The sequence below is a fragment of the Vitis riparia genome, chromosome 10 (assembly GCF_004353265.1).
Source record: "Vitis riparia cultivar Riparia Gloire de Montpellier isolate 1030 chromosome 10, EGFV_Vit.rip_1.0, whole genome shotgun sequence".
Classification (NCBI taxonomy): domain Eukaryota; kingdom Viridiplantae; phylum Streptophyta; class Magnoliopsida; order Vitales; family Vitaceae; genus Vitis; species Vitis riparia.
The window spans coordinates 21,970,944-22,104,019 of record NC_048440.1 but is presented as its reverse complement, the minus strand read 5'-3'; the positions used below and the strand labels follow the sequence as shown (position 1 = coordinate 22,104,019).

The 133,076-nt window shown below is 35.2% G+C and overlaps 13 protein-coding genes and 1 non-coding gene across 20 annotated transcripts; 6 read left to right on the top strand and 8 right to left on the bottom strand.

Moving 5' to 3' along the window:
- Positions 1-1,263: 1,263 nt before the first annotated feature.
- Positions 1,264-1,335, top strand: TRNAW-CCA. Its single transcript has one exon. It is a non-coding gene; the product is annotated as a tRNA-Trp (tRNA).
- A 44-nt stretch (positions 1,336-1,379) lies between these two features.
- Positions 1,380-2,973, top strand: LOC117922913 (pentatricopeptide repeat-containing protein At1g61870, mitochondrial). The gene has a single exon (XM_034841135.1). It carries the CDS (start codon positions 1,389-1,391, stop codon positions 2,655-2,657), a length of 1,269 nt encoding a protein of 422 aa, XP_034697026.1. The 5' UTR covers positions 1,380-1,388; the 3' UTR covers positions 2,658-2,973.
- An 8,481-nt stretch (positions 2,974-11,454) lies between these two features.
- On the top strand, positions 11,455-20,258 carry LOC117923767 (protein STRUBBELIG-RECEPTOR FAMILY 8). Its single transcript, XM_034842210.1, has 16 exons — positions 11,455-11,861; positions 12,729-12,861; positions 12,966-13,037; positions 13,144-13,209; positions 13,304-13,375; positions 13,490-13,561; positions 14,106-14,177; positions 14,272-14,337; positions 14,417-14,482; positions 14,570-14,886; positions 16,196-16,455; positions 18,323-18,594; positions 18,676-18,811; positions 18,905-19,044; positions 19,166-19,322; positions 19,788-20,258. The coding sequence occupies exons 1-16, from the start codon at positions 11,726-11,728 to the stop codon at positions 19,938-19,940; spliced, it is 2,190 nt and encodes a 729-aa protein (XP_034698101.1). The 5' UTR covers positions 11,455-11,725; the 3' UTR covers positions 19,941-20,258.
- A 3,543-nt stretch (positions 20,259-23,801) lies between these two features.
- Positions 23,802-30,765, top strand: LOC117922933 (O-fucosyltransferase 15-like). Of its 3 annotated transcripts, none has more exons than XM_034841162.1 (11): positions 23,802-24,274; positions 24,646-24,729; positions 25,008-25,107; positions 25,201-25,262; positions 25,430-25,518; positions 26,211-26,331; positions 26,433-26,576; positions 26,712-27,046; positions 27,401-27,641; positions 28,789-29,099; positions 29,231-30,765. In XM_034841162.1, the coding sequence occupies exons 1-10, from the start codon at positions 23,906-23,908 to the stop codon at positions 29,095-29,097; spliced, it is 1,854 nt and encodes a 617-aa protein (XP_034697053.1). In that variant the 5' UTR covers positions 23,802-23,905; the 3' UTR covers positions 29,098-29,099; positions 29,231-30,765. The 3 variants fall into 3 exon arrangements, 1 of the variants encoding a protein (XP_034697053.1); XR_004652583.1 differs by having other exon boundaries at positions 23,803-24,274; positions 28,789-29,416; positions 29,525-30,416; XR_004652582.1 differs by having other exon boundaries at positions 23,803-24,274; positions 28,789-29,717; positions 29,781-30,416.
- On the bottom strand, positions 29,292-34,306 carry LOC117922932 (subtilisin-like protease SBT2.4). Its single transcript, XM_034841161.1, has 11 exons — positions 33,959-34,306; positions 33,419-33,870; positions 33,177-33,321; positions 32,690-33,087; positions 32,474-32,569; positions 32,283-32,352; positions 31,369-31,651; positions 30,785-31,125; positions 30,422-30,689; positions 30,017-30,289; positions 29,292-29,920 (listed from the first exon to the last, which is right to left on the bottom strand). Exons 2-11 carry the CDS (start codon positions 33,601-33,603, stop codon positions 29,511-29,513), a joined length of 2,469 nt encoding a protein of 822 aa, XP_034697052.1. The 5' UTR covers positions 33,604-33,870; positions 33,959-34,306; the 3' UTR covers positions 29,292-29,510.
- Positions 34,307-34,576: 270 nt separating this feature from the next.
- Positions 34,577-40,948, bottom strand: LOC117922935 (chromatin remodeling protein EBS). 2 transcript variants are annotated; one of them, XR_004652584.1, is made up of 6 exons: positions 40,597-40,948; positions 40,170-40,512; positions 40,009-40,077; positions 38,772-38,907; positions 36,651-36,740; positions 34,577-34,903 (listed from the first exon to the last, which is right to left on the bottom strand). XR_004652584.1 is itself a non-coding variant. In XM_034841166.1 (5 exons), exons 1-5 carry the CDS (start codon positions 40,667-40,669, stop codon positions 34,877-34,879), a joined length of 648 nt encoding a protein of 215 aa, XP_034697057.1. In that variant the 5' UTR covers positions 40,670-40,933; the 3' UTR covers positions 34,584-34,876. The 2 variants fall into 2 exon arrangements, 1 of the variants encoding a protein (XP_034697057.1); XM_034841166.1 differs by lacking the exon at positions 36,651-36,740 and having other exon boundaries at positions 34,584-34,903; positions 40,597-40,933.
- Positions 40,949-41,309: 361 nt separating this feature from the next.
- Positions 41,310-46,901, bottom strand: LOC117922934 (50S ribosomal protein L4). Of its 3 annotated transcripts, none has more exons than XM_034841164.1 (10): positions 46,748-46,901; positions 45,561-45,628; positions 45,263-45,470; positions 45,103-45,158; positions 44,359-44,488; positions 43,908-44,056; positions 43,270-43,377; positions 43,041-43,160; positions 42,046-42,219; positions 41,310-41,637 (listed from the first exon to the last, which is right to left on the bottom strand). In XM_034841164.1, the coding sequence occupies exons 3-10, from the start codon at positions 45,369-45,371 to the stop codon at positions 41,536-41,538; spliced, it is 948 nt and encodes a 315-aa protein (XP_034697055.1). In that variant the 5' UTR covers positions 45,372-45,470; positions 45,561-45,628; positions 46,748-46,901; the 3' UTR covers positions 41,310-41,535. The 3 variants fall into 3 exon arrangements, with proteins under 3 accessions (XP_034697055.1, XP_034697056.1, XP_034697054.1); XM_034841165.1 differs by having other exon boundaries at positions 45,586-45,628; XM_034841163.1 differs by lacking the exon at positions 45,561-45,628.
- Positions 46,902-50,029: 3,128 nt separating this feature from the next.
- Positions 50,030-57,430, bottom strand: LOC117922930 (homeobox protein SBH1-like). Its single transcript, XM_034841158.1, has 4 exons — positions 56,212-57,430; positions 55,603-55,846; positions 50,903-51,147; positions 50,030-50,545 (listed from the first exon to the last, which is right to left on the bottom strand). Exons 1-4 carry the CDS (start codon positions 56,599-56,601, stop codon positions 50,339-50,341), a joined length of 1,086 nt encoding a protein of 361 aa, XP_034697049.1. The 5' UTR covers positions 56,602-57,430; the 3' UTR covers positions 50,030-50,338.
- A 10,865-nt stretch (positions 57,431-68,295) lies between these two features.
- LOC117924204 (plant UBX domain-containing protein 4) lies at positions 68,296-74,456 on the bottom strand. Its single transcript, XM_034842784.1, has 4 exons — positions 74,239-74,456; positions 69,595-69,874; positions 69,144-69,239; positions 68,296-68,868 (listed from the first exon to the last, which is right to left on the bottom strand). The coding sequence occupies exons 1-4, from the start codon at positions 74,379-74,381 to the stop codon at positions 68,488-68,490; spliced, it is 900 nt and encodes a 299-aa protein (XP_034698675.1). The 5' UTR covers positions 74,382-74,456; the 3' UTR covers positions 68,296-68,487.
- A 2,599-nt stretch (positions 74,457-77,055) lies between these two features.
- On the top strand, positions 77,056-77,857 carry LOC117923810 (uncharacterized protein At4g22160). Its single transcript, XM_034842274.1, has 2 exons — positions 77,056-77,601; positions 77,695-77,857. The coding sequence occupies exons 1-2, from the start codon at positions 77,159-77,161 to the stop codon at positions 77,741-77,743; spliced, it is 492 nt and encodes a 163-aa protein (XP_034698165.1). The 5' UTR covers positions 77,056-77,158; the 3' UTR covers positions 77,744-77,857.
- Positions 77,763-89,895, bottom strand: LOC117923809 (katanin p60 ATPase-containing subunit A1). The gene is made up of 14 exons (XM_034842273.1): positions 89,723-89,895; positions 87,885-88,021; positions 87,390-87,572; positions 86,159-86,289; positions 85,844-85,988; positions 85,434-85,705; positions 84,166-84,290; positions 80,705-80,748; positions 79,640-79,771; positions 79,371-79,448; positions 78,719-78,801; positions 78,519-78,641; positions 78,258-78,318; positions 77,763-78,173 (listed from the first exon to the last, which is right to left on the bottom strand). The coding sequence occupies exons 1-14, from the start codon at positions 89,829-89,831 to the stop codon at positions 78,006-78,008; spliced, it is 1,791 nt and encodes a 596-aa protein (XP_034698164.1). The 5' UTR covers positions 89,832-89,895; the 3' UTR covers positions 77,763-78,005.
- A 6,192-nt stretch (positions 89,896-96,087) lies between these two features.
- Positions 96,088-97,437, bottom strand: LOC117922941 (translation initiation factor IF-2). The gene has a single exon (XM_034841176.1). It carries the CDS (start codon positions 97,310-97,312, stop codon positions 96,293-96,295), a length of 1,020 nt encoding a protein of 339 aa, XP_034697067.1. The 5' UTR covers positions 97,313-97,437; the 3' UTR covers positions 96,088-96,292.
- A 7,030-nt stretch (positions 97,438-104,467) lies between these two features.
- LOC117923545 (pyrophosphate--fructose 6-phosphate 1-phosphotransferase subunit beta) lies at positions 104,468-117,279 on the bottom strand. 2 transcript variants are annotated; one of them, XM_034841888.1, is made up of 17 exons: positions 117,013-117,279; positions 116,762-116,920; positions 116,542-116,663; positions 115,825-115,878; positions 115,633-115,739; positions 115,270-115,375; positions 114,502-114,565; positions 107,275-107,363; positions 106,998-107,129; positions 106,624-106,794; positions 106,403-106,524; positions 106,128-106,239; positions 105,868-105,952; positions 105,486-105,530; positions 105,232-105,300; positions 104,941-105,040; positions 104,468-104,901 (listed from the first exon to the last, which is right to left on the bottom strand). In XM_034841888.1, exons 1-16 carry the CDS (start codon positions 117,194-117,196, stop codon positions 104,964-104,966), a joined length of 1,698 nt encoding a protein of 565 aa, XP_034697779.1. In that variant the 5' UTR covers positions 117,197-117,279; the 3' UTR covers positions 104,468-104,901; positions 104,941-104,963. The 2 variants fall into 2 exon arrangements, with proteins under 2 accessions (XP_034697779.1, XP_034697777.1); XM_034841886.1 differs by having other exon boundaries at positions 104,468-105,040; positions 117,013-117,278.
- Positions 117,280-124,155: 6,876 nt separating this feature from the next.
- On the top strand, positions 124,156-125,500 carry LOC117923236. The gene is made up of 3 exons (XM_034841457.1): positions 124,156-124,721; positions 125,136-125,274; positions 125,339-125,500. Exons 1-3 carry the CDS (start codon positions 124,294-124,296, stop codon positions 125,498-125,500), a joined length of 729 nt encoding a protein of 242 aa, XP_034697348.1. The 5' UTR covers positions 124,156-124,293.
- Positions 125,501-133,076: the final 7,576 nt, after the last annotated feature.

The following is a 133,076-nucleotide window of genomic DNA, read 5'->3' as shown; positions in this document are numbered from 1 at the left end:
TGTAATTTATTTTTTCAAATTTCTCTTTATTTTTCTGTTTCATAAAAAAAATTCACCAAACAAAATAATTACATTAAACAGAAATTTTTAATTGGTTATTGTAATGAATGTAAAAATGTGTGTTGCATGGGATTAATTCCCATGGCAACCGGTTGGGTGACCTGAAGAATTGGTTGTGTATAATTTTTTATTATTTTTTGAATGCCACGTGTCTTGATCTTATTGGCCCCAAAAAGTGGGTATGGTACCGAAAAGCACTTTTCGGTACCGTAGCAAGACCCATGTTTTAAACATTGCTTTCAAGTAATTTGTCTGCCAATCATGAGAAAGGATTCGACAAAAGGGACTTTTCGCTATATCCCAACTGCCAGTCTGCCCCCACATGGGTGGCCACACCGAATTTTGGAAGGAGAGCCAAGGAACATTGGGCCAGAGGTATTTTCATTTTTTTTATTTTTTTTTATTTTCTTATATAAGCTCTATGTTAAAAAAAATATTTTTAAAAAATAATTCCAAAAAGAATAATTATTCAACGGGCATGAACCAAAATAATTCTAAAAAACATTTTGGAGTTGGGGCCGGGCGACGTCACCTGAAATTGTCATTTTTAAAAAACAATTTCATATGAAGTCAAATTTAGATTAATAATGAAACCCTAGGTCTGCAAAATATATCATACTAATTCATGAGCTGGCCATTACTGTTGAAATCCATTTTTTGGTGGCATAATGAATACTCCCATTTAGTTTCACTTAAAGCACGTGCCTAAAATAAAAATGTGATAAGAATGTAAAATAAAATTATTAATAATATGAGAAATGTGATTAGAAATTAAAAAAAAAAAAAGGTCAGATTATCCAACATAAAATAAAAAAAAGCGAAATTAAAAATATATCATAATTTTTTAAGTAAAAAAAGTATATTTCTAATAACATAGAAGGATAATGATTACCGTGAAAATATTATAGGTAAAAACTATTTTTAAAAATTATTTGAAAACATAAAAAACATATTATAAATATTTTTAATATCTGAACCAGATAAAAAATTTGTTTTCGGGAACATTCTTAAATGGATACAAAGTTATCCTCGTTGAAGAAAAAGTTTCCCTTCATGACTTTTAAAAATATTTAACTTTTCACGAAGCAGTAAGGGAAAAACTTAGAAATATTTCCAAATATTTTCAATTTTCATATGCTATGTAAAACCTTTGAAAATATTTAATTGTATGATATATAAAATGGTTTGAGGTAAAAACATCGAGGATCCGTGGCGCAATGGTAGCGCGTCTGACTCCAGATCAGAAGGTTGCGTGTTCGATTCACGTCGGGTTCAAATCCCTCTACAGATCCAATTTTTTTGTTTTCCGTTTTTAGAAAAACCCTAACATGGAATCAATTATTTCTCTTTCTAAAGCTAAAGCCCTAATCTTTCAATATCATTTCTGTGTTTTTTCTCTCGAATCCATGGCTTTTCTCTCTCGTCTCCGGCCAATCTCTTCCCACCGTTGCCGCTTTTTCTCCTCAATCCTCTCTCCCGACTCCGCCACTCCACTCTCTTCCAAGGAGAAATCCAGAGCCGCTCTCTCCCTCCTCAAATCCGAGCAAGACCCACAGCGCATCCTGGAAATCTGCCGCGCCGCCGCGCTCACTCCGGAGTCCCACCTCGATCGCGTCGCCTTCTCCGTCGCCATCTCCAAGCTGGCCGACTCCAAGCACTTCGATTCCATCCGCCACTTCCTCGATGAGCTCAAGGCCCGCCCCGACCTCCGAACCGAGCGCTTCGTGTCGCACGCCATCGTCCTCTTCGGCCAGGCCGGGATGCTAAACGACGCCGTTCGGACGTTCGAGCAAATGCACCAGCTGGGTGTCGATCGTACGGTGAGATCACTCAATGCCCTGCTGTTTTCTTGCATTTTGGCGAAGAATTACAAGGAGGCGAATAGGATTTTTCTTGAATTCCCGAAAACGTATGGAATTGAGCTGAATTTGGACTCCTATAATACTGTCTTGAAGGCGTTTTCGGAGTCTGGTTCGTCCAGTTCAGGGTATTCGATTTTGGCTGAAATGGGTAGGAAGGGTGTTAAGCCGAATGCGACTAGTTTTGGGATTTTGCTTGCTGGGTTCTATAACGAAGAGAAGTATGAAGATGTGGGGAAGGTGTTGAAAATGATGGAGGAGTATAAAATGCAGCCAGGGATTAGTACTTACAACATTAGGATTCAGAGCTTGTGTAAACTGAAGAAGTCTTCCGAGGCGAAGGCATTGTTGGATGGCATACTGGCAAGGCGAATGAAGCCCAATTCCGAAACTTACTGTCATTTGATTCATGGGTTCTGTAAGGAAGGGAATTTGGATGAAGCCAAAAAGCTGTTTAAGGACATGGTGAATAGGGGTTGTAAACCAGATAGTGACTGCTACTTTACTTTGGTTTACTTCCTCTGCCAAGGTGGAGATTTCGAATCGGCATTACGGTTTTGTAAGGAGTGTATGGAGAAGGGTTGGTTTCCAAACATTTCCACCATGACTTCGCTGGTGAATGGGCTTGTGAGCATTTCAAAGGTCGAAGAAGCTCGGGAGCTTATCGGACAAATCAAGGAGAAATTCTCAAGGAATGTGGACAAGTGGAATGAAATTGAAGCTGGGTTGCCTCAGTAGGGAAGGAAAACATGGTATGGATGATTTTGTTAGATAAATCTGAAAATAAAATTGAAAGCCAGGGGAAAATTTGTGCTGAAAAATGGCATGTCTAGAGGAAATTCTTCCCCCTCATTTCACTTGTTAAATCATTGGGATCTCTTATCATTATATGAGGATGGTGTTTTGGTTTTGAGGGGTTGGTTTCGAAACTTTTGTCTCATCAGTATTTTTTTCTTCTGGTGAAACATATTGTAGCTTCTAAATTTTGATGCTGGCTGTTGTAGATGATCAGATCTTTTGTTAATTATCAAATTTATCTGATTCTTCCATCGAATCTCCTAACTGAACTTCTAATGGTGATAATTAAACTACTTACGACATACGCTGTGCCTAAAGTCTCAAGTTTTGTTCCTAGGATCAGATTTAAGACGCTTTCTTTTCTCTTATGAGAGATCTTCCTTGTGTTGTTTATCGTTTCCATCTTGTATTCTTCTGTATATAAGATAAACTTCCATGTTTTCTCACTTTTAGGATGATATTCTAGATTCTAGAGATTGATTGTTAAACCCCTGTAAAGTATAGTTTGAAACTTTGGCCAAGAAGTAACCATTTCACTCAGGATAGCCATCGTTTGTATTTCCTACATGTATGTACATTTAGAGAGTGCACAAATTGTTTAGATAGAATCTGTTAAGAGAACTGAGTCATAGATTAGAAAACTAAATCATACTTTCTAAGAGATGAAGAACACAAACCCCTGATCCCTGCTCTACATATTAACAATGCATTGAAAGTATCAACTGAAAGAATGTTTGTAACTGTTAAGTGAGTCACTTTAACATAATGAAGATCAGGTTGCTCCATTGCGAAATTAAAGTCATATATATATGTCTCAGATCTAGTGCTGGAAGTGGAAGTTGCTAAGTAGCTCTGAATTTTGGTAGAACTCGATGAATAAGCAAGAATTTAGCCTGTAGGACATAGAAGATGGAGGGAAGTTGACCTGTAAAACAGGGGAGAGGAAGAGAATTAGCAAAAAGACTTTGCTTAAACTAGAATAGGCAAAGTAGTGTGATTATAGAACTTGGTAGCAATTCTTCTATGCTCATTAAATTTTGTTGTCTTGACCCTAAGAACTTCCAAAAAGACATAGAAGTTTGTTCTGAGATATAGTTGAAGTAGAATATTAGTAGTCCACAAAATTGGTAGTTATATAATTAATGAGCTACAAAACCTTGCCTTCAAAACCTACAAGACTGTCATCTTGATCCTACAAATTTGAATGTGATAAAAAAGGAAAGGAAATCTTTCAAGTTAGGTTAAAAATACATTATGGAGACTTAGAGCTTGTCTGACGGTCATTTTAAGAAGCATTTTTAGCCTTTCTAGCATTAGAAAATAAGTCTTTTGATAAGAATTTTCAAGTGTTAGAAAGTTTAGAAGCACTTCATAAAATCACCACCAATGGATTCATAAAAACCTTAAATGGGTTCACATTAACTATGAGTTTTTGTTTGTGAAAAATGGATTTAAATATACAGTCTTCAATGGGTTCAAGGTTGAGTCCAACAGAAATGATGTAATGTTCATCAGGCAGAAGAATTTATTGACGAAGGAATTTTCTATTTGTGCTCCTTGCCTTGGTATCATAACAAAATGGAAAAACTTGCTAGCGTTCAAATGAATTTTATTTAAATTTTACCACATTTAGATGAAATTTAGTGTATATATTTTACCACATTTAGATGAAATTTAGTGTATATATATATATATATATGTATGTATGTATGTATTCTATGGACGTGTTTGCGAGTATTTTCAAAATTTTGAAAACTCTGTTATTTTTAGGAATAAAATCCTATTCATGAACTAAAATATGAAAAATATATTTTTTTTTATTCTCTATAAAGGTAATGTGCTTTTATGTACAATGCAAATATGTTTAAAGTATTATTATTATTTTCTTCTGTTTGCCTATCAATATTTTTTTTTCATACTTTTAATTATTTTTTAGAACATGTCGTGAGAAACACTTGAAAGAACGGATAACTGCTGCAAGTATCTAAGTATTAAGCTCACCCCAAGATGAGTGCTCTCAAATTCCAACTCCCTAAAGCCTTTGGTAGCACAACTGAGAAAGCGATGGGTTCTTTGTCCCCATGGGGATGGAGCAATAGAAGTTTTGAGAATTTGAGAAGGTCACCGTGGGACTAATAGTTTTACACTTTTGTTTTGTTCTCAAAATTAATATGTTTTGAGAATAAATTCTCAAAAAAAAAACTGTATTTAATTAACATAACAAATATGTTAACATTATTATACTCTTAACACGAAAGAAAAAAAGAAGGGAAAATTTCTTGAGTTTGGGATTTTGCTTGCTCATACTCATAGAATTATGATGTTTATTGGGTCGATTACTGTTCTTTCAAAAGCCCAAAGTCTTTTCTTATGCGGTCTGTTGTTGATTCATGTTAGACGATGGACTGAGGCCTAACCCAAATGTTTAAAGCTTTGTTAAATAGTGCACTAACAAGGTACATATCAAACTGTCCCACGGGACTGTTTTCTTTTTGGACTTATGTCATAGCATATATCAAGTTTATTTGATGCCCTACCTCACAGACAAACTTCTCTTCGGGCTTGTGAGAGATCATGACCGACCTAAATGAGGCTATGAAACATTTGATATTAGGCCAACAATGTCTAAATCAAGACTAATTTACCTGAGCTTCAGCCCCAAGACAGGATGTTTCTTTGTTTTCTAATTAGAAAATCAACAAAGCCATCTATAACAGGCTCTGACCCAAGAAGCTTAGTGATACAATTTCACCAAATTCACAAAGACACTTATGACTAATGGAATATGAAGTGAATGAGCCAACGGCTGTCATTCATCTTCTAGAATGAAATGTAAGCAGGACGCTACTTGTTTAGGTTTGATGTTCATATCGGCTGCTTTCTCTTTCTTTTTCTGTTTGTCTTTTGTGGGGGATGACTGCAGCGCAATACTGTTTGACTCCCCATTCTAATGTCATTGCTGCCCATCTCATCGTTTACTTCTCACTAAGCTGATTGAATCTGCTCTATCTAGGCTTAATGAATAAACTCTCACTTATCAAATCAAGGACATAGCCATCGTCCTTGATGATCAGAGAAGCTATCTGAACAGTTTAGAACCCTGGAAATCCCATCCAAGCATGGAACCGGAGCTGAGTTTTCTACTCATTTTTCTGTGATTCTCATGTCCTGGAACTGCCACGGTTGTCAAACTAACCAAGGGATGTTCTTTCTCGCTTGTGATTTTCTGAGCTGTGCATGCATGGGGAACCTTGATTTTGAACAGGGAGCTTGTTTTCTTCTGGTGTAGAAGATGAGGACATGTAGGGGTCTGGCTGGGAACTCTTTTCGAAACAGTTTCTCCAAAAGCAGTTTTTAAAACTGGTTTCTGTAAACAGGTTTCAGTTTGTTTGAAAACTCAAATATAAAAAATAATTTTCTTAATTTATTTTATAAAAGTATTACGTATTTATATATAATACAATAATTTTTAAAATATTTTTCTTATTTTTAATTATTATATAGAACATTATATAAAAAAATTGAAAATATTTAAAATTTATTCTTATAAGTAGTCTGTTTTGGAGAAAAAACCTGTTTTCAAAAATTAAAAAAGTGAGAATAAATTTTAAGATCTTTAAGAAAAAAAAATTATTCTTAAAATTTATTTTTTTTTTTCTTACAAAAATAATTTTTTCTTATAAAATAATTTTTTCTTTTAATGTCTATATATAAATATTTAAAATAACTAAGGACATTTATGTTGAAAATATGTTATTTTAAGGAAAAACATGATAAAAATCCAACACTTTTCTAGAATATAAAAATGCTTAAATTATTCTCTATTTTTAAAATGATTTTTTAAAATATTTTAAAGTTAATCCAAAGAGCAAGTAAATTTTAAAAAGCCAGTTTCAATTAAAAAAAAAGTTTAGTAAATGTGTTTTAAGTTAAATAATGTTTCTTTATTTTAAACAACAAAAAAATATTTTAAAAATAATTCTCGAACGTATATTTTGGTAATGATTTTGGAAAATATTTTTATCATAAAAAGTGTTTTTGAAAAAAAATTAGATATTTGATAATATTTAGGAAACATTTTTTAAAATTTAAAAAATCACTTATAATGTTTTTTGAAAAAACACTTTTTAAGCGATTTATCTCAGAACGCTTTCAGAAAAAATGTTTTTACTAAAAATAATATTAATGTAACGAGCGTTAGAAACTCCTCTATCCGATGTGGGATGTCATAAATACCCTTTTATGCAGATACAACGTTCTCGTTATATTGTATAGGATTATAGGGTCAAACAGACAAACACCCTTTACTAAGCCAAATAAATCCCACACTGAGATCGAGGATCGACTCTAATACCATTTGTGATGATCTGTTCTTAATCATGTAGATATTGTCAGTTTTAGACCCTAAAAAGGCCCTCACGACTTTAAAACGTGTCTATAGAGTTAAAAGGAGATCATACTTATATAGCGTTAAGAACTTTCTCCCCTATCCGATGTGAGATGTTACAATTAAATACACTCTAAAATCCTTAATTAACAACACGTAATGAAATTCTTTTGATAGATAAAACGTGTGACTGAGCACATGAATCACGCAAAGAGATATTCTTAAGAGAATTAGAAGTGCTTCCTTATGCATGTAAGCATTTGGTTACAAAAATAAGAAACGTGACAAAATTTTTAAAAAATCAAATCAAATCAAATGATTTCATTTCATAGTAAATAATTCCTCCTAAATTCACTTTTGAAAAGTAAGTCTAGTAGTAGCAAAATCACTGCAGCAAAGCAGACCTGCAACTTGATTTATATCACAATTATTCAAAAGGCACAGGGGCCAGGCCCAGCCAGATTGTGCTTCAAGTCCACCATGAGCTACCGTCCAACCCATGCCTGTCTCATTGTAAGCAGAAAAATAATGGGGCTCATGTGCTCCCCCTTTCAACCCTTCCACTTATTTTACTTATCATTCTCCAACAAAATGACAAACACATGCGACATTTTACAACTGGTATTATTCTTTGCCTCCAACACCTTTTCCCCATACAATCCAAATCATTCCATCAATCTTCCATGTGGGTTATTATACTATATTTTCCACCCTAATTTGTTGCCATCAATTAAAGCATATGGTTGGTTGAGTGTGTATGAAGATAGTTCATTTCCAAAATTCTAGTTCTTGGGTTGTGGTCTCTATCAATTCAATTTTTTTGGTTAAACAGGTTATGACTATAGATATAGGTATTATCGATTTTGGGTTTATTAGTTTTTAGACTTTTTAGACTTTAAAATGCATCTGATTTAATGAGTCATGCAAGAGGGAGAATTTGAACACCACTTTCATACCTCTCGTGTTTAATATTAACATGTTATTCTAAAAATTATTCGATTTAGGTTTACTGGTTTTCACGGTTTTAAAACACTTCCATATGTATCTGCTAATAAATATATATTTTTTTTATAAATGTTAATTACTTCTCTTTCTCAAATATGTAATCTCTCATTTTAAACTCATGGATGATCAAATTCCATATTGAAAGGTGGGTGCCACTTAAATCCAACAAAGATAAAATTTGTAATAGGCAATAATACCACAACTTTAATCACATCAAAACAAGTTAAAAATGAAATCCCGATATCATATTCACCCATCTAAATCATGTCCATCTTTATAAAATCATAATCACATAAAGATCTATCTTTTGCAAAGCATTTGATGCCTCAAACCATCAAGAAATTATGCTAAAAAGATGTAGAACGAGAATTTTATCCGAACACCATTAAAAATAGTATTTAATTTCTCGAAAAGTGTTTTTATCATTAAAAAACCCTCCCAAAAGGGTTTAAGAATCAACCAAAAAAAAAAAAAAAAAAAAATCCTCATTTAAAGCCAATATTAATTTTGGTGGTGTGCATGCAAGTTGGCTTGTCATCCTCATCAATCCTGTCCATCCCACAACAGTTGCACCATCAACCTAACCAGTCTCCCTCTCATCAAACAACTAACAACCCAAGAATCTAAAACATCCCTCAATAGAATATTCATAAATTTTCGAACAGATTCAAGCAAATTCCAGTTTGGTCTCCACCCACCCAGAACAACAGCCAACAAATCTAATAACACCACTGTTTCTTCGGGGAAACCAGTTGAAACGACGTCGTACCGACCCCCTCCATCAAGTGATGAGACCCAGTACCAACAGCCATGAAGATTGGGGCCCCCACCCGTGCCTCATGGGGTTGAACCTGGTGCAGTACAACTAATTTCTCATACCCACCCATCACCTACCTCTTTCGCCATTCCCCCATTTTTCAACCTGTGTCTGCTCTTTTACCTCTCTCTTCATTCAACAGTTTCATAATGACAGTTTTTAATTTTTAAAAATATATTGACAATTTTTTTAATCAAAAATATTTTTTTCTTAATTTGTTACAACAACTACGATGAATAAAAATATAAATAAATAAAATTGCAATATAAATTATAAAGACCTAAATACATACATATATTTAGTTTAAAAAATAAATTTCAAATTTAAATTTTTAAAAGCATCCTTAAATAAACCCTTGTTTTATAATGTTCACCTAATTTTTCTTTTTCTTTTTTTTAAATATGAAACAAATTTATTATAATAATATAATACTCTCTAAAAGTTTAATTCCAACATAATTGATGCTCTGTTATCATTAAAAACAATAAAATAATATTATAGTTATGGTTATGGACCCGAGCCCTTAAATCTCACTATTAACATGTGAAATAGATTCGATAAAATTAATTATTTTAATTTTTTTTAAAAAAAATCAAAAGTAAATTCCACGTTGGACTAACGTTGCTTTCACAAAGAGAAAACACCACAAACCATGTCTTTTCTTGCAAGGCCATTGCCTATAAGCATCCTAAACGTTTAAAAATTCTTAGAAAAAGACTAGGCAAAAAAAGATTAAAGACGAAAAAGAGGGGTGTCGGCATGGTCGACAATGTGTGAAGTGGAGAAAGGCATTGTGAAAGAAAAGACTCTTGAAAATGAGTGGGGGGAACGCTTTATGAATGTGTTATGTTTAGGAAGGAATCTAGGTCCATATGAGGGGGCATTTCATTCCCATTCATTGTGAAGAATAATGGGAAGGAATCAGATGAGCCGGTGGCTCTGATTTCAAGTCACCTTGGTTCTCTAATGTGGTTATTTACTCCCCAAATTTGATTCTTTAGCTCAAAGCTCAAACTCAAGTTTGTTCCATGAATCATCCAAACTACTATAAATTGGTCATTTTAATCATATCATGTTCTTTCGATACGATAATATCGTCCTAAGAGTCATTCAATTGTCGGTGATATTGAATTTCATAAATATTTGATCTATCCTTATTGGACATTTATGAGATGATCATGACTCAATGTAAAAATTGATGTTAAACCCAAGATTATGAGTTCAAGTTATAAAACTCATGTTTAGATACTCGGGATGGATTACCAATAAGGAGATGTTTAGTAAAACTTAATATTTATTATTTAATGATTTAAATTGACTTTAAGTTAAATTATAATTAAACTATTAACTTAAAATTTATTATTAAATTATTATTTTAAATATTAAAGTTGTTTGATAAAATGAATTTAAAATATATTTTAAATTATTAAATTATCATATTTATCCTTATAAATTATAATTAAGGTAAATGAGGTTGAGTAACAGTAAATGTTGTAGAGTTGTAAAGGAGATCGTAAATTATTAAGGATAAAAATGTAAAATTAAAACTGTTTTAAATTATTAAGTTGATTTATCAAATATTTATAAATTTATTTCTAAATATTTTTTTTTTTTGTGAATTCAAATAAAAAATGAAAATTTGAATATATTTTAAATGAAGATATTATATACATATAGTAAAAAATTTTAAAATATTTTTTTATTGTTATTCAAAACACAAAATAATTGAAACAATTTTTATGATTTAAAAAATGACAAATTTTCAAATATGGTTAACTTTTGAACTTCCAAAAAAAAAAAAAAAGTCGTAAAAACAAAATTCAAAGTCAAAAGCCTCAAAACAAGAGAGGGCCCCCACAAGGGAAGAAAAGGACATTTTAGTCATTTTCAGAAAATCCCCAAAAGCTACTTCCCAATCTGCCTGCCAATTTCTTCTCCCAGCGGGCTGTCTCCGACTCTCCCTCAGTGGTCCTCTCGCAGCAGCATCCCTACTCCAAGGCTAATCACGACATTTCACGCCACCTTCATTATTTTAATTCATAAATATTATTCAAGAATTATATTTCGACTTTCGTGGAACCCATGATTATTTTTTTTTGTTTTTTATTTTTAATAAAAATAAATATAGGAAATTACTTAATTATCCTCATCTGTTTCCTCCCATGCTACCAAAAATCGAAATAGATTTTTGGCTGTCGAAAATCGAAATAGATCTTGAAACTAAAAATTAACGTAACAAAAGGAAGAAAATAAATATTATCATTTTTATTAAATTTTATTAAATTATTTTAGTGATTAAATAATTAATGATGGGCAATAAATAACTCCAAATATCCAAAAAATTTAGCATAAATTAAGGAAAATATCATTAATGATTAATTTCTAACGTAAAATTCAAGAACATGTAGGGACAATCAAGACATTTCACATCCCTCCACGTTAAAATCAGCCTGGAAGCCTCTACGTAGCTATTATTTAATTTCGTCCATTTAATTTTAATTTTAATTTTATTTTTAGCAATATTTTGTTTTTTCGCCGACACAGACTTTCTCTCTCTAGAAAGGGTTTCAGGTTTCTCTCTCTTCATTGCTCTTTAAGCTTCGAATCTCATCACACTCCCATGCCCATTTGCTTTAATGCCGATGACAGAGCCCGGCGATCTCCACCCTGTCATCGTCTTCTTCTCCCTCTTCTCCTTCTTCTCCTCTTCGTCTTCGTCTGTGAGTCCATGGAGCTTCTGCATGCGCGGTAGCACACTGTCAGTCCTCCCACTGTGAATGTGATCGCCTCTAACGGACAATGGCGGTGAACGGAGCTCTGTCTTTCTCTTGCTCTCACTCACACTCTCGCTTCTTCTTCGCTCTTCTAGTGTTGTTCTCCTTCTCTGCGATCCTTCCCCCGTTTTCTGTTTACGGCGCTACTGATCCTTCTGATGGTAATTTGTTTATTTATTTTTTTGCGATCAGTTTTTTTTTTTTTTTGGTATTGTGGTGATATTGGTGAGTTTGGTCGAGGTTTGGATCATTGGATGAGATTTGGAGTTGATTGAAATCAGGAAATGAGCGTTTTGACTTTATTGATCTTTTGACATTGTGGCGTGTTGTTTTGTTTTGTTATGTTATGTTTTTTTTATTCTCTTTGGCTCCGTTTGGTTGCTGAGAAAATGTAGGAAAAGGAAAGCGGAGGTTTTTCTCCCTAAAAAATTGTTTTCTAGGCTTCCAAATAATGACAGATTTTAATGTTTGGAGTTTGGTTATTAATAATAAAATCTTATTATATTAGGACTATTTGGTTGATGGTTTGGTTTTCGGAGGAGAAAAAGAAGGAAAATTTTACTTATATGGAGCTAAATAGCTTGTAGTCGCCATACTTAAGTGGATTTTTTTCTCCCTAAAAATTGTTCTATAGGCCTTCAAATAGTGAAAAATTTTAATTAATGTTTGGAGTTTGGAATTTGGTTATTATAATAAAATTTTATTATATTTTATTTTCCGTACATTTTCTCAGCTTCCAAATGCGGAATTCGTTAAATCATTTTCCCATCATCCATTCGGTTGCAGTGAAAACAGAGGATACGGGAAAAAAATTGAAGTTTTGAATGTTATATTTTATTTTTTTAGGTGGTATTTTTTGTAGAGGTGGTTCTTTTTGGTTTCTCAGGTTTCATGAAATGAAAAATATACTGTTATAATTTAGTTTCAACTCTTTCATTTTCTTAACAAATGGATGGAGCATTTATGGGAATGTGTTCACCCTTCTTGGTTTTGGGCCTGCCTGAATATAGTTATTCTTTGACTTGCAGTTCAAGGTCTTCAGGTTATTTACAATTCACTGAATGGTCCTTCCCAGCTAACTGGTTGGACAAATAGTAGTGGTGATCCGTGTGGAGAGTCATGGAAAGGGGTTACTTGTGAGGGTTCAGCTGTTGTTTCCATGTGAGTATGTTTATCTCATTTAGGTTGTACTCTGTATTGTATATTTGGGTATAATCTGTACTTTGATTTAGTTGATGAGATGTATTGCTGTCTTGTTTTAACAGTCAGATTTCCGGGTTAGGGCTGAATGGAACCATGGGATACTTGCTCTCAAACTTTTTGTCATTGAGGACATTGTAAGAAAAAAATCGTTGCATCCCCTTTGTCGGGGGTTTTGCGAATTTAACTTTTCTTTTTCTTATTCTTATTGAATTATTTATGTGATTTTATTTTGTTTTTCAGAGATATGAGTGACAACAACATTCACGACACAATTCCATATCAGTTACCGCCAAATCTCACAAACTTGTAATGTTCGATCGTTTACTGATTGTTTCTTGCTTTAGAAGCTGTTTCACGTTACTTTTTTTATATGACAATGCTTATCTATTGTGTAATGCAGAAACCTGGCGAGCAACAATTTAACTGGGAGTTTTCCGTATTCCATTTCTACCATGGTTTCTCTTAATTATTTGTGAGTGATTTGTCTTGAATGCTATTGATTTTGAATTTCCTATTATGTTTTATTTACATGATTCAGTTATAATTCGGAAGTGCTATTGCCTGATGCTAAAACTCTTGGTTTTAGGAATGTTAGCCACAATTCAATCTCCCAGTCAATTGGAGACATATTTGCTAAACTTGCTGGCCTCACAATCTTGTAAGATATCTGACTTAAACTCATTTTCATACTTCTTTTTCTTTTTTTTATTCGTAATTTTAAGTGTCAAAATTATGTTGCTGAATCACTTCAATGTGGTTGTTTGCATTTCTCAATTGACCTTAGCTCAGTTTCAGTTTTTTTTTTTTTTTTTTTTTTTAAGTTCTTTTTTTGGGTTGATGTGGATTCAATTTATTGAAATTTTGTATTAAAATCCTCAACTGAGTATCTGTGTGTGCAAGAGAAAAAGAAAAAGACTGAAGGAGAGTGTAAAAATTGTTCACTGGCCGTTCATCCAGCATAAACCTCCTTCAGTTTCATGGGATTGGAACTGGCCGTGTGAAAGAAAAAGGAAAAAGATTTGACATTCCCATATGGAGCAATAAATAGAACCTTTAGGCTACAAAGCCAGTAAAAAAGTTCATGGAATGGCTGATGTTGTGATGCTCGATAATAATGTGTGTCATTACTATCCTATATATTACCAATAAAATTCTTTCCTTATGTTTAAGATTGTTCCTTAATGGCCTGCTTCTGACTGCAGGGATCTCTCTGTGAACAACTTTACTGGAGATCTTCCTAATTCCTTTACTTCATTGTCCAATCTTTCTACCCTGTGAGTGTAACAAAATTTTACTTGTTAAAAATCTGGTAGCTTTTATTTGTTTTTCTTAACTGCAGTCTTCTCATGATTTCTGAATTTGTGGCAGCTATTTGCAGAACAATCAATTAACTGGTCCTCTGAGTGTTCTTACTGGTTTGCCTTTGACTGATCTGTAAGTTCTTTTCCTTATGATGTGCTTGGATCTGTGATTTCTACCTATCCTTAATTTTTATGTCCCTAGTTTTCAACAGAAATGTTGCAAACAACAATTTCAGTGGATGGATACCATCAGAGCTTAGATCAATCCGAAAATTTATGTAAGCCATTACATGTCATACTTGCCTACATGTTTTGTGGTATTCAGTTTTTGCAATGTTTTAACATGGGACTTAAAATAAAAACAGATATGATGGAAATTCATTCGACAATGGTCCTGCTCCTCCTCCTCCACCGTATACCCCACCTCCTCCCAGTAGATCTCGTAGTAATCGCACTCATTCTCCACCAGAAGCACGCACGCCCTCAAGTTCTGATGGCCAGTCATCGAACTCAGATAATGGAAATAAGGGCTTGGCCATTGGTCCTATTATAGGCATTGTTCTAGGTTCATTGCTGGTTCTTGTTGCATTGATTGCTCTTGTTTTTTGTGTTCGAAAAGCTAAAAAGAAGGGAACTGGTGCAAGACCATCTGTGGGAAGTGTTCCTGTTGTCACAGAAAAAGGTAGATATTTCTTATTCTTTTCCTTTGTTTCTCATGCTTTTAATGTTTTCCTCTTCATTTTATCACAGGAAAGCACTCATTTCTGGAATCATATCTGACATTCATATGGGCAACATTGTCTACAGTCATTGTTGTGATTCAATGGGATGCAACTGGTTAATATTATGAAATGAAAACACCTAAGCCTAATAATTTCTGTGACATGCTCAGTTTGGCCATGGATACCAGACTTGGCGACAAAGGGTCAAGAGTTTTTCATTAGATAATTGGTGGTGGCATTAGTTTGAGATTCTTGTGTGGAGTTTTAGTCTAGGTAATTGGCATTTTTTGTGTCAGACTCATTCACATGCTTGGTTCACTGAATATTTTGGTCCATTGATTGCCAACTTGATGTTAAAGACTTTTGGAAGCAGCTCTGCCAACTGATTGTTGAATCATGCTAGCTACAATCAGTTCTGTTTTACATGACCCCAGACAATGGTTAGGGAGGTTATATAAACTGGACTTCATTTCTACCAAGAATCTTATGGGCATCTGCTGACACAAAAAAGGCGCCAGATCCTTGCTTTTGTTTAGAGAATATTTTAAGATTACGTTTATAGTCTTCTACATATTATGATAAAACTACTCTCATGATCTTATCGTTTCAGTCAAAAACCCCTTGTGGACCCTGGTAGTGATCCCAACGGTTACCTAGTCAACCATTACAAGTGCCATAAACTGTTTTCCATATAATGTATCAACCTGATATTATAAAGAAAGAATTTTAGAATAAAAAAATTACATCTACACAAAGCTCTCCTAGGGACACATACAACTAGAGCAAGGCATTGCGGAATTCATTGGAGACAGAGAGGGAATTGAGTTGAACTGTCATTACTGTAATTGAAGTTGTGCTCTAGAGGGATATGGCTAATGGTTAGGGAGGGGCGTTATACGTGTGGTTGTTGAAGGGGTAACAGGTATTTTTTTGTCTGATGGAGAAGTAGTTTTGAACATAATGGGTTCTAGAGGTTTATGTTGCTCTAGAGGCTCATTGAGAATGGTGGATCTCATCTGTGGCATATGATTCGAAAAGCGACCATTGACCAGATATTCCATTGGCCTTAAACTGTCAAGTGTCAAAGTGTTTGTGCATGGTCATTTTTTGTGGCTGCCAAAGGATTGTGCATCACCTTGTGTGATACGTCCTGTATATTATGTTCTGTGAATATTGAATTTCTCTTTTCCTTTGTCATGGTTATTAGCTGAAAAGCTTCTATGCTGGGTTTTGACCGTTTTATATGGTATGTTCTACTTTGTTTTGTAGTAAATACAGAAACAATGCAAGAGCAGAGGACAAAGTTCACAGCCACTGTAACAGATCTGAAGCCTCCACCTGCAGAAAACTTGATGGTTGAGAGGGTACAAGGGAAAAATGGATCTGGAAAGAGAGTTAAATCCCCTATAACTGCTACCTCATACACTGTTGCTTCTCTTCAAACAGCAACAAACAGCTTTAGTCAAGAATTTCTTATTGGTGAAGGTTCCCTTGGCCGTGTTTATAGAGCTGATTTTCCAAATGGAAAGGTATCCTCATGTGTTATTTTGTGCATGAGATTATTTCTCATACATCTACTGTTCTTAAATGGTTATGATCTGAACAGAGTCTCCACTAGTGGTCCCTACCTTCAGTTTACTTAACCCCCAATTTTCTCTAATTTGGACTAACATCCTGCCATGTCAGTATGATACCAGAATATGGGCCCAACATCTGTGGGCCTCACCTACCACATCAAATATACAAAGTGCTAGCTTGACCCAAATGAATTTAACCATGTAATTCACATGCTGTTCTATTTTTCGGTTCTTAAAAATTTCCCAACTGAGCTGATTTTTAGTGCACATGGTATAATAAGTAGTGACTTTTATTGCCAACTAGTGTAAATAGCCTGATAAGAGACTGGAAGGGAGCCAAGCCAAAGCTTTGAGGTGCTGCCCTTATCTAGTTACCCTTTGGTGGAGTTCTTCTTTAGCAACCTATAGTAATTTGTGGTGATGTCTTTTGTGACTTAAAAATTATGAATTAGAGAGTTATTATTACATTCTCAGATTGAACTGTAATCAGACATCTTAATATCGTTGTTATTGGGATCAAGATTGTGATGCCATGTCCTGTTTTCCTTGTTACCTCCCTCTGCCCCAAGTGTTCAATCTTAACATGTGGTTTTCACGTATCACGTCGCATTCTTAGTCTTGGGTTTGTCCCGATTAGGTCGCCATTTTTCATGTTTGTTGCTAGCTTCTGAATCCATATTTTCCTGTAATTAACTGAAAGTGAACCTCCAAAAGAAATTGGCACACTGTCTTAGCTATCCCACATCCCTGTCCTGTGCCAGCAGCCATTTTTGTTCTTGTTACATATGTTGTTCATAAGCATGACTGCTTTTCTAACAATGGAGTTATTTTCCTGTTATTCTGAGTTGACAATGTGGAATTATATTTGGCTTGAAACTAAGTAAAAAGTGGTTCATTTTGCTTCATTAATTGCAAATTACTTATTTCAGCAGAGCCACAGTTCCCAACATCTCACATCAATACATTTCTCTCGGTATTGCAACCCATGTCCATTCTAATTTTCTGCTCATCCTTGCAACCCAATGAACCTCAACTTACCCATATGGTTATTGGTGTTTGTTGCTTATGAACAAATCGCCTTAAACAACTTTCTCCTTTTGTCCCTAATTAGTGCTAAGGTCAGGGTTAACTTCTCACAAATTATTCACTAACCATATATTTCAAGCAATTAATTGCTTGGGGTAAGTAGGATGCTGAATTCTACACATTAAAATTGGATTTTCTTTCCTACTGTTATTGCAATGTTTCTCATTCACCCTTCTTGAAGGTGGTGAATTCACATATTGTTCAATCCTTGGAGTTGATGGCTGCTACATCTGTTGAGTGGAAAAAAGTCTAAATTTTCCAAGGTTTGGGTGTGAAACTGTAGTCACTTAAAATCCTGGCCTAATCCACACCAAACCCCCGTCTACACCGAAGCTAAAAAGGAAAAAACTAGTTGTGGTTTCCCAGTTTCATGCTGATTGATCCCGTTTCTTTTTCTTTTTTCTTTTCCTTCTCTTTCTCATCCTCGTTTTCTTCTAGATATACCATGTTTAAAGGAGTTGCTTTTACTGTTTTTGACTAACCAATCTGTTCTATCCTGAACTTATTCTATTTTCATATCCTGGATATCTTTGTTCCTGTGCTATACCATTTTATTCAATGCCATATCCTGGATATGGTATTGTGATTTCATGCTTGTTATTGCTCTCTATTCAACAATTGCAGTAATATGGAGATACCATTTTGCTTGGATGGTTGGATCTCTGCAGTTGTTTCTTTAGCTTATATGATATCCCAGATAAGTAACAATGTTTAGTCATCTGATTTGATCTAGACAATGGCAATTAAGAAGATAGACAATGCAGCACTGTCTTTACAAGAAGAAGATAATTTTCTTGAGGCTGTTTCAAATATGTCCCGTCTGAGGCACCAAAACATTGTTACACTAGTGGGATATTGTGCAGAGCATGGGCAACGTCTTCTGGTTTATGAGTATATTGGAAATGGGAGTCTACATGATATGCTGCACTTCACTGATGATAGTGGCAAGACACTGACATGGAATGCACGTGTTAGAGTAGCCCTTGGCACTGCTCGAGCTCTAGAGTATGTTACATGTTCTTTAAGTCTCTTTCTCTCTCTCTCTCTCTCACACACACACTAAACTGTAGCTCCTGCTTCTCTCAGGTATTTGCATGAAGTTTGCCTGCCTTCTACTGTACATAGAAACTTCAAATCGGCAAATATTTTGCTTGATGAAGAGCTCAACCCCCATTTATCAGACTCTGGCCTAGCTGCCCTCACACCAAACACAGAGCGACAGGTAAATAAATGGGGTTGAATTCCTGTCTAAGTATTTTACAGTTTCTCTTTTGTATGTCTGCTTGATACAAATTGTTTCTATGATGTTTGACAGGTTTCAACTCAGATGGTTGGTTCATTTGGTTACAGTGCTCCTGAATTTGCTTTATCTGGTATATACACTGTAAAAAGCGATGTGTACAGCTTTGGGGTGGTGATGTTGGAGCTGCTGACAGGTCGGAAGCCCCTGGACAGGTAGAACATCTGCTACATTGCTGAACACCCATTTTTGTGTTCTTGAAATATTTTATAGCATTCTTTAATCTCTTGACATTGGTTTGTTTCTATGGTTCTCATCTTCTTTTTTGTGTTTTAGTTCAAGAGTGAGATCAGAACAGTCACTTGTGAGATGGGCTACTCCCCAACTTCATGATATAGATGCCCTGGCAAAAATGGTTGATCCTTCCCTAAATGGCATGTATCCTGCAAAGTCTTTGTCACGTTTTGCTGACATCATTGCCTTGTGTGTTCAGGTAAAACTTCTAAGCCGTTTCTAGCACTAAAATAATTTAGCTTTTGAGGCTACTTTTATGAAAAAATGTTTGAAATTTGGGAAATGGACTGAATCCCATCAACTTTTCTTGCAAGTCTGTATTGCGTGCTATGAATAAGTCAACTTGGTAACTTTTATGCTAATTCGGGAGAAACCCTAAATGGGTGATAAATCGTTTTATCTTGAAACATAAATATTCTACCTTAGTTTATCTGATGAAGATTTTCATCATAAAAATGTGTACTCACCCTGCTCAAGCTCTTTAGAAAAATAAGTCAAAATGGCGGCAAACGGTTTTATAACATCTCAAGTTCACTTGATATGTAAAGTTAGAGGGCACAAAAAGAAATTGCAGTCCATATAAAATGCTCATTATTCAATTTATATGACCTGATTCTAAGTAATGCATTTCTCATCATTCCAATGTGGTTTTCATTTCATACAGCCAGAGCCAGAGTTTCGACCTCCAATGTCTGAAGTTGTGCAAGCACTGGTTCGGTTAGTACAAAGAGCAAGTGTGGTCAAGAGGCGCTCAAGTGATGAATCCGGTTTTGTGTACAAGACTCCAGAGCATGAGGCAATTGACATGTCATTTTAAGCGTCCAGCCATACTGAAGTCACAAGCGATGCTTGCAATTTTGTCTCAGTTATGCCAAGGTCAAAGGCTGATCAAAGTGCGCACATTCAGAAAAAGAAGAAAAAGATGTGAAACAGAGACCTGAAGGTTATGTAATTATATCCCATACAATTTCATTTGCGACCAACTACTTTACATTGCAAATTAAGGTATATATTTTTCATGAAATGCTGCTATATTGTATTTAAACAAAAATAACCGTCATAAAACTATCGTGTTGCTTTTTTGGGCACCTTGAGATATAATAAAACCTTCCTTCGATTCCAGGAGATTATATTAGAAACTCAAGCTTATAACTATTACTATTAGGGTGGTTATGGATTGAACTTCATTTACCTATATTGAGAAGATGAATGTGCCAAGCTGCCAATTAGCAACTGGGTTACCTTTTTTCTCTTTAAATTTTTTTGCCCCTCCAAGCAATCTATATTTGGAACTTTTAGATAAAGGGTGTAGAAGGATAGAGAAGTGATTCAATCAATCCCCATTACTAGGCCCCTTTCAGATTCTTATTTTAGGTAAACCACCTCTGTTTTACTCCATTGGTGGCTGAGGAGACGAAGTTCAATCTTATCTCGAAGAAAGCTGGGGCTAGTGACGTGCAGGATTTCAGGCCTATTAGTCTTGTGGGGAGTCTTTATAAGATTATTGCAAAAGCCTTAGCTAATAGGCTGAAAAGGGTGATGGGAAAAGTGGTTTTGAACAGCCACAACACTTTTGTGGGGGGTAGGCAGATTTTGGACGTAGTTTTGGTGGCTAATGAGGCAATTGACTTGAGGAAACGAAGCTCCAAGCTCCAGTGCAGGTTTAGTGTTGGATATTGAAAAGGTTTACGATAATGTAAATTGGAGTTTTCTTTTTTAGTTTTGGAGAAAATGGGATTTGGTCTCAAGTGGCGAAAATGAAATTTTTTTTTTTTTTTCTGCATTTCAACTGTGAGAATGACGGTTTTAGTCAATGGCACTCCTACAGTGTTCTTCTCAACGTTTAGAGGCTTGAGGTAGGGGGGACCCACTCTTACCTTATTTGTTTGCGATAAGAGGCATGGAGGGTTGAGGTTGAGGCATTTGAAAGTTTTCAATCAAGTTTTGCTAGGAAAATGGTTTTAGAGATTTCCTTTAAAAAGGGAGAGTTTTTGGAGGAAAGTCATTGTTGGAAAATTTGGAGAGGAGCAAGGGAGTTGGACCACTAGAGAGGTGAGGGATTCTTATGGGATGGACCTTTGGAAATACATTAGAAAGGGTTGGGAGGATTTCCTTCTTAGAACTAGTATCCGTATTGGAAATGGTAGACGCACGAGATTTTGGTGGGACATTTGGATAGGGGATTCTAAGCTGAAGTATCTTTTCCTTATGTTGTTTGGAATTGCAACCCATAATTTTGCTGCAGTGGTTGACCTTTGGGGGAGGCAAGGAGGTGGAAGTGGGTGTTGGGAGGTGCACTTTAGAAGATGCTTCCAGGATTTGGAATTGGAGGAGGTGACTCGTCTTTTGGAACATATTTTTGTAGTAAAGGTTCAAGAAGAGGAGGATTCCTTACTTTGGAAGATCGAGAGGAAGGAAAAGTTTAATGTCAAATCATATTATAGGTCTTTAAGTCTTTAAGGGCTGAGAATAGCCTTTTATTTCCGACCAAAGAGATTTGGGGTTTGTATGTCCCTCTTAGAACTCATTTTTTTTTTGCATGGGAATCAGTTTGGGGAAAATTTTTAGCAGTAGACATGTTAATGAAAAGGGGTTGATTTATGGTCAACAAGTGCGGCCTTCGTAAAAACAATAAGGAATCAACAAACCACATTCTAATTCATTGTGGTAAGACAAGTGAACTATGGACTTTGCTACCATCTTCATTTGAACTGGTTTGGATCTTCCTAGCCTCAATGAGAAATCTGCTTTTGGAATGGAAAGTTAAGGGGTTAGGGAAGAAGAGGAGAGTAGTTTGGAGATTGACACCTATTTGTCTTTTTTGGTGTATTTGGGGAGAGTGAAACCGAAGAATGTTCCAAGAGGAAGAGATGTCAGACCCCTTTTTTTTCGGTGTCTTCTAGAGTGGTCTCAACAGTTTTTGGATTAGGCTCTCTCTTTTCTGAATTTTTTGGGTGATTGACATGATGACTAGCTTTTTACCTCTCTAAATTTTTTCTTTCATTTTACAGCATTATTTTGGCTCTCTTTGTATATTGCCTATATACAAAGGCAATTGGCATTTTATCAAATCACTTTGTCTTTGGCAAGTGGTTCACGTGAGAATGCGTTGGGAATACGTGAAGTAGTAATGTGAACATTATTCAGCAACACTAGTGTTAGCCTTACGCAACCCACGCTATAAAGAAAATGCGAAGATAGGGACAAGGCTCATGGTTAAAACCAGGCTGTATACCATATGCCATGTGCACCTTCCATTCTAATATTCATCCAAGAAACATCCAGTGTCTTATACGTACGTTCAAGATTCTTTCTCTTTTATTTATTTATTTCAATTTACCTCTTTTTCACAATCTCTAATATCAGAAATTTCTAATATATACTTTTCCTTTTTTTTTTTTTTTGTTTGTTGTCGCCGTCTTCGTCAATGACAATGATGCTGCAGAACCATCCCGTTTCTTATATGTACTTTTAGATCATCTTACAATGCCCAAAAATGGAAACAATTATGAACCATCATGTTGTCAAAAAATAGGAAAAATCCAGGGTATGGATTCGGTGACCATCAAATTTGTAAGTTTATGGTAAAGTTTAGAACCCATTGATGATACAAAATATATGATATTAATGTACAAATAAATGAGGGGTATTTTTGTAATTTTGATGGTAAAGCTTAGAGGCGGGGCATAAACTAAAAAAATGATATTAAGGAGGTATGTGCTAAAACTTAATATTTATTATTTAATGATTTAAGTTGGTTTTAAGTTAAATTATTTTTAAGTTATTAACTTAAAACTTATTATTAAATTTTTACTTTAAATATTAACATTGTTTGATAAAATTAACTTAAAAATATATTTTAAATCATTAAATTGACATATTTATCATCATAAATTATAATTAAGATAAATGAAGTTAGGTTACATTAGAGGTGGTGAAATAGCAAATGAGATTGTAAAGATAATTAGGGTAAAAAAGTAAAATAAATATGTAGACTTAAAAATAAGTTAATTGGTTTTGTTTATTATTAAAATTGTTTTTTACTTTAAGTTATACCATTAAGTTATTTTACAAAACATATTTAATTTACTTATTGATTTAACTAAGTTATTAAATCACTTTAATTATTAAATTAAATTATTAAATGTCCACTGAAATATAAAAAGATACAATAAAAGTTGAATACAAAGTAATAAGATCAAATTGTACACATGATATGTTGTGATTGATCTCGCTTTCTAGTATTACCATCCTCTTTTGTACTCAGCTATCTAATTTTGCTTGAATTTCTCTTTTAAAAAAATAATAAATTTTTTATTACACTTGATTTCAGGAGAGTATTCAAATTAAGTTTTCATACTTTATTTTATAATAAAAAATGAAAGAAAATCAAATAAAATAGAAATAAGTTAAAAATATATGAATTTTTAAAATATTTATCCTCTATATAGAGAAGATAAAATAAGAAAATAAATTTAAATAATATATAAAAATAATTTATTAATTCTAAAATTATTTTAATTTTCCCCTTTTTTTTCGCAATATTTTTCCTAAAATTTTGCGGGAGGAAAGGTAGCATTTCCGACCTAGAAAATCAACTAAGTTAACTGAAACTTTTTATTCCCAAAATACCCTTACCTTGTAGCCATATTCTCGGAAAAGCCCTCCACACTTTCTCAGTTTTGCGTGACACATGAAAATGAAAAACGAAGAAACTCTCATTTCCATCTGCAAATACAAGTCTAATGCTCTCTCAGATCTTCTCCTGCTCCTCTTGGAACCATGTCTTCCTCCTCAGACTCCGAATCCAACCCAGGGACAACCCCACGCCACGCCCACTCTCTCTCTTCCACTCCGAAAAGTTCCCCGCTTTTCCGAGATTCCGGTTCCGGATCGGCCCAGGAATCTTCGTCCCTCTCCCGGTTACATAGCGCCCACAGGTCGAGTCAGGACGAGAAGATTCACCTACGAGCGAGGAGGAAGGTGGGTCGGGTTTGGCACAGGAGGCGAGTGAAGGTGATTGTGGGTGTAATTGGATCGGTGGGTTTATTTTTCTTAACGAATTGGTGGATGCTTTCGCGCCTTTACGATGCGGGCCGCGGTGTCAAGAGCAGCTCAAGAATTGCGAATTCGTCTTTGATTTCGGTTCAGGTAAGTTAATGTAACTCAATTTGGAGATGGGGTTGTAATACAGTTCGTGATTGAAGGAAATGGGGATAGCGTTAATTATTAATTTCAGCATTGAATTTGCATCCATATATGCGAATTACGAGAGGAAAATACTTGTTTCCATGAAGCTTTTGAAAAATGATAACAATGGTGGCAATTTTATTTTATTTTTTAAATTGAAATGAAATGAGGGGTCATTGCTATTTCTCTTGATATATTACATTTTGTTGTAAGATTTTGAGTGGTAATATTTGGTACAAGAGTTAGCCAGAAGTTATACATTTCTTTGTAAATTTGGGTTATTAATGAGGTTGCTAAATTTTCTTTTGGTTATTCGTTTGGGTGACATGCAGGGAGGATTGAAAAAGCTTAATAAAGGGAAAAGGCCGCAGATTCATTCCCGGATGCTGGCATTAGCAGCCCATGCCTTGGCTGATGTAGGTTTTGGATATGAGTTGAAGAATGCTTTTTCCATGCTGATAATTTTTGCCAAAAATCTATACTAGCTAAGATGGAAAGGGGGCTTTATATTAAAGATTTTTCTTCAGATGGAATTGCCACATATTCTTAGTATGGGATTTTTAGTATAAGCGGTTAATTTGTGTAAAATTGCTGTCAAGCTGTATATTTTATAGTTATAGTCCTTACAGTGAATAATTTAGTTTCAGCTGTACCATCTTGCCTCTTCTCATATCTTGGGTGTTATGGTATTCAGGGACAGAATAAACCTGAGCCAAAAGGTTTATGGGAGGAGCCCATGGTCCCAGCTTCTGTTTGGAGACCTTGTGCCCACCAACGTAACTGGGAACCTAGTGGTGATTCTTCTCTTTCACTCTTGGCTAGTTATGCATACAGTCACTCTGCTTAAAGCTGATTCTGACATGGTGTTTCCTGTGATACTTTGTTAGAGGGAAATAATGGATACATTTTGGTTACTGCAAATGGTGGTATCAACCAGCAGCGAGTAGCTGTAAGTATTATCTGCCATACAAATAACTGCTTTAAGGATTATCCTCTACTACTCTATTTTCATGATTTTGTGTTTATCCTTGACAAGAACTTTACTTCTGAATAATGAATACTGAATTATATGCATGATTTTTCATCACCTAAAAGATCTATTCTGATTGGCAACAGGTCTGTAATGCTGTTGTCATTGCTCGATTTCTTAATGCAACTCTTGTTGTTCCCAAATTTTTGTTCAGTAGTGTATGGAGAGATGTGAGGTAATTTTTTTTATTCCCATTCTTTAGTTTTTCCACTTGGTATTTCTTTTTCTGTTTCTTTGTTGTGCTGTATGACTATGTCCTCTTAAAATCCAAGGTTCATGCATATTTTTTCTCTTTTTTTTGCATTACTTTCAATGAATTTAAAACCTGGTTTATCTTGTTTATTTATGAGGTTATCACCCATACTTCTTCTACATTCATTTTTATTTTTGCTGGGGTTTTGAGTGTTGGACTTTATAACATTTACTTCTAATCGTGCAAGTTCAGATTTTATTTTAGTTTTATGATATTTGGAATCTCTTCATTATTTGGATGGCACTGTGCATATGTGTATGGAGTTTTAAGTATCTGCTTTATGAATTGCTAATTGTTGACCTAGAATGCTGAAGGAATTGGTTTTACCTTCACAATAACTAGTGTTATTTAATCACATTTGTTTGTTTGTGTGCCTTAGTTTTAAGCATGACATCCTGTAGTGTTCACTGTTCACATGTATTCTAATTTAGTGTTTTTTTTTCCAGGATTAATAGAATCTGTTTATATATGTTGCATGTGCATCTATCTGCATGCATGCTTTTTGTGCTCAGTATGTTTTGATAAATCTCAGTAAAGTTTGATGATATGCTTATTTTACGTATCTTATTGGTGTTAACATGGAGAAAGTGACGTATCACTCTGTAATTCCTTAGTCAATTCAGCGATATATATCAGGAGGAGCATTTTGTCAATTACTTGACACCTGATATTCGGATAGTGAAAGAACTTCCTAAGGAGCTGCAGTCATTAGATTTGGAGGCAATTGGTAGTGTTGTGAGTATCCTATTTGACTCAACTTCAAACAGGTATTAAGTGTTGTGTTACCAGCTTTGGTGATGTTTTTGGCTGAATTGATCATTGATGTGTTCTTTCAGGTGACAGACGTAGATATCATGAAAGAGTCCAAGCTTAGCTTTTATCGGAAGAATATTCTTCCTATACTACTTCAAAAGAGAGTCGTCCATTTTGTTGGATTTGGAAATCGTTTGGCATTTGACCCAATACCATTTGAGTTGCAGGTAAATCTATAGTCTTTGATATGTTATTCCGGCAAAGTCTTTGGAGGAGCTAAAAGCATAGGTTTATGAGATTATCAACCTCGCTTGGTTTTCTTAGTTTTTATATTGCTTTCCTAATTGCGGGACTTCATCTAGAGACTTCGATGTAGATGTAATTTTCATGCATTGCGATTTGTTCCAAAAATACAAGAAACTGGTGCCTTGCTTCTCAAAAAGATGCGTCAGAATGTACGTCGCTCTGGGCCTCTGGATCACTATCTTGTTGGTCCATTTGCTGAATCAACTATGAAGGGGAAGAAGAATCGTGCCACAAAATCTTCCAGATACTTAGCTCTACACTTGAGGTTTGAAATTGACATGGTAGCCCATTCTTTGTGTGATTTTGGTGGGGGAGAAGAAGAGAGGCAAGAGTTGGAAGCATTTCGTGAAATACATTTCCCTGCGCTGGCCCTTCTTAAGAAGACTACAAAGTAGGCATCGTATTTTTTTTTTTAATTTTTGGGTTCTTCATTTCATCTGCTTCACTTTTTTGGGCATTAACTGCATGCTTAGGGCTCGATTTTATGCTGAAGCCATCATGGGGGATTCTGTAATTAGTGACCACTTTCCAACATATATTCTTGAACATTTTGTTCATGTTCTAGAGGATTCTACATAGTTTTGCTAATCAAAGAAAACTAAATTTTTTATTACAGATCATTTAAGAGCCCATTTCTCCCTTTTAGGCACATTTATCTTGTTCCTTACATTTATTGAAATGAGAAACACTGGTCTCCTATTTACTTTGGTCCATTTTTTTGAGGATATTATTCAATATGTTGCAGGCTACCTTCTCCTGAAGAACTGAGGGCAGATGGTCAATGTCCATTAACGCCTGAAGAAACAGTTCTTATGCTTGTTGCTCTTGGTTTCAACCGCAAGACTCATATATTCTTGGCAGGTTCACAAATATATGGAGGGAGGTCAAGATTGGCTGCTTTGACCACCTTGTATCCTAATTTGGTTACTAAAGAGAACTTGCTTTCATCATCTGAGATTGAACCCTTTAAGAATTTCTCATCTCAGGTAATAACTCATCTTTATTTAATGGATATTTTTAAACAAGAGCTGGTTTCTGCATTTGCTGCACACTTCTGGGTTCTCATTCTCACTCAAGCTTAATTAAATAATTGAAGTGTTTGCCTGTTTGATCTTTCCATTGAGTGTTAACAAGACAGCAAGGCTCCTTTTAGATGATGAAAAAGAAAAAAAAACATGTGCAAGCTCAATAAAATCTTTCTTTATTCATTCTCCAATTTTGTTGATTTTTTCACAATAAAGAGTTTGAAAATGCTTAAATTTTAAATAATTTTCATTTATTTGAATTTCCCTTTGTATTTTCTAACATAATCAAACATGAGAAATTGACATTTCTTCCTTTCTTTTTTCCTTCTTCCCTTTGAAGTGTAAATGCATCCAGCTTCTCAGAGTACAATCGTCAAGAGCTCATCTTAATTAACTCACTTGGATGTGGCATGTACAACTAATTAGATTAAGTTTGTTCTTTTATGTGTTTTTGGAATTTGCTTTACAGGATCTTGATGATTCTTTTGTCTATGGCATAAACCTAATTTAGTTTAACATTTTCTGAAACACATACTGTTGGCTTTCAACTTGGACTAGTGGATATAGGTTCTTGTAACTTGTAACCCTAGATAGACAAAGAAATTTGGAAGTTCATCTAGCCTGATCAGAGAAAGCAAGGTATTAGGTTTTTCTTTTCTAAGAGGATTGTTATCATTGGTTCTTCCTTTCCTTGACAGGAAACAATGATGTTTTTTTAGAATGGAATTTAGTACAAGGAATGATGATGAACCATCCATCTGACAAAACTCAAAAAGAAAAGCTCTACTAGACTGCTGCTAGGATACAGCAACCACCCCCAACAATCCTACCTTTTTTTTTGCATTTATACAACCTATGTCAACTGTCGAGTAATACATTATGCTTTGCAATGACTGTCTGTGTACTCTTGTTGGTATAGGTGATGAGTCATCATCCATTGGATCAGTAGTTAAATTTATTGACTTACAAGTAGTTGCAATTTTCATTTACCTGCACTAAAATTCTAATTCGTTTTCAAGGAAAATACGTTGCATTTTCCTCGTGTTTGTTCTCATTGCTGGTGAGTTGATGTATGATGAACTGATTTTTTATTTTTTCTTTCCTATAGCTAGCAGCCTTAGACTTTATTGGCTGCACTGCTGCTGATGCATTTGCCATTACAGACTCTGGGAGTCAGTTATCATCTTTGGTATCTGGTTATCGGATATACTACGGTGGTGGTAGATTGCCAACAGTCCGGCCAAACAAACGCAGACTTGCAAGCATCTTTTTGAAGAACTCCACTATAGAATGGAGCATGTTTGAGAAGAGAGTGAGGAAGGCAGTTAGACAAACTAAAACGATCCATAGAAGATCTATTTCAAGGAGTGTCTACAGGAACCCACGCTGTAGAGAATGCATGTGCACGACTGAATAGTGGTCTGTATTACTACACAAGTTCATTGCCATTGTAACAAGTTACATTCATCAATGTTGATTCGATTTGATTCACATTCATTACTAATTATGATTTGTAACATTCATTATTTTGTTTGTCAACTTTAATACAGGCTTATGTAATTAATGAGACGATATTTGACTAGATATCAACTTCTGGAAGAAGAAAATGGATGCAGGGGAATTGAACTCAAAAACCCTTTACTTATTCTGTCTTCCTAGCTACATTGAAGTGCTTGGGATACATCTGTTGATTGACCATAACATTCTTAGCTACACGATACATTCAAGAAAATGAGGTGTACTACTCTTTGTTCTGCATGGAATGAAAGAATTCAGTTTCAAATTTTAGCCTTCAACATCCCTTAAAGAAGCCCATCATTCCTTTTCTCTTCACACTGAAACAGGCAATACTGAGATTGGTATCCTCACAATGTGATTCAAACTTCCTGTAAGAATAATCCCACCAAAGCTATAGTCCTCCATTGCTTGGGTCACATTCAACTGTATTTCCAAATCCTGGGTTCCCTGTGGAACTATGGTAAATGAAGGTGGATTCAAACTAACCATTACTCCCTTTGGTGGTATGACTGAGCACAGGTATGTCTCTTGCTTGCTTCCTATGTTCTTCACATTTCGTCTCACTAACAGGGTTCCTCTTAGTTCTGATATTGTCACTGAAGGAAGGTTCAGGTCAGAGAGGTGGTTTAGCAACTGAGTACATACTCCTCCGGTGATTGCTCTGATTGTAGCCGGATTGACATTGGGCAGAGAGCACAAGAAACTGATGTAGTCTTCAAACCCTGCTTTGGGTATGCATAAAAACTTATAGAAAAGAATAGTAGCAGAAGCTCAAATTGGTAAATCTACATCCATACTAAAAAAGAACAGAAAGTAACCTGATGTCAAGACAAGGCCTGGATCAATGGCATGGTTTGGACTGATGAAGCCAGCACCAAAATCAAAATGAGTTGAGAGATACAAGCTGCCAATATCATATCCTTCAGCCATTATGGGTTCTCCAAGGTTATCAACAATGGTGGCAGTGGTGGACATTGCAGAAGCAATCATAGATGGAGTCCATGAAGGGTTGTATTGCTTGATCAGAGCAGCTATTCCCGCAACATGAGGGGTCGCCATGCTGGTACCAGACAATAGAGCAAAACCGTATCCTAAAAACCAGTGGAGTTTAGTTTGTGAATCTACCAATCTACCTTCATAAACCATTCTAAAAAAACTATTAACTAAGCTGTGATCATAACATAGAATCCTGGGTAAATTTCAGTTTTTTTTGGCAAATATACCAGATAGGATTGGATCTAAGATGCTAATGGGGCTCCAAGCTGCCCATACTTGGTGCCCTGGTGCCAAAATATCAGGCTTCAGCACATCAACAGGCTTCCTACTTTTGTCAATGAAATCTGGTCCCCTGGAAGAGAATCTGCTCACAATGGGGGCTCGTCCAGTGAAAAAACTAATTCTTCCCTCCCCTATAGCTGCTCTCCCACTAAACCTGACTGCAAGTCCTGTCTGATCTCTGTATGTTTGCTGTTCATAGTATTGTGCTATAATCTGAAAAAACCAAGAAGATAAGACAACTCATTCTCATTTACCTTTGGTTAAGAGCATAGGCTATAGTTTTCCATTATATATGTTATCATCCACACCTGTGTTTCAGCAACTCTTGGAATCAAAATCCCTGGAACAGAAAATGGCAAGGGTTCTGCTATGAAATCGCCGTAGTTGGGGTTTGCAACTAGAACAAACCCCATGAATCCTAGGGCTCTTGCTGTGTCAATGATGGCAGTGAGGGTAGAGTTTCCATTAAAGAAGCCTGTCGAGAAGATGCAGATAACAACACTGCCTTGCACTAGAAGAGGGTCCAGTGCTTCAGCAAATTGGCACTCCTCAACATACTGTGCAGTCCTTGGGAATGTCCCATTCACCTTAACAGCATCCTTGGCCAACACCAGCTTATATTGAAGTAAACCATTTCCCAAGGTTGGTCCTAAGTGACAGAAACATTATCAGTAGAATGAATGAGAATCTCTAGATGGAAACTACCTGATAATCCCACATCTTAGTGCTAATACTGCTATTAGATTGATTCTAGGAAACACTTATAACTTTTCTAGTATTTGAAAACTTTTATTAGAAAGGTTGTTTCTAAGTGCTAAAAAGACTAGAAACCCTTCCTAGAACCACTGCTAAACAAGCTCTTAGCAACGATGAGCCCAAAAACAAAAGTTACCTGATAATCCCACACCGCCAATTCTTTGTCCATTTCCAAGCACAAGAGTGCTAGGATAACTTCGGTCTGTGCTGGAAGCAGCTGCTCCCACAGCCCAAGGGCTGAAGGACACTACAGTGGAAGGACCAGGCCCCTGATTTCCGGCAGCTTGCACCACGAAAACACCAGCTCTCCTTGCAAATAACATGAAAATATCGAACACACTTAAGAAGGTCATTGTGTCTTCTGGGGGTGTGTCTGGTCCAATGGACAGTGTCAAGACATCTACTCCATCCATTGTTGCCTGTCATCAAGAAACAGATTCATCTTTTTTCCTTTATGCTGTGTTCCACCAATTGGGTTTCTGAATACTAAAGAGTTGAACAAGAAGTATCCATCGATGGCGCTTTTAATCTAAAACCCTTCCTTTTTTTTAAGGTGGGAATTCATCACACAATGGTGTAATACAGTTGCATGCATGCATGCATTTTACTGTTTCTTGATAAGAACCCAGTTAGATCATTTTGATTTATTAAGTTCAGCTAGTGATTTTTATCCGTTTACATCAATTTTTTTGCGGATGAACATTGCTGATACTATGTAAAAAAAACAAAGAATATGATCATCAGCTTATTGAGTATAAACATAAGGCCAATAGTTTGGTTGTTTCCAATTCTAATCTCTGTTATGACATGACAAAAATGAAGGCAAAACTGGTCCAAAATAGAGGATAAAGAAAAAATGAAGGTAACCAAATCGATTCATATATAGTATTATGGCATGCATCCTATGATAATGATGGTGCAACATCTGGATTCCACCAGTGAAATCTTTATAAATTCATAACATGAAGATTCTTGCATTTAGTGTGGTAAGGTGGCTAGGTTTATCTAATCAGAGGGCCACCCAGGTGGAAAATCAGTCTGAATTATTACCTGATCCATCGCGGAAACCACGTCTGTTAGAGTTCCTACAGTTGGATATATAGCCTTATACACAGCAATTCTGTTGTTCAAAGGGAGAGAAAGAGTGATGAAGACATAACACAATACCATCATCTCATCATCATCAACCTTCACCAAAAGCAATGGTTTGATTCATTTAACACAACCAAACAGAAACGTACCGTGCTCGTGGGGCCATCCCACTGGCCCGTCCATAGAAGAAGCCATTGAGGACCACTGGAACTCCAGAGTTTCCGGCAGCAGTCGAAGCCACGTGGCTAAATAATTCACATTAGTCTAATGTCATAAACTTGCTAAAAAGTCCAAAAAAAAAAGATAAAAACACAGTTTCTAATCTCTTTCTCTCACTCTCTCTCTATATATGTATATATATTTACCTTCCATGTCCAACTGCATCAAGAGGTGAGAGGAAGTCATATGATGTGTTGAGATTAGTAGCAGCTTGAGCCCCAGCTGAGAAGAACCTCGCAGAAACTATCTTACCATTGCAGGAACTTGCAGGAAATCCAGGACCCGCCTCACAGGTCCCCTTAAAATGTGAAGTATTGGAGGTGTAAGGATTTGTGGGATCGTAAGCGAAGCTCGGGTGCAGTGGGTTGATGCCTGTGTCCACAAAACCAATGACAAGCCCTTCACCTGCATTTGCATCTCCACCTTCCTGGCTCCATATCCCTTCAGGTAACCCTAGGAACTGAGGAGTGTACGTAGTCATCAACTTGGCCCCTCTATCTCTCTCCACCAGCGTTACTCCTGGCGCATGTTTGAGTTTATTAGCCTGAATTATTGTACCCGAGAAATGGTTAATCCTTTTGCTGTGTAGGAGAGAAAGATGAAGGTTTGAAGCAAGGGAGAAAGAAAGGAGACCTGTGATGGGGTGGTATGGACGGAAAATCCATTGACAATGTGTTTGAAGCTGTAAAGCTTGTTGTAGCTTCCAGAATCTAGAGTGGTCTGGAGGAGTTGATCGTGAGAATCCACCAAGTGCTTTGCATGAGCCTTGTAAACCTCACTGAGCATCCAGACAAAGTGGTGTACGGTAAGATTACTGTTCAACCCATGCTTTATTTTAGAATATATTTGAATCATAGCATCTACTACTTCCTCACCTGTTGGGTTCAACCCTTTTTCCTTCTTCGAGAGGCCCTGAACCTCGATGAAATGCAACCGGGTCTCCTTCCATTAGAACCAAGTATATGCCACGTTCCTCTGCATGGCAAGCCATGAATGCCATGAGTAGGAGAAGCAGCACTGCACATGGCAATGAACCCGGTACATCTCCATTAGCCGCCATGGTTAAAGCAGAAGGAAAAAATGGAGGGTTGGGGTTAAGGAATAGCTCAGTTGGAAGGGATGATCAGGAGAAGGAACCCTTATAAGCCATGCAAAAACACACTTCCTTAACAGCACTGTTGACGTGAATAAAGCTGGGTATTTAGTGCTTTTAAGAGAAAGACCTGCCCACTTTGATGTAACGGTTGCCTTTCTGTTACTGTCTACTTTTGAATGTGTATCTGTATGTGAATGTTGTCACTGCCAATCTCACTCCAACAAACCTATTCTGAAAGAGACAAAAGAGAACAAAATAAACCTTGGGCGGAGTGGCTGTACATCCAATTGGGTAACCATGATCACCATTCACATTAAACCTTTTCCAACCACATTGAAATATAATGATATTGAATAATTTCAACCACCCCTTAGATTGGCTTTTGTGGGTTTAGGGTGGCCCTCGATAGGGGATATATTCCTTCACCTTTGCTTGCTTTAATGGCTGTGCTGCAGCAACATTAGCTGAAAATAAAACCAATTAAGTTGTCCGGGTCATGGACCCGACAGTCCGAAGATTTCAACAAGTGTGCTCATGCTGTGTTTTCAACTAGCAGCATTAAAGTATATTCATGAATTTCAATACAATCCCATCCAGGCCCACAGAGTACATATTGTTCCTTTCCATGCTATTTTTCATGTACCCCACCACTTGTGAGGTTGGGGAACAAATGATAAATCAAGGGACAGCTTAAAAAACGATAAAAATCAAGGTGGAGGAAATACTGAAAGGAAAAGGAAGAATCAATTAACAAATGTGCAGTACCTTCCATTCAATCTAGTTTGTGTTTGTGTACCGCTTGCTCAAATGGCAAGGGGCATTCTACAAACCCATAAGGTTTAAAAGTAGAGCTGAGGAGACGCAGAATAAGAGTTCATATTGTAAGAGGAAAATTACCAACTGAAGAGCAAAGGGATTTTCATGGTTTTCGCAAAGCTACCAAAAACTGGGAATCCATGGTTTTTTTTACCACAAACCTTTGGGTTCAGAGTGTTCTTAGAGAAGTCGCCTTAAATCTGAATCATCTTTCTGCACAGAATGTATATTACAAAGTAATATCCTAAATCTAGCATTGCATACATATCTCCAGAGACAAAAGACATAAATTACTAGAAGCCTCCAGTCTGAGCAAAGCACAGCATGGTTCTCTGCACTGTACAACTCACACAACAACAATGCAAGAGCTAAATGTGTAAGAGTCAAGCCTTGCACCACAACTCCTGGCCTCTGGATGTGCTCATCTCTTCCTACGCTTTGGCTCCACCTGTGGAAGATCACGACAGGTCTATAAATCAAAATATTCCAAGGATTGCACTTGTAAAAATACAAGAAAAGATTGATGTAAACAGAAAACATTGAACAAAAAGATTGACACAGACAAGCAAATAATATGTAAATGAATCTCATTTGAATTCTAGTAGGATTGCCTTCTTGAACCCTAACCCAACCATTTCAAAATTTGGAACTCCAAAACTTTTAGCACAATGTCATGATCAAGACTACCCAATGTTTGCCCCAAGTACCATTTCCCAGGCAAAGTTGTGAACACAGATCTAATTTGACTGTATATCAGTATATCCAGAACTTAAAGGAACCTGTTACAAGTTAGTGGCTCATGGAATGCTTATGGAAAGGACAAATGAAATTTTTTTAATCCAGCTATTCATCCTCATAATTCAAACACCATTGTAATGAGTTCTGGTCTGGCAGTGTAGGAACTCTAAAGCAGTCATTAAATGGGTACATGGTAGAAGCATTGCATGGGAGGTTATCTATTACACTTCATAACCTGAACATTACAGGAGGTTGGAAATCTCGGGGGGACTGACTAAGAAGGTTAACACAAATGTAAACTAAAAGCTTCAATTAGAACAAATTTACATACATAGGAGGTACAATTATAAATGCATCTCCACCTTAAACTAAAACATATAGGAACGAAAATAATGGGTAAATTTATTCAATTGAAACAACCTTTCCCCATGACACAGAAGACTTTAGACGGAGAACTCATCCCACCCAAACCAACACTCTCATAGAAACACTTGATTTCAAACTGTTTGGAGTTTTTATTTCATTGATAACTAAATATTTGAGGTTGTTAACTACAAAATCCAGTAAATCAACTAGAGGCATACCTGATATTTTGGTTCAATGGCCATTCAGAACATATGGATGCATTAATCTCTATGGGCAATAGACTGAACATAAAGTATATTTATAAGTTCTTTTACAATCTACTGGAGTTAGCTTTGGTATACCTAAGTTTAGCTGCAAGTTTTAGAAGCAGACATGGCAGGTTAGACTGTTAACATGGATCCAAGAGCATGAGCCAGCAAACAGAGAAATTGAATCGCCTGGTTTCATTAGAATTATCCCTTCCAGTAGAACAAACAATCTGGACAATAATTTTGAAGCTGAGTAACTTACTCCATTATTCAAAAGAGTGGATCAGTCTTCCTAGGCGGTACAATATCTGATGATTGCCAAGGTGTTAAGAACTTATCATGGCACTAGGAATTCACAGCTTATTTTTATAAATATTGAGGCCTTTTAAAGTTCATTATTTCATTTCATTAGAAAAAAAGTGTAATTCACACACACACACTCCACCACCACCACCACCACCACCACCACCAACAACAACAATAATAAATAAAGAAAACAATATTATTAGTTGGCACAAAATTAATATGCTTGCAATCATCCTTCCAATAATTAAACACATACAACTTCTATATGAAATTATTTCCAATATTTGCAATCATCCTTCCAATAAGTTTATGTACACAACTAATAAATATTTCAAATTTTTGGTCATGAAGTGATAGCAAGGGAACTTGTCAGAAGGGTCTTTGAGGGGGCGGATGCACCAATTCAGAAGATCAAAGAGGTTGTGCCTTGATGACCGGAAAATAGAATTCATGATGGGAGGATATTATCTATTTAAGATTTCAATGATATGAAGGCATCCTCCAGTTAGAGGGATGCAAATGTCGTCAATGTTTTACCTCTTCTCAGAAGTACTTGTATAGCTCCCATGTATTTGGGAGGTGGCCCCCTTCTTGGGCTCCCTCTATCTATATTTTATTTTCCTTAACCTATCATTAAAAAAAAAAAAACACTAAAATTATGAAAGAAATGTCAACTTTTAACAATCCACTGCCAAACAATATTTTCAGTTATAAATAAATAGTTTGCTGATGGATTAGACACATTCCTAAGTAGGACACATTAGTCAAATGTTAACAAACAATCAATTTTAAATTTCAAGCACAATACAACAGTAAAAGAAGTAATGTGCACAAAGGAATTTATGTTTTGGAAAACACACTATCTTTTTTTTGATAGACTTCAAAAGCATGTATTAAAAAACGCCAAAAAGAGGGGGCACGCCCTACGTATATAGGCAGTACACACAGAATAAACCAAAGCAAGCACCACTTGAGAAACACACTATCTGCCTAACATTCAGTCCACATGATATAAAGTTATAATGAGCAGACTTCCGTTCTCTGTGCTACAGGGCTATCGGTCCCCCACAGATGTTGAAACATTTTGAAATTATTATTTAAGAATTGCCTACAGTTAATAAAACAGATAATTCTAGTTACTATAAATTTCCAATAACCATGCCTTGGTTTATTTAATAGTATGAACAATATCAGAGAAAAACACATATCATATTAGGTTAAAAAGGGTTCATAGACAGACTAGGAATTAAAAAAAATTGATCTCTGAAGCCCACTGTCTTAAAAGTTTGTAAAACCTACCATTTGCTAGCATGGCATATGATGTTATTCTAAACATAACTAGTGAATGCAGTTTAGTAGGTTTAGCAAGGAGTTCATATTCCAAGTTCTTACCAATACAGAATTGTCCAACAAATTCCTTTAATTTCTAAGCATCAATATTTTTTCACCATCTATGAATACCCTAAAATCACAAGACAAGCATATAAGAAACCCACAAAGTCCAAATATTAAATTCTGAATTCCAACTGGCCCAAAAACACTCATGCCTTATAGAAATTATTTATTTTTCCTACTATAAGAAAAATTAAAATTTTATTAGAGAAGGAAACAAAAAGATGAAAACTGCCTAAACATAAGTCATGCACACAAAGAAAAAAAAACCAACTCAAAAAGAGAGAAACCAAAAGATCAGAAATAATATTTCTCCTTAGTTTCAACTTTGTGATTGGGTGTTGATATCTTCAAAAATCTATTATTCCACTCTTTATATAGACTCCAAATGACAGCATGAGAACCACACTGTAAACGGTAAATCAAAATAGCAATCTTTTGTCAAAAACAATTAGATTGATGATCATGGCATCAAGTGCATTCAAGAAAGAAATGGAATGCTATTCCAAAAGCAGCAATCTAGACCAAGGCAATGCCAAGGAATAACTTTCCAAGGTGAAGTAGCATAACAGTAATATCTAGCTACTTCAAAGACCAACTGAACAAAATACAAGGTAACAAAATGAAATAGAATTAAAAATGGAAAACAAGAGAAGGCACACCAAAGAATAGAGCATAACAATTTCAGAATCACACAACAATCACACAAGTCTTAACAAAAATAATAACAACAAAAATAGCAAGTAATCAGGATAAATATTTCTTCCACCCACATAACTGGCTAGGGATGTAGAAAGAAACAAATTATCGCATATCTCGAAGCACAAAACATCCTCCAAATATGTTTCTCATCTTGAAAGACTGTTTGGAAAATGCCACCAAAAAGGATATTCAGTTCCACATCTCAGTAGGCATTATAAAATCAGAGATTTGTATCAAACCTATACAAATTTGAAGATCAGAGATACATGCATAATCATATAAATAATAATAACCATCAAGCAGGAGAAATTATGGCTGTTTAAACGGAAAAAGCAATAGCCCAATGACACAACTATTAGTAAGTTTTTCATATTTGTGCAACAATATGGGCCCATAATATGAAGCCAATGTTACAAAGTGGTGCAAGTATGCACCCATCTCACAAATGAATTTTCCAAGAAAGCAAGCAAACAATGGATCATCATGCACAAGATTTGACACCAAGTTTAATGGGGTAAACAAAGACACCAAACTCACTTCTCCAAGTGCAAAAAGAAGTCTTACCTTGGTGTCAGCTGTCGGCGATGTAGGAAATGCATTCTGGGATCTTTTGGCCTCATCATCAGAACAATCAGAACACAGAAAGTGATCTAGTTTTTTTGCTGCTTCAATAGTCATTTCAACACAAACAGGATGATACCTGCAAGGATAATGATGAATAATTATTATGTATGTATCAAGAAATACATAAGTAGGTCACCAGAATTTCCACTGAACCTATATTGTGAAGGCATACTTGAAGGCTTCAAATCTAACACAAAAAATAATGTTACCCTTATAATTTATCCACAAAATGGGTTGTGGCTTCAAAGAAAAAATGGTTTCACCAGTGAATATTCAGATGATCAACATAAGCAAATGAGGCCTCTGAATCTTGATGTATAAATAAATTAAGTACAAGGTCAAAACGACTGGTATATATTAACCGCAAAATATGAAAGCTAAAGAAGATAACAAGAGATGGGCGCCACTCCATCTAGCAATCTATATATTTAGCAACCTACCAATCCATATTCAAACTTCTAACACAAATTCCAGCAGAAAGTAGGAGACTTCCTTCCACATACTTGGGTTTCTTGGGGCATTTGACTAATTTAGAAATGCTTGTGCAACTAATTTTATAGCTAGGAATTCCTAGTCTTTCTAATGCAATAAGGCCCTTTTTAGATATTGGAAAGTGCTAAAAGTACTAAGGAAAGAATCTCAAATTCTTTTGTTTGCTTTCCTATGGAAAATATGAAGAAAAATGAAATGTATTAAGAATTAACTACAAACTCATGTATTTTAAAAATATTTACTCTCTTTATAAAGAAAAAATAAATTTGGAGAAACATGATAAGAAAGGCTAGGTGAGTTTGAACTTGTATTTAATTTCCTTGACTTTTCCTTTCCTTCACTTCTTCCTCATTTTTCCCTCCTAGTCTCTCTCATATTTTCAATGATTCAAAGAGAGTATAAATACAAACTTAGATAGTCCAAAATAGATATATGCAACAAGTTTTATTAGCTTTATGTGGCTGCTGGAAATGAGTTAAAAAAAAAAAAAAAAAGGAATTTAGAATTTATGAATATGTTCTTTTCCTTTTGGAAAAAGGGAAAGACCTCCAAGCAATTGAGCTTTTAACCCAAGCACTTCTTCTAGTTCAGGTTGAGTTTTTCACAAAATCAGATACAAAACTGAAATGACACAAAACACAACAACAACCGGAAACCCAACAAAAGAATAACAAAAGCAGGTTACCAGTCCTTGCACCCCTCGCACTGGACCATAAGATCATCTGGGTTATAAGGCATCTCGCATTTGCAATACCTTCAATACAAAATTCAAAAGTATTCATCAGCCCACGAATACCAGTACATTCAATCATCAATCATCAATCCAGCAAAACAACTCAAACTCACACAGCAACTCGGTCCGGCGTGAAACCCCCAGTAGCTGCCTTATACTCGAACCGACAATAGTAATCCTCAGCCCCAACATTTTCAAGCTTAGTATAGTTCTTGAAGGAGTGAACAGTGCACTTCCCTTCAATAGTATGAGCACTCTGCACATCATAATGGTCCGACAAAAACAACTCCTTTGCTCCATGGAACTGCCTCCGCCCACCAATCGACTCCTCCGGCCGATAATACCACCGCACCCGAACCTTCACGTTGTTCCGATTATCGGCCTCAATCTTCTCCACACGCGCTACGTAAGATGGCTTATCGGTGTCCGATGGCCGCATCAACACGCAATCACCAGCTGCAAAACATCCAAAAACCACAATGATTCAGCCGTTTTGAACACCAACGCAACAGTCTCATCGCTTTTGTACACCGATTTTACCTCTCACCACCTTGTTGGTGCCTTTGATGGTGTACGAATCCAAGTCTCTTTTCCCAGGCCTCGTCTTCGCCATCACCGCTAGGGTTCTTTTCCTTAAGATCAAAATGCAAACAGATTTCGCAGCTATTTCAATGGCGGAATCCGAAATCCACGCACATTGTGCCAGATTGTTCCAGACGTAGCGAAAATGATTGTTCGAAACCCTAGATTTTGGGGACGAACACAAACCCTAGCTCATCCTCCTGGAGAAAGAGAGATAGATAGAGAGAGAGAGAAAGAGAAGACTTACGAGACTGTGACTTTTTACCTTCAGTATAAATACTATATTCACTTTATTTACAATTTCATTTTTTCGAACGAAATGAAATCATTTAATTACGAATCTGCGTAATGGAAAAGCAGCCTCGCCTCCTTTTATCCAACGTATAAAAAACGTTTTAATTTTTTCCAGAATTGGATGATTTCATTTTCATTTCATCAACTCATTCTCTGCGATTAAACGGTTTCATTTACGTAGTAATGGATGAAACCGTGTCTTGACTTCCCTGCATGTACTCAGCCCACATTAGGCTGACATGACCTCTCAACCGTCCGATGTGTTGACTTTTCAGGAGACCACTATTTTATTCTTCATTCTACAGTTCAAAATATTCCATTAATCGTTCATATTCAATTTTTTATTTTTTTATTTTTAACAATAACCCCATCTCAGAAACAGATTCAATTGAGCTTTGCCAATATTCAAAACCAGAAAATTCCTTTAAGCTGAAGCTACATTGTCCATATAAAGATGGATAAACATACCCAGTCACACTGACATACAAAATTTTCTTTGGTTCTTTTGGATTAAACCCGAAAATGAAGAAACAAAGTTGCTAATCTGCTGCTGATCTTTATTTTGAATCATAATGGAGTAGAACAGTTTGATTAACAGTCACTTCAGCGGTTAATTGGGGTGTGCATACGCTCGACAATCTTGTTTACAGCATCGCGGGACATCACCAATGTGTCATGCAGCAGGATGCTATAGACATTCAAGCCCTGCAATGGCATACACATCATGGAAGAACCATAAGAACTGAGGTGGAAGCAAGGTGACCTAACTGTATAGCTGGTTCACATGTATAAGAATCTGTGAATTGTGATCATTAAAATCATGATTTACTTTGGCATTATGATGAATGTTGTGATGAATTCTGGGGTTGGATTCAGTAATGAATCAAGAAACTACCATGAAAGGACAAGGTTTTAAAACAGCCAAGTTGTTCGCAGTTGTTCATGAATTAAAAGTAAATTAAGAATGATGAAAATGCAGGACAGAGGGCTGTGCTCTCAGTGATTGCCAGAAACATCTGTCTGAGATTAAGAAATGTTTTAACCATGACCTGAGATTAGATCCTTCGCTTGCAGTTAACATAGAAGATCTTAAAACAAGGGTTTGCAACTTACAATTGAGGGCAATACGTTGACATAATGAAGATTTTGTGTTGCCAACTTCAGCTTTTCAGTTATCGGGCCACCATCCACCAGGAGGAGTTTCTTGGTGTTCTCCATTTCTTTGACATAGTTCACAATGTTCTTTGTCTTATGTGAAGGGACCTCCAAATCGTCAAAAACCAGAAGCTGCATACATTTGCATTTTTGTCAGGTTGGTTTGTAATTAACATATAAATTAGGAGACTGATTAATCGTAAGCAACAGAAATACAGATAGAATCAGATAATGAGTGCTCTGGCTGAGACGAATTCAGTACAAAAGAACACCTGGAAGACAGCATAGCCAGGGTAGAATTAATGGCTGTTACAGGATTCATCCAGCCAACCAAAGTAAAATTGATGTTTCTTTTCTCTCTGAGGTAAGTTAATCTGATATATTTGATGTAGACGATTAAGAATAAAGGTTCAACAGATGTTTGTAGCAGCAGGATGTATGATGAAGCAGCAAAATGAATGATAAAGGTCTTGAGAACTAGAGCAGCCTAATCTAACAGTAACCAGCAGGCCCTTAAAAATTTTGTGGATGGAGTTCTTTGAGTAGAAAATGAGGTTGACAAAGAAAATTCTAGATTAGCTAAACAATCTCCAATAGTTGCACTTGTAGAAAATTTGAATAATCTAGGCAGAGAAACCGGAACTGCTCTATGGAGGCTTGGATACTCCAACTATCTCAATACAGACACCTGTAACTATAAACAGCATGATATAGCATTTTCAGTATATGAAAATATCCCCAGCCCCACCCATCCTTCCAATTTCAAGAACACCCAGTGGTAATTAAAACTTGACTATAGGGGGACTTCTATTTGATACCCAATTTCACCATCAGAGTTGGAAAATATATTGCTAGAGGATGATAATGAAAGAGAGAACATTTTATTTTTCTCTTAAGTATACAGTGCCAATTGAACAGCAAAGATCATATTTTGAGAAGAGAGAGAGGGTTACCTTTCCTTCTGCTGTACGAGCAGACAGTGCAATCTTCAGACCTAGTCGCCGAACCTTCTTGTTCAGCTTGATTGCATGGCTCCGAGGCTTAGGGCCATGCATGATAGCACCGCCCCTAAACTGTTACATGGCCATCAAATTATTTAAGGTTTACCAAAACCATCTTAGGGATGGTCACATTGAAAGCAAAAAAGTAACCAGATACTTAATAAGCGAAACAAGAGATTACCTGGGGCCCACGCAGCGTTCCATGCCGTGCTCGACCAGTGCCCTTTTGTCGCCATGGCTTTTTCCCAGTTCCACTAACCTCGCTAATAGTTTTAGTTGAATGGGTTCCCTGTAAACCATCCACCCAGAAAAGTAAATGCTAAGTCCTCATTGATTACAGTTTGATTATCAATTAGACAATATGGATGTTTACATCTTTCACTTGGATCAAGACACTTTTGGTCAACAAACAAAATGAAATGAAGCATAACTAGTATTGTTTAATTGGTTGGATTTCTTAAATAAAAGAATAGCAAGGCTTGCCAACAAAAAAAAAATGAAAATTACAGACTCTTCCTCAACCCTCAACCTCTAACAACAAAGAAAAACACATACATACAGAGGGAAATACATCATAACTTTGAAAAATCAAGGAAGAACAAGAATAAAGTATTTTCTACTTTCTGCCCATGGGGTATTAGCAGTTGTTTCCGGCTGTTGTTTCCCTCCTAAGGGTAGGTTCTTATGCTTTGCTCACCCGTCCGCCAGTTTATTATGAATGGGAAGAGCACTTATTAGCATTTTCTCACAATCAAATTTTGTTTTGGCTCCATTATTGCAAGATAATATATGCTTTAGGTGTCAAAACATAAATAATACCTGTTGTCTTTTTGCAAGCTGCCAACGTACAACACGATGAACAATATCCTTCCTAATAGGTACATCAAAGACATCACCAGCTAAAACCATGAAGCCTTTGTCTTCATTATGAAAATTTGTCACAGGAATTACCAGGTCCTGATAGTGCCCTACAACATCAATAGAACTGGAGAATTCAGAATCTTGAATGAGCTTTGAATTAAATGAACATTGATTATGCCCTGCTATTTACCTACATGTAAGATCACCCGCTTATAAGTTCTTTCTTTCTTTCCTTAGAAAAAAAAAGATTAGGGACAATCCCTTTTGAAGTATTCCCAGTGCATGGTGGATTTACTGGCTTAAAGTCATTATAGAACGATTGAAGTAAATATTTTCAAATTTAAGCAACTGTGGTACAATTTTTCAGCCACAAAATATCTCAATATAATATTTCAACTTTTTTTCATACCTGGAGTACGTTCTGGTGTTAACACAGTCTTTGTGGATAATAACTCGGGTGGAAATGCAACTCCACTTGATTCAGGAGTCAGGATGGTAGTAGTTGAAAGGCTTCGAGAAGAAAGGAAAGATGAACCAGTCTGCATTGAAATAAGAATAACAAGCTCAAATAGTCAAGAGCAACATGAAGTACAAAAAAGAACAAAGAACCAAGAAATTATCAGGTCAAATGGAAAAAGATGCCACATGGATCAAACAAGAATCACAGATGAGATTTCAATAACTAGGAATGTATTAGAACTGAAAAAAAGGAGGGGGGGTTGGGGTTGTCCTTGTAATGTAATACAACAAGAATTGAGGCCATCAGTACAATGAGGTAGGAAGATGGTCTTAGACAGAATCTCGGGTAAAAGATAAGCAGAAAAATATCTTCCACCCCACCCTGTGTGAATGCAAGGCCAGAAAGTTACCTAAGTGTCATCTTGATCTAGTGAAAAGCCTCCTTGGTAAGTTGCTTGACCAAAGGCAAGACTACTACCAATCAGAAACTAACATGAATAGTAACTGAAGAATAACAAAAGCGGACAAATTCCTATGAAAGGATTATAGAATAAAAAATAAAAAAATTTATCGGAATAAAAATAAAAAATAAAATTGATAAAAAAATGACATAGAATCACAAAACACACACACCAGTCCTAGATAATAGAAAAAATAAATTCATAATGAAGGAAAAGACAGATTCACCATGTACCTTGCAAGAGGAATCCGTGGAAAATAAGCCATCTTGAGAGACAAGGCCACACAAGGCTGTGGAAAGATAAAATAATACCAAAATTAAGAAGCCACAAAATGGTCTAGCTGGGCAAACCAGATGAACAATCATTTTCTTAAAATATATATATATCCCTCACCATCAGAAGTACGAAACAACCGACACATAATCATTGGAGAATTACAGTGCCCAAACACACGTGAGGGACCAAAAGTCCGTAAAAGCCTTCTGGATATTGATACAGCCATTCCTCCAATAGAAACTAGGACTCAGTTGAAGTAGTTTCCAGAAGTAGCATGTGAAGCTCAACAGTGCATCCAAAGTTCAAATTCATCCAAAACCTTTCACTGTAAAGAAACATACGTTCAAGTTTCAAACCCAAAATCAAGTTTTACAGCCCAACCATGATTATAGAAGAATTAAAAGAACCCAAATACTTTTCCATTATCAATAATGTTATACACTTCTTGCCAACTCCAGTTTCTTGGTGCTAGCCTTTCACAACCTAGGACCATCCAATATAGAAACAAAGTTCAATATTTGCATCTAAAACATCAAACATACTGTTTGATATTGATTAACTCAACTTGTTAAAAGATTGTCATTCTATGGACATAAGAAGGTGGAATTTCAGAGGTATTTAGCACAGAACATTATATCCAAGAGAAAATATATCAGCTTGAAAAGTAATCAAATAAATGTCAATCTTAATAGTAAAACATGGACAGGTAGGCTACCACACTGGGCACCATTAGACATTCATATAGGTGGATATTTAGGCTGCTACAAAAATGCGTTTCCATGGCCACCATTGAAGTCCTCCAATAAAAAAATTCTTCAAAAAGTTTATCTAAAAATTTGCTTATAAACCCCATATAATAACCCATATAATATCAAATAAGGCAAATCAGCACAAACATTTTTATGATTACATTCCATCTTCATAAACATAATTCATAACAAAATACAAACACAAATAATGCAATACAAAAGTTTCTACAACCTAAATATCCATATATCTACTCAAGAACTTGGCACCAATTGGTTGTCATGCAATGACTTACTTTTACTTTGCTCTCCATTATTCCCACATTCCCAGAAGCCCCAAAATTTAGCATTTGTTTCAAGACTACCATGACCCATCATAAGAACCATTTGACCCAAAATCGCAAGCTAAAGAATTAAACAAATCTCTATCAGAGACAGGCATTTCTTTAAACACCAGGCAAGCATCCCAAACCCACTCCACCATCATATACATGAAGATTACACCTTTCTCTCCCAACCCACTTCCCAAATCCGCATTTTCCCAAATACCCTGAAAAAAATCACATGCCCACGGCTCTAATCTAAAAAATGAATCTAATTTCAACCCAGTTTTGGCATGAGGTCAACCTCAGCTTGAACATCTATCACCATTTTTCTGGGTACAAATTCCAATAACACCTATCATTAAAAAACCCCACATCCAAAGTTCTAAAAAACTGCACGTTGAACCTCTTAACCACAACGTTTATATTCGTTAAAATGAACTGAATTAGCCTCAGTCTCCCATATACTAAAGTGTCAAATACCATGAAATGGTAAATAATATCATAAACAAGATCTTTCAAGTATTGAATACCTGCGATCGATTGAAGAAACAGAAATAGAAACGCAGCTTTGAGGAGGCAGTGGTGGCGGTGGCGGGGACAACGACTGCGACGGCGGGATGGGACCGTCTAAATGTTCTCGAGGGAGTCGACGGTAGAGGCAGGGCAGCGAGAGAGTGAAATGGCGATGGAGCGGAAAACCCCAGTTCCAAAACCTTGGGGTTTTGTGGGCCTAGTGGGGTTATGAAATGGGCTCTAATTGCGAAGCCCAATTGGGGTCTAGCTAATGGGCCGGTCCCATTTTCCACCTTGGCCTTTCCCTATGCAGACATGTTATGTGGGCCCATATATCGGTCATGGTATGTATCTGGACACTACATGGATTTTTTAAGCTTAGAGCCTAAAGGATGTCTTTTTTTTTTTTTTTTCTTTTTTGGTAAATAAAAACCATCGAAAATTAATAATAACTATATTAAACCACAAGGCATTAGAGCCTGTTTGGGGTGATTCTGTTTGAAATACTTTTATCCATAATGCTTTTGTTAGTAACAATTCCATTAAAAGTGCTTTTAAATAATGTTTCAAATAATTTTCCAAATTTTTAGAAACAATTTTAAAATTCTTACCAAACACGTGGTGTTTGTTTTTTTGGTTTTTTTTGCCTAAAAGCAATTTATTTTCAGAATTTAAGTTGTTTGTTTTTTTTATTTTTTTATGACTTATTATAAACTTTTTACTGAATAGAAAAAGTCAAATGGTGTTTGTTTTTTTGTTTTAACTCTAAATAGAACCTTAATGCTTAATAGTATTAAATATTAGGTTGTTTGTTTTTATAGTATTTTATTTTTATTAAGTATTCAAAAGTAAAGAAAAACCAATATGTTATTTTTTCTATTTAGAAAAAGCTACATATTTTGACTTTTTCTATTTAGTAAAAAGTTTATAATAAGTCATGAAAAAGTAGAAAAATAAACAACCTAAATTCTGAAAACAAATTAATTTCAACAAAAAGCCAAAAAAACAAACACCACCAAAATAGATAACTTTTTTAAAATAGAAAAAATAACATATTATTATTTTTTTTTAATACTTAATAGAAATAAAATACTACAAAAACAAACAACCTAATATTTAAAACTATTAAGCATTAAAGTTTCATTTAGAATTAAGTAAAAAAACAAACACCACCTTAGGGTTTGTTTGGAAACTATTTTTGAGAATAATTTTTTATTCTCCATAACAAAAAATACATAAATTATGTTTGCTAATCAAAAATTGTTTTATATTTTTTTATCTTAAAAACAGAAAACAAGGTGTTTTCAAATAATGCATTTCAGTTGTTTTATATTGTTTTTACTTTAGTTTTTAGGTTTGTTTTAAAAAATAATTATATAAATACATAAAATAATTAAAAATAAAACACTACATATAAAAATTATTTTTAAAAATATTAAAAAGAAATTAAAAATATTTTAGGTTTTCAAATAGATTTTTGTTCTATAAAACATAAATAATAGTTTTCAAAAACTATTCTTAAAAACAATTTTTTTTTGAATTGTTTTTTAAAATAGTTATCAAACAAACACTTAATATTTAGAAGTGTTTTCTTATAAAAATTAAGTATTCATTGAACTTTTTAAACAAATCATTTGATAAATAATGCTTCCTAAAATAATTTTTTTATTATAATAAATATTACAAAAATAGTTATTATTATTATTTTAAAATCAAAACATTAAAATAATTCTTCTTAAAAACATTTTTAATAGAAGTATTGTTACTAATAAAAACATTAGTAGATAAAAACTTTATTGAATAAAATTATGAGAAATTCATTTTCTTTAATTTTTTTTTCAAAACTTCAAATGAAAGTATTATTAATAAAAAACATTACTTGGTAAAAAATATTTTGACCAAAATTACTTCTCAACAAGTTCTAAATTTCAAATCTAAAATTTATAAGAAAATACAAAAGGAATCAGAGAATGTTGTATTGAAGAAAAATATACTTTATAGAAAATCTTTATAAAAATGGTGCTTTTGTATGTTAGATCTTTGGCCGGATTTTAGCAAAAATGATAAATTTCCTTTTCTCCTATTTAGTGATACTATTTTTTAATTTTTAGGCAAGGTTTGTTTTTCAAAAAATTTGAAGAAAAATGTAAAGGAAAAGAAAAGTAGAAGGACAAAAAAGAAAGAAAGAAAATAAAAAAATATATTAGAAGTTAATAAATGATTTTTATTTACTATTTCGAACTCATTTTAACTCATCAAATTAAATAATTTAAAAATACATAAATTTTTAATTAATTTTAATTATATTTGATTTTCTTTTATACTTTTCATAAAACAATCAAATATGAGAAAAATCATTTTTTTTTTTACATTTTTTTTTCTTAGCATTTTCCAGTAACCAAACATGATTTAAAGTTTTAATCTTGATTAAGATTATTTTTTAATTGATAATTTGATAATTTAATCTTCATGTGTTGTTAAAAGGAGATTTGATTATTTGTTAATGCTTTATTCTTTTATCAATCCATTCCTCTTTAAACCCTTATCCAAACCTTGACCATTTAGATCAAGGCAAAGGCAAGTAATCATGTAAACCAACATTCTCCAATGATTAAACCCAAACCCATACCCTAAACCCTAACTAACTTTCAAAAGGTGTAGTCTTAAATGGCTAAACCCTAAGCCCCACCTCAAGTAGCCAAAATGAAGTCCTAAAAAGCCCCAAACGCTATCCCCTAAACCCTAGCTCCCTTTGCTTCTTCATCAAGTATAATGTGGACACCAGTAAAACCCAACTCACCAGAGGCACAATGAGAGATGGTAAACCTATATTAATATATCCTAAATACCCAAGTTAAAACGTTGTCTACTTTATCCATACTAGAAGTATAACCAACCCCACGTTCCAATCATTTGAGGACTTAGGTTATTAAACTCTTAACCCTAAACCCTAAACCCAAAATCCTAATTAACTAAACCCTAAAACTCAAATTAGGGTGCAACTTAGACTAAATCAAGTATGTTTTCATTAACTAGATCAATAATGGCTATCAAACTAAATCACCGCAATCACCTGCCACCGTCTTGTTTTTGGGTTTTTAAGATCTTTGGCGACTACCACTGTAATTGGAATTGATTTAATTTCATTGATCTAAGATGGCCAAACAGAAGAAAAGCACTTCAAAGAACCACACAACAACACCCTTATAAAACCCAAGTGACTGATGATTTTGAGAGTTTGGCCCAATTTCATTAGTGGAAATTAAGCATCATCCAACATAAGCTTTAGACCACCAATATGAAAGTAGAAAGGAGCTTAAAACCAGGAACCATGTACATTTCAAACTTCTTGGCTATGAAATCTCAGCCATTTCCAAAGTGGATTCACCCCAAGTACAAGAACCACAACACAAACCCATCACTAGAAAAACATTTTTAAGGGAGGACGAGCTGCATTTAGCAGTCTGATTTAGCATTAAATAGGCAAAACATAGATACAAGTGGTAAGAGTACAGTAAAAATATATAACACCATTCAATAATATATAAAGCTACAGGTTCAGAAATGCAGTTGCATTTTCAATAGTTTAAGCCGGTCATCTTCCATCTTCAGAGGAGAGTTGGGGAGAGATCCATGGGAAAGGGATTGCCCAAGACATTGTCCATGTAATAGTGGCCTGGATGTGTGGCATCCATAACCACAAACTGCATATCTTCTGAGGGCTTCCAGTGCCGCTTCCTTTGGTTAATGAACCAGTTGTTTATTTGCTTCTGATCCAGGCCTGTGGATTCTGCAAGAGCCAACTTCTGCGACTCCTGTTGATACACAGTTGCACCATGTTGAGTCAATAAAAAACCGAATATTGAGTTTGGGTTCCTATTTTATGATGCTGAAAGCACCAGAAAAAGTACTCAGCAGAATGGTACATGCATACAACTACAAAAAACACCAGCACCCAAGTACAAATTTAAGTGCATACCTAACATATAGAAAACAAAAAGCAAGTTTGATAGGGGATGAAAACCGAGACAGACAAGAAGCCACCAGGGGGTGCTCAAGTTCTGATTGATTCTTGATACCCCAAAGGGCACTTCCATTGTAGATTAATTAGTGCTCAGAATCTAATATAACCATGATTATGGGCATTAAGAAGTTTGTAGGGAAAACAGTACCGATGGGTATGGCCATTTGTAGTGTCTGCTCCACCAATCCAGCAACTGCTGCCGGGCTTCTTTAGGTAGCTTTCCTTTCTTTCTCTTCTTCATGAACTCCTGCTTGAGACTGCTTAGATATCCACTATACTTGCGCAGAAGCTGGCCTTTCAGTTCCCTGTCCTCTGCTTGAGGATCAATGAAGTTGTTATTTACATCAACTTCTTCTTCAGATGATCCATTTCTATCAAGGCCCTCGCCACCAGCTGATTACATTGAAAATTTATTAGCACTTCATACATGAGAGTTTCTGTTGACAGTAATGACAACTTTAGACATAATAAACTAGATTATGATACTATTCTAGATTCATCACAAATCTAAATAGTTCCATAGTGATACAGAAGAAATACAAAGCAAAGATTAGATTACAAAACTATTCTAGATTTGTCAGAAATCTATATGGTTCCACAGTAATGCTGAAGAGAAACAAAACATAATGTTCCACTGTAATGCTCAATGAACGAAACAGAATCCAATAAATCAGGTGCACATGCATATATCCTATTAGGTTGCTCCCAGGTTGATGCCCTAGTTGGGGACAAATTAGTCACAGTGAAAATTTCGTTCCATGTAAATTTCAACAGATACCTTTTCACTATTGATACCCCTAAATATTCTCCTGGGAAGAATCACATGCTGAAAAAATATTCTTTAGGTCATCAAACAAGATGGCAATCTTATCAATATCATAAATTGTTCCCATCGAATATTTGCTTGCAAGCTGATACTAAACATGATAAATTGTTTCGAGAAACAATATCATGAATTGTTTCTATGCGCAGATTCTTTCCCTGTTCACAAAGATAAAGCACATGCATGCACCACAAAGTAAAACTTACAGAATGTGATCTCCTAGATTGGGATGTGTACTAATATCAAGAGAAGCTAGTTTCACCACAAATTTTCCTTAGATTCAAAGGCAAAACCAAGGATTGGTGAAATAACAAAATCTGATTGGGTGGATTTTCCGTATGAGCACGCCTATAGAAATCTACTAGCAGTGAAATAATGTTTTGATCTTGATATACAGGTTTAAGGTGCTAGGAATTTTAGGTAAAAATCTAGATAGTTCCAGTATAACTTTACCATTGATCTATCAAGAACCTAAATTGAATGCGTTTACTTGAACTTGACAATATCTGCACTTAAAATTTCCTTCCAGTACTTTATGCCAGCCCTTGAAACCTGCTGCTAGAGATAACAAGATTGAAAGTTTCTCATATACCAAATTGTGAAATTCTAAACACATTTGTTCCTTTGATGTCTGAGCATGTTACTTAGTGGTTAAAATCAAAGATAAAAGCTTGCTAACAACATTCTGATATTAATTATGCCAACTACTATAGCATCCATTAATAGGGCATCTAATCCTAGCACTTTCAACTTCACAATTTAAACCCATTATTAAACCCTAATCAATAAAAAAAATTGAAGGAAAATATATATCCAAAGAATATTAATATTATTACTACTAGCTCAACAAATTGAATGTTCCTATGGAAATTCTGATCACCTTTTTGTATATATTCACAATAAACATGTCCCTCCATTCACATTAACCCAGTATATCTAGTCGTCACATTATCACCTAGACTAAACTAATTCAATATTGAACTACATAGTATTTAAATCTCCCAAAGACTAAAAATGAAAATCAACCCATAAGTAGTTCCACTTCCACCTAGGTTTTTCATATACACACAAACACACACAATCGACAAATATTTTTTTCTCCTGAAAGTGGCCCCTTCAAAATTCTGTATTGTCTAAAAAGGCCTAGTGTCTCTAATGCCAGCTAGTTGTGCTTCATAGAGATTCTTTTTAGGCCAATAGATGTTCTTTTTATCCAAGTCCAAAAAGTAGAAAAAATAATCTTGGTCTCCCTATTAGAAGGCCTTCTTTTTAGGCATACCTTTCTTTTAATATCATCACTTCAAACAGTACTGGGACACATCCAGCAAGATCTATTGCAGGCAAATTTCAGGTTTATATATAGACACCTGTATGGGAAGTTCATTCAAGTACTAGTTCTTGAAATATGTTGACAGAGGATATAATAATAATTAATTCAATGGTACTATCCCATATAAAAGAATATTTCAGAAAGCACTGCAATCATATTCAAGTGGATTATATTGACAAAAGTAGGTGATCATATCAAAACTAATAGCAGCAGAACAAATTAAGTAGAGCATTATAAGCAGTCAGAAGGATGCCCTAAAATAGAACCAAATAAAAGAAAATAAAGAGACATAAATCAGTTAATCTTGATAATTCAGACACTGAATAACATCTAATACTGGATCAATAGCTTACTACTACATCCAATGAGTATCATTGTCAAACTTCATGCACCTTAAACTAAGATATAGGGGACTGAACTCCATGATGATTCATCAGCATAATTAATGTGTAATGTGTCATTACTCAGCCCCAAAACTCAATACTCCAAAAAAATTGCGGTTATCTAGAAAGAAAACCATTTGCTCAAGAAGTTACAGTTAGGACTATCAGTAGGATATGTAAAAGCAGATTGAAGAGAAAGATGCAGTGAGGCACTTAATCCAGTCACTTCACAACAAACTGTTAAATCATATTGTGGCTATATACATGTTTTCTGTGAAATATTAAAGCCATAGAGATCAAATCTCCATCTATTCCACCAGCACTGGTGTAAATGGAGAAAACTAATAAAATCTATACCGAAAACAAACGTAGCTAGCAGGTTCTTGCACAGGACTTTTGAACTAGTTACATATGTTTAATTAATCCTCTTTCAAAAGCATGAAATAAGGTTAATTTCTCATCCTCTTCTTTATTCCAGCACTACTGACATTCACAAGTGCATGCTAGAGGCCTGGGGTTCTATCTCTCTTTCATTATTGATTACCATCACTTTGGACCATGAAAACAGACCATGAAAAACCAGCATGCTATTCACAAATTCTTGGGAAGGAAAACAAAAACTCTGAATAGAAAACTAATAAAATATTTCAGCAAAGAAATCATATATAATCAAACTTTAAAAGCATAAATATATTAGGATTGATGTTGAGCAAAGCAAAAAATAAAGAAAAAGAGAAAGAAACCCACAGGACTAGGCAGAAAGTGCATTAATAGATTCACACACAAAGACTAACAAAGATACAAGACACTATTAATTAACTGTAATTGAAAAATAAATGATAAACATATAAATGAACCCTATAGAAATCAACAATATTATATCAACATAGTCAAGCATCCGTACAAAATCAAAACTATCAACACTGCACTTAGATCACATCTGTCAACTCCTAGTCCCTTACAATATAATTGCACCTAAACAAGGATTCGATCATACTAGAGCAACAAATGGACTCGACTTTTTTTCATTTGGCTACTATGATGATAGATGTTACACTGCATCCCACTTGTCTGTTAAAATCTTTGTAATTTATCAAATAAGAAACACTGGATGTGACACTGCATACTCAATTTGTCTGCTAAAATCCTTATAATTTGTGAAACACTAAACACAAGAATCAATTTTCACTCAAATCTAAATGCCTAGATCTGCTTACAAGGATGCCGCTCCATTCCCAGACCCATGCCCTCTAACTCCAGAGGGGGCCAGCCATCCAAAAAGCAAACCTTCCTTTGTTCCTGATCAGAGTAACAAAGTTGGAAGACCCTCCCCAAAGCTAAGTCTCCTACAGTTTAAATCATGCATGCTCCACAATCAGGGCACAGCCATTCCAACACACCCCAAATGCTTTTAAGATTTGTCCCTAGTGCCATTGCCAGCTCCATATTGTGGGCACTGATGTTCAATCACACCCCAAAAGAATTCCTGCAACATCTTTCCATGCAATACAGTTCAAGTTAAATCTTCAGCATCAAACAAAATATGCACCTTGCTACCTGTAACCCGATCCGGGATATCACCGGAACTCAGAATAAAAAATTAATAAAAAAAAAAAGGCAAAGGGTTTTGCAGTTCCGCTTCGCAATTCTTACACATTCACCAAAAGCCAAACCCATCTCAATTGATTTCTTACTCCCCCGGAATTTCTTTGAAAACCAGTTAAAGTTGCACCGGTACGCTTGTTTGGATAGAGGAGACAAGCAGCTAATTAAAAGTCACAGTCAACATCAAATTGGGAAAATAATTGAGAGGCCATTTTCTTCAAAAACATATTCCCTAAAAGCTGCAAAAATGTGCGAATATCTAGCAACCCAGCACCTGAAGAGGTTATAACAAACACAGAAAGGCCAGTTGAGGAAACACACACAACGAGAAGAGAAGAGAATCAAAGCTAAGGATGTATAAAAAATTCCATCTCCACGTACCGAGGAAACCCTAGTCCCTGAAAAAGTACAATACATACACGAAAGAGAAGCAGAAAAAAAAATTATAAAACAACAAAAACAGAAAAAAGAAAAGAAAATACCAGAAAACAAGGATTAAAAAACTAAGCAGCCACTGCAGGAGGCAAGCTCTATAATATTGTTGATTAGTACTATTTAGCCTCTTTGTTCTTGGGAAACAAACACATGCATGTCTGGTTATTATAAAAGTAAATAAATAAATCCAACTACTAAACAATCCATAAATAGCTAGGATCTTTTAAGTTTCGCTGATGGAACGAAAGAGATGGAGAGAGCGAGGTCATCACCAGAATCAGAAGAAGAAACTGTGAGGGCTTTGAACTGGCACTCGACCCTTGAGAGAAAAAGCATAGCTTCCTTGAAGGGTTTGGAGAGCTCTTGCTCGTACTTGGTCAGCATCTCACAGTAGGCCTCCATGAATTGATCGAGAGCCGGATCCTCGCCTATGCAGCTTGTTCCAGTGCGAACCATGGCAGCCTCAGATGCACAAGCTTCCTCTAATCTTGCAACTACTTCAGGTGGTGCTCCGACCTGTCATCAGATTTGACAGAAGTCATGAAGAAAAAGGCAAAAACCGAGGCTTGTCTCTATCATTTAGGTCAAAAGGTTTTGTATCCTTCACTTCCTTGCAACATAAATCAAATTAAGAACCACAACGTAATGGGTATGTAGGTTTCCGTCCACACAGTTCATCAGTTCAAAGAATTGAACATGAAATATTTACCAGGAAATGGGCATATAGTGATTGAATTGTCTATCTTTTAAGCTGAAAAAGGCAGAGATGTTGATAAGTGGGTGCATATATACATGTGTTGGAGAGAAAGATAAGAGATGAGGACTATAATAATAGCTTTCCGGGTATTTGGCTTTCTGAGTGAAAATTTTTCGTTCTTCACCTTTTGGCAATTGGCATAGGCGGCCAAGAGACGGTGGTAGTGAGGATGAGCCATGATCTTAGCCTTGACAGAAGAAGTGCTGCCATCGTTGTTGCCATGGGTTTCCATGAAATAACACCCAGGGTCACTGCCGTGGTGGTTGTTGGTGGAGGTGGTGGTGGTGTGCTGGTTATGGTTGTGATTCTCCAGTATCAGAGAGGAGCCTCTACTGCTGTTGCGGTTAAGGTCGTGATTGTGGTTGGGAGGCAGAGGAAGAAATAGGGTATTTGCGTCTGCAGCATTAGGATTAGATGTAGTCATGAGAGGCATCATCATCATAGGACATAGTCCATTACTACTGTTGTCTCCAAAAGCCATCAAACAAGCAGTGCTACTAGAACCACCCTCCATTATCTCTCACTTTCTTATCTTTCCATACTTATATAACCATCTCTCTCTTTTCTCTCTCTCTCTCTCTCTCTTCTTCTCTTTACTAAGATCGTCTTTTGTCTCTCCAGTGCTCTCCCGGTTTTTATGCTACAACTTTCAGCCTTTTTACAGAAAATCCTAAATATTGGTAGTAATAGTAGTCAGCTGTGAAGGGTTTTTCCCCTTGGCTTCGTCTGTAAAGCCTGTTCAGATTTCCTTTGGAAATGGGTGTTTTTCTTTCTGGGCATTAACAGCATTAACTCCTCTCTTTCTCTCTCTCTCTCTCTCTCTCTCCCCCCTTCTTTGGCTCTCTCTCTGAGTGAGATCAATGAGAAGTGAGAGAGAGAGATGGGGTTTCACAGTGCACGCTGTGTAAGCCACTGTAACAACAGCTTAGAGCAAGGGACGCCTACGCCTAATGTTTTTATTTATCTTGCAAAGCTTTACCTTCCCGATGAAAACTCTCTCCCTCTTTTCTTGCACTGCCACTGATAGACTGCCATTACTGGCAAGAAAGGAGAAGAAAAAATGTTAAAACGAGAGAAGGTAGAGAGAGAGAGAGAGAGAGAGAGAGAGTAGTGGAAAGAAAGAGAGAGTAATAGAGGAACGATCAAATCGAGGAAGAGCCAAGATGGAGGTCTACAACTAGTGGTGATGGAGGGAGAGAGAGAGAGAGGGAAAGGTCTTTGGGGCACGGAATCACCACAACTCCTGTACTGCACTGCTTCATATCAATCTGTCCACTCATTTAATATTCGCTCGTGGATTGTCCTCTTCTTTATCTCTCCCCCAAACCCATCAAACCCGATCCCCTTCTCTCTCTTTCTCTCAAGATTTTACTGAAAATTTGCAGTTTTGATGAAGCCAAACCAGATGAGAAACGACGCCGTTTGCTTCAAAAGGGGAAATTGCCCTGACATAATCTTTTCCCAGAATTCAAATCTCTCCCCCCATCTCTCTCTCTTATTATTAGTCTCATTCATTCCATCTAATCCGTAATTATTAGCATAGGAAAAGTGGGTTTCAGCTTAAAAAAAGCTGGAAAAGCTAGTGGGACAGTCCGAATGTCTCTTCCACCTCTCCCTCTCTCTCCCCCCTCTCCGTCTCCCTGTTTCTGAGTTGTGGTAGCTTCACTCTCCTGTGAAAAATCGTGGGAAACCACTCCAATCACGGTGAACAAATTGTCGCTATTGGATTGTCCCCTATGACCCTGCTTACCTAAAAGCCTAATCTCCGCTTACACCGCCACTGTTCCTCTCACTGTTAGTTCTACAACTCTGACCTCTACACTCTCTTTAATGGCGCCTTTTGTAAGCTTTGTGTAGTGTACCTGTACCGCCATCTTCTTTAACACACACACACACAAAGGACTGTCATTTCTCCGGCATTTACACACACCCTAGCTACCAGAGTCGAGGAATCTCAAGACTCCCGCCCACAAGTCGATTCTTACAGTCCCAACACTGTAGGTTTTTTCTCCTCCGCTTCCTGTGTCCCCAGTCATACCCTACGTATTGTCCCTTTTGCCTTCCTTGAACGAAGGTACATGGTACATGCAAGTAATTGTTCTGCAAGCTTTAACTTCACTTCTTATCATAGACTTCGTTGGATCCTTATCCAATTAAATTCACCAGTCGATTTAGCTGCAACATATTCTATGTAAATATTTCTTCTCTAATGTGTTACTAATTATATTAGAGCAAAATTCTGAAGACATCATGTTCGATCATTTTCATTATCCTAATCATATTATGTTTTCTCGTACCACTATGTTTCATATGTTTCAACTACCCTAATCACATTATTTTTAGCTATTGGGCAGCGAAGATTGACTCCATGGATCTTAAAAGGGAGTTATGTATTAAATTATCCTCATTAATTAGCCCAAGTGTGTGACATTCTTTTATTCTCCTATTGTACTTTGTGCATAGAACTTGTCAACTTCTAATATTTAGTGCTAATAATTGCTCTTTCGGGCTTTGATCATACATGGGTAGGCCTCGTGTGGTCAACTATTTTATTGATTCAGGAGCCATTGCCACCTTCTGAGTTCTGTCCCCATTTTTCCATCATGTCCTCATTTCAAATTAGACATTTTTATTTTAGATTATCAAGTCCAATGACCTCACCATAGTCCCTTTTAGGTCTCACAGTTTCATTTCACATTCATTAAACCCTAAACCCACCACACCACATTCATCCAATGAGGGGTTCTTGATTAAATTCATCATGCACCCAAAAAAATTGAATAAGGGTTTTAGAAAATTAGACACTTCATGTGAAAGGAAACATGGGTGGTGGATGCTTAGGATAGGATGAGGTCATTAGGGTTAGGGTTAGGGTTAGGGTTACAGAGGGCTAGGGTTTTGGCAGGAAGATAAAGCTATGGACAGATAAAATAACTATAGTACGCGAATCAGTCCCAGCAGCGTAAGAATAAAAGAGGGGAGAAAGTTGAGAAACGTCACTGGTGCGAAGGTGAAGGTGGAGAAAGAAAGAGAGCATATGAGTGAGAGAGAGAGAGAGAGGGTGGGGTGGGGGGGGCATGAAGTTAGGCTCTTCCAAGCAAAGCTTTTCTGATTCACTTTACGTCATGTCCATGGGCAGTAACCATGATACAAGTGAAAAAAGGAGGAACAAACAGCTGCCTCTGCTGTTGGCTGGCATTGAGTTCAAAGTTTTTTCAAAATAAATTCTCAAGCTGTCATCAGACTCATCAGTCATCACAAGATTCACAACCAGATGTCACAGCAATCAATAACCATGGATACCCTTTTTAAACTAAGGTTTATATCTGTAGTTCATGTGATTCAGGTTATTGAAAAGCAAACCCCTTTTCAGTATTATACATATATTTCTTTAGCAAAAGACCATGGTACCGAAATTGATACCAAAGCAAACATGTAATCTAGACCATTTAAGTACACCATGAAATCTTAATCATTAAAGGATAGCACAAAAAAATAAAAATTAAATTAACTATGAAAAAAAATAAGATTTAGGTATTAAATAAAGAAATCCATTTATATACACGACAATTTGTGATCAATCGATTATCTTTTCAACATAATTTATGATTAATCAATTATCTTTTCCACGTTTAGGAATGACTTGTTTGTTTATTTATACCTTGCACATTCCTATTATGGGTGTGGAAACATAATTATCTTTGCACACTTCCTTAATCCCACACATACCCACAAACCACCACCTTTTTTTCTCTCCTCTCTCGGCACTTCAACGAGAGGGAAGGTTAGATGTTTGGTCCTAATCAACATAGGGTGCTCATTAGTTATAATGCACTCTGATGGCATTATTTTTTCACACCTTAGCTATTGTCTCTTATGTCAAAAAGCAATGCTAAATTTATCCAAGCTGCTTTTTCTATGTATGGGCTTCCTTTTCCACAGACTAACCATCGGATATTTGGCCAGTAATAGCATTGAAAAAAAAAAAAAAACCAACTTATTTTTTGAAAGACGATTTAGTTTCAAAAAGTTCCAAGCAACCTGTATCTTTAAGAGACTATTTTAATATAAGATAAATGATTTTTATTAAGTTCTTATAGTGCAAAGATTGAAACTGTTTTTTACAACTTTTTTTTTGAACCCCTCAAATATCCCTAGACGACCAATATGATTGTGGTTTAATATTTTTAGATCTGAATTCTAAAGAATTAATCAATCAAATCCTCATGAATGATGCAAATTCATATTACATTTGAAGCCTGTCACCCCCCTTTACACTTTACTTCAAACGTCATCTAAATTCTAAAGATGAAGAAGAAACAAGATATGATTTAATGTGGGCTCACATGCATGCAAGGAATCCAATGATGGATTTCAGCCAGAAAAAAAAAAAAAAGGGGAGATCTAGCTCAGGACATATTGAATGAGTTTCCGGGTCTAGACATCCACATGTTGAGAAGGCATGGCTTCAATTACAGTTGCCCAAAACATCAAAATTGCAGAAGTAAAACAATCTCCCATAATGGTAAACAACCAGCATACTCTTACACCACTGGATGTTTAGAATGATATTTCATGTGATGATCATGTTCTATGAGCAAGTCAGCCTAAATGGTTATTCAATAATACATGGATTATGGATGTGGATGGTTTAATTAGTCGATTCGGTTTTGGATATTAAAATCTAATTGAATCAATCTAATCGGTGTTTATGCATTAAGAATCAAACTAATTAAACTTAGAGAGGAAATTTATCGGTTCGGTTTGATTCAATCCTATATATAACAATAGTCAATCTAAGTCTGTTTACTTCGTTAATTGATACTTTTTGTTAATTTCGACTAGAACCAAAAAACTTAAATAATGTATTATAACAATTTATCTTATGATTTGTTTTTTTATTACATTAATACACCCATTTCAAATTATATTATTGAAACCGAATGTTATGAATAGCTATTGTGATTGTCTCTCTATCAACTATATATTAAGCATGGTTTGGAATCATGTGAAAAATATGGAATAAATTAATAATATGACCGATAAAAGTTATAAACCTTTGGTTTTTTATGTTTAACTTTTGGTTCGGCTTGGTTTCTCATCAATTTTTAAAATAACAAATGGTGATTCCTAGAATCTGCATCAAGGGTGCTTATACCTGATCATGACTTTGCAGTATCACACAGAGATTTGGATCTGCTGTTCTAATACATGGCTCTTTTCAGTTGCTTCACATCAACATACCAGAAGTTACAACCTTACAAAGAAAAATTGCTACCTTTTTTGAAGAGCATACCAGTTATGAATTCCATTGTGTTAAAACTCACAAATTTTCTAAAAGACTTAAAAAATGATTGGGAATAAACTGTAGAAGCTAATGAGTATATAATATTCTTTTTGGATGGAAATGACATAAGGGTGTAATAATACCACTCTTAAACCTAAGGATGGGTCATGATGACTTTTAGAATAGCCCGGAAGATATGATTTCAAATATCATAAAAGGTTTGACCTAATTTTACTAACCATCAATTACTTTTCAAATGAGATAATCAAAGTTCGATTCAATAATTGGTATCATAACTAAGGTTTATGGGTTCGAGTCATAGAAAGGATTATTATAGTGCAAAAATGTTGCTCTTAAACCCGAAAATGGATCACCCAAATAATGACTTTTAAAATAAGTTTGTAAATTGTGATGTCAAATGCCATAAAAGATTTTGCTCATCCTCATCAACTACAAATTAGTTTTCAAATGAAATATTAATCATAATTCTAATATTACTATAAGTTATGAAGTTTTAAAACTATCAGGATATGAACTCAGCAGGTGATAGTTTTATTAGCTATATTGGAATGTAAAAGGAATATGGTTTAATGTTATAAATAGATAAACATTGATGGACTTTGTCCTGGAAGAGATGAAGGTCCAAGGTTTATGAATATCATACTTGTTAATGGTACGATAGTGGTATAGTGGTGCTATCAAATTAATGGGATAATGAAGTAGGATTCATTGGACGAGAGGGAAAAATCTTCAAAAAAAGGAAAAAAAAAAGTGACGGGTATTTCAAAATGCTTATCTAAATTGTTTCTGATCATGAATACAACTCACTAATTTGGACACACTAAAAGAAGCCATTATGCAAATCTTGTTGGTGAACAGTCTAAAAGAAGTCTTGGTATCAACCAGGCAAAGGGGGTCATACTTACAATCAAATCATGGAGTCAACTTGTAAGTTAACTCTCATCAATATCCCGATTGGAGAAACACCAAAATACCCTGAAAATGGTGGGTCCAAAATGTCCCTTTCAAGGCGTGTGTACACCACATAAGAGAATTGAAGGCCCCCACTATCTGACTATCCTCCATTAATGCAGGCCAAGCCCCTAATTATTTAGCAGGACTCCCTCAAAACAAGTTGGATGGCACCTCGCTGGCCAGTTGTTTCGAGATGGGTATGCGGTGAAATATCAATAATAATAATAATGCAGTGTGTTTTTCACTGCTCATTCACTTACAACTTACAAGTTTGAATAAACAGGACTTTGCTTTTCCATAAACAGATAGCCTGTCCTGTGTTCCATGTTCCATGAGTGGCTTTTGTATTTTGTCTCTTTGACATGACTCCCCTTTCCCCTTGCATCTTTATTGAGTGATTGCTCCACTGTGTATATAATAATATTGATGAGAACTGCCTCTTCTCTTGAGGGACTTGTAACTGATTTATGGTAAGGGGGGTAGTGTTTGTTGTGTGGCCCACACATGAGTGATGAAAACCCCTTTGATGGGCCAAACTCTAGAGAGAAAGAGAAAAAATCTTTGAAATGGTAGGATTAATAGTTGTTTTTTGGCCGACAATGTGTTGCTTTTTCTTGTCTAATCCATGGCACTATGAATGGAGAAGAACTATTGCCATCGAGATGATTTGGGACTAAGACGTTGGGGTAGCCTGATTTCGTACCTTCTCTCCAAATCACCTTTTATTTGAGTAAAGAGGGAAAGTTTTTAGAGAGACCAAGGGGTATCTACAAAACTATGAAATTAGATGGAAGTTCTTAGGATTAAGTAGAGGATTTCTAAAGAATTTTGTACATAACTTATTTGTAAGTAATATGGAGTATCCTAAACTTGTGAGAAATCATTAATAGTTCTATAGATGTAGCCAAGGCACCTAGTGCTCGCAAACTTCCCTAGCCTTGTATAGCATTTTTATGTAATGCAAACTTTTATTCTTCTAAAACTCTATGTATTGTCTTTTTTGCTCATTTTTAGTTTCTATGTCACATAATATTTATTGTCATTGCAAGTTAAGCTTAGGAAACGTTGATTTGATAACTTCAAGCATCTTAAGTTGTCTAAGTGTAGCGTAGTTGTTAGGAAATATCTAAGTTTGTAATAAGTGGTATTAGAACATAGTTGCAAGGAGGGCATTGCAACAAAGGAAGAATGTCAAACTCTAACATTAACAAAATGACTAATGATCAATAAGCTTGTGAGAAGGAGACCAATCTTATCACACATGGAGGAAGGAATGATAAGTCTCTTGACGTTGTTACAAACATCAGATCAAGGCTAGCCAAGGTGGAGCAAGCCACAACTTGATGGAGCAAAGGATAGAAAAGTGTCTAATGGATCTAAGGGAATAGATCCAAAAGCTCATAGATGGAGTGCTACATTCACAAGTTCAACTAGTATCACATGGGAAACTTATGTCCTTCCAAGCTAATGTAATGAACATGCTTTCAAGCCTAGAGTCAAAAGGATGTGGCAACATGTATATAGATGTGTGATGTGGAGAATTCTCATGAGATGATCACCTAGAAGACTATAGTTTTTGCCTATGCAGTGGCCACTCATGAGACACTTAAGGTGGAAGTGTCAAAACTAAATGCCTTTAATGGCAAGTGGGATATTAAAGAGCTAGACAACTTTTTGTGGCATATGAAGTGGTATTTTGAGGTAATAGTACTGAATGCCAATATTTGTTAGAATTCTAGTTATACTAATCTAAGACAATCACCTGAGAGGGAGGTGAATGGGGTGAATGTTCCTTTTTACAAAATCAAACTTAGAATTCAAGTGGCAATTTTATATAATAATAAAACAACTATAATATGTCTTAGGTAAAGAAAGTATATAAAACAATTGTCACTCAAGGTTTTGTATATAATGAAAACTCAAGGTTTCATAGTGATTCAATGTAACTCGACCTATATCCACTCATCTCAAACTCTTAATCAAGTGAGAGTTCCACTAACAAATCTTTCAAACTCAAGCATTCTGATTGAAACCAAAATATGTGTTCTAATAGCATATATATAATATGATTTATGCAATATAAAAAACTCAAATCATCTAACTTAATTTTGATCAATTATAAAACCCTAGTTATGGATTTAACTTTTTGAACCTAATTCCAAGTTTAAGAGATTAAAAAAAATTGTAAGTGCAAAAGTCATTATCAACCAAGGAAATAAAAGGGGTTAAACATGCATAATTAAGAGACTTGAGACTTATGAACCATGAAGAGTCCAAGGAAGGGTGTGATGAGTAACTCATAGGCATGAAATACTAGCAATGGATGTTGAGTGAAATACAGGGCAAGCAACCATAATGGAAAAGGTTTGAAGCAAATGTAATCAAGTTCACATGGAAATTTGGAACTTAAAATCTAGCAATAGTATATACTTTGACTTTTAAGGGAAAATTTAGAGCACTTCCCATGGTCAATTTTGGGTAAGCTATATATCGTTTCAAAGTTCGGGAAGTCAAAAGTCTAACACTTTAAATAATGTATAAATCGGAACTAAAACGAATAAGTTATGGTCGTTTGAAAACAACTACGCAGAGCTAAATGACCATTTTGAAATTCAACTTATATATAAATTCGAAATCCATTTCAAAATTACCTTAATTTTGAAATAACATACTATGACATTAATATTTCACCTCCTCTACTTCAGGTATTGCATATTGGGCACTCCATCTGCCTTAAGTGGGCCTCATACAACTAGACATCGTGATTTTATTTTTTATTTTTAGTCATGTTTAGGTAATTATTTTTAAAATAAGTGATCAATAGGAACATGTCATGTGTTAGGTTTTTTTGTGGAAACTATAAAAACTCAATTTTTAGGTTTTCTAAAGAGTTTTGATTGTTTTTAGATTGGAGAGAAGAAAATGAAGTTAGGATATTGGTTTGTTCTCTTTTTCATTATTATTAATTAATATATTATTTTTTATTTCCTTAATTTTCAAGAATGGTTCTTTATCTTTCTTTAATGGATTGTGCTTGTGAAAACACACCCATGAGAGATTAAAGAGTTTTCTTAGGGTGTCAAGCATGAAAACCTAGGGTTAAAGTTTATAAGGAAACAATGGGAAATTGAACTCAATAATGGAATGAATGACTGGTTAAAGGTATAATTAATGAGAATTGAGATGCTTTCCAAGATCGGTTTGAATTAGGGGGTGGTTGTAATGACTGCATCCAATCGTGTTGATATTGTCCGCTTTTGATCCAAAGGGATCCCCACAACTTTAAAACGTGTTTGGGAGTTTAGAAATGGTTATTCAGAATGTGAGTCTAGTATTTATATTTTAATTATTAATTATTTATTTACTTTATTTGTATTTTTAATTTTTAATTATTTATGTACTTATTTTAAGCCCAAGCCCATAATCAAATATTAAAATCTTTTGGGCTTAGGTTGGTGCTACCATTATTTAATTGACTCAACCAGTTGAGGTTTAGCCTCGATCTATTGAGGCTTAGCCTAAATTGATCGAAGCTTAACCTAAACTAATTGAAATAAGGTTCTACCAATTTTAGGCATTTTTACTCTCTTAATCAATTGAGCCTAATCAACTCAACTATTTCCCTTGTACCTTAATCGGTTACATTGAAAACATATATTTAAGATCAAATCAAGGTTGAGAAACCTCAACTAATAGTTCCTCAATGTTTAAAAAACTTTTAAAAATATTTTAACTATATTAAAACTTAGGGTTTTTTCTCAAATCAATTTTTTTTTAATCCAATTTATAAAAGAATTCAAAACAATTTAATACTTGGATAATTTTAGTTGCTCAAGTAAAAATGAAGTGTATGACCTTAGTGCACCAACAACCTTATAAAGAAATCCCAAAGAAATGGTCTTGAATTGATCTTCTCTTTGAGGTTTTCTCATTCTTCTTAATTTTCTTTCAACTTAATTTATTTTGTGATTATCACTTTGAAATCTTCTTGTCTAAGTACACTTAGAATAAATCATTAATTTCAAACTTTATTTTATCATCATCAAAACCAAGATTAACCAAACCCTAGTTTCACAAGACTACCAAAATTCATATTACAGTTCTCTAACTCCTTGATATTGCTACTCTATGGTAGCACTAAAGGTTTGTCAATGTAGACCTATATTAAGACTTGTCTTGTATACCAATAAGATTAGGTGGAACAACAATTACCTAGAAGACTATTAGATCCACGCCCAAGTGACCATGGGAAAGCTTCACCTTGGATTTTTTTATTGAGTTGCCTAAGTCAAAATGCTATGACTCAATCATTGTGGTGGTGGATTGGTGCTCTAAGTATGTAACATTCATAGTAGACCCTATAAATTGCAATGTGGAGAAGAAAACAAAGTTGTTCCTTCAATGTGGAAAAGTATTATGGGTTGTCAAGGTACATTATCAATGTACATGACTTGTGCTTCCCTAGAAAGTTTTGGATGAAGCTCTTCAAGACGATAAGGTTAGAGTTTCATTGTTTTACTAGTTTTCATCCATAGATAGATGGAAAAACAGAGAGGGCGAATGCCTTAAAAGAGCTGCACTTAAGGCACTTTATGAGTGCCAAACACAGAGATTGAACTAAGTTTCTAAATGTAGGACAATTCTCTTACAACCTACAAAGGAATGAAGTGAAAAATAGGAGCTCATTTAAGTGGCTACAAGACAACAACCATTAACTCCTCACACCTTGAGGACAAGCTACATTAAGAAGAGTTTGACAAATTTCAAATAGCTAAGGGATGACAAGCACGGGTGGTCATAGCCTACTCATATAAAGCCACTAAAAAGATGAAAAAATTGGTTGACAAGAAGAGGTGACACACTAAGTATCATATTCGAGACCAAAGTATTCTCTTTCAGCTCATCTCAACATAATAAGCAAAGTTCAAGGTTGATTTAACAACTTCAAACATCTTGAGTTGTCTAAGCTTTGTACAATTGCTTAAGAGACAACCAAGTTTGTGACATCAAGCTCTCCTTCACCATAAAATAAAACAATATTAATTTTTATTTTTATTTAAAAAAAAAACTAGTTTAAAATTCTTTGAAATTTCTTACAAAATCAGGTTTTCTAAAGCATTTTTTTAACATAATTAATTTTTATTAAATAATTTGTGTAATAGGTAACAATCTTTTAGGAAATCATGCTCCAATTTGACATATCATGTTGGCATAGAATATAGGAAGTTGATTAAAATTAAGAAATTTGTGACCAACTAAGGATACATTTCGCACCCATAAAGTTTAAAGGAAAGATGATAGAAAGAAACATTACCATAGAAAATACACTTTCTTAAGCTTTCATTATTTGAGTAAAATGAAGAGAAGAAAAACCTTTCAACATTTTCCTTTCCCTTTTCCTTTTTTCTTTATATTTTTTAATGACATTTAAATATTAAAAAAAAATCTTAATATTTTTTTCTCTTCTTTTAAATTTTTTTCAAAAACCAAACATAACTTAAGGTGATCCACTAACGACTAACTAATTGACTCGTACATTAAATTACATGTACAAGTCAAAGACTCATACCCATGCAAATTAATTTTCTTGGCCCATCAAGTTAATTAGTGTTAGGAATTTAACAATAATAATAATAATAATAATAATAATAATAATAATAATAAAAGCTATTAGAGCATAACCATTTTTTGCAATTAGTAGTATTTTATAAAATATTTTGATAATAATTTTAATAATCTGTTGCAAAAAAAAAATTATTAGTTTGATAAACATGATTTTTTATCTATAAAAATTCCCCATAAGCACTAATCAGCAACCATGCCCATCGTTTTCAAATTTAAACCTGATCTGGGCAGGTTTAGAATAATTTCAGCTGATGAAATCTCAAAATCCATGCATAAATAAATTGAGAGAACCTGATCTTTCAACAAGACAACACCACAAAATGATCACTACTGAAATTATATATAATTTTTTTGAAATTTAATTGTCATAAGAGGCAGGCCTCGTACTAAAAACTTCATAAACAAGTACCTGAAAATCTCCCAAATGGTACCATATAATCAGTGTATTCTTACCTTCATCAATATCCTTTTGAGACTGGTCCAAGGTTTTTAGTACAGTAATGCAGCCCAGAGTTAGTATTTCTGGATAACGACTGAGTTGGCGAGGCCGGCCTGCTCTATTGTCTGCATTGGATCGTTGAGTTGCTTGGGAGGGAATCCCATCATCTGCAGATGGTAATTTGTGGAACCACCCGGCCTCGATGCTTCAATGAAGGCACGGATGTCGGTGATGGTATGGTGGTAGTTGAAGTGAGCAATCATGCGGGTTCCATCAGACAACCTGAGCTGGATCGAGGTTGATGGCAATGCTTCATCCACGATCAGTCCCATGTTAGGAGATGGAGCGGTATTGAGAGGAGTGGGAGCAACAGTGGGCTCGGGTTCTGGAGCTACACTGCTGCTTCCTAAAGTTCGTCCCACCCCCTGAAATGGAACCCGGGTCTTTTCTGATTCCTGCAAGAAACTGAAATATTAGAAAAAGGATATGTGATACAGGCTGTTGGTAGAATTCAAATCATCTACAAGATGGTAGATTCCGACAGGTTTAGAACACATTGAAAAGTACTCAAATGAGTTCTAAGGATATAAACTAGTTTCATATAAAATAGAACTTCACTGTAATAACCTTACTAGGTATACAGGTAAATTTTCTGACCGCTATGGGTAGTGACAAACGATCATGGACATGAGAAATGCAACAAGTCAATATATAAAAATAGAGGACTCACGGGGCAGTTCTCATCCCTCCTTATGAGGTTGACATGAACAGAGGACCTCCTATCTGCAGGCTCAAGCTCTTTTGGACACTCCGACTTTCTGATGCTCTGCATTTAGATGTAACAAACTATTAAGATCAACACCAAGCCATAATGCCTGAGTTAGTTTAGTTGTTGCAGAAAGTTGGAATGAAAATGAAGGGAAAAATATATGTGCAGGAACTTAAGGTGTATCTAGCAAATGAAGGCTAATAAAAGATTTTTAAAACAAATTATGGTATAACATGGAAGGAGAAATGAAATGCAGCATTTATTTCATACTCTACATTTTACAATACAAAGCACAAGGACAAAACCCAGTCATTCTGCTCTGTTGCAGCACCCTGTTTGGTGCTTCTGATTTTCATCTTTTTATCAGCATTTTCCTTTACCTTTTTCAGGGATGGAATTGAATTACCATTACCTCTAGGAAAGATGCATTTTCAGGATCATCTAACCTCCTCAAGGGACCATCATTCACTGTGAAGCCATTACTCCAAAAGACAATGTTGTGAATAACAGTCTCAGGCTGTTGAGGAGCAGTTGGTACTAATTCCCCGGAAAGTAATCTTCCAGTCCCAGTAAAGCTTCTTGAGCTTGATGAAGGATTTATCATGGGGCCTTCCACTGCTCCCAATTGCCTAGCTTGATTGAAAATTGCATCCACATCATTACCCTTTGAAGGGTCTTGGACAAGCATCCCACTGCAGACGTTATTATTACCAATGTTAGTCAATCATCATGCATTTGTTAAAATAATATTAACATTTGATTAATAAGAGCTGAAATGTAAAGATGACATACGTTAGTACATATAATGAAAAAATTAAGGACATAGATCACTAATTCAATAAGCTGTGGGACTATTTAACTCAGCTTAGCAAGAAATGTAAATAATAATGAGGCCAACATATAATCTTATACCCTTGTTTTTTTTTTTTTTGATAAGTAAACACGGAATATATTAACAAGGCAAAAACGCCGCATAGCATACAGGAGTATACAAGGCGGCAAAGGCCTCACTACCAAAAAAGACAAAAAAACCCACCAGCCCTTAAATGGAGGCTAACCACTCCAAAAATCCTAAGAGGGAACGTGGCTCCGCTCCACTATACAATTTGCCCAACCCCACACATTACAAACAAAAGAATTCTTAATTTTCTGAATAGCTAACTCCCCCCCCCCCCCCCCCCCCCCTAAAAGCTAATCTATTCCTCTCCTTCCAAACCATCCAAAAAATAAATAACGGAATGGATCTCCAAATTTTTTTCCTCTTTTTACCCACAAACGAGCCCTTCCAGCTAAGTACCACCTCCTTTACAGTTTCTGGAAAAACCCACTGGGCACCGAACAAACCAAGGACAATCTCCCACAGCACTCTGGCCACTATACAATGAATGAGCAACTGATTTACATTTTCCTCTTCGCTCCCACACAAATAACATCGATTAGGAAGTTGCCACCCTCTCTTTTGAAGTCTATTAAGGGTAAGAACCTTCCCCCAAGCAGCTTCCCACGCAAAGAACGCTAATTTAGTTGGAACTTTCTCCACCCAAATGCCATTTCTAGGGAAAATGGAGACAATGGGGCTGATCAGCAAGCTGTACGCTTTCTTAATCTAATACCCTTGTTACATGTAGAAATTTGGGCATTCCTATAAGAAACACCTCTCTAGATTGATGTATATAGAGAAAGAGTACTGTCTTCAATGCTCTTGTGTGTATTAGCCATACTTAAGCTTCTTACAATGAAAACTGATTTTAAAGTACAGTTTCATAGAATTTGGAAAACAAAAAGGAAAATACAGAAATTTTAAGTGGCAGCAGCTTCTTGCACCAAGAAGACAGAGAGAATGGAGCATGCCTCAATCCATGTTTATTCAAGGATTTCAACTTGCACTTCATCAGTCTAAGAATAAGTCGTAAAAGAGAACCATGGTGACAAATAGACTATCTGACGTATGCATACTTCATTCATGACATGTAACAGATACCAAATAGCAGAATTACTAGCTCATGGTCTGAGCTCATTACTGGCTCACCTTGACTAACGATTTGTGGACCAATAGAATGTGTGTCAATTAGCATCAACAAGTTAGTGTCAACTCCGAGTGAAATCATTTGGGGTGTTTTGAAATAATAGTTAAAATAATGCAGAAACTAGAGTTCCAATCCCAAGGGAAGGTTTTGTTACTTCTAATTTCTTTATACAAGTAAAAGCAGGAGAAGCTATTGCAAAAAAATAACCGGTTAGGAATTCCACAAAGCTGCATAAAATATCCAAGACAAGGTTGCAATAAAGTTTAGAACATTAAAATCTATCCAGAAGAAAGAATTATTGACCAACCAGAATGCATAAAAATATTAGAGCTGCCATATTAGCAAAACTTTCATTTTACCTCTAATTTCTTCATTGAAATAGAAGGAAGATAAAGCAAATACACAACTTGTTAGAATTCCAAAAAGCTGCACAAAATATCCAAAATAAGTATGAAATGCAGTTTTAACCACTAGAAATCTCCCCAGAAAAGACAATTGTGAACCAACAGAATGCATGGAAGGTACAGTTCACAAAGGTACAATTATCTCCCTACCCCTTGGAACCTAGGGGCATGATGCAATCCAAGGCGCATGCTTGCATGAAGTGAGGCACAAGCTAGGGTACATGCGCAATTTCATAAAATACTGTAAATTTGGCTCTAGTTTCACCAAATATGTTAAGTTAAATTAAATTAAATAAAATAAAAAATAGTGGAAACTAGTGCTGCTCTGCAGTGAGCTTAAATAGAAGGAATAAAAACATAGACAAGGTGTGCTTCCTCAATAAGGCATGCCCTTTGCCAGGAGAAGCACCACAGTAGGGCAATTAGTGGGCCTTGGGCCTAGGTGTGCCTTTAACAACTATCTTACTATACAAGATATTTGCACCCTTAATTTCACTCCCATAAAAGTCATGATTGTCATTCTTCATGCAACAGTCCAACCACCAGCTACATCATTTAAACCATTACACTTCCATGTATTCTTGACTAGCTCCAACAACCATTTGTTGATGTTTCCCCTTTCTTTCACTATTCTCAACATGTTTTAACTAGGAGGCAGATGACCACCAATTAAATTCTTAGCAGCAGCACACCATCTGAATAAAACATCCAAGCAGTCTCACCATGTAACTTTCCTCAACTCCAAGGTAAAATGCATTCTTTAAGTCTATATCTCCCTCGGCCTTTCTTTTTCTAGGTTCAAAGCCTCCTGCCTGACTGACCTAGGTCTACTGTTCCCATGCCCAATCTTTGATTCAAAGGTAAGGGTGGTTGGCAAAAAGCAAGAGATGGAAAAGGTACTCATTTTGGCATAGCATTTTGACCTCAATTCTGCTTTTTCCACTATATTTTGCATTTCAAAAACATGTTGGGATGTCATTTGGCCATATCCTCTAACCCCTTGTTGGGATTCTTAATGAATGCAACTTAACTCCAGAATACGATCCCTTGTAAATCACCTGACAGAAATCACATAAAACAGACAGTTTCCTCCCCCCTTCCCCAGTTTTATCTCATCCCGTAACATACTTCCAAAGTAGGTACAATCACTTTGTCCATTGGAATCCTAATACAACCAGTGAAACCCAAAATTTTGGAATTCAATTCCTATGGAATAAGAATTTAGCAAAAAATTTAACAGGATAAGTGGCAAATCAAATATATACAATGAAATTCTGATTTTACACTAAGATTCTTTTTCCTTTTTTGGCTGGATGATGGAGAGACCTGAACCTGTATTAAATCCTAATTGAAAAGGCAAGATAACGAATAGATATTAACACACAAGAAGCAAGGTGCATAAGAGATAAAAACATGAACTAATCCCCAAAAGCCCTAGCAACCAATGCATAAAAACATCAACCAAACCAACACCCCCCAACCCCCAACACAAGGGCATTAGTTTTTCCCCTAATCAATAAGGGGGGGAGGGAAGGGTGTGTGTCTCTCTCTCCCCCTTTCTTTTCCTCCACCGAAAAGAGAAAAAGAAAAAGGGAAAAGAACTCTTTCGAAGCATACATTGAACATGTAGCATTACCAGACTTCTTCTCAACCCTGGCACTTCAAAATGATAGCAAAACTTCAGTCCACTCTAATTGAGAAGCTGGTTGAAGTCATAATACCAGTCTCATGGAACTTGAGCATACAAATCATGTCAACAAAGATAAATCTAAATTCAGCAAAAAAGGCTTCAGGACCAATCACCAAAGTTCAATAAAACTAATTTGATCATCAGTCATCAAGATTTCACAAGTTTTCAAGTTAAAAATTTCCCCATCAATTACAGATCCAACAAAAGTGCTTTGCATTACTACACTCCAACATATGCTTTCACGAGGAGCTTATGCAAGGGTAACAATATCCAACAGCCATAAACTTATAAACAACCAAAACTTGACTTTTAGGTCCATGGAGAATCAGAATTCAAAATTTCAATACAATCAACCTTCTGTGAACTGTTAGATATGACCAATGCAACAAAACATAGGAAAAAGTCCATGTCATCAATTGTATATTAAATCTACAGTAATTCTGTTGGGGAAAGCACAAATGATTATGGATTATAAACAATTTGGGTGGAAAAGCAATCCAAAACGAAGTTACCATCCTGATTGTGGTTAGAGATGAGTGAATGAAATACTCTTCAATCTTTACCATAAGAATTAATTCAATTTGGAAAGAAAAGTTAATGGGTGATCGCCAAAAGAAGCACCTTGCAATCAAACCCCCAGGATTTAGAACCACAACCTAAACCTTTTTTCTCTAAAATCTCAATCTCAAGGTCAAAAAATTCGGGCCTTTTTCTTCTTCATGCACCACCGTTTGGTTGCTGAGAAAACAATTATCCCCAAAAAAGGTAAACATCATCTCAACTCAACCAAACAGGCAACCATGAAAAACCTAACCCACAATAAATAAATAAATAAAATTAATATTTTTTTTCGTTTCCTTCAATTTCTCAGCCACCAAACAGGAAAACAAAAAATCCACATAGAGAGAGGGAAAAAATTAGGGCTAAAAAGAAACCTCTTCTCGCCACCGGTGTAGTACTCCTGAGGGCCATCGGAGTCGCTGTCGGAGTCCGGAGCAGTCGGACGATTCAAATCGGAGAGGGTTCGAATGCCACGACTACTGGAGGGCTTCGACGATTTCTTATCCCGGGAAGCCATAGAAGACTCAGAGAAGATAATAACGAAGAGTATGTGATGCGATCTGGGGTTTAACCTTTATGCTTCAGACTATATTCCAAGCTACCAAAGTTTATATATATATATATATATATTTCTTTTTTTCTTCTTTCTTTTTTTCTGATATTTTTATTTTTAAACTTTTTAAAAATATTTTAGATGGAATAGAGAATATTTTTGTTCAGAAAAAAATTTATATTCCATGATTTTAAAAGGAAACAATTTTCAAACTCTCAACTTCATATTTCAAAAAGAGAACTACGGAATAAATTCATTAATTTGAAAAAATATATATTTTAAAAATAAATTTTTAGAATTATTTAAAAAAATATCTTCGTAAAAGTATATTGCTCATATTTGTAACGTAAAATTCTTAAAATATTCTTTATATTTTCAACTATTTTTAAAAAAACACATTTAGAAACGTATTTTCAAAAAATTATTTTTAATTCAAAACTTATTAAACGTGTTTTCTAAATTAAAAAAGTATTAAGATACTGAAATTATATTAATTTATTATAAAAACATTTTTAAAATGAAATTTCCAAATATAAATTCAATTGCATAATAATAATAATAATAATAACTCTATCCAATCTCTAAACCCAAAGATTAATAATCAATATTAACTCATTTGTTTTTCTTTTTTTTTTTAAAAAAAAGGAGAATCTTATAAAATTCTAAATATCCTTTTAATATTTAAAACATAAAAGTTATGAAAGGAATCATCATCCATGTTCTAACTTCTAACCAATCATCATCATCCACATCTAACCCGTCGTTCTTTTGATCTAATCATCATCCACATCTGTTGTTCTCTTCATCTAATCATGGGATAATTTAAATTATTCTACAAATAGAAAATGAAATAGGCTTTACAAACCATATGTGTCACTCTATTTCATAATCATTTGATTGTTACACCTCACAAAAAACTCAAGCTTCTCGGCTTTTCTTTTAGGCATCTTCACTAAGTTGGGAAAAAAATTCTTAGAAAGGGAAAGTCGTAAAAGTATCGAGGAGTTTACGAATGATTTTGGTAATGTTTCTATATTAAACATGTATTAAAATAAAAATAAAAATTGAATTTATAATAAGGGTATATTAAACAAAATACTTTTTATGTAATTATTATTATTATTTTAAATGTAGTTACATTCCACATTGGAAGTCATCTTAAATGTCTTTTATATAGATTTTGAGGTAGGAAGTTTTTTTAAAAGATAATTTTAGTATAATTTTTTTTAAAGAAAAAAAATATATTTTTATGATAATTTCATACAAAATCAATTTGCACCAAAATTGTTTTTTTGGAATAATAATTTTCATGGAAAAAGTTATTTTCTATATATATATATATATATATATATATATATATATATGTATATAAATTATAAAAAAAAAAAAACAAAGGGTTTATATTGAAACTTGTTTTTTAACCTATATCAAACACTATATGGAATGTGTCTTTTGTAATTTTCTATGTGAAAAACCATGTGGAAGTTGTTTTTTAATTACATTTCATGTGGAAAAATGTTCTTTCATAATATTATAAATTCAAAAATTTATTTTAAAGTATGATTAATTTGAAAATTATGCAAATTATATCTTAAATAAACGACTTCCCTCCCTTTCAAAGGTGCCTAAAGAAAGGGTTAAACGCATCTCGATGAATTCCAATCTCAATAAGAATACTAGTTTTTAGTGCTCATATGTTATAATATAAATATACCACACAAATTTGTTATGTATATGATGAGATTCCATTGATACAGAGTCAATTCCAATAGATTTATTAGAGAGTCTCATTGGCATGCATCCAGTAGGAATTGAACTTAGGAATTCGCCAATTATAAGTTGGGCACTTTAATCATTCAACCATGAATTTAGAATGGGGATCATCGTGCATAGTGAATAACCAAAATCCAATTGAAATAAAATTTGTATGATAAATCAACGTAATTTAGGAATAATCAATAAAGCATCAACCTAGGAGTGGTTTTGTCATCCGTAGGAGGACAGGAAATGGTCATCGTAGGACACATTACGACCTACAGGTAATATGGATCGCCAAACTTCATATAATATAATATCTGTAATATCTTGAAGAGATAACTTTCAATGCAACCAAAATTACCTTTGAAACTTTTCTTAATAATTTTTTTTTTCAATTTGGTGCAGATGTCAAAGAAAACCCAAGCAACTAAAACTCATAATTTATCTCTTCAAAAGCAAGTAATTTTTTCAATTTTTTTTTTCAAATTACCTTTCAATTTGAAATTTTTATTTATTTTTATAATACTCATGATTTATCTCTTGAAAAGCAGCTAATTTTCTTTTTTTGTTAAAAAAAAAAAATACAAATCTTAAAAACCAATGGTAGATTTGTACGTAATTAAATATTTTTAACATACGAAAAATATCTTTACTTTTAATAGAAATATTTTGAAATATAATTCCTAGATTTTATCACAAAAATGGTAACTTCTTAAAGTCAATAAGTAATAATTAATAATTGAATTTGGGTTTGACTACAACCTCGAATTTAATGATACTTTTTCAATATTTTTAGATTTCATTTAATTTCATTAATTGGACCTTTTTAACCAACTAAATCTCACAATACGCCGGAACCTTAATAATTTATTGGATTAAAGACAGTGGAGAGTGAGTCACCGGAAGTCCCACAGTAAACTTCCCTATGGCGTAAAGCCATATACCAGAAGCTCCGACCCTACCACTCCACTCTCCACCCACTAATGGACGGTCCAATCCAACCCAACCGGGGCTCAGGCACCGGCGACAAGCGTCTAAAGTACGCCTTTGACGCCGGCTTCTTATCCGGCGCCCACCCTCCCGACACTCCCGTCACCGTCGACAGTGACAACAGAGACTCCACAATTCCCCTCGGTTCCACATCGGAGAGCTGCGACTCCGCCGACGAATCGAAGCGGCTGGCGGATCTAGCCGCGAGCTTCCGAGTTTTCTCGGAGTCGCTGGCGAGGATGGAGCTGGCGGAGATGGAGATGCTCAAGGCGAGGGAGGCGTTCCGGCTCGAAGCGGAAAAGCGGCGGCTGGAATCCGAGGCGGAGATGACTCAGATGCTGTTGCAGACTCAGCTGCAGATCGCATCGCTCGTCTCGCGGAGTCCGAGCCGGAAACGAAAGCGTGGAGAAGAAGATGATCCATCGATCTCCGAAAGGTAAGCTCCCGAATGCCGCTCTGTCTAGAAAGTGGTTGAGCCCGTAACTCGGCCGAGTCACTAACTATTTTTCATTCACTGAGTCAAATGCAGGGAAGGAGGTCTGCTCCTGAGTTTACTGCAGTGCAACTTGCTCCTCTGATCTCTTGAGGTTCGAAACATTTAAGTTTAAACTATGAAATGTACCTATATTTTGAACACTTAGCCTGCAATGGCAGTCCAATTATTATCAGATATGATCTCAAACACATTTCAACTAACTTCTCAATATCAATTTCTTTTTCAGTCGCTTGTATGAATTTATCTATAGATCAATGGAAAACCAAACCTATCATGTTTGGTTGTTATTATATGAATCCAACTACACACCCACCCGGCCACAGCTAATTACTGATGTACCATATTCAGCTGAAGGCTAACTGGGGCTGCTTCTGATTACGGTTAGATTTTTCGGTTTTCTGGTCTGCAATGCTGAGTAGAGTATTTGCCCGGGTTTTAGCACTTTCAATGTACACTTGAATGGGGGGTAGAATCACTTGGTCTCCATCCTTTGGGGCTTGGCCTCGAATCACCTATTGGATTGATCAACTAAGGTTTATTACCAATACTACGGCATGAAGAAAACAAAGATCAAAGAGATAGCCATTACTCATTACCTTCGATGCCCAATGCCGCTCTGCTTGTTGGCAGATGTCCCTGATATCCCTTCCAGACATGCTGGATACAATACATGACGATAGTAGGGTAAGAAATTCGAAATTCGCCCGTCCCAATTAAAGTAATAGTCTAGCATAATAAATTTGCATATGAGAAAAAAATGATGGGTTAGGAATGGAACGGTGAATTCTATTCATTCAAGCAGTTCCGGTTTTTGAGTAGGGGATTTAGGTGGCCTCATCTATTGTTGTGGAACTTACCCTTCTGTTGCTGTGGCAAATTCAACTAATTCGGACTCTGTCAGATGCTTTGCAAACTGAGCTGCTATTTTCTGACGATCATGGTTGTCAGGTAGGCCAAAGGTGATCATCGAATCAAACCGACTGAATGAAGACACATCAAACATGTTAGAGAACACCCCACCAGCATACAACTCTCGTAAACATGTTCATCTATATACCTCATCAGAGCAGGATCAAGGTCTTGCTTTCTATTTGTTGCTGCAATTACCACCACTTTTTTATCCTGCTCAAATCCATCAATCTACACCAAAAAAAAAAACGAGTTTTATTTAAGGCGCTACAATAGCTAGATCAACCTTAGAAAGGAAATTAATCCCTAATTTTACACGAGAATCGGGTACACAAGGAAATGCATAGCTACAAAAACTGGATGAATGGTCTGCAAAAACTTTGCAGAATATGGCTACAAAAAATCCCAGTTCTCTTTGTACCGCTGAGAGCTTGGAATTGTGCACAACAGGTGCTCACAGGTAAGGGAATCTAAGATGCAGTCTCCAGCATTTGAGGTAAATAACTGGGAACAACCAGCCCACATGTGTGCATCTGTTCTGTATAAAGGTCTACTGAATGCTTTCCAGTACAAATTGGAAATCAAACATAAAGGATATTTAGATGACAGGGGGTTGTACTAGACAAATACATATTGAACCGTAATAACACTTTTCCTATGGAGTTTCAAATAATTATTTGAAAGCCCCTAAGGCCTGGCTCAAGTGGTAACCGGGTTGGGATGGCCATGAAAAGGTTCAGGTTCCATTCCATGAGCCTAAAAAAGTGCTCATAAAAACTGTATATATAAGTACAATTCACCTGTCGCAATATCACTGATAAAATTCTTCGGGTAGCCTCATGCATTTCTTGACTACGAGAAACAGCAAAAGAATCAACCTGTAGAAGTTTTAAGCGGAAGTCAAGATTACTGAGAAAGTTCAATTGATGTGACTGCATGTAGAATGTAAGACGAGCGCTTGCACTATTATGAAAAATCTTTCAGAAAAGAAATGGCTTAAAGGTAAATAGATGTTTCTTCAATACATTTTGGAAAACACCCCTGGGAAGGAATTAGTTGCATCAATTACCTCATCTAGAAAAACAATGGCACCTTCTGGGAACTCATTGGCATGCACAAACACTTTCCCTAGCAAGCGCTCACTTTCACCATAGTACTTTGACATAATAGACTCCAGTGGCAGGTAAACCAATGGCACACCCTGCCATGGAATAGCACATATTAATTATTTCAGTCAACCACACATACTAATAATCTTATAGAGATGCAGAAAATACACAAACAAAGAAATTTATTTTATTTGGAAGCTAAAGATTTTAAGGGAGCACAGTACTTTTTTCTGCATAAATCCACACATCAACAAATACAGCAAGCATTCCCACAATGCAATGTTAGCCTTATTTGCAGTTGCAGAACAAGAGCACAGATGCTGCTTGCTGCTTGCTGCATATTCAGGGGACTCATTGCAGGTTCAACAATAGCATGCATTGATCTTGTGTTCCCTTTTTTTTTTTTTCCTTGTTTTTCCTTTTTTAAAGGCAAGTGTCAGTAGTGATGTCTTCTTCAGATTATGAAAATGCACCAAAAATACATGACCAGGCAGGAATATGTAAATAGGACCCAAAAGGTAACCACTAAGATCGTTGAAAAGGTTCCCAAGGCAAAACCCCAGCAGAGGAACAAAATATCTCAGATAAGGGCATGTAAAAAAGCAGTTCCCAGAGGGAGATCATAGCATCTGGCAATTGTATGCCTGTAAAAAACAGAAAGGCATCTGGTCATTGCATAAAAATCCCAAATTTACCAAGCTAATTAATCAATGATGCTACCATCAAGTTGAAGATTTTTCTAACTAGTAACTTAGGACAACAGTTATATAAAATTAATAGATCAAAAACTATATTCAGTCAAATGATAAGAATTTGAACAAAGAAAATTACAAAACCTTCAGACGCAAGCAATAATTTAAATTTTCAATCCTATTTCCATAACAAGGTTCATCATAAAATAGCAGTCAAACATAGAAAGTGTATATACGTGGCATTTGATAAAGATAAAAAAAAATATATAAAGGTTCAGTATGAAACAAATAAAACAACTAATGAGGTTGTCATTTAAGTGCACAGTAGCTTACTGCTTGATTAGCAATTACACGAGCACAAGACGTCTTCCCTGTACCTGAAGGCAAACATATACTATGAGTAAGCTTATGCAACCTCTCAGACAAACTGAACTCCGGGCCAAAAACTAGAAGCATTGACTCCATTTTCACTCCAGTTGAATTCCAAATGCATGAAAGACAGTTCCAAAACAACAGTATGTGTTGAGAGAGAGAGAAAGAAGAAAGACCTTAATTCTCATTAATGTAATGATCTACTTACAATTGAGAAATATATATATACAAGGCTAGGAGTCCTAACTACCATACATGTGTCCTATATTAACAAGGAAAGGTTATACACTATAAATACATTATATTCAACACTCCCCCTCAAGCTGGAGCATATACGTCATATGCACCAAGCTTGTTACAAATATATTTAATCCTAGGACCTCTGAGAGATTTAGTGAAGATGTCAGCTAGTTGATCATTTGAATTAACAAAACTTGTAGCAACACATCCTGATGCGATCTTCTCTCTAATGAAATGACAGTCAACTTCAATATGTTTGGTCCTTTCATGAAAGACTGGATTGGATGCAATATGTAATGCGGCCTGGTTATCACATATGAGTTTCATCTGTTCATCCTTTCCAAATCTCAACTCTCGAAGAAGATGTCTCAACCATATGAGTTCACATGTTGCCAAAGCCATAACTCGATACTCGGCTTCAGCGCTAGATCTGGCCACTACATCTTGTTTCTTACTCTTCCAAGATATTAGATTACCTCCAATAAAAACACAGTACCCTGAAGTGGAACGTCTATCTGTGGGTGAGCCAGCCCAATCTGCATCTGTGTAACCAACAACCTGAGTATGACCTCTGTTCTCGTACAACACACCTTGGCCTGGTGTACTTTTGATATATCGAAGAATGCGGATTACAGCATCCCAATGGCTATCACATGGTGACTGTAGGAATTGACTAACAACACTCACAGGAAAAGAAATGTCTGGACGAGTAATGGTGAGATAGTTCAATTTACCTACGAGCCGTCGATATCTCCCGGGGTCTCCTAAAGGCTCCCCCTGTCCTGGTACAAGTTTGACATTCGGATCCATAGGTGTGTCTACCGGTTTACAGTCTAACATACCGGTTTCTTCCAGGATGTCTAAAGCATACTTCCTTTGGGAAAGGACCACAGCAGAACTGGATTGAGCTATCTCAATTCCCAAAAAATACTTGAGTTTCCCCAAGTCTTTGGTCTGAAAGTGGGTAAAAAGGTGTTGTTTTAGTTTCTGAATACCATCCTGATCACTGCCTGTAATGACGATGTCGTCCACATAAACAACCAGATAAATACACTGCCCCAAAGAGTTATGATGATAGAAAACTGAATGGTCTGCTGTACTGCGAAGCATGCCAAACTCTTGAACAACAGAACTAAAACGGCCAAACCATGCTCGAGGAGATTGTTTCAAGCCATATAGAGAACGGCGTAACCTGCATACTAAACCAGACTCCCCCTGAGCAACAAAACCAGGAGGTTGCTCCATATAAACTTCCTCGGCAAGATCACCATGAAGGAAGACATTTTTAATATCCAATTGATAAAGAGGCCAAGAACACATGGCAGCCATGGAGAGAAGCAGACGGACAGAAGCAATCTTGGCAACCGGAGAGAATGTGTCACCATAATCAGAACCATAAACCTGAGTATAGCCTTTAGCAACTAAGCGGGCCTTAAGGCGATCAACCTGACCATCAGGACCAACCTTAACTGGCACCACCGAAAAAGGGAGACGGCCTCAGATCGCGGCGTGGTACCACCAGAAAGGTAGAAGAACACTTCCCAAGGCACGTGCAGGGATTGGAGTGGAGAAAAAGTAGTCGGAGCTTCGCCGGAAAGATTGTTTGGAGGGCCGACGGAGACAAAAATCCCCAAAAGAGGTACGTGCAGGGCTCGAATGGGAGAACCAGGGAGGTAGGGAGGCTGGTCGGCGTCAGGCGAGGCTGCTGGAGGAGGCGCGTCGCCGGAAAAGCCCTCACGCGCCGGCGCGTGAGATGCAGCCGCCGGACGGAAACGTGCGCGTGGGCGGCGCGTGGATGCTTTTTTGGTGCCGGTGCCTTCACAAAAGTTGTAGATCTCCTCCAGGCGCTCCTTCTGGTATGGTCGGTGTCGGAAAAATACGTCGCCGGAAAGTTCGCCGGAAAAGTTCGCCGGCGGTGAGTAGTTTCTGTCGACGATCCGAATGACCGGAAAGTATTGGGAGATGGGGAAGGTGACCGAAATGAAACACGGTCACCGGAAGGTTTCCCGGAGTTGATGACACGGGAAACAGGAAAGAATTAGGTTTTCTTCCTTGGCTCTGATACCATGTTGAGAGAGAGAGAAAGAAGAAAGACCTTAATTCTCATTAATGTAATGATCTACTTACAATTGAGAAATATATATATACAAGGATAGGAGTCCTAACTACCATACATGTGTCCTATATTAACAAGGAAAGGTTATACACTATAAATACATTATATTCAATAGTATGCAATGCTTACAGAATCATATGATCAACATCATTGCATCATGTTAAGCCTCACCATACAAAAACCAACAAAAGTCTGAATTACCTTGAGGTTTTTATGCAGAATGAAAGGCAAGCTACAGTTTGCAGTTAAAGTTTGCCCTTGTTGCTTTTATTCAAGTTCCATAGTTCCCAATACTAATATGAAGGGCAAACAAACAATTATCTTCACTAATAATAATATTAAGCAATGAACATTCTGATATGGATATATTATAATAGTGAGAATAATTTACCAAAAAGTCAAGCAACAAAAACAATCAGTTTAGTGTAACAGGAGCACATGAAAGGCAAGGCCATTCAAAAAACCAAATAATACAGAAGCACTAAATTATATCCTTCCTCCTAACTGAATCTTGTGCGTGAGGCTGGGTTCTTCTTCAATCCAAAGATTGCTAGACTGAGGCCAGAACTAAGCCAATTTGTCAATCCCTTGTTTTAAGTGTGTACCAGCCATGGGTTACGGTCCTGTCATCATCTTCTGCTTGGTGGTTGCAGAAATCTAACCTCAAGACAAAGTGGTTCTTACTATATTCAAATTCAATAGTTAAATGGTTCCTCATAATATAATTGTTCATCAAATAGCAAACATGCCAAGATGATGTCTTGAAATTTCATGAACTAAATAAGATTATAATAAAAAATCTTGAATGTTTTTGGCATAAATTATGTGCTGCCAGAGTCTTGAATTAGATTCAAGAAAGGATGCCAAGCATGCTATTACTTACAAGAAAACAACAAGAATCAACAAGTAAATTTCCCAACAATTTGGAGCAAGAACACAGAACTTCCAATCCCCCTCAATAGAATAATGAACAAACAATACGTCAAATGCATTCTTTGAATTTTCAAACTGTATTGATCCCAAAAATAAATAAATCAACAAATCCATTCAGGAATATAAGGCAAACCTGGAGGGCCTTCAAACAGAACAGCTCGAGGTCTGTTTGACTCAAACTTCTGCCGGGTCCCACGAGCAACATCATCATATACATCAGGACTATGCAGAGCAAACACTATCTCATCTTCTATTTGTCTACAGAATTAACAGCAAAAGACAAGTGTACATTAGCTTTTTCCTGTAGAAATGCAGGCATGTATGCAAACTGAACATGCACATTCATACATGCATAAACAGAAGAAAATGTCAAGAAGTCAAACTTATTTAAGTAAAGAATTTCAAAAAGTCACAAAATACTTATAAATATAGGCTCCCCAAAAGTAACTAGTTTAACCTTAAACACACACACACACACAACTATTAGAAGTATAAAAACTTTGTTGGCTAAATCCAACTCTTCAAATGTAAACATGTTTCAATAACTTATTAGAAATAACCCGTCATTTCCACTTGTAAAGTGCAAAAACCATCAAATATGAATCAAAAGCTATTACTAAGGTGCAAAAGTTTCCATCCAAATCTAATTATAAGAAGTATTGATAGAAATGTAAGTACACTTTTAATTGTTTCCTATATGTTCAAAACAAAAGTACCCAAGGAGTCTGATAAAACAAAATCCCTCAAAAATAAACAATAAAAAGTGCTTAGAAGCCTCATGCAGTAAATTTGAGGAGAAAAGCAAAATGGCCAATATACTAAAATTCTGTAAGATGTTAATATAGAAAAAAAGTGCCATGCATCCTTGTGCTGTGAATCTGATGTCAAAAGAAAAGAGGGAAAACACTGTAGATCTACCTGAATTTAAAAACACTATATTTCTTACCAATCACTAGAATATGATTTATAAATACTGTTAACAATGTGTATCATACAAATAAAGTAATTACTTAATTATTCATAAATTGAATTAAAAACAACCTGGATATTATTTTCTCATGCTGAATCATTAGAGACATTGCATAGCATGTTTTTTCCCTTCCTTTTTTTCCATTTTTTTTATATATTTCCTATATTCCATATAGTTGTCAATAACATCCCTTGTCACATATATTTGTCAATTATTTCAACATGCAGCCATGGACATCCCATGTTCAGTTTTATTCTTAAAAGGAAAAAGTGAGGGAACCAAAATTTGCATCATTGTTTGCTCTCTGCCTTCTCCAGACATTAGAATCCAAGCCACCTTATGATGATGGAATTTTAGGCTTGTATTTCATAGAACTTGGAAGATAACCAAAACATAACAATGAAATGCTATTAATCTCGGACTTTACATACCGTTTTTGTTGGTCATATCCAGCAATATTGTCCCACAACACCTCATTCTTAGAGAGACCCCCTTGGGGTTCATCAGCTCCAAAAACTCTCACTCCCATGGCCTCAAGACTAGCAATTGATTTTTGTGCAGAATGCATCTGCGGAGCATCTCCTCTTGGTCTTCTTTCCAATGTTTTGTTTTGTTCCACTCTTCCGCCAGCAAATTGTAACACAGAAACCAAGGCATCAAGCTCCTCAGGACTGAAGCTTCCTTGCTTTATGAACTCAATTTCCTGTAATTATTTAATCTAATTGATATTAAAACTAATGGTTGACAAATTTGTTAATGCAAGCAATAAGTAACACAACCAAATGAATAATAAAGGCTCAAAGAAAAATCATGTCATAGGCAGCAAGAAGTGGAAAATAACCGCTTTGTCAGCACTGATGAGCGACTGAAATATGAGAATGCAGAGATCTCCCTCATTTGCATTTGTATACTGTGAATGAACCTGTTCTGCTCCAGTTTTATTTTGTTTTCCCAGACGACTAAGCATTAGTTGCCAAGCAATTCCACTGAAATAGCATAAAAGAGACCATAAATAGTTAGTCATGGGCAGAGTTATCAAGAAATACAAGTACAACAAGCTGTGTCTATCACCACCAAGGAGAGACATAGATTGAAAATCAAACCGAGTACAGAAGTGGGAATGGACGAAAATTAAAAATTAATGCTTCAGTCTAACCTGTCCCAAGCTCGCATTATCATGTCGGAACCACCACTACGCTCTTCAACTTTCATTCCAAGCTGTGAAACAAGTTTTGCAATCAAGCATGGAACTTCACATGTGGGAGGAATTTGGAACTTGATCGTGACCTATAACATAGCATCTGGTCCTATTAGAAGTAGTTTGGAAACATTAAAATAAATACTGGCTACTGATGGAAAAGAACATACAAACTTGTCTCTTCAAATAAAAAACCAGTAGTGTGTACTCATACAGAACATATATTGAGAAAATGCATCCTAATAATCATAAGAGTGACTGAAAGACAAAACGCCTTAAAAGAAACCAAGGAAAATACAAAGATATCAGGTTATTTTCAATAACCATAATGGTGATGATCAAAATCACTTGCTTTACAATGATGATGATCGACTTCACTGGCTTATCAGCAACATAGGAAAAGAATTAAGAATACTGTACAATTAATTTTGAAATCAATGAGAGACATCTATGCTTCTTGAAAAGAAGGCCTTCAAAGAAAAGCATACTTAGGTCCCATCAAACCTACAATCTCTTGACTGAGATCCCATCCCACACCAGCTGACCTAATGGAGCAATTGCATTGCTAATGAGTACATAAATAAGCTCCAAGGAGCCATGCCAGTGGCAGTTGTGTCTTTAGCACAAGGTTCCTACATGCCATCCAGGCATCATGGATCACCAAAAAGTGTACTCTGGAATGAAGTAATGAAGCAAGTGAATGCTAGTTGTTATCTTTACAGGTGAAATATTCATGTATCAACTTGAATTAAACAAATGTCCATGTTCAGTGACCATTGCATGGGGTAATCATGAGCATTTAGATTACTTGTCCATTATCTAGCAAGCAGATGAATCTGTTATAATTATAGGGATGTCAGACTAAAAATACTCGAGCAGGACAAATAACTAGAAAAGATATTGATTGTTATATATTGTGGCTCAACACTAGACTTGGAAAAAGATACCTACATGAAAAATAAATGAAACCTTCATAATAATGCAGAAAATATTAAATACCATTCATGGCCATTTACAGTCACAATCCATAATCATTTTGAAGGTTTTCGGCCAATAGCGTTATTTTACATTAAGCCTATATTCATCATTAGTGACATTCAGTTTTACCAAGGACAGAGCAGAAGTCACCAACAAATCTATATATCAAGCATAATCTCAATACCATTCTAGAAGAATTCATGGTAATAACCTTTTGGCCCTTAAGAGCAACGGTAAAACGTGGATAAGAACCGTATTTCATTCCTTTAGTTCTAATTAACTCTTCTAATCGATCTCGTAATTTTCTGGCATTTTCCTCCAAATTTGTGTAACTTGGAGGAGATTCAGATGGCGAAGGACTTGATTGAGAGGGCAAAGGAGTTTTATCAGCACCCTGCAGAAATATAAATCCACAATATATAATCAACTCAAAGAATGCAACTGTAATAGAGTAAGTGCTTGCAAAATTTTACAATGGGACATAACTTTTTCTTCTACATGAAACAGAAAATGTTTCACATTTGATGTTTTATAGTGAAAAAAATATATTGTGAAATATGTATGAACACATACAAGCTAAGAGAGAAACAGATTGAAAGCCAGAAGGAGGATGACAAATTGAAGATAAAAAAGAACAAGAATATAAAAATTGCCTTCGCACCCAAATATAACACAATTAAACCTCCACAAAAATAATAACACAAACCGGGTCACTCTCTGCATGAGCGATTTCAAGCAATCCAAACCCAAACAAACCAACTAGGACTGATGGAACTATAGAAACCGATACAGGAGGCAGCTGGGCTTCAGATATTCTGGGATTAATCTGTTGTTCAAAAGGCCCTGCATAGAAGTATCAATTTACATGGAACAAAATATAGTCAGTATATCACGGTCAGACCCATATAGTTGGATAAGAAAATGGTGATTTTTTTTTTTTTTGGCAAAAGCAATTGTATTAAGAGCACCTAAAGAAGGGCACCCAAAAGTATACAAGATGTATACAAGGCACCTAGGCCAAAAAGAGGAGGAATACACAAAAAACAACATCCTCACCTTATTTGCAACCCAAGCAATCAATAAAATCAAATAAAGACAACAAGCTAAAACCTATGTGCACCCTTACCCAATCCAGAAACATGTACATAAAGGACCATAAATTAGATTGGTCCACCAATTTGGAATCATCAAAGGTTCTTCGATTTCTCTCATTCCATAGGGTCCAAATAAGCACAAAGGAGCTGCTATCCATGCCTTCTTCCTTTGATTCCCTAAAAAAGCACCATGCTAGCTAAGAATAACATCCTTGACTGAAGAAGGCATCACCCACTAAACGCCAAAAAGAGCAAAAATAAGCTGTCAAAGCATGGCTGCCTTGGGGCAGTGAAGAAGCATATGATCTGTTAATTCCTCCCCTCCTTTGCACAAGTAACACTTGCTTAGTACATACCAACCCCTCCTTTTTAGCTAATCCAAAGTTAGAATTCTTCCCCAAACAGCTTCCCAAGCAAAAAGGCTAACCCTTTTTGGGACCCAAGGGTTCCACACAATGCCTGAAAGGAACACACTAGTTTTGCAAATTGCCTGGGAAGAGTAAAAGGATTTAACTACTTTTAATCACAGTGAGTTTTCCCACTTTTGAGAGGTATTGCCACTTCCACATAGCAAGCCTTCTTCGAAATCTCTCCTCGACCACATCCCACACCCTGGTTGGTTTATATGGAATTCCCAAAGGTAGACCCAAGTAGGTCAGTAGGAGGTTTCCCCACCCTGCAGCTCAAAACAGAAGCTAATTCCTCCACATTAGCAACCCTCCCAACTAGCATCAGCTCACTTTACTCCAAATTGATTTTTAACTCAAATATCATCTCAAACCACATGAAGGTCTAGCTCAAGAACATCATTTGTTAAACTGGACTCTCATCTAATATGCTAAAGGCGGTCATTTGGTGTTTTGCTCAAATGAGGCGACACGTATGCCTCAACTTAGACAAACAAATAATAAAAAAATTGTCCCAAAAAAAAAAAACCCATAAAGTCACAAGAAAATTCAATAATAAAAAGGCATAAACTTCATAATGATAAAATTGATTATTTGCCATTGTTAATAGTTTCTAATTTAATTCATTTTTCTCTCTTCCAAAATTCAGCTTTCTCTCATGGTTTCATCAAATAATTTTCAATATTATTATCACTATCACCCGTGACTAATTGTATCTAATTGTTATATTATTCTCTCTATCAATGTTAATATCCACTCATTCTTCTTCTTTGTCCACCAATTGTAGTGGTATTTTTTCATATCCATCAGTAACAAGATAATGATTATAGATGAGATTAGTCAATAGGACAGTCAACAATTGCCCTGCTCTTTCTTCTCAATCTTTCTTTTTCCCTTACATTTAAAAGGTTAATTGGAAGTTAACTATGTCTTTATTTCATAAAAGGTTGAACTAAGTCGGCATCTAATACAAAACTCATGAAATCTATAGCAAAAGCCCACAAAAGTAAGAATCAAAGCCAGAAGAGAAAAGAGAAGCTCACTGTGACAGAGGCGTGGAGGAAAACGCAGCGACGGAGGGGTTAGGGTTTTAGGAGAAACAATCGGGCGCCATGACTGAGCAGCCTTCAGGAGTCTCCTCACTGAAGCCATGAAGTTGATCACTCACTCGAGTCGGAAGTCACTGAGACTACTGTATGCGAAATTCAATGGCACCCAAGGATCTCCTCCGCTATTAGGGTCGGAAATTAGGGTCGGGTTGACAGTTAACTCTGAAATCGTGTGAAATGAGGACTTGGGCCCAAAAGCTATCCGTGTGAGTTGATGGGCCAGTATGGGCTATCCCGGCCCAAAACACGCTTAAATGGCCTTGTTGAGGCCCAATAGGTTCTATGTGCTCAACCCCAACTGGACTCAATTTATTTTTCCAAGCTGATGGTGAGCTTGGATAAGGTTTGGGCTAAGTAGAGTGCGTGGTTCAATTGGGGTTGAGTTGAATTAAAATTTCTGTCAATGATTTCTTTAACTTTATTTTATACGTATTTATATGAAATTTAAATAGTAAATGTAAAAATCAGTTTAGGATAAAATTAAAAAAAAAAATTATCTATTTTCTAGAAAAATGAATAATATATAGGGATATATTTTCATTTTTTTCTTTAAAATTATTGAAAAACATTTAAAATAAATATTATTATATATCAAATATAAATTACAATTATTACAAATATTAAATTGGATTTAAGGTTTGCTCTATTATTATTATTATATACCTATAAATCAATTATTTGTGAGATTTAATTGGACTTGAATGTTTATGAAAGTTTATTATTAATTACAATTAAAAATAAGTCACATCAAATATAACATCAAACCATGATTCAACTCTTCAACCACCTCCCATATATTCGCCTTAATTTTTAGTACTTATCAATATAAGTGATTTGAAAGGTTTTTTAAACTTCTAGTTTGAAGTTTACGTTGAAATTGAAATCATAATTAATATTTTTATGATTTTCATATTAAACTCTTTTTCAGATCATTTGTTATTTAAAAGAAAATTAATCTAAGAGACATAAAAACTCTTATTATTGAGCTTTAAAGAAAAACTTTACCTTTGCAAAAGTGAATCCAAGATTCCAAACAAGGCATAGCAATGTTTTTAATTTTTTTTTTATAATTTTAATACATTAAATAATAATTTAATTTTCTTTTTTTTCCCCTTATAAAGGATAATGAGAATAATAGAAAAATTGATGGCATGAAATGACTAGTGATAGATGATAGATGCCCATGACCCACCAAGAATGTTGGATTGCAGCAAAGTCTAGATTAGAACAAATGGAGTGATCAAACCCACAAACAAAATAGAAAGTTGAATGACAACAACAATAATAGGGAGCTCCATACGTTCATAGTCATGCTCATGCCTCTCAAAGATTAGGTGACAGGCCATAGGGTTTGCCTTATCAAGACAAGGGCCAAATTGAGAAATTTGATGGATGTTTGATTGAAAGGAAAATTCAATGCATATAAAGTTTTAATGTCAATCATTGGATTTTAATATATACTAAGATTCGATATATTTCATAGTTTGATTATATTATTCATATCTTTAGTCTCATTCTCCATATTTTGATCATATTCATTGTATTTTTTTTATCATGTTATTAATATATATATTTTAGTCATAGTCTTATATATATGAAAAATGCTATAATACTATAGTGGTACCTACAAAGCAAAAAATCCGGACCATTCAGTGTGTGGTGAGATCTACACCGTTGAACGAACAATGATATTTGAAAATGTGACATCATCTTGTTGATAGTGTCTTTTTAGTAAATATTAAAAAAATATATATTTTTCAATACTGTAGTTGAACCCTTTTATACAAATGCAATGAATATTAGATAATGATATTCGATATAATATCAAAAATGTTATTCGATATAATATCAAAAATGTTATTTGATATTAAAAATTTAACCCTACTTTAGATGTAAAATTATAATTTTAAGTTGTATCTTTTAATTTATATTGAGAAAATTTTAATTTTATTTTGAATTTTCAATTACAATTGTTTTAGTGTAGCTTAAGTTGCACTTTTGTAACAAAAAAAAAGTATTCTTTAGAGGTAACCAACAATACATTAATGATATATACTAAACTAACTAAGTTAAAGTCATAACATTAATTATACTTGGACATAGGCCGAGTAAGATTCAAACTTATAATTATTGAATTGTAAAACCTAAATAAGTTTTGTTACACTTCATAGGGGATACCAGGGGGTTGAGTGCCCTACTGAGCTCGTATGGATCGAGCTGTTTGATCAACTTATAACGGGTAAGGAGAGTAACGTGAATGTTAGATTAAGTTATTAACTAATTTATCCAAAACCGTGTAGTATGATCAAATACTTGATGTCATGTTAATTTATTAAATTACCATAGAACTTAATATGCTAGATAACAATAGACCTATAATCTAAATTAGGTGGTATATTATTTTCAATTTAATATCATATGCTTATTTATTTGTACATTTATTTTGGCAATTTGTCAAGAACCCCAGAGTCATCCTTATGCATTCAAAAAAATTAGGTGACATAGGGACAAGAAAAATTCACTAGAAAGATGAAGAAAAGAGTTCCCAATAGGGCAGTAGTAGCATGCACAAAAACAACATCCACATACTGAGACTAAAGGAGTCAGAGTTGCCTATACAAAGTTTGTTCATACCACCCTTTGTTCTGCCTTACCCATGTGGCCTTGTCTCCATATGGATCAAGCACCCCAAATTTAGCTCTTTTCTTATAGGCCCAAGTCAAATTCTCCACACCACTCTTCTCATCATGTCTCACCTCAATTGAAAACTCAGGTTTTTTCCATCATGAAATTAAATTCAAAGAATTTCAAATTTGTGTGGAATTGGGGAGAAGTGTTGTATTGTGATGCTTGATATTCAAATTTGTACTAATTTGGTGTTTTTAAATTTGTTGTAGAAGTGCTAACAACCAATTCAAAGGAATGTTTGTTTTATGGTAATATTTTTTTTTTTTCCTCAAGAGAACATTATGTTTTTTCAAAGCAGTTCTTCAATGCTTAAAGAATGTATAGTAAAACTTAATAGTTATTATTTAATGACTTAAATTGATTTTAATTTAATAGTGACTCTCACAAGATATGGACTAACATGGGGAAAAAATTTGAAATTTATTTTTAACTTTAAATTACGATATTAAGTTATTTTATCAAACATAATTTATATAATGATTTAAATTAAATTATCGAGTCATTACACTGATTTATCAAATAGTCTAATATAATATGTATAATGTTGAGCAATTTGTCATTGATTTTTTAATATTCCATTTAATTATAAGTAATAATAAGTAATTAAGGTCATAATCTCACCTGATTAACTTTTAGAATAATGAAACTTTTGTATAAATCTTACTACATTTTAAAAACTACTTTAAATAGTGATAATAAAGGCTTGTTTGATAACATCTTCAAAAACAATATTTGAAAATGGTTTTAAGAATGGTTTTAGAAAACGATTATTAATTATTTTCAAAGACGAAATTTGTTTGGAAATTCAAATAAAAAATAGGTTTATAATATAAAAAATTCTAAAATATATTTTTTAATTTTTTTAATTATTGTTTATAACACTTGACAAAAAAAATGTTTTAAAATGTGAAACCTATTTTTCTTAGAAAAATAATTTCTATTCTAAATTTGTTCCTTTTAAAATCAGCCCACCTTTGGATTTTGACATAAAAGTCCAACACATAATTTGAAAAAGTAGAAATTATAGGATATATATCGTAGTTAGGATGAAAAGGAAAGAAGGAGAAAAAGGGGTGGAACAATAATGGGGTTGATGAGGGCATGGTTGAGTAGTCATATTCAATGGCCAAAAAATCTATTTCAAAGCTTGTGTAAAAATCTAAAGCCCCTCTCGTGCCAATATGATTAAAGCAAGTACATGCCCTGCATGGCTCATATTATGAGCACCTTGCACGCCATGCTCATCCCCTCTTCTCTTCCTTTTCTTTTTCTTTTCTTTTCTCTCTACAAACCCAAATTTCCTAAGACTAGGAGAAAAATCTTTTGTGTGTGTGAAGGAGGTTGGGGACAAAATATTAATGGTGGGCATGTAAAAATGTTGCAATCCCTCCATCATACTTTGATGAATCGGTTTGAAACGGGTGTGATGTCGAATATTATAAAATGATTAGGATTCGTTTAATAGTTATTTTTTAATTTTTTTAAAATTAAATAAATTTATAATTAAAAACCATACTTTAGAATTTAATATAATATATTTAGCAATGATTTTTGTAGATTATTTTAAGAAATATCTAAAAATAAAAGAGATGTTTATTTGCATATTGTTTTAAGAAATAACTAAAACACGGAAAATGTTGAAACTTCTATATTTTTTTGACTATACAATATTTTGATAGAATATCGACTGATTGCCAATAAAATTTGGTTTCTAAAAATAACTAAAATTTATTTTATAAAATTGATTTTTTTTAATAAAAATATGTCTTAAAGTACGTTTGATAGTATTTCTACTCAGTTATTTTTAATAAAAGGTGTTTTCTATACAAATGTTTTTAAGAAAATTATTTATCAAATGTTTTTTTTTAAATGTTATAAATAATTTTTCAGATTTTTAATAATATTCTTTAAATTTTGTCAACGGTTTGATAATGATTTTCAAAAACAATTCTCAAAAATAGTTTTTGAAAATTGTTCTTTAATTTTTGTAAAATAAAAATCTGTTTAAAAGTCTAAAATATTTTTAACCTATTTTTAATATATTTTTAAAATAATTTTTTATCTAATATTTTATTTTTAATCATTCTATATATTTATATAATTATTTTTTTAAATAATCATAGAAAAACAAATTAAAAAAATAAAAAACAACTAAAAAATGTTATCTAAAAACACTCTATCATCAATTATTAAGAAAAAATAAATTGTTTTTGGTTGAACAAAAAACTTTTCTAAAAAATAGTTTTCAAATTAGTCCCTAATTTTTTTTTAAATCACTTTTTAAGCTAAAAACATTGTCAAACAAACTCTTAATTCGGCCTTTAAAGTAATATTATTAATTGGGTTTTAATCCTTAATATAAGTGATAATATAAAAGGTTGGAGGAGTTGGTTGGAATTATTGGTTCGAGTCATATCTATGGGCTACAATTTTAGAAAAAGTGCTTTTTCCTTTAATATGTGAAAAATGACTTTTGGAGTTACGTTAAAACAATCTGTTTTTAAAAGAAAAATACTTCTAACCTTGAAAACGTTTTTAAAAAGGTATTCAGTACTTAAAGTTTTAAAAAAATGCTTTTTCAAAACGTTTTATTCCCTCTTGAGATGACATTTACGAATGAAAATGAAATTGTTTTCAAAAGCCAAGCTCAAAAGCAGAAAAACAAAAACTAGGGGCAGAGAGAGTGAACATCACAGCAGGAAACTGCAGCAGGGCAAAGCTGAAAAGTGACAAGCCCAAAGCTTAGCACCTTAAAGACCTTTCAGAAGAGAATTTGTTTTCAAATTCCAGAGGGAAATCAATCAAAATCAGGCTTGCGTGGGGGGGTTTTATTTTCCCAATGGAATTTGATGTCCAGGGGTTTAAGGATGTGGTGGTGTTTGGATATGGAATCAAAATCTAGATATTAGAGTTGGGTTTTGGAAGTTGGCTCCAATGTTGACGAGCCCCTATCTTATCCGTTTAAACCCTATCAACTCCTCCCCACAAATTATTGGAACCCACCTACAAATTCACTCTTTTATTTTTTATTTTTTAGAGTTGCACTATTTTCAAAAACATTTCTAATTTAAAATATATTTTTAAAAAATAAAAATATTACAAAATTTTAAAAACTAAAAAAATTATTAGCTTTATGAAAAAAACACTTGATAGCTTTTTTTTTTTTTTCAATACATACATAAAAAAAAAGTACTTTTTAAAAGCAATTTGGATAAAATTTGACCAAACAATATAATTTTTTGAATAATTTTGAATTTTTGCTTTCATTTAAAAAGAATGTTTTAAATATTTTTATCGGTGGTCAATATCCCGAGATTTGAGTCTCCATTGAAAGTACTAAGGGTTTGATCATTTAATCATAAAAGGTTACTTCATTATAAAAAGAGATAAAAATTATGTTTCAAATATTTAAAAAATGTTTTTATTAGATTTAAAGATGGATTAATATTTTAAATTTATGCTTTTTTTTTTTTTTGTGAGAAGTTCTTTAGTTTTCAATAATGAAATGGCAAGTATTTTGGTTAGGAAGCTTAGAATTAGCTTAAAATTAATTAAATAATAATAATACAAAATTTCATCCAAATAATTGGAAAAACAAATAGGGGAATAAATGACAAGAAACTTAGAAATAAAAAGATACATAGCTTTCGTGGTTAATTACAGAAATGTACACATGGAGTGAAACTTGGATTTTGCTCTCACATGGCAAAAATATGAAGAAAATTCCAAAAAATAAAAAAAAGGCAGAAAAATTAAATCTAATCTATTAGTAATAATTTGAAAAGATAAGCAATAATGAGGGGGTTTAATTAATAGTTAATACACCTTTTTGGTGAAGAGGCTGCGCAAATTAAACAGATTACTCGCGCTTCCAACGTTACCGGAGCCGCCACCGCCGTTACCCAGGCTAGCGCCAGCGCCGCCGCCGCCACGGCTGCCGATGGTGTGGCTGGTACCAATGGTGCTGTTTTCATCGCTTCGGCAACTCAAATGGTGGCGGTAGCCGATGCACATTGGGACGTTCAAATTCAAAACCCTAGCTTTGGGTATGCCGGCGGGGGGAGCGGCGGCTGGGGTTCTATTGCGGCGATTCTCGGATCCTTCTTTTTTCGATCCTTTCTCTGCATTCCGAACCAGAGGTTCGAGGCTCCTCGAAGCTGAGCCCCCGCGGCGAACCTGCCAAACGGGGCTGCTCCGACCCAAGTGGACACCGGGTCGACCTGGACTGCTGGGCCATTTCCTGGACTTGGACTCGCCCGCTGAGTTACTCCTCGAACACGGAGCGCTACTCACCTTCCGAGTTCCAGCGCCTCCCGCGGCCATCCTCGGCCGGACGGCGTTATTACCGGCGGATCGGCTCCGGGAAAACGGCCATATATTGATGTTCAACTCAGCAGAACTCGCTCCGCTCCCACTCTTCCTCTCTTTCTTCTTCTCCTTCTCTTTATCCTCACCGTTCTTCGCGCTTTTCTTTTCCCCTTTCTTGAAAATGTCCTTCCACCGTTTCGATGCCGTCGACGCCGGCGCCGCACTTGATATCTCAGGCCCAGGTCCAGGCTCCGGCTCCGTGTCCGGAATCGGGGGCTCTGAGTCGGGTGCTTCGGAGTTGAGTTCCTGAACCGGTTTGGAGGAGTCGGGGTTGTGGTGAAGGAGGTGGAGGGGGAGGAGAACGCCGTCGACGAACAATTCGTCGGCGGAGAGGAGATTGGGTTGTGGGAAAGACGGGTTTCTGACCATCCAGAACTCGAACTCTGGGGAGTTGGAATCGCTGCTTCTTCTGCCGCTGCTGCTGGGCGAGAGGGTTTGGGGTTCAAGTTTGAATCTTGGGCTCTCCATGGAGAGAGAAGTGGCGGTGAAGCGGAGAAGGAAGAAGTGGGTGTTGCGAAATTTCTCACTTTCCTACGGAGAGAGCTCAGACTCAGAGAGTTCAGTGCAACTGACCCTACCATGCAATAAAGAATTCAAGAGAAGAGAGAAAACAAAGGGATTTAATCACCTGGGCCCAACTCATGGTCACGGAACCAAAACATCATCATCAACGGCAGAGAACCAATCTACGAAATACTCTCCACCTGGCAAACATGCAGGACTCTCCCTTACATCGATTTGGAGCCGTCGGATTGTTGATTAATGATGATGAAGAGAGAAGAGATGGTTGAGATTCTTGAGAAGCGACGTACACCTTCACTTGGAGTGGGGACTCTAAGAATGTGGCCATGTCATGTCATGGCCTCGTATGTAGATGTATGATATGATGGTCATGGTGCTCACATTCATGGCGCCTCTCCATTAGTTGTAATAAGCTCGAGCGTTGACATCAACCCACCATTATTCTCAATCCATGTCGCTTCCCCACTTACTTCTCTAGCGCGTTTTAACACGACTAAATTATACCTTTTTTTTGGTAAATATTATTCCCTTATTATGTTATTTAGTTGCAAATACCATTCTCTTATTATTATTTAAAAAAAGAAAAAAAGAAAATCCTAATTTGAAATTAAATTAAATCAAATCAAATTCACTTTTAAATAAAAACAATCGTACTATTTAAAATTTAAACAGATAAGACATAATATTAATGTCAATAAAATTTGTATAAATTTGAAAAAAGAAAATCTCAAAAATAGTTAAATCCACGTAATGTTAATAAGGTATTTGGTTTTACCATTTGATTATATGATAATTATCATTTTTAACTAAAAAAAGTAATAAAATTACGAGGTTATGCCATGAGCGCGTGTACTTCACACGCTAGGCCTCGATTGATATAGCGAAGTCCACCCCTTTTGAAATACGATAAATGGACATGGTGTCAACAAGCGGATCCAGAAGCGTGTGGGACCCAGCCGCCAATAAAAGCTCCAAACAAATAATGACCGTTGAATCCATACAAGTCAGACACTTCATCCTCAGAATCGGACGGCAGAAAAGCTAATAAGCAGAGGCCCACCGATTGATGATGATGGTGATGATGGCGATAATGAGGATGATGGTGGGAGAGGCCACAAGTGGTAGTTGGAGAGTAATGTGGGAATGGTGGGGACAGGGGAATCTAACAGAGATATATGGGGATTTTTGTTAATGGGGCTTGTTTGGAGGCAAAATCATGAGTCATGTGCCGGCGATCACAGCCTCAACCCCATTCATGGACTCCGGTCCCACCATTCCCAAACACCCCCCAATCTCTTTTCTTCTTGGCAATTCTGAGTGCCCCTAGCTGTTTCCCCAATCTCTTATTCCACACCAAATAATTATTCACAATTTTTTTTTTTAAATTATATATTATTATTTAGTATAAAATATAAATGTAAGGAAAATAATATTTTATCTTCAAATTCTTAATTTGTTTGATATGTATAAAAATAAAAAACATTTATAATTTTTTTAAAAAATAGAAAAAATAAATAAATGCATCCAAATAAATCTTAAACTATGTTTGATTTATGGAAAATATTTTAAAAAAAATATTAAAAAATACTTTTTTCCTATTTAATTTCACCATAAAAAACATAAAAATAAATACAATTAAAATTATTTAATCTTTATATAATTAAGTAAAATTAATGAAATTAATTTGAATGAACATATAAAATAATTTATTAATATTAAATTTATTTTTTATTTTATCTTTTCTTTATATTTTTTCTACCTATTTTCTTTCTTTTTCATTTTACCCAATCCCGAATCAAACGAAGTCTAAATAAATTGAGTTTAAATATTTAAAAATAGAAAGCATGGTTAGGTTGGATATTTTTTTATTTTAAAAAAATCTTTAAAATAAATAGTAAAAGAATTTTTTATATATATATTTGTTTTATTTGAGTGGATTATATGCTGGAAATTGTGATGGGTGGCACAAGCTCTGTAAGCAGAAAGATACAAGAAAAAGGGTTGAAAGTGTGTAATAAATTATTTAAAAAAAAAAAAAGGAAGTGGGTTTTCTAGGAATTGAATCATCACATTCACTAGAAGTTTCTATGACAATTTTCTAGGGAAACAACCAAAAAAAATACACTAAAATCCAAGAGGAAATTGCAGGAGCATGTTTCTCTCATACCTCATAAGTCATATCTTTTAATTCACACCCTTCTTCTTATCTTTTCACATGATTTTTTTATTTTTTTTGGCCTTCTGCTTTTAGATTAAAATATCTCTTCCCATCTTTATCTTCAAATAAAAGATATTTTAATTTCAAAGCTATTTTTCAAGTCATGGGAGCTTTGTTGAACTCCTCCCCCAATAATATGTCAATTATTTTTATAAATTTGAGAAAAAAAATGATGCAAATCATATGATGATAAAGTTAAGAGTCCAAATGATTGATGTGTGGGTAAAATTGTAAATTTTCTTACATTTTAAATATAATAAATAAATAATATAATAGTAAGAACATATAGTGAATTTTTAAAGAAGTGATCAATAATATTTATGGTCAATATATTTACTATTGGGCTTTTTTTTATTTCTTGATATTTTCTATTCAATAAAAAATTTAAAAATAAATAATAAATAAAAAAATTTAAAATAAACAAAATAACGCTTAAGAGTGGGAAGTGATCGTATATGAATATTGCTTATAAGTAAAAATTCTTAATATTTGTAAAATAAAATAAAACCAACTCTTTTAATTTATATAAATTCATTTTAAAGTCGGAGGACAAATAAACCGACTCAATTTTTACATAATCATTTTAAACAAAAATAAAAAACAATATTCAAGTAATAATTTTGAACCCACTATTTCATTAGAATAAATAATATTTTTATTTATTTATACGAAAAATTTTGTGTGTGAAAAATAATAGTAATAATAATAAAAAAGTGTCACATTTTGAAGAAACATAAGGATGGGCCTATGATGTTTGACATATCATATGTAAATGTGAGTTGAGGGTTGCTTGAAACATCACCTTTTGCAGACCAAGAAAAGAAAGGAAAAGAAAAGAAAAGAAAAGAGTAAGGGGGAGTGCATGTGGATGAACTTTCAAGATTGATGCATGCTTCGTACATGCAGCTTTTTAACATCACAATTTTCCAAAAGCCATTTTACTTTTCCACATGCTCCCAAAATCACACTTCCATCTTATGCGCCCTCCTTCTTGGCTTTTGGGTAAAACTACACTCTCCCCATTAACTTGCCTTGTTTCAAAAAATAATGGTCAATAATTCATTTTTTTGAATCAATTTTCCATTTATTTTTCATTTATAGTATTATATTATATTGATTAAACTATACTCCTACCATCCAACACTATGAGAAGTTTGTTTTTTAGGCTCCCACAAGTGATGGTGTTTCCAAAATCTAGATCGGGAATTATATTTAAGCCATCAATTTTATCTAAAAGTTTAAATATTATATAAAAAAAAAACATTTAGATAATTTATTATTTGAAAAAATTATTTACTTAAAATGATTTTTAAAATTTTATCAGATATATTATTTATATGAAAAAAATATTTTCAACCACTAAAAAAATGTTCTACCTCCACAACAAAGAGGTAAGAGGATTCAAATTCAAGTGAGGCCAAGACTTGCACACTAAAACATTGAAAAGAATGGAGTGAGAAGCAATAAATAAGAGAGTGGAGGAAAGTTGAAAATGAGACATCCTTGCCTTTTACTTTGACTCCATCCCCCCTCCCAAAAATTAACTCAACCCCCATAATTGGACCCCCACCCCCACAACATTAAACCTCCATTTACACCAATCCAAAAATAAATAAATAAATAAATAAAAATTAAAAAATAGCACTTCTAAAAATAGTTTTTTTAAAATTCAAAGCCCCATTCCCAAAACTTAGGAAAAAATTAAAAAAATAAAAAAGGAAAGAAAAGAAAAGAAAAACATTAATGGGCATTGGGTAGGACACATCACCTAACCATTGCAGGCAGCTCAAAGCACTAGGTCTCTTGGGCTTGGATCTCTTGACTTTGATGCCCTTCTGTTGAGTTGCGGCAGAGAAGTTGAAGAAGTGGAAGTCTTCTGGCTTCCTCTTCCATATGATATTCCCTTCATTTCTTTCTTCTAGGTTGTTGTTGTTTTTCTTTCTTCTGCCACCCCTGTTTTTTCCTTTGTGGGTTCCTCCTTTTTTGGCTTCTACGATGTGATGTTCACCTACCCTTTTATAATACTTTCCCACCAATCACTGCTTCTGTTTCTGAATCTTCTGCTCTGCAAGCAGCTCATGCCTGCAATTAATTTCCTTTTTTTCTTTTTTTTTTTTTCTTTTTTTTTTTTTTCATTATTGGCTTGATGTTGAGGGAATTGATGATTGTTGCCATGCTAAACTTTGATGATGAAATGTTTGTTTAGTGGGGATCTTAACTATTGAATGATTATGGGAAGTGGGTGTCAAACTATTAACAATCATGAATTCATTCCACAAACCCAATTTCCAAAAATATCAATTTTCTTGTATAAGTTTGATAGGACAGCAAGTGCAGTCTAGCATAAAGTATTTTTTTTTTTGTTTGTAAGATTTTCATCAATAATATTTTTATTATAAATGATTTTAGGGAGAATTAGTTTGTGATGTAATATAAATCATAAAATAATAATTTGTTATATAAAAAAATTGTAAAAAAAACATTAATAATATAAAACGACTAATTTTTCTAAATGCAGTTGAACCCGAGACCTCCCACTAAATCAATCTCTTTATACTAATAATATTATTCAGAATGAAAAACCGACATCTCCTTTATATGATAAAGATTTTAAACTATTTTCACTTTTTTTTTTAAATATAAACTTTGAAACTATAAAATATTTATTGGAAAAGAAAAATAATAACAATAACATGACATATAAATCTTTTACAAAATTAAATCCAATTTATCCTTTTTTTTTTCTTTTGTGATAAAAAAGGAATCTATTGAAAAAAATCCATCACATTCCTTAAAAACAAAAGAAATCTTAAAACGCCATCTCAAAAGACACATAATATGACAATCCAATATTCCCATTGCTTGTACTTTGATGGATTTTTATAATTTGGATAATCAAGAAATCTCAGTATTCACGAGGGTCAAAATCATATTTTAAAAAAATGGACAAACCACCCATCAATTCAAACAAAAACAAAAACTCATTCTCATCCTCGAAGCTCCACACATTCCCAATCCTCTCCACCTCAACAAATAGGTTCCCCCACCCACGTGAACCTCACGTGGCAAAACAACATCAAAGTGTGGTTCAAAAGAATTTGAACCACAAGAATTTTGGGCACAAGGCATTGTTTGGCTTAGTTTATGAGAGGTCTTTCTTTTTATTATTATTATTTTTTTTTATTTTTAAAGTTTAATAGGAATTTTATAAAAGAGTTTAATCACACTTAATAAAAAACTTATAATATTGTATTATTTTTTTGAAAATTATACTTGGCCTAAATCTATAAAATAAAAAAAAGATAAAGTTGGTTATGAAATTAAAAAATATCTTTTAATATCGTATACAAAATATATCATCATCAATTAGACAATATTATATATATATATATATGATTGGATTTTTTATTATCTCAATCTTGCATTTTTAGAGTTCATTTGGTACGTATTTTAATTTTTTTTAATATTGTTTGATGGTTATTTTTTGAAAATAATTTTTAAAAACAAAATGAAATAATAAGTAATTTTTAGAGAATAAATAGAGTTGTTTTCATCATTTAAAAAAAAAAAAAAGTAAAATATAACCTGTGACTATGTTTTTAAAAATTTGTTTTTAAGATAAAGAAAAAATTTAAAAAAAAAAAAAAAAATTTAAAAAAACATGGTCAAACTAACCGTTATACTATCATTCAAATGATCAAGATTTTGAATTAATTTCATATGTTTATATTTTTATTCAATGATTAAAATTTTCCTATATTAAACAATTTTGATCTGAAGTTGGATATGAATCATATCATACTATAAGTTGGTGCCATGAATGTTTCCTGAAAAACTAGAAAGGAAGAAGGGGGGAAGCCGGAAAGGTGCGGTGGTGGGTGTGATGAGAAAAGCGATGATATGATATAATTTTTGGGATTGCATCAAAGTTTTCAATAAAGTTTTAAGCAACCATGAAAGTTGTTCATCATGTACCTAACACTTTGGACCGACGAGATGATGGCACCTTTATGACTTCTATTTCATGTCATGTGCCTCAAATAATGTTAACAAGAAAAAAAATTAAATCTATATATATTTTATATTATTCCATAAAGTTGTGTTGAAAATATCAATATAGTTTTTTTTAAAAATTGCTATCAAATGTACTTTGGAAGAGTTCAGATGTGTGGTCTTTTATATCACATCCAGAAATTTGAGAGGATGAGTCGCTACATCACTATCAAAATCATTGTAAATCACGTGACTCCTTCATACGTGGCTGGTTGCTGTTGGTTCACCTCTCCTACTTCTCTCCTACACCGTTTGGTAATTTACTTTTCCTCAAAATATGTTTTAAGTTTTAACGACCTCGAAAATATTATGTAAAACTTTCATAAATGATTAAAAAAATTAATAACATATATTAGGTTGAGTTTTTTTTAATAAATAGTTTAATAATGAATCCTATATAAAATAAAAAAGTTATTGAAATTATTCCTTATTTTATATTTTATATAGTATTTATGAAAGAGGAATAGAGGATAGTCAAATCTCAATAGTTTTTTTTTTTTTTTAATATAGTACTTTTGGAATACGAATGATTTGATAAAAATATCATGGATATTTTCGTGATTGATTCTAGGTAAATCTATCAACCATCCGAGGTAGCGAAGAAATGTTTTAAAAAATAAGGACAAAAGCAGATTCCTGAGCTCTAGCTACAGTTTATGAATAGCTGTTCTCCTTTTAAGTTCTTATTCCGATGAAAACTTAAATTTAGGAGTTCTGACTTGCCTTCACGAGCAACATACTGTGCATGCACTATTTCCTAAGTTCCAATTATAGCATGGATATCCATTTTCTCCGGGATTATTTTTCAATAATGACAATAATAATCAAAATATTTGCAATGCTTTTGCAGCCCCGCATTTCTGGCTGACACGAGCAATTTTTTTATTTCCAGAAATAATTCAACTTGCAGACATCTCTCTATCCCTTTTAGTGCAACATATGACCACTGCAGCTTCAAAACATCTGCCACAGGCTTTTTACCTTTCCCCCCTCGTGGGAAGGAATGGTCTGAGGGACAGTTTTGAGTGAACAGCAGCTTATCACGCCGAACAGGGCAGAAGAAAACAGGACTTGGGGCTACAAGATTTTCACTGCATTGAGGTGAGAGACTTATGGCGAAACAGAGGATGAAAACCTTCAAAGTGTCTGAGTCCTGCTAAATGTGCTGGGCTGGGTTTCAAAGTATCATCCTCAAACAAAACTTAAGGCAAATGTCAAAGAGTCTAACTAAATAACAAAAAAAGAGCCCACAGGATGCACAATCGAGCCTTTAGCCACTCCCTAGGAAATATTGGCTCGCATCCATGTGGGAGCAAAACGATATGTTTAGGCATGGGCTCCGAGTTCCAGAAGAAGAGTGTGATTTACGTCATTGGATGCAGGACCATTAAATTGAATGGGACCTGCAATCAAATCAACAAGAGTGTTGTGTTAGTAGAAAAGATCGTCTCCAAGCAGAAATTGAAATTTTTACTAAGCTTTCAAAGTTTCAGTTTGGCATTCATCTTGTCCTCTAAAAGGCAAATTCAATCAGTCACTGATGAAAGTTCATTAGAGTGGAGAAGGGCCTGCAGTAGAAAGAGCGGTAGCTTACCAGGACTGATGTATTGATTCTTGAGAGCCCACTCATCCCGCATAGATGCAAATTTTTTGAATGGAGCCCCTGAAAATTCAAAATCTTGATGCTTAGTCATATTTGGCTGGGGCGACAACCATTCACAAGTGAAACAAATGAATATGGGGTAATAGCAAATGACTATTTGCTGCATGTTCCTAGGACTAGAAGCAATTATACGAGTTAATACAAATGGAGACAAAACGACAAGCATGCATAGAAATACTTCTTACCATCAAGTTCAACCATCGCCTTCTTGATCACAGGCTTGAACTTACCTGCAAGCAGTTTTAGAATTCAGAAAGGGATGGAAAGGTTAGCTGATGTACTAAATAATGGAAACGATGAACTGAGATGAGAACCCCCAGATAAATGCTACAAGGCAATATCCTACATATTTTAAAATTTAAGTCACTAAAGTCTCTTAATGTTACCATATCCAAAATGCTCAGCTCTCACATACAATTAATTTTTAGTTTTTTACAGACAAGATGGATGACTGTATTATGTACTGTATAAAGTGCCAGACTATAGCCTCCAAAGGAGAAAAGAAGTTTTCCATAATAGGAATCACATCTGCAAAGTGAGATGGGAAAAAGAGAGAGGCTATCATACCATGTCTCCTCTCCACATCCATTAATGAAGTCAAGGCAGTTCCACCAACAGTCCATTCGTCAACTGGAGCAGCCAGATTCCCAACCTGAAGACATGATGAGAAACAATTACAAAAAGTTTGTTCAGTTATTAACTGCTATAACCTTGGATAGAATAACAAGAGTTTGAACTCTATAAGCAGAATGAGATATTAGAAAAATGAAAAAAAAGGAAGACTGATCAAAAAGTACAAAAATGATTAAGTGGAATGAAGAACCAACCGATGATATCAGCCCAGTTTTCCCACAGTGAAGGAGAGCTCCAGCAGCAAAACCCAATGCATAGCAGTAGGCAGCATCGAAGTTAGTTGGAAAACCACACCTCCCTTCATATCTGCACATCAGGGATGCCAGAAACAAAACATAGTGTCATAACTAACATAAATTGTTGTGGGGGTAGGTTCAACAATTTGAGTAAGAATATCATGTCATTACTTGTAATTGAAATATGTGACTCAAAATAGCTATATCCTTTTTCATCAAAAGATGGTACATACCCGAAGAAGTGGGACTGCCCTTTAAAGTGACCTTTGTATTTGTATGTGCCCTCACTCTTCCTCTTCTCTAACTCGGTTTCAACCATTTGTATAAGCATTTTCTCTGTTTCTATTTTTGCAACCTAAGGTATAAAAACAGATTATCAATAACCAAAGATCTATCAGAATTACAAACAAGTAAAGTTCAAATACACACATATACTAGCATATAAGATAAACACCTGGACATTCCCATGTGGATCTCTTTCAAGCATCAATTGTTCCTGAATTGCTGGAGGTAGAAATTCAAACAGTTGCAGAGACTGATTTGTAAGTTTCTTTTTCCAGAGGCCAGTGTCGTCTACGATTTCATGAGCCAGAATTTCATTCAATTCTGCAATAAGATGCTGCACCTCAAATGAAATGGTACAATCAACAAAAAAATATATGTCAATAATCACAATTATCAGAAAAAGTAATGAATGTCAATGCACACAATGAATATATATATATATAAACTTGAAAAAAAGCAAGACAAGTTTGCTTAAAAGGATACCCATTCACAAGAGGACAAAAAAAAGGGTTAAATAAATAAGTCTTATAGTCAATATTATACCTCAGGTATGAAATCAATAAGGCCTTCTGGAATAAGTATAACACCATAGTTGTAACCAAGTTCTGCACGTTTGCAGACAACATCAACAATGTAGTCTGTAACATTTTTCAGGGTCAGCTTCTTAGCAGCAACCTGCAGCGAAATTTAAGTAGTAAACATATTGTAATAGTTGCAAATATGAAGTCCAAATCACCAGTGAAAATGCACCTTCTTCTGAAAACATGCAACTAAAGCACACAAGTAATTGGAAGAGAACAAAACTAATGTATGGAGATACCTCTTCACCAATAATTGTAATGTTTGGATGAGTTTGCAAAGCACACTCCAATGTAATGTGTGAGGCTGCACGCCCCATAAGTCGTACAACTGATGCAAACAAACATACAAATACCACTTACAATCATATAAAAGAAAGGAAATAAAACAAATAAGGAAATGTAAATTGGAGCATAAAAGAATTGAAATCATTGAGAAGTTCCATTTAAAAAGGGGAAATATAAACGATTCATTAATTTTTATGCTGTGCTAAGCATATAACTGGACTGCAAATTGTATAAATTGAAGGGAATCTTTGTCTCACACTTGCAATGTCAACCTTGCTTTGTATTATTGGATGTTAAACAGTCAAGACATTCCATGCCAATACAGTGAAATAAAAAGGTCATGACAATTAAAAGAATGGATCTATGCGAAGGCAGTTATAGTACCACCAGGATAGAAGATGAAAAAAAAAGAAAAGATTGAAACAGTTTGATGATTTGCAACAAAGTAGACAAGTGCTGAGAGAAAAGGAATGACATTGCCGAGGAAGTTACTGCAAGGACAAGGATGGGCAATGGTAGGAGACTCAACCATAAAAGAAAAGATATGATGGGTGTGATCAATTGAAAATATCGCCCATAAACGGAGTAGTGAAAGAGGATCCATAAGTTGGGCCATTGCATACAGAACTTTACTAAATTGATAAAAATTGAAACTCAGAGTAGATAAAAAGTACTGAGAAGTTAGATATCCTGCACATGCAGGTGATGGAAATAAGTAGCATAGTGTAAAGCAGCCTAAAATCAATTTGGCTCATTTTTTTACATAACATTTTGAAGCAAGTGGCTTAGGTCAGACTTGGAAAAGTGGGCAAACAACCTGATTAATACTAGATTCAATATTTGTAAAAATGATTTGTATCTAGCAAATGCTTCTCCTAAAATTTGTCTATTCTTGGAATAATCTACATGGAACTAATTACATTTCAATAAGTAATAAATTCAAAATGAGTCATTTGAACAAAATGCAGAGGTAAAGAACCTGGTTTCATGACAACTTAAATGGAAGAGAGAGAGAGAGAGAGAGAGAGAGAGAGAGAGAGAGGGCTAGAGTGAGAGAGCGTGAGAGCGCTGGAGGGGAGTGAGGCGCGCGGCGAGCGAAAGAAGGGTTAGAGGGCGGAGCAAGTGAGGGCACAGAAGGTGATGGCTTCGTGGGGGTTAGGAGCAGGGCCAGAAAGGGAAGTTTTGGAGTGGAGTCGAAGTGTTTTGATGTCAAGGTGGTGGAGCAGAAAGGTAAGGTGCAAGCTACAATTGTGGAAAGGAAAGGAAGGATCTCCTCGTGGATAAGGCTGGGACCGAAGAGCATTGGGTTCTTCCTCGATGGTCTGGTGACTTGCATTAAGGTCGCGGGATCTGGTATATAGGAAAGAAAGTGGAGGGAAAGTGGGAGGACCTACTCTCTGGTGCGGGATCAAAATAAGGGGGGGTGTTTTCTCCGATTAGAGGTTGCGGACCTGGAAAATAAAAGATTCTGCATCTTTATTCCAAAAGGAAGAGAAGATAAGGGTGGATGGGTTTTAATGGTGGAGATGCTACGGCGACTGGGTTTCACTGTCGGAGAAGAGGGATGCCAGAAAGAAGATGTGCTGCTGCTGAATCCCTGCCTGGGGAAAACCTATGCGGAAGTGGCAAAGCAGCCAAAAGGAAGAGAAAAAGTAGCGGTTAGGGTGGAGTTAAGTAAGAAGGAGTTGAGCCGAAACTTGGAGAAGCTGGCTCACTGCTTGGTGGGGATTTGGAACCCTAGCTCTGGGAGAGGGGATGACCTAAGAGGCTGGAGGACTTATTTGGCGAAATTTTGGAGTTTGAAGAGTAATTTAGGGCTAGCGAAATTGGAAAGGGGCAAAGTTTTATTCGAATTTGAGTTCTTGGCTGAAGCAGAGAAAGCCCTAAAAATTAGGGGTATCTCGATTGGGGGGTCTCTCCTTCGCTTGGAGAAATGGAGGCCAGAGATGGGATGCCTGATGGAGGGAGAAAAAAGGAGTGAGGCTTGGGTGCACATTGTGGGACTACCTGTGTCCCTATGGGATCGGGACATTCTGAGAAGAATAGGGGAGGCGTGCGGGGGCTTTCTCGTAGTCGACTCCCAAACGGAGAAGTTGGAGGACCTGTAGTGGACAAGGATCCTGGTGAAGCTCAACGGCGAGAATCATCCCAACGTGGTGGAGGTTTGGGCTGAGGATGTATGTTACGAGGTTACTCTCTGGTGGGAGATCAGGCCTGTCCTGAGAATGGCGATGGCAAGTAAGAGCGGAAACATCGTCGGTTCTGAAGGCGAGGTTGGGGGTGAGGCTAGTGCACGCGCGGTTGAGCGCATGAGGGGGGAGGACGGTGACCCGAGTCTCGAGGACCTACTGCGGTCTGCTGATGGGACAAGAGGGCAGACTTGTGGGTCGGGTCAGGCCGTGGATCTTGGTTGGGGCTCTCCATCGGTCGAGCCCCAAGGCTCGGATGGGCCTCCGTCGCCGCGGGGTGCTAAACCCTTTGTGGCCTTTGGGCTTGCTCTGCTTGAGGCCTATCCCTGCGAGTTTGGGCCGCCTTATTTTGGGCAGCCGTCTTTTAAGAATTCTGGGCAGGCTAAGGATATGGTGCTTGCTAGGCCTGGGCTGGTTTGCCAAGGCCCGACCCTACCCTTAGCTGGGGGAGGCCTGCCCTTTTAATTTTTCGGGCCCAAGTCGTCTGGGGGGGCCCAGACCACTCCATTTCTTCCTTCTGGGTGTTCGATGGCTTGTGGAGACCTTCGGCCAAGGAGCACTGTTTAGAGGAGAATTTAAAGACCAATTGTGCTCTAATGGAGAAAGTTTCGAGGTATGGGAACACCTCTAAATCTTATAGAACGCCGGTTTATGTTTTTTCCTCTCCCCCCCTCTTCTTTTTTTGGTCAGACTCCATTGGGGGAGTATCACGACCGTTCTGGGGCTGAATTGGATGAATTCCAGAGGGAATCTTTGGGCCGCATGGTTATTGGTAGGGAGTCTTCAGTGATGGAGACTGGGACTCGATGGGAGTTAATGGAAGTTAACAATGGTAATATGGAAGCTAGTGAAGAGGAGCTTTGCTTAGCTAGTGCCATGCCACCTGAAGTCAGTGGTTAGGAGGAGGTTAGTAGGGAGGAAAGCGATCTGGCGAGGTTTAGCAAGTTTTTGGGGTTTTTGACAGAGGGATTGGAGAAGGATATTTTGGAGTTTATGGTCAAAATCAGAAAAAGAAGGGAGAGAGTTCACAGTAAAACTCTTCTGGAAAAATCAAAATTTGAAAGGGAATTGAAGAGACTTGAATGCTCCATCAATTATGAAGGAGGGAGGAAACAAAAAGGTACAATGCAAGGAAGAGGGTGCCAGATTTCAGTTGTCTAATGAAGTTAAGGTTGTTGAGCTGGAATGTGCATGGAGCTAATGATAGCTCTAAAAGAAAGGTGATCAAGGCCATGATCAGAAGTCAGAGGGTGGATTTGTTTTGTATCCAGGAGACGAAAATTCAGACAATGTTAGAGGGGTGGTGAGGAGTTTGGGATCTGGGAGGTTTCTTGATTGGGGAGCTATGGGTGCTCAAGGCCTTGCGGGTGGGATTTTGATATGTTGGGACAAAAGGTCTCTAGAATTGTTGGAGATGGAGGTGGATCAATTTTCTGTTTCTTGTAGGCTCAAGAATGTTGAAGATGGGCTTGTTTGGATTTTCACTGGAGTCTACGGGCTGTTCACCAAGAAGCAAAGGGAGGCTATATGGGAGGAGTTAGGGGCTATAAGGGGCATATGGGATGATCCCTGGTATTTAGGGGGTGACTTTAATGTCACCCTCTCCCAAAGGGATAAGAGTAGTCAGGGTAGCTTAAATGGAGCAATGAGAAGGTTTGCTCAGGTGGTTGATGATCTAGAACTTCTAGATCTCCCTCTGCAAGGGGGTGTGTTCTCCTGGAGTGGGGGTAGGAACAATCAGTCCTGGGCTAGACTGGATCGTTTCTTGGTGACTCAGAGTTGGCTCGACTTTTTTAGGGGGGTTGTCCAAAGTAGGCTTCCCAAGCCTACCTCAGATCACTTCCCCATTCTGTTGAAGAGTGGCGGGCTGAGTCGAGGACCCTCTCCATTCAGGTTTGAAAACATGTGGCTTAAGGTCGATGGTTTTAAGGATCTCCTTCGGGATTGGTGGCAGGGAGTGGGGAGGGAGGGAGGGAGGGCTAGCATTAGACTGGCTACTAAGATGAAGGTGTTGAAGGAGAAAATTAAAGCTTGGAATAGGGCTGTGTTTGGTAGGATGGAAGTGAATAAAAGCTCAGCTCTTCAGCAAGTTTATTTTTGGGATAGGGTGGAATGTGATAGGGGCCTGTCAGAAAGAGAAACAAAATTGAAAAATGAAGCTAAGGAAACCTTCAAAAAGCGGGTACTCTTGGAAGAAACCCATTGGAGACAATTGTCTAAGGAGTTGTGGCTAAGGGAAGGGGATAAGAACACAGGGTTTTTCCACCGGATGACCAATGCCCATTGGAGAAACAACTTTTTGGACAAAATTAAGATCAATGGGGTGGAGTTGGTTGAGGAGTAGGAGGTGAGGGAGGGGATTGTGGATGCTTTTCAACACCAGCTCTTGGAAGAACCAGGTTGGAGAGCTGGCATTGAGGGGCTGCACCTCCAAAGTCTAAACCACAGTGAAGCTGAAGCTCTGGAGGCGCCCTTTACTGAGGAAGAAATTTTCTCAGCTCTGATGGAAATGAACGATGACAAGGCTCCAAGCCCGGATGGGTTTACAGTGGCTTTTTGGCTATCTTGTTGGGATTTTGTAAAGGAGGAGGTAGTAGAGCTGTTTAAGGAATTTTATGATCAGAAATCTTTTGCCAAAAGCCTGAATACTACCTTCTTGGTCCTTATTCCAAAAAAAGGTGGGGCTGAGGATATCGAAGAGTTTCAACCCATCAACCTTTTAGGGGGGCTGTACAAGCTTTTGACCAAAGTGTTGGCCAATAGGCTGAAGAAGGTGTTAGATAAGGTAGTCTCGACGGATCAAAATGCGTTTGTGAGTGGAAGACAGATTCTGGACGTCTCTCTTATAGCTAATGAGGTGGTCGATTATTGGCAGAAGCGGAAAGAGAAGGGGCTGGTTTGCAAACTGGATATTGAGAAAGCCTACAATAGTATTAATTGGAACTTCCTCATGAAGGTTTTGCATAAGATGGGCTTTGGGTCTCGTTGGAGGGAATGGATTTGATGGTGCCTCTCAACTGTAAAATTTTCTGTTCTTATCAACGGGGTGCCAGTAGGCTCTTTTCCAACTCTAAGGGCCTGCGTCAAGGAGATCCCATTTCTCCTTACCTTTTTGTTTTGGGCATGGAAGTGCTGAGTGCTCTCATTAGAAGGGCTGTGGAGGGGGACTTCATTTCTGGTTGCAGACTTAGAGGGAGAGGGGGCATCGAGATGAATGTGTCCCACCTGCTTTTTGTTGATGACACAATTATCTTCTGTGAAGCTAGGAAGGAGCATCTAACTCATCTTGGCTGGATTTTGGCGTGGTTTGAGGCGGGCTTCTGGTCTTAGGATTAATTTGGCCAAGAGTGAACTAATTCTTGTTGGGGAGATTGAAGATATTGAGGAAATGGCTGTGGAGTTAGGGTGTAGAGTGGGGAGTCTTCCTGTCAAATATTTGGGGCTGCCCCTTGGAGCCTGTCACAATGCCTTGTCTATGTGGGATGGGGTGGAGGAAAGAATGAGGAGAAGATTAGCTCTTTGGAAAATGCATTATTTGTCTAAGGGCGGGAGAATTACCCTCATTAAAAGTACATTGGCCAGCATTCCCATCTACCAATTGTCCATTTTCAGAATGCCTAAGTTAGTGGTAAAAAGACTTGAAAAATTACAAAGAGATTTTCTTTGGAGAGGGGGAAGCCTGGAAAGGAAAGTCCACTTAATCAATTGGGGGGTGGTGTGCACTCAAAAGGAGAAGGGGGGTCTTGACATTAGGAAGATTGTGTTATTGAACAAGGCTTTACTGGGCAAGTGGATTTGGAGAATTGCCTTTGAAAAAGATGTATTTTGGAAGAAGGTGATCGAGGTGAAGTATGACCTACAGGGATGTGGTTGGAGAACTAATGAAGCTCGTGGTACTTTTGGAGTGGGAGTTTGGAAGGAGATATTGAAGGAGACAAGTTGGTGTTGGGATAACATGGAGTTCAGGATGGGGAGGGGGACTAAGGTTAAGGTTTGGACTAACCATTGGTGCGGCAACGCAACGTTGTCCCAAAATTTTCCCTAGCTTTATGCCATAGCGGTCTGTAGAAACGTAATGGTCAATGAAGTGTGGGACCCAAGCCTTGGTCAAGGAGGGTGAAACCTCAAATTGTCTAGAGATTCTAATGACTGGGAGCTGGTGTTAATAGAAGAGGTGCTTCTTTTGCTAAGGGACTTCAGGATTTCCTCAGAGGTGGACTCAGTGTTATGGAAAGGGGGGGGGGGGGGGGGGGGGGTCTTGATATTTTTCGGATTCGGGAGGCTTATAATATGCGGGCAGCCCCCAATCCCCTCGTCTTTCCGAAAAAGAACATTTGGGTGGATAAGGTTCCAACCAAAGTTGCTTTCTTTGCATGGGAGGCTACTTGAGAAAAAATCCTCACATTGGATAGGTTGCAAAAGCGAGGGTAGCAGCTTCCTAATCGTTGTTTTTTGTGTGGTTGTGAAGAGAAAAATGTAAATCACATTCTTTTACACTGTACAGTGGTCAAGGTCCTTTGAGAGATTGTCTTTGCCTTATTTGGGGTTCAATGGGTGTTCTCAGAGACAGTCAAAGAGGTGCTATTTTGTTGGAGGGGCCCTTTTGTGGGTAAAAAGAGGAAAAAGTTTTGGAATTCCATTCCGTTGTGTATTTTTTGGACAGTTTGGAAGGAAAGAAATAGGTTAGCTTTTAGAGGGGGCTCTTTAGCTATTCAGACACTCAAGAATTCTTTTGTATGTAGTTTGTGGAGTTGGGCTAAGGTGTATATGGGAGAGGAGTCCTCTTCGCTTTTAGACTTCTTGGAGTGGTTAGCGGCTCCCTATGGGCTGGTGAGGTTGTTCTGTTTTTGCGTTTTTGGCCTTGTGGCTGCTTTTATATACTCCCTGTTTGCGTTGCGGCCTTCCAGGCTTTTTTAATATATTTTGTGCTCATTTATCAAAAAAAAAAAAAAAAGAACCTGGTTTCATGACTTTGACCCTCAATATACTTACAGTGATAGTATTTTCCAGTTGAGCGAGCATCTGTCATGACATTCCCAATCATTTCTGCATAAATCTGCATGGTTAAAAATACAACATACCATTGATTATTTTACAATGCATAACTTACTACTGCAACCATAAGAGGCATTTCAACCATTAGTCACATGGATGATCAATTTGAACCTAATCCTAAATGGTTAATGAAAAATACAATCAAATGGCCCATTTTCTGAACAAGAGAAACACAACAGAAGAAAAGATAATAGAGCAAACTCATTCAAATTCACAAACTCTTGAAACTGAGATTGCAAAGGACACTACTGAAAAGCAAAAAAAATTTTAATTTTGGAACTACAAGTTTTTAACCACTAAAACAGTAATCATTAAAGGATAGAAGTAAATTGGATGAATAATATTCTCAAAAGCATCCTGAACGTGTATTTTCAATGAGAACTTCTCTAGGATTTAGGGGTAAGATAAGAATGTTCCATCATTCTGGAGAGCAAAAGTCCTCCCACTATTGAGTTTTTGAATTTTAAACACCTTAAAAGAAGTCAACAAATAATATTAAGGTCTTCATAAAGGTCGAGCTAACAAGTTTTTAAGTGATTCATGAGGAAAACTTTTGCTCATTCACATTTAATAAAATGTGATATGAATATGTTCAGAAAACATGGATTCAGTACATAATTAGCTTCAGATCCTTAAAAAAATGTGCACAATCTGATGTACACACAGATTTGTAAGTGTAAACATTGAATGGATATGTAGAATCACCTTGCATGCAGTATCAAATCCAAAACTTGCGGGAACCTCCTTGCATTTCAAATCACCATCAATGGTCTTTGGGCATCCAATCACCCGAGCTTTCATATTTTTACCCCTGATTTATCCGATAGATCAAATAAAGTTAAACAAATCACTGATTACTAAAGAGTCAGTTCTTATTCTGATGATCACATAGTAGACTTCTGAATTTAACAAGATTCACACTTCCATCAGTAACATTAAAAGCATAAAAGAAGTAAAGTTCAATTAAAAGAAAAAAAGAAAAAATAAAAGAGGGCAAAGCTGATTGCCAACTAAAGTTCCCCCTTAGAAACTTGATTATCTTATCAACAAAATTGACCTGTACCACACCTAAAGTTTTCAGCAAGAAGGCAAGCATTTGTGTTTGAGTCATCTCCACCAATGACAAGAAGCCCATCCAAATCAAGCTTCACAGCTGTTTCTTCAGCTTGTTTAAACTGAAATGTCCATTAAAACTCAGTAAATAAATGATGAAAAACAAATCCACAAGAACCATATACATGTATTGAGTGTGTATCTCACCTGTTCTGGAGTTTCAATCTTGTCCCTCCCACTGCAGATCATATCAAAACCACCCTGATATAAAACAAGACAAAGAATACAAGTTGAGGCTATATTGGTGGTATCACATGCCTGTGTGCATACATGAGCACATAGATAAAACATGCATGAATGCACTATACCGTTGAAACAAAAATGAAAACTCTAAATGCATAAGGGATTTACAGATGGAATTCCATTAACCACAACACTATATGATGTGTTTAGTTGCATGTAATTGGGAATTTCAATTCTAATAAAAACCCAAAATCCACAAACAAATACCAACAAAAAGCAAGATTTTCTAATTCCAGGGAACTAAAATTTCAAATCAAATCAACCTCAGATCAATCATGCATAACACAACCATTCAATGGCTACAACATACATTTTGACACTTGCATATGCATAAATCATACAAGCATTCTAAACTGATCAACAACTCTAACAAATTCAATCCAGCCTTAAAACATAATTTTTAATAGATATTCACATTCATTAACAACTAAGTTCAGTGAACCTCAATTTAGAAGAAAAAAAGTGGAAAGAATTAATAACAGCTAATTACATTCTTAACTAGAAACATGCATAGAGAAGTAAGTCTCAGTCAACCTCAATTTAGAAGCAAAATAGTTGAAAAATATTTGATAGCAGCTGATTTACATTAGAAACTACAAATTATACTAAAGAAAGCCTCACCTGATTTCTATAAGGATAGATAAATTCAGAGTCGAGTTCAACATATTTGCACTTCATGATCCCAGCGGGACCACCCTTGAACCCATACAGTGTGCTTCCTTTCACATGATTCTGCAAATAATCTACCGACAACAAACGAAAAATCATTATTCCAACGAATTTCCACATCAAACAAGAGTCCAAATCACACAAGATCCAAATATGTCGAATCGATCCTCACCGAATATTCCAGAGATCACATTGTGTCCTCCGGGTGCTTGGCCTCCAGACAGAACAACGCCAATCTTCAACTTCTGATCCGACGGCAGCGCGGACTCACTCGGCACCAGCATTGCCGAAGGCTGCCCGAACATATACGGAAACAACTTAGCGATCTCACCTACATCCACCGCAAAACCTCAACACTCCGTCTGGTAAAAGAAAAAAAATAAATCTCAATATAGTAAAACACAGCGAAGAGACGATGATGACCTGGATTGCCGGCGGCAGAGCTCGGAGGGCCATCGACGATCTTGAAGGGGCTCTTGAGAACCGAAGGCAGAGGAAGCGAGTGGTTGAGGCGGCTCGTCTGAACTTCACTGTACACCGCCGCGAAACGGCCAGTGGTGGAGTTCCCGTCGGAGGCACCGCCGTTGGCGTCGATCGAAGGCGACATGATAGGTAGATCTTCAGCAGACACCCTTCTGGTTCGCCCTTGCGTCTCTGATATTTTCACACTCACAGAGAAAGTCTCTCTTAAGTCGTAGAATTAAGACTGGAGGGGCATCGCCGTCTTTGTAATCTCCGCCCAGAACGGTTGTTGCCTAGGGATGGAGGGCATTGTGGGAATATTACAAACACTACAAGACACGTGTTCAGTCAATATGATTGGATGGACATGCATTGTGAGAAGTGGACGGTTGAGATTTCGTGATCTGGGTGGGTTTCAGTGGATCACGACGAGGGAAAAGCATGGGATCATTCTTCTGTCGTCACCTATTTTATCGCTCTTTTTCTTTAGGTTGGTGATGCCCAAAATTAGGTGGGCTTTCCACCCATGGTTTGGTGAGGGCTTCAAGGGAAAATGAAGGGAATATTCTACTAAAATTCTGTTTTTATGATTTAGGGGTGTTTGGTGACGCGGATTACCAGTCCATAAGAATAATTATTAATGGGTCCAAATTCATTAAAAATTTTAATAACTTGCTTCAATAAAATATTTATTGAGCCCATTTTTTTTAAAAAAATTAACAAACTCTTATAAAATTGATAAATATTTTCAAGATAATTACAAACGGACCCATTTTTTTTTTTCAATTTCGAGTAAGGGCTTGAATGGAGTGAATCATTTATTTCTTGTCCATTTTCTCAATCAACCCATCAAGCCTAAACAAACTCTCCTTTGATGAGGTAATGGACCAAGTGGACTGCTAGGCAGCTGACTTGGGTGATGTCGAAAGACACCTGGGTTTGTTGTAGTGTTAGGGCCCAAGGGGTTTAGGCCAGCTCCAACTAGTCATAATTGGTTGATTTTGGTGTCATTGGCTGACCCATGAATGATAGTTGAAGGCAAACTCATCCAAGAAAGTGGGGTGAGGAAAATGTTATATTTCTTCTCATCCAAAAGGGCTAGGCTCCTAAAGGCCAGGGTTGGTCTTACAAGAAGACATCAGAGGCTAACCTATAATTAGAAGGGCAGTTATAAGTTCTAGTTAGTTAACATTACTTGAAAGCTTATTGTCCAAAGAAATTATTATGACATGTTTATTTGACTTTCTAAGAAAAGGGAATGAGAAGAAAGAGAGTACAAATGATAGAAAAGGGAATGGAAAAGAAAGATAGTTGGAATCATTAATTTGACTTTGTAAACAACAAAAAGAATGAAAATAAAATCGATTCAATCCAAATGTTTACATATTTTTAAGAAAACAAAATAAAATTATAATTTTATCGTAATACCATTAGCTATTTATTTTAGAAAATCTATGATTCTAAATAAGAAAAATATATTAATTTTTTTTATGTAGATTCATGATAAATGAGAAATAGTATGAAAATATACGAGAATAAGCGGACATTTAGTAAATTGATTTAATAACTTAAAGTGACTTAATAATTTAATTTAAATAATTAAATAAATTAAGTATATTTAGTAAAATAACTTAATCATATAATTTAAATTAAAAAATAACTTTAAATAATTAGTAAAAGTAATTAACTTATTTTCATGTCGCATTTTTATTTTATCTTTTTTACTTTTATTTATCATAATTACCTCTGTAATCTTTTTTATTGTTCCACAATCTCCACTATTACTTGACCCCCTTTACCCTAATTATAATTTATGAAAATAACTATGTAAATGTGTTATTTTAAAATAAGTTTTAAGCTAATTTTATAAAAAAAATTTAATGTTTAAAGTAAAAATTAAATAATAAATTTTAAGTGAATAATTTAAATATAATTTTATTTTAAGTTAACTTAAATTATTAAATAATAAGTATTAAATTTTATCAATACCTCAAAAATTGTTTTGGATTTCCAACTTCTATAAGAGTTGTTTTAGACAAGGGAAGTTGATTTGGATTTCCAATTTTGACTCTGAAGTAAAATCAAAATTCTTTTGAATTTTCAATGAAATTGGAAGTAGTTAAAGTTAAAAAAAAAAATTTCGATTTCAACTCAAGTTTAATCCTAAAATTCGAAATTGAAAAAATTAAGACAAACAGGTTTATGAATTGGGCATTGTACAAACTAATTAGGGCATTTTTAATTAAAAAAATTCTCTTTTAAATAGACAATGTGAGATTCATATGGTGCCTTTCTATCCAAATTGAACATTGCAATGAAGCTTAGGGAAGACTAATCTAATGGGCAGTAATGCAAAAAAAAAAAAAAAAAATAGTGGTAGTAATCCCACTACCTTCTCAATAATGGTCTAAATCTCCCTGTTTGTCAGCTTTGCCTACCCATTCTTTGGGGGTGGTATGTGGTAGAGACTTTGTGGTTCACTTTATACTTTCCATGTAATGAATCTAATGATTCCATACCCCTATTATAAAAATGGGCTGCCCCCATCATTAATTAGAGCTTTGGGAATGCTAAACCTTCATAAGATGTTTTCCCTTAAAAACTTTTGTACCATCTTGGAATTGTTAGTCTTAGTGGGTATGGTTTCAATCCGATTGGAGATATTCTCTATAGCTACCACAATGTATTGATGCCCATGGGACACAGGGAAAGTTCCCATGAAATCAATTCCTTATAGATAAAAAATTTCTAAAATAGTTATTGGGGATAGAGGTATATATAATTATGAAATCCCCCCATTCTATGGCATTTGTCATAGGCCTTGCAATATACATAGACATCCTTGAAGATGTGAGACCAATTGACTGGAAATACCTTTTGTAATAAAAATGTTTAAACCTAAAATATGTGGTAATCAAATAGGATTACCACGACTTATAGTATTTGGGTTGTTATATTCTGGAATCAATACTAACATGCTTGGTTGTTTTAAGTTAAAAAAGTTAATTATTTGTTAAAACCTAAGAGAACCCTAATATGCAATAAATAGAACTAAATAGATAAGTTAAGATTTTCTAAAATATTTAATGAAATAAACAAAATAAAATAAGGTTTTGGAGAGTTTGCAATTTAGTGTCAAATCCATCAAGGGAGAAAACATTATGTAATTTAGGGTTAAAGATGAAAGTCTATTTGGAATTGAATTTGAGTCTTAAAACTAATTCACATCCATAACTAGGATTTTAACTTTAGAAAAGGAATCTCTTAAATTAGGTAAATATGATAGTTAATTTAGTTTTCAATTTTAAATATTCATAACCCATAGCCATTTTGTAAAATTTAACTATTAGATTCATTAACAATAAAATCAAACTAAGTTAACTGATAATTAAGGTATTTTTAAGGATTATTAGTATATTGGTAAGAATCCTTTATAGCTATCTAAGGTGAACAAACATAGAAGTTTATTCTTATCAATTCAAACATAAAACATAATTGAACCAAACAATGTATAATTAGCATGCAATCACTACTCCTTTGAATTCTTCACATTCCTATTAGTATCTTGAAATAATATCAAATTTGTCAAATATGGTGGAAGATTTCTTCTCACAACCTATGTTTGATTGCTAAGAAAATAGAATAATGGAAAAGAATAGAAAAGAAAAACTAAAACTTTATAAAAAAAAAATCTAAGAGAGAATTACAATGTTCATAGATATTGTTTATTGATCTCTCCATCTTTCTCTCTTCTTAAGAATGCTATTCACATGCATTGGTTGATGAGTGCTCATTCATATGCATTCTTTTTATTCATTTATCATGTAATTAAGCTCAAAATAGACATTAAATCCATGGTTAGGATGAGTTTGCATAACTCTAAGCTACATAAGATGATTAAAGCCTTAAATATCATATAAATTATGTTATTTATGTGCCTTTGGAGTACATATTTGGGTGTTTATTAGTGTCAACACTACCCATACAAAGGGAAAGGTTAACATCACATCATGAGGGAGTAAATTGATATGCCAATCTTGCATGAGGGATTAGATTGACATCAGCTTGTGGGGGTCTAGGTCAACCAACCTTGTGAGAACACCTCCATAGCTTAAAGGGATCAATCCTTCTTGTTCATTATATAGTTAAAATAATGGTGTCTTGCTTAGCAAGTATCTTATCAATTGAACAGTAATGACGCACTCTCTTGACATCTACTAGAAGCAAAGATGTAGTAAAGTGAAGGTTGACACTTGTATCAAGTGTGCCTTCCAACCTAACACGGTGTGCATTTGTGCGCAAATGCAACAATGTAAGACATGTGTGATTATGTGAAGGAAGAATCATTTGATACGTAACATTACATTATTGGTGATCTAACATATCGTATTGGAACATGCGGTGGGGGTGTATAGGTTCACATGGAGTACTAAAAAATTGAGCATCATCCCCTCTCTGTATAAAGCACCGATTTATTAGGCCTCTATCCTTTGAAGTATGTTTTTCCTTTCAAAACTTCGTGATCACTTGAAAAAAACATGAACTCGCATTTCTATTGTAAAGCTTTCCTTTACATTGATGAAGAATTTTCTTGTACTTATAAGGATGACTTATTTGCTATGTTATAGTATGTGGCTCATATTGAGTGAAATACATAAATGGAGGAAAAAAAAAAAGGGTAAATGCCGGAGTGGAACAAATGTTCAGGGGTATTTTTGGAAATTTTCAATACTTGAGAATTAATATAAATACCCTTTTATGTAATCCTAATTTGGATGTAGTGAAAGTCTTCAACCCTGTTCCCATGGAAGTAGACATTCTATCGAACCACGTTAAATCTGTGTGTTTTTTTTTTGTTTTTCTCAAATTTCTTCATTAGGAACTACTGCAGGAATCACAACATGCTACATATAGATGTATTTTAAAGCATTAAGGACTAATTGGAGGTGGTTCCCGTACATATATTTATTTATAAGGGGTGACTTGTTTGATGTATTTAATCATATTTTAAAGTTGTAAAGGCCCATAGGATGATGAATGTATAGATGCCCTTTAAAGCACTAAGGGCCAATAGGCCCAGAGCTTCGCCCCATTTAAACCCTTCGTGCAATGAAGTATTGACAATACCGAAGATAAATGCTGTCAATCAACATATTTAATTAGAAGCTAAAAGAAATTCCCTTGTGCACTTATCTGGTCTCTTTCCTTCTATAGAACCTTCATGAAGTAAGCACAAATTCCCCCTATTTTCAATCCAATGCAAACCCCCTTTAGAATCACCAGAAAAAGGATCAAAAGAAATTGATTTAATTACCCGTTCTTTGTTTTTCCATAGAATAGAAAAAAGGTCGACAGGGAAGCTGGCTCTTTCATTCTATGTCATCTACCCTTATCATTTTACTAACCAGGACCGTGCCATGGTGTACGGTGAAACCTGCATAAATGATCATTGTAGCAACATGTCAATGTGCTTACTTGACAACTTGTTACCAGTAGATATATAATAATACATTAACGAATCAAAAGCATGAGAATCGTGTTTTCTTGCAAACCAAATCTACCAAGATCATGAGACATACTGATGAACATCACATGCTGAACACCCAGATTTCCATCTTGGTTTTGTTTATGGTTTTCTCTTACTTTGTGTCTCCAAAGTACATGGAGGAATCCATAAAAGGGGATTCTCACCAGCTGTGTAATGATTGTGGATTTTTCTTGATGATTGGATTAGGCAACTAGGAACAGATAACAGGTCGCTTGGAGTGATTTTTAAAATCAAAAGGGTAAGAGGTGCTAAGTGCTAAAACTCCCTTCAATTCATCTAATCATTCTAGAACTGAAAAAGGATTCGTTGGGAGATATTAGTCATGAACCACAAGCATGACAACGGTGCACATGCTTTGTCCCTAAACCACCCACACTCTATGTTAAATTAATATAGAATTGTGTACTTGGACCCCATCTTCTGCAGCCTCACATTCATTATAGACCTGAGTGAGGTTTTTTTCTACAGCGAAGAAACTGAGATCAAAGAAAGTTTTCTATTTTTCTTAGGCACCTGACTATGAATGCTCATGGGGCTGGGTCCTTTAGGCACGAATATATCACCTGAAAAATAACTCGGGCCTAGAGCTTCTTACTGCTAATCAATGATGACATTTATCAATGTATATATACTGTATCCATTAGATATAAAGCATTTGAATAAAATCCCGAATATATATTCAGAATCAAAAGGGTTGTAACTAGTATACCGACCTAGTCTCAACTGTATGTATAGATATTGTTGGGCTCAAAAGACCTTCACATGCAATTTTAAAAGTTGTTTACATAGGCATTGTGTTCCATGAGATTGCAAGACCAAACAGAAACACATTCCTTGCAGGACCAAACAAAATCTATCAATTGTGTAGATATTGTTAATTCTAGGTCAAAAGGGACAAAACTTTAAAATGCGTCTACGTGGTTAAGAGAAATTTTTATATATATATATATAGTGTTCAAATTTTTTTCTCATATCCCTTAATTTTCTAGACGTGTTTTAAAACCGTGAGAACTCTCTGGGCGCAGAACAGTTAATATATGCATGATTAGGAGTGATTCTTTACAAGGGTAACTTTCTAAGAATTGACAAAGCTAATCATCAAGAGTCTTACCAAAAGGCTAATTTCCTCAAGATTTAAAAGGCCTTGTCACAAGATGCATTCCTGGGCCTATGTAGGAGGGGTGTTATATTTTCAATGCATAAAGCAATGTGATTCATAATCTGTCTCCGCAGTATCAGCAACACGCCTTCCTTTCAATCCTTGAAGGTCAATTAGTACACATAGGGTTAATACCCACATGCCATGTGAAGCCAACCGACTCCCTTGCCTTTCTTTTTCGTTTTTAACTAATATCCTTCTATGATCGGAAAATAAAGGCCTCAAAGTACGCATTCTTTCCATTTTAGTAGCCACAGTTGCAAAATCATGCCACCTAACACAACCCTATAAAGGAAGTCAGAAACTCTACTCAACATCATAATCACTACCCAAAAATTAACAAAACAATGTACCCCATTTGCCTTCCAATCTTCCTCCTCCAACATCATAAACACAACCCTATAAGCAAATGTATTAAATTTTCGAAACTCAAGACACAATCATAACCAATGAGACCCTACTTGCCAATCTTGCATAAATCATTATTTTTGCTCAGATTTCTCCTTCAAAGCTGTGTTTTAGTCTCTAGGAATCAATGCAGGGCTCCAAGGAATACAAGAAGCAAAGGCTTCAACTGAGAGGATGCAGGGCCTTGTGTTGCAGCTGCAGGCTTAGTGTTTCATCCTCAGAGGGAGCTGAGAGCTCGAACTCAGAACGGTTTGCGCCAATATCAAGCTTGGCACATGCCATGGTGCAAGAGAGACTAGAGCAGATGATTAGAGAAAGGCAAGGGGCTAGGCATGAAGAGAGAAAGAAAGCAAGAGTTGGAGGGACTAAGTTCATTGTAATGATGGCTATGGAGAAGAGCTCTTATGATCCTAGAGAGGATTTTAGAGAGTCCATGGTTGAGATGATAATGGCGAATCGGATTGAGGAACCAAAGGATCTTCGTGGCCTCTTGAATTGTTATGTTTCGATGAATTCTGATGAGTATAGGGGATTATACTTGAGGTTTTTCACGAGGTCTGTACTAATATGTTCTTGTGTTGTAAATGCCATTGAAATTTTAGAAAAAAGAACTTGTTCACCAGCCAGGCATAGGATTGAAATTTCAACTGTATCATGTCTTCATTTGGTGTTGCAATAATGTGCTAATATTTCTCTTGAAAATTCATAACTAAGGCTAGGACAATAGTCTATCTGAAAAAACTGAAAAAACTATGGAATCAATTATATATCATTCTCAATGCTGAACTTCGATAATTTAAAATCATAAATAAAACACATTTAGTCCACTGCGATAACTTCATGGGATCACCCTATTATTTAGTCCAAAAAGAACTTCTTACACAAAGAAGAAAACAGTCCTGAAATTTACAACCACACAAGGCAACACAGATATTTGATGTCATCTTTGGTGCTGGAGAATTTCTGTAGAGATGGAGAAGGATCTATAAAAAGAGTACCAACATCGAACCGATTTCATCTTTCAAACTTGAGATTGATAGGGGTCAACGGAGAAGCTCTAAGCATGGGTATCTTTATGCTTGAACAGCTTACTAGTCATCCAAGATGGGTGAGGATCACAAATATTGCACCTAGGACAAGCCTTTGGTATTAGGTTTCGGGTACATTTGCAGGTTCCCCAGATTGAAAAATATAGATCTGAATTTGTGATAGCAAAGATGGTGATTGGGAAGAATGCAATTGAGTATATCACAATTTTTGTCCACCTTTCCTTATTATGTATCATAAGGACTATTGTTGCTGCAAACGCTGCCACCATCATTGCCGAGGATTAAGAATGTGAAACCCAGCATCAGCCTTTGATGAAGAGAGATCTTGAAGTCTTGTAATCGAAATAAGGAGGTGAGAATTGAGAGGAATGTGTCCACTGACGTCAAAGCAGAAGTAAGGGAAAAGGCATCAGCCAAAGTGAAAATCACAAAGAAAGGTTGGTAGAGGAGTGGAAATTAAACCCGTGGTTTTATTTGGTTCTCCTGGTATATATGCTGTAGGCTGCGGAAAACGCGACAGTGGCATTGAGAGCAGCAACAACAGTGCAGTTTTCAGAGGTGCGCTTTAGCCAATCTGTGGCCTTCTTATCAAGTTCATCATAGGTAGGAGCAAATAATTCCTCAGGAGTTTGCTTCTCTTTGTTGAGGTGCTTTGCACAATAGGTAACAAAGACTTCCATGGTTAACGAGTTTTGAAACCATATTGTGAACCCAATTTGATCCAGAAATTTGAAGATCTGTTAGATAGTAGATTAAAAATGTACGCCTAACTAACAGAATCATGGGAATATAAAATAGTGACTATTTTCTAAAAACTTAAAACAATTACAATATGCTCTTAAACTATTTTATATTTTTTAATTGTCAAACATGTTTTTGTTTTATTTTTTATTTTTAAAAACAAAAAATTGTTTTTAAAAACAGCTTCCAAACATACCCTAAGTTTTTAAGTTAATGGCATGAAACTTCCAAAATGATAACCACAAATGAATAGGATAATGGGAGGATGCCTCAAACAAGATCAATTCCTTTTGCAATTGAGTTGCCATGCCTTTGTGTCTTTCCAGCCACATGTTCTCTTTTTTTTTTCCCCAACCATATGAAGTATGGAGTTTCCCTCATTTGTCTAACTTTCTTACAAGCCTCTTTGCTAAGACTTCATTATTCACTTACACAATAACATAATGCACAAAGGGAAAATTTGGTTTGTGACACGAGAGTGTGGTACACAAGAAAGCTAAGGTATGTAATAAAGGATTTGGTTTAGACAAGTTTTCATGTTTAGACGATTTCCTTGATAGTAGTGTATTAGAGGAGTCGTATTTACTAAAAGCATGTATCATGGAATGATAAAAAGTTTGATCTCAAATTCCTATTTAGTATACATTCTTTTTAGTAAAATAACATTATATAGAATATTTCATACATTATTGTTGGAATAGAGTCATTAAAATCATGATATGGTGTAACAAATAAATGAAATTTATTAATATTTATATTATGATTCTAGTTCTCCTTTCACTATCCTATTTATGCATTATTTATGTTGAGCATTAAGGTTTGCATCATTTTTATTATACATGATTTGAGTACATTTGGAATTGCACAAAATATCCAAGTCATTGATTCTTTCAAGTTAATGACTAGTTATTAGTTGATACATAGATTAAGGCAATCCATTTGAGGCTATAGCGCACTACTTCATAATTGGAGGGATGACTTATCTTAGTCATTGAGAGAGTTTCTCATGGTGAGTGCAGTAATGTGTCTAATTACACATTGGATTAGACATATGGTAAGTCATGATATTGGTTATCGAGTAGTCATGACTTCACCAAACCAGAATGTTGCACGAGCTCTCAACCTTGAGAGAATATTGAGCTAATCTTGAGATCTTCAATGACTTTGACTTATGGGTAGGACCTGGAGGTGATCATATATTCCCTATTAGTTGAGCAATTGTTGATTAAGATAATGGTAACAGATATTCTCAAGATAGACACCATGATGTCTCTTGGGTTTGAGATAACATCTCCTCTTGAGTGACCCTAAGAACATGTAATTATGAAAACTGTGGTCATAGTAATTTCTCAAGTGAAATTTGACATATACTCTTGGAGAGTTTGAGTATGTTAATTGATCACATAAAAAATAAAAATAAATATGAGACTTAAAGATTATAGAGGTAATTTTGAGAAGTTGACATAGTGTTCACTTCGTTAGATTACAAATATTAGTTTATGGGAAGCTTGCATGTAGTCATTAGTAGGTCACAGACTCAAGTTTTCTATTTCGATGTAATATCATAGGATATTGGAGTATAGTTGACTCTTTATAGTAGGCTGTTGAGTTAACATCAAAAGTGATTTTGAGGAAGTTAATACTTTTATATGGGTCTTAGTGGTCCCTACTCGAGCTCATATTCCTTGGTGACACATTTTTTGAGGGATAGTTAGGTTATTTATTTATATGTGTCCATAAAGGTGTTTTGGTAAATATGTGAGGTTGCCTAAGAACTTGTAAATGATATTTCTAAATTCGACTAACTTATTAATTAGAACCTAATTGAGCTAATGAATTAATTAAGACCCAAGGATAGTGACAACAAAACCAATGTAAATTATGTTTGAAGAATCAAATAATGCTCTTATATGATCTTTGGAGAGCAAGACAAAATTGTGGATATTGGATTCAAGGGCATCGTTCTATGCAATCTCAAGGATATAATTATTTGAGAATTATGTCTTAGGTAATATAGGAAAGGTGTATCTAGGTGATGACCAGACATGCGATGTTATTGGCAAAGGTGAAATGCATATTAAATTGAAAGAGTCTGCATGAAATTTGGACAACATGAGGCACATTCCAAACTTGAGGAAGAATCTTATTTCTATTGGGTAGTTGGTGAGAGATGGTTATGTGACAACTTTTATAAGTGACACATGGAAAATCTTAGGGGAGCGATGACTATTACCCATGGCAAGAAGAGTGGTACCCTTTACATGACAATAGATGGTTGTGGGTTTATTGTAGTTACTGAGAGTAAAGAAGATCCAAAGCTATGACATCAAAGGCTTGGTCACATGAGTTGTAAGAGGCTGGAAATTATGCACTTGAATAGGAAGCTGTCAGGTTTGAAGTTTGTTGACATTGACATGTATTAAAACTGCATACTTGGGAAACAAAGAAGGGTTAACTTCAAGAAAGTTAGGAGAACTCCAAAAGAAGCAAAGATAGAGTTAGTTCACACAAATGTTTGGGGACCCATTTCAATTTCATCTATTGGTGGAAGGTCTTATTTTGTGACCTTCATTGATGATCATTCAAGGAAAGTATGGGTATACTTTATGAGGCACAAATCAAAATTGTTTGATGTATTCAAGAGACTGAAAGTAATGGTGAAGAATGAGATAGGTATGAGAGTCAAGAAGTTGTGGTCTGATAATGGTTGAGAGTATGAAGACTTTGGGTTCAAGAAGTTTTTTTTATGAAAATGGAATTAAATTAGAGAAGATTGTGCTAGGGACACCTCAGTAGAATATAGATAGGTAGTTATACATATTCGTATTTTTCATTTTTATAATTATTGGATATATATATATATATATATATATATATATATATATATATATATATATATATTTATATTTTTCATTTATGTAATAATTGGATAATGAAGGGTTTTTGGGTGACAACGTGCTTCATAGGTTCATCGTCCTCTATATGCATTATCCATCACGCTCCCCTTCATGGCTATTAATTTCGATAATTTTCGTGGACTCTTGTTGATGGCCATCGATTCCAATAACTTTACTTGGCTAGATTGTGGTGGTCAAATGCCAATAATTAAGAAGGAACTTCTTTTAAAAGATTAGAAGGTTGTTGTTCAACAATTAAATTAATCCATCTAAAGCCCAGTTTAGTTGTTTAGAAATATGTAGTAAATCCCATATTACTTATATAAATATATTTCATATTTTAAATATTTTTGAACTTATGTAATATTTTAACTTTATATATATATATATATATTTGTATATTTGATTTTTTTTTTTTGTTTGAATAAAAAGCTTGATAAGAATGAATTATTTTTCTACATATTTACAATAAGGAAATAAAAATACTTTTATGTTTGAGATCCAAAAGAGAAAAAAAAAAGCTGAAAATATTCAAACAAGTTTGTCTACATCAAATAAAATTACAAAGGGTTTCATAGCCAAAAACCCCCTCATGGATTAAAGGAAAAAAATGATTTGAGAAGACAAACAATATTCTATCTCTTCCATTACACATGATAAGCTAGTATCTGTTGGATGAAGGATTGGAAAAATAGAGAAAAATTGGCCCCTCACGAGTGTCTTGTTCTATACTAATTTCGAACTTCTAATACAAACTAAGAGTACTAGTGGTTTAAAATTGGTTTTAGATTCACTTGAATTAATATTTTTTTTTCCATAAATGTATAATTAAATACATGAACTCTATTACAAACTGTTGAAAACAAAAACTAACAACTAGCAAATGGTATAAACTATCAAGCTTGGTACACGCCATGGTGCAAGGGAGGGTAGAGCAAATGATTAGAGAAAGAAGGCAAGACTTGGAGGGACTAAAGTTAATTGTAATGATGGCTACAGAGAAGAGTAGGGATGGTAACAGGGCAGGTTCGGGACGGATCTCCTCCATTCTATTCCCGTCCCATTTATTCAAATTAGTTCACATCTCCATCCCATTTAAAAAATTAAATGGGGCGGGGCGGGTATGATAAATTCCCATACCCGCCCCGTTCGACCACGTTTAACTTTTTTTTTTTTTAATTTTAATTTTTTTAAAAAAAATTACTTTTAAAATTTTTAATTACATTAAAATAAATATATTTTATAAATAATTAAATTATTATATTTTTTATAACTTATTTTATTAAAAATATTTTATTATTATCTATATATTAAAAATAGTAAAATAAAATAAAATTTAAAATTTAAATTAAATTAATTTTATATATAATCGGGTCGGGGTGGGGCAATACCCGAACCTGTCTTGGGTTTAAAAAAAATTCTCAAATCCGTTTATTAAAATTGAATCCCGTCCCATTAGGGGCGGGGCGGGGTGGGTACCCGAAAAAACCCGCCCCAGTGCTATCCCTAGAGAAGAACTCTTATGATCCTTGAGACGAATTTTGAGAGTCCATGGTTGATATGATAATGGCAAACCGGATTGAGGAACGAAAGGATCCTTCATGGTTTTCCATCCCAAAGAATCATATATGTTAGAAAGGTTTCCAAGTAAGAAAAATTAGTTATAATCAGGATAGAAATTCATTAAAATTGAGTGATGTTATATAATATTTTGACTTGTAACCTTGAAAAGCTTAGAAATTTAGGTTACCTCACAATATATAAGAACCAGAAATCCTTAGCATCCAAGTTAATGGTAAAAGAGATGCGTTACAAACTCAAACTACTTCCTTAATTAATTCTTACACCAAGCGCTGAAATTGTGGATTGATATATATATATATATATATATATATATATATATATATATTAAGTATTATGTTAAATCTGATGCACGATGGATAATCTGGGAAAAAATATATCAACACCCTGATCATACTATATGGATAATCTGGGATTGCAAAAGGCTCTTTTGAGCAGGTTTTGGGCTCTTTTCAGCCGGAAAAATCCAGGTTTCTGAAATTTTCTAGTATTTGTGAGGAGCACCCTGATGATTTATATTTTCATTGAAAATGAAAACAGAAAACATACAGTTTGGTTTCATTAATTAGAGTGAAAACCTTGTTTTTTGCAGAATTATGCTGCCTTTTTTTTCCCTCAAATATAAGTAAAATGAAATAATTAAAAGCCAAAGCTAAATCACTACTTGAAAGGGGTTCCCAGATTTTATTTATTTAAGAAAGGTTGGAATAACATTACAGCCACCATTCCTCGTCAATGTCCTTCCCCTCAAAGAGTTATTTTATTTAGTACACCACTACTCCAGTACTCCCCTTGAGAAGGACTTTATTTGGCTAAACGAGGTCTATAGTGCCTACGTTGGTGGCTCACCGCTCAAGCGCCTGCAGTGCAAGGATCCTTTCGAAAGTACATGATCTGGTTATCACACTTGGAAGTCGAAAGCTTCTGCCAAACACATGCCTGGTAGTAGGAGTCCTTTGCTTTAAGACGGATTATCCAAATCTTGTCGCCTCCTTTTGGTATGTCCAGATGCCATGCGTAATCCAGAAACTCAAATTCCAGTTTATTTCCAGTATAATGGTTGTGGTCTTCCACGGCCCATTTTGCCAAGCGATTGATGCTGTCATTATGCATTAAATTCTCGCAGGCCGTCCATCCAGTTGGCGGTTGAAATCGAGCCATCGTTCTTTCGAGTTGCACTTGAAGCACCGTCCGACCTGTGGAGACTCGTCAGAGTCGTGGGTTTTGGATGGATATTTGTGGAGGTGTGGTGGTACATGTGGTGGTGGTAGCTTGAATTTATAGGCAAAGAAAAGATGACGGCATCCTGGGTTCCAAACAATGACAACCCTAAAATATGGATTTTTCCCCTTCCCATCTTTTCATTAAGTTTCAACAGTCGAGGAAACAATCCTTATCCTAAATTTATACATTCCTTTTAAGTCGGAGAAAACAATGAATTTTTTTAGATATCATCAACATATAGGTCATGTGTTAAAATTTATTTGCGTACAAATTTAAACTGTTGGGTAATAGAAAGGACCTATTACTTAAGAACTTAAATTTAAATAGATTTTAAATAGTGACCATATTCATTGTTATATTATTTCAAATTATTGAAGTTTTACATTTTAAAAATATGGAGCACTATTTAAGGTTACTTAAATATGGTTCCATTTTAGAATTTCCATATAACTATTTTTTATTCTATGAATCAAAATAAATTTTCATTTATGCTACAAAGTAATTAATTATTATTTTTTAATTTAGATTCAATTTAAGTTATTAAATAATAAATATTAAGTTTTACAATATATTTTATTAATTTAATAATTTGTTATACTCTTTTGTAACAACCTATTGAAAACTCATTATGTATGAATATGGTGAGGTATGACAAGTTATGCGAATGATGTGATACCCTTTGATGGTGTCATGGTAGTGACACATGGCCACGTGGGGCTAGTATGAAATGAATTGGTGTCATGGTAGTAACATCATGACAATGTTGCCATATGGGGCCGCATGAAATGAATCATTTACTTGATTGTGGCATTGGGTTAGCCTTGTTGTTGCATCAACGTGTGAAATGGGGAATTGGAGCTTCTTGCAAGACTCGTCTCTTCCCATTAAAAAAAATTAATATTTTTTTTTAAAAAATCCCAAATTATAAAAAAAAAAAAAAAATATCCTCAAGGGAACTCGTCTCTTCCCATGAAAAAAAATTAATATTTTTTTTAAAAAATCTCAAATTATAAAATAAAATAAAATAAAAAAAGCCTCAAGGAAACTTGTCTATTCAAAAGACGAGTTCCCATGAAAAAAAATAATATATATATATTTTTTAAAAAATCCCAAATTAAAAAAAAAAAATCCTCAAGGGAACTCGTCTCTTCAAGAGACGAGTTGAAGAAACGAGTTCCCATGAAAAAAAAATTAATATTTTTTTTAAATCCCAAATTAAAAAAAAAAAAAAAAAAAGGCCTCAAGGGAACTCATCTCTTGAAGAGACGAGTTCCCATGAAAAAAATATATATATATATTTTTAAAAAATCCCAAATTAAAAAAAAAAGGCCTCAAGGGAACTAGAGACGAGTTCCCCATGAAAAATATATATATATATATATATATTTTTTTTTAAAAAATCTCAAATTAAAAAAAAA

Bases quoted from the DNA above. Each gene is read 5' to 3' on its own strand.
- LOC117922913 (XM_034841135.1), top strand. From the start codon at position 1,389: ATGGAATCAATTATTTCTCTTTCTAAAGCTAAAGCCCTAATCTTTCAA.
- LOC117923767 (XM_034842210.1), top strand. From the start codon at position 11,726: ATGGCGGTGAACGGAGCTCTGTCTTTCTCTTGCTCTCACTCACACTCT. The intron at 12,862-12,965 runs GTGAGTATGTTT...TTGTTTTAACAG, and splicing joins GGTTCAGCTGTTGTTTCCAT to TCAGATTTCCGGGTTAGGGC. The intron at 19,323-19,787 runs GTAAAACTTCTA...CATTTCATACAG, and splicing joins TCATTGCCTTGTGTGTTCAG to CCAGAGCCAGAGTTTCGACC.
- LOC117922933 (XM_034841162.1), top strand. From the start codon at position 23,906: ATGTCTTCCTCCTCAGACTCCGAATCCAACCCAGGGACAACCCCACGC. The intron at 25,263-25,429 runs GTAAGTATTATC...GATTGGCAACAG, and splicing joins TCAACCAGCAGCGAGTAGCT to GTCTGTAATGCTGTTGTCAT. The intron at 26,577-26,711 runs GTAAATCTATAG...GACTTCATCTAG, and splicing joins CAATACCATTTGAGTTGCAG to AGACTTCGATGTAGATGTAA.
- LOC117922932 (XM_034841161.1), bottom strand. From the start codon at position 33,603: ATGGCGGCTAATGGAGATGTACCGGGTTCATTGCCATGTGCAGTGCTG. The intron at 32,353-32,473 runs GTACGTTTCTGT...TTTGAACAACAG, and splicing joins GGGATGGCCCCACGAGCACG to AATTGCTGTGTATAAGGCTA. The intron at 30,690-30,784 runs GTGTGGATGATA...TGGTTTTTTCAG, and splicing joins CAAGAGTTGCTGAAACACAG to ATTATAGCACAATACTATGA.
- LOC117922935 (XM_034841166.1), bottom strand. From the start codon at position 40,669: ATGGCGAAGACGAGGCCTGGGAAAAGAGACTTGGATTCGTACACCATC. The intron at 40,513-40,596 runs GTAAAATCGGTG...GATGTTTTGCAG, and splicing joins CACCAACAAGGTGGTGAGAG to CTGGTGATTGCGTGTTGATG. The intron at 38,908-40,008 runs GTAACCTGCTTT...TTATCCTTGCAG, and splicing joins TGCGAGGGGTGCAAGGACTG to GTATCATCCTGTTTGTGTTG.
- LOC117922934 (XM_034841164.1), bottom strand. From the start codon at position 45,371: ATGGCTGTATCAATATCCAGAAGGCTTTTACGGACTTTTGGTCCCTCA. The intron at 44,489-45,102 runs GTACATGGTGAA...ATTTCAATGCAG, and splicing joins CCACGGATTCCTCTTGCAAG to ACTGGTTCATCTTTCCTTTC. The intron at 42,220-43,040 runs GTAACCCTCTCT...AAATGTATGCAG, and splicing joins CTCGTACAGCAGAAGGAAAG to CTTCTGGTTTTTGACGATTT.
- LOC117922930 (XM_034841158.1), bottom strand. From the start codon at position 56,601: ATGGAGGGTGGTTCTAGTAGCACTGCTTGTTTGATGGCTTTTGGAGAC. The intron at 55,847-56,211 runs GTGAAGAACGAA...ATCTGATGACAG, and splicing joins CCTATGCCAATTGCCAAAAG to GTCGGAGCACCACCTGAAGT. The intron at 51,148-55,602 runs GTGATGACCTCG...CAATGTAATCAG, and splicing joins AGTTTCTTCTTCTGATTCTG to CTGGTGGCGAGGGCCTTGAT.
- LOC117924204 (XM_034842784.1), bottom strand. From the start codon at position 74,381: ATGGCTTCCCGGGATAAGAAATCGTCGAAGCCCTCCAGTAGTCGTGGC. The intron at 69,875-74,238 runs GTTTCTTTTTAG...TAACGTCTGCAG, and splicing joins TACACCGGTGGCGAGAAGAG to TGGGATGCTTGTCCAAGACC. The intron at 68,869-69,143 runs GTGAGTCCTCTA...AGTTTCTTGCAG, and splicing joins GGAGGGATGAGAACTGCCCC to GAATCAGAAAAGACCCGGGT.
- LOC117923810 (XM_034842274.1), top strand. From the start codon at position 77,159: ATGGACGGTCCAATCCAACCCAACCGGGGCTCAGGCACCGGCGACAAG. The intron at 77,602-77,694 runs GTAAGCTCCCGA...AGTCAAATGCAG, and splicing joins GATCCATCGATCTCCGAAAG to GGAAGGAGGTCTGCTCCTGA.
- LOC117923809 (XM_034842273.1), bottom strand. From the start codon at position 89,831: ATGGCTTCAGTGAGGAGACTCCTGAAGGCTGCTCAGTCATGGCGCCCG. The intron at 78,802-79,370 runs GTGAATTGTACT...TTTTTGGTGTAG, and splicing joins TATCAGTGATATTGCGACAG to ATTGATGGATTTGAGCAGGA. The intron at 78,174-78,257 runs GTAATGAGTAAT...TCAATCCAATAG, and splicing joins AGCGGCATTGGGCATCGAAG to GTGATTCGAGGCCAAGCCCC.
- LOC117922941 (XM_034841176.1), bottom strand. From the start codon at position 97,312: ATGGAGAGCCCAAGATTCAAACTTGAACCCCAAACCCTCTCGCCCAGC.
- LOC117923545 (XM_034841888.1), bottom strand. From the start codon at position 117,196: ATGTCGCCTTCGATCGACGCCAACGGCGGTGCCTCCGACGGGAACTCC. The intron at 105,953-106,127 runs GTTGGTTCTTCA...TCATGTCTTCAG, and splicing joins AAACTGGGCTGATATCATCG to GTTGGGAATCTGGCTGCTCC. The intron at 105,041-105,231 runs GTAAGCTACCGC...ATTTGATTGCAG, and splicing joins GAATCAATACATCAGTCCTG to GTCCCATTCAATTTAATGGT.
- LOC117923236 (XM_034841457.1), top strand. From the start codon at position 124,294: ATGCAGGGCTCCAAGGAATACAAGAAGCAAAGGCTTCAACTGAGAGGA. The intron at 124,722-125,135 runs GTCTGTACTAAT...GAATTTCTGTAG, and splicing joins TACTTGAGGTTTTTCACGAG to AGATGGAGAAGGATCTATAA. The intron at 125,275-125,338 runs GTGAGGATCACA...GTACATTTGCAG, and splicing joins TTACTAGTCATCCAAGATGG to GTTCCCCAGATTGAAAAATA.